Source organism: Equus asinus, chromosome 9, assembly GCF_041296235.1.
Source record: "Equus asinus isolate D_3611 breed Donkey chromosome 9, EquAss-T2T_v2, whole genome shotgun sequence".
Taxonomy (NCBI): Eukaryota; Metazoa; Chordata; class Mammalia; order Perissodactyla; family Equidae; genus Equus; species Equus asinus.
Window position 1 is genome coordinate 31,021,260 of NC_091798.1, and position 125,240 is coordinate 31,146,499.

Below are 125,240 nucleotides of genomic sequence, written 5' to 3' on the forward strand. Positions count from 1 at the left end.
ACAGATGTTTATTTTCTCAGTTCTGGAGGGTGACGTCCAAGATCAAGGTGCCAGCAGAGTTGGTTTCCTCTGAGGCCCCTCCCCTTGGCTTGCAGACGGCTGCTGCCTTGCTGCCCCTGCACACGGTCTTTCCTCTGTGCACCTGCATCCCTGGTATCTCTATGCGTCCTCATATCCTCTCATAAGGACACCAGTCAGATTGGGTAGGATCCACCTTAACGGTCTCATTTTAACTTAATCACCTTTTTTTTTCTTTTAGGAAGATTAGCCCTGAGCTAACATCTGCTGCCAATCTTCCTCTTTTTGCTGAGGAAGATTGGTCCTGAGCTAACATCCGTGCCCATCTTCCTCTACTGTATATGTAGGTTGCCTGCCACAGCATGGCTTGATAAGCGGCACATGGGTCTGCGCCCAGGATCTGAACAGGTGAATCCAGGGCCACCGAAGCAGAGGGCGCAAACTTAACTGCTATTCCACTGGGCCGGCCCCTGAGTCACCTTTTTAAGGGCCCTATTTCTAAATACAGCCACATTCTGAGGTGCTGGGCTTAGGGCTTCAATATATAAATTTAGGGGGACACAATTCAGCTCATAATCCATGCCGAGTAAACGGTGAGGCTGAGATTTACACTCAGGGAGGCTGAGTCTAGCCTGGTGCTATCGGTTCCTGCTGCAGCTCGGGGCAGTGCCCATGAAGGGAAAGCCTTCACAACCAGAGCAGCTGGGGAAGACACGTCCAGCGAAAACCTCGGCAAGGACTCGCTGCTGGCATGGTGCCTGGGGACCAGCCGTGGGAAATGAGGGTCTTGGCTCCGAGGAGGGTGGGGCTTAATCAGGTTCTGCTTGACTGTCAAAGTAGCTTGTGTTCTCTTCTCTCTGCAGCATCTTCAGATCATTTTCTCTTTGGTTCCCCAAGGACCCGTCATGGTGCAAAAACCAAGGGGACACAGGTTGCCTTCTCCCCTCCCACTTCCATCAAAGAGAACGGTGTTTCCCCAAGTGTGGAATTCAGACTATTGGTGAAAATGTGAGACATGTTTAGATGGCACACAGACCAACATATTGGAAGAGTTATGAATTTATTTGAATTTGCATTAACAGCATATAATCGGTCTTTATGAACCCATAATTTCGCTGATATTGCTTACAATAGAAATGTCAGGTATGAGTCAACTGAAAGAAAAATATCACGTAGATAGCATTAAGTAAATAATCATCTGATGAAAATTGTGAGGGTGGTGGTGGAGTGACTGAAATTTGGGAAACACTGGGATAGTTCCCCGCGAGGTGGTCATGGGCATAGATGTCACCTTACTTTTTGACCTGATTAATCAGCACATTTGGCCCTAATTTGCCCTGTGGACTAAGCCTGGGGTTACCGCAGGCCTCTGGTTTCTCCTGCCTGGGCCCCTGTGTCAACTGGACCCGGCCAGGTGGAGAGGCGAGTGGGCTCTTGAGTGTAATGAGAGGCTGGCCCCATCGTCATGGTTCTGGATTTTATTTATTTACAGTCTCACTCCAGGGCTTCCAAAAGGCTTGGCAGCCGCTCATGGCTGTGTATGTAAGCAGGTGTTTATCACTGTGTGGTCGAGATTTTTAGCAAGTCAAAGTCTGATGTGAAATGAAGCGTTTAAAACTTAATTCCACGTGGGGCACTAACAGAGTTGGCATAATTCTGCAATGTTAACTGCTATGGATTTTAGCAGTGCTTTTGTTTCCCTTGAATTTTAAGCCTTCTACTCTGCATTGGGCTCTGTTCAGTGGCCAGCTGTAGCTGCTGACGCTGTCCACAGCCGGTCCCCATGTTTCCACACCAGGTGCCTGGTGAGGACGAGGAGGTTGGGGTGAGCTGCCTGCTTGTCATCATCAGCTCAAACCCTCCGTGGGCCTGTTTTTGTGGCTGCAAAGTGCGGTCATTGTATTGGCTTTAAGCTCTAACCTTCTGTGATTTGTTACCCCCCAAGTCGTGTTCTGCCTTATTAATGTAAGGTTGCCCTCCAGTGTCCAAAAAAGTTACCTGCATGAGGAAAAGGCTCCCTTCTAGAACTTCAGAAAGCCTGACACAAAATGTTGCTGTGTCTGTCCATAAAAGGATGATGGTTTAGAGCAGTGTTTCTCAATCTTCGATATGTGTGTGACTCACATGGGGGTCTTATTAAAATATAGATGAGAATTGAGTGGGTTGGGAGTGGGACCTGAGATTCTGCATTCCTCACAAGCTCCCTGGTGACTCCAAAGCTGCTGGTTGGGGACCACAGAGTAGCAAGGCTTAGAGTGATTCTCCCTGCTTCCAGTAGGTTAACAACCACAGTGCAAGCCAGATAATGTCGACAAAGCCTGAGTGAATGAGAAGTGTCCTTCTAGACCCTCTGTGTGTTCTGGCCCCTGACTGCCTCGCCACCTCTTCTAATCTCCTAGTCTCCTCTTCACTTGCTCCACTCTGTCCTCACAGGCACTTTTAGCTCCTTAAATACACCAAGCTCTTACTCACCCCAGTGCCTTTGCATATGTTGTTCTCTGTGCCTAGAATGCTCCCACTCCCACTTTTCCCATGGGTACTTCATGTATATCCTTCAGTGAGTATTTGAAGCGACTTCCTTTTTGCTCCTCTCTCCGGCACCTATTTCTTGTCTCTGAGCAGTTATCTTCGTGTGCCACCTCTTTCCTGTTTACTTATTTACAATCTGTTTCCTCCTCTAGACCAGAGCCAAATGAGAGCTCATACCTGCCTTGCACACTGTTGTATCTTCAGTGCTCCTGCCTGGCAGCAGATGCTCCCAAGTGAATATTTGTTGGGTGTGTGTGGAGGCAGGGAGTAAAGGAACATTCTGGAGTATCCTTTTGCATGTTTGAGGTACCTGTCTGGAGGGGCTGTGGTGGGGATGATAGAATTGGTTATTTTTAAAGAATCATAGAATGAGAGGTCAGGAAAGGAGCTACTTGTAAGCCACACCTCATCTTTAGAGATGTCAAAATGTGAAAAAAGTCTCATCTTAGAAAAGATAAAATACAGTTAGTCCAACATTCCTTAAACAGAGTTATGTCAAGTTAGTTAATGAGGCAGTGGATTAAACAAAGGTCATGTAGGACTTTGCAGGACTGTTGAAAAGGGACCTTGAGTCTCTAAGGGGAAGGACATAGTGTGCTCTGTATTGGCACAGCGGCTGTGGCAGAGACACTGTGATTGACTTACCCAGAGGCCATTCCTCAGCTGCCCCATCTCTCTTCTTTGTCAGCAGGGTGCTGGCCTCCCACTACAGCGGCTGAAAATGCCAAATACTTAATTTCCCAGCCTTCTTTGCAGCAAGGGCCTGGGCCTCTTCCCTAGTTCTGCCAGTAGGACCTGAGAAGTCTACTGAGGACTTCTGGGAAAGTTTCTCTGATTAAGAGAGACACACAAAAGGAAATTTCTTTTCTGTATTTTCAATGTGACTGTGTGAGGACATGATGCCTGGAGCCACAGCAGCATCTTGAAAACATGAGTGGACACAGCTGAGGACAGAAGCCAATGTGCTGATGATGGCGGAGTGAAGAGATGCAAAGAACTTGGGCTCCTGATGGCATCACTGAGCTGGTGACTTGATCAGCCCTGCATCTTGGACTTCTGGTTGCGCAAGGCCATCTGTGCTCTCGTTGTTTAAGCTACTTTTAAGAAGGCGCGCTTTACTTGCAGCTGCAAGTCAGATGCGCTGGAATTGGCTCCTGGCTCCACCATGGTAATTATGTGTCTTCTTCAAAGCTGTTTCCTCCTCTACAGGATGGAGATAAGAATAACGGTACCTCTCAGGTCCTTACAGAGGCTTCGATGGATAGTGGGTGTAAAGCCCTCCACACAGAACTTGACACACTCTTGGTACTTAATAATAGTGAGCAACTAGTATTATCATTGTTATTTTTTGATCACAGAACCTTATTTGTTGCTGGAACATCCTCTACCATCTTGCAGGACCCTGCGTTCTGCAGGAAACAATCTGGGTCATGCTTGCCTTGTCAAACTTTCTTATTTTACAGGAGAAACTGAGGCCAAGAGAGAGCTGCTCTCTAGTCTCTTTTATTTTGAAAAATGTGCATGGTTCAGCCACCTCCCATGTCACTCATTTCCACTCACACTAGAAACAACAGAAGAACACGGGTCTGGGTTGAAATTATGTGCTTTTATGGGAAACAAAAATATCCAACAACAATAACAAAAGCTCTTTAATCTCGCCAAGTTCTCAACCAGTGATAATGAGGCAGTTTCAATGATTGCATCTTGCTGGGGACATTTCTAAAGGGTTAGGACAGATGAAAGACATTGGCCAAAAAGAGAAGTGGCAGAGAGGGTTGACATTTTAAATGAGAGCAACTTAGACCTCCCTTCCGGCCCCTCATCCTGTTATCCTTTCAAGTTACCATCTTCCCCCAGTTTACAAAGCTCTTTCCTGAATTTTGCTCAAATGCAATCTCTTCCAGAAAGCTTTCCTTGGTCTGCACCGACTACATATGCCTTTCAGTAATGTTACAAACACTTTCTCATGCTGTCTCCTATCACTTTCTGCCTTACATCCATCCTGTTTGGGGACATACCTTCCAATACCCATTATTAGCTGGCATGCCCCCCAGACCAACCCATGTCGATCATCTCAGTGTTCCCATCTCCCACCCCGTTCAGTGCTCAGTATACAGCAGGTGCTCAGCGTCAGCAGGTGCTCAGTGAGGGTTCGTTGAATTGAAGTCAGTTCTACATTTGCCACGTCACATCACCAGCCTCTTGAGAGACAGAATTGTCATTTCTTCTCCTTCATCATTCCTCCAGGACCTCAAAATGGTCTGACTCAAAGCATCTCCAGGAAGAAACAGACCCCACCAGACATCACCAACTCAGGGCCAAAGGTTTGGGGAGGGGAGGAGAGGTTAAGCTTTCACCTCTGTTCCAGAAGCAAGGAGGCAGGAAAGGCAGCCCCTGGGCAGATCTGGGATGATCATGAGCAGTGTTGGCCCATGTGCCATTTTGGAATCTCATAAGCAGCCATTACTTGGCAAGTTTTCCCCAGGAAACACGACCAACGTTGCAGTGGGAGTCGAGGACTGGTGGGGGTCTGGGAGGGATGCCCTGCCAGCCCAGGGACCAGCAGGTATAGACCAAGAACCTTTCTTTGGGACAGGGTGGGTATCACCTTTAGAAGAGCATTAGAGGACACCTGTCCAGTTGTTCAGTTGGAGCTGTGGTGGGAACGTTAGCCCTGTGGTGTGTTGAGTTGTCAGGCACATAGATTGTAGTAAGGCTGAAGAATACCGGCTGCAATAATGGGCCTCTCCTCGACAGGGGGAATGGTCAGGAGGTGCTGGGAGCAGTGAGGGTGAGAGGAGGGTCCCAAGAGGTCCCGCAGCTCCAATTCTAACAGGTGCCCTGCTCTGTCTCCTGCTCCCGGCTTCCACTCCTTCCCTCTGGTTGTCCAGTCAGGGCCACACTAAGGGGGCAGTTGAAGTGGTGGAGGGAAGGGAAGTGCCTTTTCTTTTTCTACATGAGCCACAGATTGGGACCAGGGAGAGGTTAGGATCAAGGGCAGAAGGAGGAGGGTTGAAGAGCTGCAGAGTGGCCAAGGTCTGGTCCACTTGTGTTTACTGCCATAACCAGTAGATCTGAGGCCCACACTTCCAATGCATCACCCCCAGAGAGCACCGAGCTCCAAATTGGGGGTGATGAGAAAACCCTTCAGTGCTCTCAAAGGTGCTCTGTGACTTTGGGAGATCGCTGTGGATCGTCCCATGGGAGGGCCCCTCTGGGGCCAGTAAGGTGTGAAAACTGCTTGGTCAGCATCCGCCCTTGAGCCTAGGGAAAAGAGCCAAGGAGCGGAGAGAAGAGAGACTCCTGGAGGCACCTCCTTTAGAAAGGAGAGCTGGACCTTGGGGGACTCAAGGTAGGACAGATGTTTCAGTATAAAAAGGGTCCCCAGTAAAAGGATGGGAGTCCCCTCAAATCCCTTCCCAAACCCCATTGCACTTAGAAAAGAGAAAGTGAGGAGCATAAAAATATCTCAATGACGTGGGCTTGCCTGACAGTACAGAAAAGGAAGTTTCATGGCAGGCAGCATGTCCCATTCCACAAGAGAGGATTATACGGAGCTTCGGTATAGAGATTTTACATATATCTTTATATAAATGCATATATATTTATAGAGCCTCTGCCTAGAACAGCCGGGCTTGCTTCTTCAGTTCATTCCTCTTCCAGAGGGCCAGCCGGTCAAACTCGGAGATGGTCATGCCGAAGACCTGGTAGAACTCCTCCTGGGACAGGTGGCGCTGAAAGGAGGTGGGAGGGGACAGAGAGGGAAAGCTTGAGGACGTGTGGTGTAGGCTGGGGGCAGGCAGAGGCAGGAGCGGTCCCTGTGTGTTTCCTCTGGGCACCCTGTGCCCTGCACAGTATCTGACCCACGGAAGGTGTGTGATGAATATTTGTTGAATGGGTGAACACGTGAATGACTGTTTCCTTGGAGGGGCCTCTGTAGCTGTTCTGGGTGGAGAGGCTGCCTCCGCCCAAGATGCAGGTGGGACTTCGGCTTCACCTAAGTGCCCCTTGATGCATCCTGGTTGACCTCACCTTTCTGCATCCCTGCTCCATGTATTCTGTGTCTAGGAGTGTATACGGATTAATGCTCTCCCTCTCTCCTTTGGAAGAAAAAGGATTTTAGCATGTACTTTCCCTTAATAATATTTTTACAAATGATCTGGAAGGCTGTTTCTTGGGCCAGTCAATGAGAAAAAAATTACTGTTCATATTTCTCCATCCACTGAAATGTCCTTTCATCTCTTTCTTACATGAAAACAAATATGTCATATAATAAAACATTGTTCTGAATTCCATGGCAGGTTTTTTTTAACCCCTTTCTGCCTGACGTCCCTCCTTCCTGCCTCCCCTCAGTCCCTTCCAAGCAGCCTTGAAAGTTGACACATTGTCAAAAGCTTTTAGAGTTAGAAATATATGGCACTGAAAATTTACCAAAATGTTAACAATTGGTGCATTTGGGTGAAGGGTAGATGGGTGTTCATTTTACTATTCTAGCAACTTTTCTGGAGGTCTGAAAAATTTTCAAAATGAAACTTAAAATTATGTTTAAAGAGAGAAATATATGGCATACATCCTGCCTGAAAACTTACTGGAATCATTGAGATGACCTGTTGGTAGCAATTACATTAGCTAATTGGGTATTGAAGGAGACTCATTGAGAATTTATGTATACGGCCAGACAATAATTAGCTAGTTCTCTGGCCCATTGTGACTGTGAACTAATATTTTGGCCACATTTCCTGAACTTCAAGCAGAGGTAACTTTGATACCTTTGATAGATATCATTGGCTGCTGGTGACTTTGCATTGAGTTTTCAACACTCAACAGTACTTAATAACGCCGGCAGTTCCTTACACTGCATTTGTGTTATGCCCAATAGCACAGGACTGTACATCCATCTGAATTTGTTCATTTAATTCTTCCAATCACCCTGAAAACCACGAATTATTTCTGTCAATTGAAAGAGGAGAAAATCAAAAGTCTGAAAATTAAAATGACTTACTTGATCAAGAGAGAGGGTGGGCAGGAGGGAGGGAGGCTGGGTAAGTAGCAGAGCTGAGGCCAAAAGCCAGGCCTTCTGACTCCAAACACAGTGCGCTCCCACTGCCCATCTTGGTCAGCCCCATTAAAAATTCATAAATAAGGGGCCGGCCTGGTGGTGTAATGGTTAAGTTCGTGTGCTCCACTTTGGCGGCCTGGGCTTCTCGGTTTGGACCCCAGGTGCAGACCTACATACTGCTTATCAAGCCATGCTGTGGCAGGTGTCCCACATATAAAGGAGGAAGATGGGCATGGAAGTAAGCTCAGGGCCAGTCTTCCTCAAATAAAAACTCATAAGTAAGTCTTTCTAATATGAAAAATTTCAAAAATACACAAAAGAACGAAAATAGTACAATGCACACCCATGCCCATTACCCAGAGTCAATAATTATCAAGAGTTTGCCACATTGGCTTCACCTATTTCCTTTGCTGAAGTATTTTAAGGCAAACCCTAGACACTGTGTCAATTCATTCCTATGTTCTTCAGTGTGCATCTCAAAATATACTGGATATTTTCTCACATAACCACTACGCCAGGAGAAAACCTAAGAAAGAAATGACCATAATTCCTCAGAATTACCTAATATCCGTCCACAAGAAAATCCCCCTAATTGTCTCAAAAACGTCTTCTTACGTTTACGTGAAACATGGTTGTTTCAGTAAGCGGCACCCTCGCATCACATTTGGTTGTCATCCCCTTAAGTCTCCGCCAGTCTAGCCTTCATGCTATGAACTTGTCCATACTCGTTTTACTTTGACTCAAGTGAGTGTTGAAGACTAATCTGCCTATGAGGGAGTCCTCATCTCTGTTCCTTCCATAGTAAAGACTGAGGGAAACTGTAATTCAGTCTCATTTCTTCTTTTTTTCGGTTGGAGGGTGGTGGTTACTATGGATTTTCTAGCTAGTTTTCTCTACTGTGTTCAAAAATCTTTTTTACGAGTCTCGATATAAAAGAACGGCAGACTCAACTCAAGAAGCGCCCACAGTAGGACACCCTGAAGGAGACCGAGGCTTTCTTCTCTCCCTCTGTGAGGGGCCAGCTGGAGCCTCCTTTCTCTCGCGAGTTCTCAGAGCACCCAAAGCCCGCCCTGTCCACTTGACATTCACCACAGACTTGAAAGCACGGAGCTTACAAGCAGAGACTTTAGAGCAGGCAGATATGGGTGCGTGACCTTCAGCAAGTTACTTCACCTCACTGAGCCTCAATTTCCTCTTCTGGAAAGAGGGAGCATCCTAGTACCTACCTCGTGGCTACTGTGAGGGTGAATGAGAGGATACAGGTCAGCACATGAGAAGCCTCAGTTGCGGGTTGCCCTCACTATTGCAATGACCTCTTCATGTGTCTGTCACATAGTGTGATTGGTTGGTCCCTGTTTCCTTTGACTTCATCTCCTCCTCTTCTTCTCTCCTGTGCTCATGTGACCCCAGGCACACTCACCTCCTGCCATCCTCAAGCACAGCAGGCTCGCTCCTGCATCAGGGCCTTGGCAGTGGCTGCTCCCTCTGCCTGATGCTCTTCCTCCTTATATAAGCATGGCTAACTCCTCATCTACTTCAAATCTTTGCTCACATGTCATGTTTTCAGTGAGGTCCACTCTGACCACCCCATTTAAAACTGCAACTCACCCCTCCACTCCCACTCCCCCCCACTCTGCTCTCCTTTCAATTTTTCCCTTATCCCTATTACCTTCGTACTGTATCATTTGTTTATTATTTGTGTCATTTACTGTCTTGCTCCTCACACAAGAAGGCCAGCTCCAAGAGGGTGGGGGTCTTTATTTTGTTCACTGATATATTACAAGCCCCTAGAACAGTACCTGGTATATATAACAGGCTTTCAATAAATATTTATTGGATGAATGAATATCTACACTATGAGCTCCCTGAGGACAGAGTCAGGGTGTTCCTTCTTCAGTCCCCTCCTTGAACTGGTGCAAGGGGCTAGGGCAGGGTCTGTAGCCCTGTGGTCTCAGCTCAGGCTATGTTAGACATCCCTGGGAGCCTCTGAAAAAAACTGATGCCTGAGCTCCTTCCCCAGATTGTGATTTAATTGGTCTAGGGTGAGGCCTTGTATTGATATTTCTAAAAAGCTCCCTGGGTGATTCTGATGCTTAGTGAAGGTTGAGCTTCCCAGGTCTGAGCTTCTGGGTGTCCTGGAGGATGTAGGGGAGCAAGTGGTCCTCCAGGACGAATCAGGCTCCTGAACATTTCCTTCCGTCCCTTAATGCTGGCTTCACTGAGCTGCCATGGGAGCTGTCCTTCAGCACCGGCAGACGCTCACTGCCAGACAATAAAGCAGGACCTTGTTACAAATGTGGGAAGAATCATCATTTTCTTTGGCTGCTAACTCGGCATGCTAGAGCTGGAAAGACCTGCAGAGCTTCCTGGCCTATTCGCATTCTCCTCCTAATGCCCTGACCTTCTACTCTGGGCGAATTCTTCAGCAGTAAGGTCAAGGGTGGTTGATACGCTATTCCCAAGGAGTGCCAAGCATCCTCTCTTAGAAGCCTGAATTCAATTCTACAAACATCTCCTGACACCCCTCCTAGTCCAGGCCCTGTGGTAGATGACAGACAGTCTTTGTCAGGCAGAGGCGATGGATAGCTCGATGATCTGATACAAAGGAGAGGGAGAGGTGTTTGATCTGTCCTCTGGACACAGGGCTGGAGGAAGAGGAGAGCGACATATCCTCAGGAAAGTTTAGGGGGCTTTGGGACACAGGCATCACTAGAATGGAGCCCTGAGGAGTAGGGGGCTGGAAAGATGGGAAGGGCATTCGAGGGAGAAGGAGAGGCAGGGAGATGCACTGGGGTAGAAAGGGCAGAGGGCGCTCCTGGATCAGAGGTGACCAGGGACTCGAACTCCACACCCTCTGGACTAGCCTGCTCAAGAGCCCACTGCCATGCTCAGGCCACCTCTGTGCCTTTATTGATGCTATTCCCACTCTTCAGGATGCTTTTCTCCCTCTCTCCATCCATTCAGACCTGCCCATCTTCAGAGTCCATCCAAATCCCTCCTCTCGCTGGAAGCCTATGTCAACCAGCCCAGCCTTAGTGGTCTTCTCTGAATAACAGCAATCGAACATCTGTGGAGTACTTACTACTCAGTTCACTGCCAGACTCTGTGTCGCGGGCTCTTTGTGCACTGTCTCATTTATGTCACTTGGCAACTTGAGAGAAGCACAACAATCACCCCCACTTTACCGAGGAGAAGACTAAGGCTTAGAGAGGTTGTCATGTGGCCAGGCTGCCCACTTAGGCTTGGCAGGATCAGGGCTGGAAGCTGGGGAGTCTGGCTCGAGACCTCCTTATGCGTTTACCCTCTGCACAGTGCTGCCTCTCCCATCCTCCCCATCACAGCACTGGTTTTCTGATCAGTCCTGTGTAAAACCAGTGCTGCATTTCTTCTTTTCAACCAGACTGCATGCCCCTTGAGGGCAGGGACTGAGTCTAGCTCTCCTCTTATGTCTCCGGAAGCATCAGCCCCAAGTAGGGACACACCGTAGCTGTGCACCACAGATGCTAACTGAATTGAGGAGGCAGCACAGAAGACCATGGAACAGTCTTGGGATAAGGAAACTGGGTTGGAGTCTCTGCTTTTTCAACAAGCTGTGTGACCTTAAAGGCTTTCATTCCATCCAATTCTTTCAAGCTGAGCTAGACCAGCAACTTCTGGAATCCCTTCAAACCCAAAGGCTCCTGCTCAGTTTTCTATACGTACCTCTAAACGCGTCCGGTCCACATCCTTGGGCAGTCGGTTTCTTCCTCTTGTGGTCACCAGCAGCAGTTCATAAGGATAGATCTAAGGAGAAAGGATGGAGGGGTTTCCAGGTTGGGTGAGGGTGGTGGGCTTGCCTCTTTAGCCATATTTTGTGTCTGGGCTCCCTCCTCTACCCAGAAAGGGCCAGACATTAAAGTCTGGAGGAAGGAAAGATCTGCCCTCCCTGGGGTTGCCTGGCAGCCTCAAGCCATCTTCTCCCAAAAGGCAGGACCTCAGCGTCCCCTAATACTGCTAGCGATCAGCATGATGGCACTGGCATTAAGGCGGCATGAGGCCTCCCGAAGGAAAATGTCTACTATCTGGTGATTGGCAAGTCTCCAGAAAGTCTCTGAGGCCCCTGGGGAACTGTCTGATTTCAGGAGGCAAGAGACGTAGGGCAGGATTCAGAAAAAGTGGGTCACGGAGGGACTGGAAATGCTTGTCTTGAGAGCACCCTTCGGGTTATTTATCGATGTTCCCTTCCCTGCACAGACAGTGCTGTCATCCTCTTGCTCGTCCCCACTGCAGCAGCTCCCAGGGTCCTGGAGCCTCACGGGATCTATAGATCTCCTTTACCTTGTATTCTGTAGAGAGAAAAGAGACATACACAAATGGGGTTTCCATTGGTCTTTGCTTTGTATCACTACACTGGCCTCTGTCTTAGAGACCCTGTCCTTGCGGAATTCACCTCAAATCAAGGCTGGTATGAGCAGAATGGATGGCTGGAGATAGGGGTCAGGCTGATCCAGAGATATGGTTTTAGGGGAAAAAATGACCCTTGAGACATTTAGAATAGAAATAGGAAGAATCTGAGATTGTGAAGCACTTGGGCAAGATCCTCCATCTTCTGGCGGAATCCTCCAGGGTTCTGATGTGGGCTGCACTCCTGCCTGCGCCTGCTCGTAGGAGCTGGAGGAGGCTGGCGGCAGAGCATCATCTGGCAGAGTTCGAAGCTCATGGAATTTTTGCTGGGAACAAAGTGCATTTGGCTCTGAGTGTTTCCCTCCACCCGGGGCTGGCAGGCAGCTCTAACTCAGCAGTACCAGGACAACCAGCACTCTGTGACGGCTCTGGGAACTCAGATGGGACAGATGGCCTGGAGATCACCCAAGGCCAGGAACTTGAGAGGATGAGGGAAGAGGAGGGGAAAAGGGAGGAAATGGGAAGTGAAAGGGAGTGGGAACTCGGAGCTTGGACAGAGCCCAGCACGGGGCCAGAGTCAAAGGTCAGGCCGCAGTTTGGAGCAGTGAAGCCCCTGTGAGTCCCAGGAGAGGCCAGCGCTCACCTCGCATGCCCCAGTTGACGGCGTTCATGCTGTCGTAGTGGAAGAGGTCTGCGCTGGGTGTCTGCAGGGGAGACAGAGCCACAGCTGGCCGGAGGCAAGCTCCCCCCTGCCTCCCTGAGCACTCACCCATCTCCAGAACAAGGACCGGGGCTGGTGGGACACGGGGCCCTCTCAGAAGCCTCCGTCTCAAGCCGGGGTGATTTAACTCACTGCCATATCCTTAGCATCCAGGCCCGGCACATAGTAGGCCCTCAGTAAACATTCATTTCTTGGTGAATTATATGGCATGCTCGCTTTCATTGCTCAAAAGCCGCTTTTTCTCTGAGATCTGCCCTGGCAACCCTATTTAAAATTGCAAGTTGCTTTCTCCCCAAACTCCCAGACCCTCTTATCTTGCTCCATTTTCCCCCTTTTGTCCCATAGCGCATATTATCTTCTACGTTCTATGTAAGTTGACTCGTTTATTCTTTAATACCTGCTTTCTGTTGGTCCCTGCAAGAAGATAAGCTCCGAGGGGCAGGGGTCTTGGTCCTGTGTGGCCTCTGACGTATCCCAAGCACCCGGAGTAGTGCCTGGTGTACGTAAAAGGCCTTCAATGAACCTCTGTTCATGAACGAACGTCGAGGCTGAGTGTCAACAGCACAGGGCCTGCGTGTCCCTCACAGGAGGGGTTTATTAACACCAGCCATCATCTCCAGTGGAGCAATGACCCCTTTTGTGTGCTTGACCCCAAAACAGTCTCCTAACGGGTCTACAGCTTCCACTTCTGTCTCTCTGCAGTCCAAATCCAAGTGGGATCACGCAGCACACCTACTGGAAACCCTCCCAAGTCCTTACCCAGCCTGCAGGGTCCCACTGACATCCCTGTCTGGCTGCATCTCCACATTCCCTCACCCCGGCCAGGCATCCTCCCTGCCCAGGGATATTGACACTGGTCTTCGCTCTATCCGGTGGCTCTCGCTGGTCTTAGAGCAGTGAGGTCCCTCCATGTGCTCAGGCCGTTGTTTAAATCCACCCTCTCTGACCTCCTCTCTCCTCCCTTGTTTTGCCTTCCATCCTAGCGCTTGTGGCTACCTGACTTCAGATCACACCTTTACCTGCTGGCTGTCTGTCTCCCCAGCCAGAGCGTGAGCTCCGTGGGGGCAGCAGCTCTGTCCCCTGCAGGCGCCCACACCCAGAACAGGGCGTGCACTTAGCAGGTGCTCCATGAACAAACATCTGTCTATGTCTCTTCTTCCCCCGCCACTTGTCCAGTCGCACAGCCTCTCCTCTTGCTAACGAGGCATACTTTTCCTTCCTTTTCAGTCCTTAAACCAACCCCCTGCTTCCATGAAGGTTTCACGTCAAAGGCTGTAAGGAGCTCAGCAGGCGACAAGCCGAGGGGAGCATGGCAGTCAGGCGTGGGCTGCCGGGCAGGGGCCTAGGCGCTAGTCCTGGCTCGACACTCTCAGCGTGTGAGAGCTGGAGCCAGCCACCACACCGCTCAGGACCTCCACTTCTTCATCTGCAAAGTGGGGTTAGCAATAACAGCTACCTCACAGGGCTGTGAGTGCAAATGGAGCAGTGCTTGTAAAGTGCTTAGCACAGTGTCCCCAGTCCTTCCCACTGAGCCCTTTTCACACAGGGCTCCTGGGGAGGAGACCAAGCATTGCCTTGGGGTCCTTCAGTTAACACACCTCTGGCCCCACAGCCTTTGTCCAGGATTCACCTCTAAGTAGCCACCATAATCACCACAACAATGAGCTAATGCTGGCATTGTTATCCTCTTGGGGACAATGTCCCCAGCACAGCCTCTCTTACCCTGTGCAACCCATTTCTTCTGTAGGCAGGTAGGGAGGCAGATTTGGAAATGAGAGGATCTGAAAAGAAAGAGCCAAGACAATTACCAGGAGCCCCAAGCCAGGGGTCCCTCTCCCTGAGGTCATCTGGCTGCAAATGGCCAATATTACTCCCCAACCCAGAAGCCACTAGCTCCTCCCATTGCTCTCCAGACATGCAACTGTCCATCTTAGGGGTGCATCGCCCTGCCAGAATTCCAGGCCCACCTGAAGCACCCACTCACACAGCCTTCTGGCCTTACCCTGCACACATCTATCCTCCTATGGTGGACCCCTGTTCCTGGACACAGGGTGGCTCTGGACAAAGGCCCTGGAATTGGAGTTGAGCTCAGAACCCAGATGGGCAGGCTCCCATGTGTGTGGAAGAGGGGCATGCTCTTTCTTTCCGGGAGCTACTGGGCATGGCAAGCCTGGTTCCAGAACCAAAATTGAGGCCTTCTATCTGACAAACACAATGGGCTGGACTATTTGAGATCAGGACTGTGCTGGGACATTCACAGTGTATGGTCATCACAGCTACTGGGGACCTGCAGCTGACTCAGCTGGGTGTGAGGACAGGACATGATGGGCTGAAGTAGGGTGAACAGAACATACCGCTGTCAGCCAGGTAGTGGGACCGAGGGGCTGCAGGAGAGAAAAGCCAGAGATCAGTTCATGGAGACAGACAGACATGGTGGACAAAGACATGGCTCCCATACCCAGCCCAACCTGGCTGGTGGGCAGAGGGGCCTCCTTCACTACCTCCTTTCCCACTGGGCAGTTTCCGGTTGTTGCACCTGTGCCCCATCCTCCCTCCCCGCCCAGCTCCTGGCCCAGCACCTGGCGCACAGCAGGTGCTCAGTGGTATTTGCTGCCCAGATGCCACTGGATGAGTTGGGTTTTGAGCAGCATTGGTGCACTCACAGAGCTCAGAGCTGGGGTGGAAGACAGCGCCCCTCAGTGGTCAAACAGGGGAACAGGCTCATCAGTTTATCCTGGCTCTGCCATTAGTAGACACCTAACACTACAAGTTACTTAATCACGCTTCAGTTTTCTCATCTGTAAAATGGGGAGCGACAGTGTCTCCTTTATAGGCTTATTGTGAAGTATACATGCCGCAGACAGTGAGGTGTTAGCACAGGGCCTGACTCCTACAAAACACAGTCAACCTGGCTTCATATCCTCACCGCTGCCATCACCTTCGATCTCACCTTGGGTCAAGGTCACTCTGACTTGGGTCTGGTCCTGGCTTTGTCCCTTACTGGCTTTCTGACCTTGGGCTAGTGACTTAAGCTCAGGTCTCTCATCTATAAGGTGGGTGATAATTATCCCTCTACACTGCGGGTCTTTGTCAGGACCAAGAGTGATAATATACCTGCAAATGCCTGGCACATTGAATTATAATAAATGGTACCTTTTATTATCTGTTAAGTGTTGACTTGAGACAGGATTTCCTGGCAGGACTACCTTCCACAGAGGGTAAGAAAGAGAGGAGCCGGAAAGAGCTTGTGTGTGTCCAGGAACAGAGAGGAGCTTACAGTGAGAGACTCTCAGGGCAAAGTGCTTGAACCAAACCTCTGCTTGTACACCTCCAGTGATGGAAGACTCGCTGCCTCAGAGGCAGCTCCTTATGTCTGAGTTATTCACACTATTAGAAGACATTTTCCTTTACATCGAAGCTGACTGAAAGTCACAGCTTCGGATGCCTCAAAGAAGCAGCAGTGACTGCTCAGGGCAGACCATGGTCTTCTTTAGTGCCTCATACAGCCTCTTGCCAAGTCTATGCTAGACCCAGGCGAGGCTGTAGGAGTGTGGATCCAACGACGGAGCGGGGAGGAAAGTTCCCCCTACCCCGGCAGGCCTCCAGGGCAGTGCTTACAGCCATTGAGGGACATCTCATAGCCAGCTGTGTGCAGGGCCTCCCGGCTGCTGGTGGAGCTCCGGGGTGGGGTCCAGGGATCCGCATAGGAGCTGGACCGGGCCTTCATCTCCTCCTTCAGAATCAGCCGGCCAATTCCACTCTGGAGCTGGAGGGGTGGGGGGCGGAGGGAGGAGCAAGAAGTTAGAAGGAAGCAAAGAACCCTGAGATGGAACAGGCTGGGGAAAGACTCTCCATAGTCACTCTCTGCCATTTTTGTCTTCCCAGTGTCCCTCCCTCCTTGTGGCACCCATATTTCCTTTGGGACTTCATCTCTCTTTCACAAGTAGTCTTGTGGTCTGGGTGGGGCACAAAAAGCAGGCCTGGCCAACGACAGGACTGCAGGGTCCTGGCCACACTGACTGGTTCAGTGAAGGGCAGATGGCTCCAGCCGGGCCAGTGACAGCCTTCCTGGACTCTTGTTGGAGTTGCTGGCACCCGTTAAAAAAATTTTTTTTTTTTAATTGAGATAAAACTCACATAACATAAAATTAACCATTTTAAAGTGAACAATTCAGTGGCATTTAGTACCACTACCACCTCTATCTAGTTCCAAAACATTTCTATCACCCCCTAAAAAGACCATGTACCCATCAAGCAGGTACTCCCTATTTCCCTCCCCTACCATCCCTGGTAATCACCAATCTGTGCTCTGTTTCTCTGGATTTACCTATTGTGGATATTTCATACAAACAGAATCATACAATATGTGGGCTTTTGTGTCCAGCTGCTTTCACTAAGCATCATGTTTTTGAGGTTCATCTACACCGTAGCATGTGTCAGCACTTCATTCCTTTTTATGACTGAATAATAGTCCATTGTACGGATATACCACATTTTGTTTCTCCATTTGTGAGTGGATGGATATTTGGGCTGCTTCCACTTTTGGCTATTGGGGATAGTGCTGCTATGAACACGCATGCACATGTGTTTGGTTATCAGTTTTCACTTCTTCTGAGTATCTACTAAGAAGTGGAATTGCTGAGTCATATGGTAATTTTATGTTTAACTTTTTGAGGAACTGCCAAACTGTCTTCCCCAATGGCTGCACCCCTTTTCATTCCCACCAGCAATGCCTGAGGGTTGCTGGCTCCCACTTGCCACTACATGAGAAGAACCTGCCTGTGCATGAGGCCAGTGGAGAGGCAAGCCAGCACAAGAGAAGAGAGACAATTTCTCTACGGCAATTTTTTGAGCAGCTGGATCGAGTCATACCTGAAGCTAATCCTACCATTTGACTTTTCAGTTATGCCAAGTTATACGTTTCCTTTTTCTATCATAAGTGAGTTTGAATTTGGTCACTTGCAAATTAAAAAACCCTCAGTCCATACCTTAGACTAAGCATCTCATTCAGTGTGCGTGGCTTGCTTACCTTGTGCATGCTGCGGTCAAAATCATCCTCCTCTCCTCCAGACGAGAACCTTCTGGCTCGGGGCACTGCCAAAAGACAGCTAGGATCAGTTCCCGCGTGTGCTGCCCACTCGGCCTGCCCTGGGGAGAGGGCACACAGGGCCAGTAGAGCCTACACAAGTCGGGGTTTCTTGGCTCCACCACTGTCTAGCTGAGTGACCCTGCACAAGAGCACTCTGGTGAACCGCCTCCACTGTGGGCCTCCCTGGATGGAGACGCCGCATCCCTTCTCATTCCGGGGCGATGACGGGTAGCATAAGCTGACTGCCAAACAGAACTAATGGCCTCAGCGTTGGCACTTTTTCTGCTGCAGGTAGGAGACAGGAGTCCTCTTTCTGCCAAGGGTAGTATACACGCCTGGACCTGCTGGAGCTCACCCTGCCAGGACAAGGGCAGAGCCAGCTTGAGACTGGAGCCACCCCAGGGGACAGGACAAGTCCTGATGACGCTTATTCACCTCTACATCCAGCTATGCCTCAAAAACTTTCAGTCATATGACCCAGAAAATCTCTGTTTTGGCTTAAGCCATTTGGAGTTCGTTTTCCTTTTTCGATTTGTTCTTTTGTGATTGGAACGGTCTTGTTTAAGATTCCCCTCCCAGCACCCCCCCACCCCCCAACAAGCCTGCTGGGCACGGGCTCTCCTGCCTGTGCAGCCTCTGAACACTTCTCTTTCGTGGGCACTGAGCACTGTCCACTTTGCTATGAGCTGGGCTTCTGTCTTATCTCCTTTACTAAACAGAGAATTATTTGAGGGTAAAGAAGGGGTCATTTCTGAGCTCCCGTGAAGCTTTGCTCAGAGGGGGCTTTCAGTTAGTAAAGGTGTGTGTGAATCAAAGTGGCACATGATGAAAATTCTTCCCCATAGTTGAAAGAAACAGCTTGGAATGTCTGACTGGGTGGGATGGTGCCTCGAGGACCACTAAGCCCCCCTGCCAGGCTGCCTGTGAGGGCCTTCCATCTCCCCACATCATCTCCTTTCCATTCTTCCAAACCATTTCCACCCTACAGCCAAAGTGGTCTCTTAAAAACGCAAGTCTGATCATGTCACCACTTTCGAGGGCTTCCTAGTGTTTAGGATAAAAATCCAAATCCTTACCTCAACGCACAGGGCGCTGTGGGATCTGGCCCCTCACCCCCGACCTGCTCCCCTCCCTCTGAGCTCGAGGTTAAGCTGAGAGCATTTCTTTCCTCCAGTGGAACCAGCCCTCCCCTCTTGGGTCTTTGCACATGCGTTTCTACACTCTGCTGGCTTAACTCCTCCTCACCCTTCCTATGGCGGCTGAGTCTCTGTGTCTGAGAAGCTTTTGCCGTCTTCCAGGCTGGACAGTGGCCCCTGTCATCAGCTCTCCTACTTCCTGTGTGCCACCTCCTATATATCACCTCCCTCTCTAGTTGGGACTTAAGTCTCCTCCGTAAGGCAAGAACCTGGTCTATTTTGCTCCCGAGGGCCCATGGCTTGGCCCTCAGTACATGTTTGGTGAATGAAGAAATGAATGCTCATGCGAAGGAGGGGGCGACTGTCTGTCCCTGGCACAGGTGACAGGGCTCTGGCCCTGGCTCCCCCATGGGTGTACTACCTTTGGGGGACCCATGATAGGTCCAGTATTCAGACTCCGCAGCGTAGTAGGGGTCTGGCGAGTAGGCTGGACTGTACTTGGAGGCCTGGCTGATGTCTTCACTTGTTTTGCTCTTGGTTGCTGTTGACAAATCACCTGCGAAGGACCCAAGGAGAGAGCTTCAGGGGGGCAGAGTATCCCTGAAGAGTGTCCTGTACACTCTTTCCCCTGCCTCAGCGGGGCTCCAGCCCAGGGAAATGAGGCCACTTCGAGGCCAGGTCTGGGACATGGAACATCGAAGCGAAAAGCACTGGGGCCAAGCCCCTCATTTGACAAATGGGAATATGAACACCAGAGAGGGAAAGAGGCTAGCTCAAGACCACAGAGCAAGTCATACCAGAACTGGACCAGGCCCCAGCTCAGGGCTCCTTCACCACATTCCGTGGACTCTCAGGTGGGCTCCTAAGTGAACACCAAGGCTGTGGCTCCTCCAAGGAGATAAGACAGGTCCCAGGCGAGCTCTCGCCCTTACCTTCTCACCCTCTAGAAGCTGGCCTGCTGTGGATTCGAGCCACATCTAGAGTGGGAATTGCCAAGCAGGGCCGTGATGCGTGTTGAGTCAGGTCAACCTTTTCCTCACACTGAAATGTCAAATCCTGCCTGGGGAGACTGCATGGCCCGAAGGAAGGAGCACTGGACAGGGAGTCAGCAATGCTGGGTTCAGCTCTGCCACCGAACTCAGCTGTAACATTGGGCAAATCCTGTCCCTCTCTGCCTCAGTTTCCTCATCTGTGAGTACTGGAATTGGTGTGCTGGCTCAGGTGCTGTCCAGCTTCAACCCTTCCACCTGAAGTCCATGACATGGACCATCAAACCCATCGCAGGCACACGAAATGCAGGGCAGTGACTTTAGCATGGGCCAAAGACTGACGAGAGGCTGGCTAGGGCAGAGGGAGGGCTGGGGAAATGAGCGGGGCCTTGTGATCATTTCTCAGGAGAGAAGCTGTAGGGACAATTGCTGTGCTCCGTGCAGCTGGAGGAGCAGAGGGTCCTGGGATGGGCCCTCAGCCAGCCCCAGCCTGTGCGTCCCCCTCCAGCAGCACTTGCCTCCCAAGTTTGTGAATCCTCTTTGATGTGGGTCCCGGGCAGCCCCTCCCACCCCAGCCGATGTCATTCAGCCCTTTTATCCACTGTGATATCCACACAATCCACCTCCACCCTAGACTCCCCCCGAGCCTGGTGCTGCCCCTCAGGGCCCACCTGGAAAATCTCATGCAGTCCTGAGGTGCTCGAGACCCGGGGGCCTTTTCTGGACAAACTACCTTTGTTAGGGTTGGTCCCTTTCTGTGGCCACTTTGGGCACATGGTGTGCCCTCCACAGCCACACATAGACATGCATGTGCTCACAGACTCCCCTGGACCCCACACCAGCCCCCTTAGAAATCGAAGACATTTGTCTAAACTGTCAGGTCTTAAGCATCCAGAGCCACTATTTAGACTTGTACTGCCCCCTCCACCAGCTCGGTGAGTTCAGCTGTACAGCGCTGCTTCTGCTGTCTCCATGCTCGTCCAGTCCGTGCTCCCCTGTTATCCGACCAGACCCTAGACACGTGAGGGTGATAGGGGGTGGCAGCTGGGCCCCTGCATCCCCAACAGAAGGGATGTGCTTAGTCAACCAAGCCTCAATAAGCGCTTTTGAGAGAACGAACAGGAGCTCTCAGTGATGAAGGAATGGCGGTTCTCATACGGAGTGCAGGCAGGAATCACAAACGAAGCCGCTTACAGTGCAGATTTGTGGGCCACATTCTCAGTGTTTCTAATTAAGGAAGTCTAGGGCAGGGCAGGGATGGGGCCCCTGTTTTTTCAATTGGTCTCTCAGGTGCAGGTGGTCCACAGACCATTCTTTAAGAACCAACAAATGAATGAATACATAAATGAATGAATGAAGGCAACCTCGTTGACATCTTGCTCCTTTCTCATCCACACCCCCTCTCCAGGCCTCCATCCATTCTCTGGACACTATGACTGAGAATGGCCTGGAGCAGTGGTTCCCAAGCTGGGCTGGGCATTGGAATCATCTGGAAAAAGTGTTACAAATACAAAATTGTGATTTAGGAAGTCTGGGGTGGGACCCAGGAATCCGTATGCATCCCAGGTAACTCTAACGAATGTCAAAGTTTGAGTGTCAATGCCAGGAGTGCGACTCTCCCAGGGGTGCATGCATTTGACAAGGGTTGTTCTGACCATGGAATTTAGGACCCCAGACAGCAGGAAAGGAAGGTTGGGAGGAGCTGGGAAAGTATTTAGAGGACACGAAATGCTCTTTTGAAATGACACCAAATTCCTTCCTAATGTCACCTTGAGTGATTAGGGGGCAGCCAACAAGAAGGACCGAGTTACAGTCATGTGTGTGTGTCCCTCTTGGTGGCCTGTGCAGAGCCATCTGCACAGATGGTTAACGGCCCCCTCCCCTTGCCTGGCCAAGTCTTTGACCGTACCATGCCGTTTGTAGATCGGGGGTTTCCTGTAGATGTTACTTTCTCCAGCTGCCAGACAGACCGGGAAGGGACAGTGGGGAGAAGAGAGAGAGAGACCGGAGAAAAAGAGACATAGTTGGTCAGTTGATCTCAAAAGAGAGATAGTCAGCAACTTTTCCCAAGGGTGCCCCTCTTTCCCCTGGTGGACTTCCTCTTCCAAAACTGAACTTCCAACCTCATCCCATCGGGTTCCAAGAAAGGTGAGGGGAGAGGAATGGATGGATTCGAACAGTGCTGAGGAAGGGACTTGGGGCTTGAATGGTGGGCATGCAGGCACAAGGCAGGCGCGTGCTCAGCAGGACCCCATGCAGCAAGGTGTCCAATGCCTCCACCCAGCGGCCATGTCACATTCCACGTGAAAGGCCCCAGAATGCTGTGGCCACAGTTCAGCATCATCGCCCTCCCACTCCTTCAAAAACAGACAGGATGGGACCTATCTGGGGCAGGTGAGAAAGGTGTAGGTGAAACAGCAGCAGGAGCTCCGGGGTAGACGTGAGTAAGGAGTGACATCCTGAGCTCCAGGGTTCTGCTGGAACTCAGGGGGAGACCTCGTCCAAACCACAGCCACAAGGCCACCCAGCCCCTGCCTTCCTCTGATCTCCTATCACTCTCCCTCATGCTTGCCTCCTCCAGCCACGCTGGCCTGGCTGGCTAGTTTAGTGTTTCAGGGCCTTTGCACTTGCTGTTCCCTCTGTCCAGGATGTTTTGCCCTGGGATCTTTCCATGGTGGGCTCCTTCTCATCTTTCAGCTTCAATGTCACCTCCTCCCAGAAGCCCTTCCTAACCACTCCAAATAGCTGGCCTCCCCCACCCCAGTCACTCTATCACAACGCTATGTTTTATTATGTTTATAGCACTATCATTACCTGAATTATCATTTTACTTATTTGTTTACTCATTTATTATCCCCCTCACCCCACTAGAATATAAACACCATGAAGGCAGGATTTGGGCTGGGCTGAGCACATTTGCAACCTCGGCGCCCAGAATAGTGCCTGGCTGTACAGAGAGAACAAGAGAGGCTCAGGGAAGGCAAGTAACTGACCCAAGGTCACGAGCTTATAATGAAAAGCCCATGACCCTCAGCATGGGTACTGCCAAGTCCCACCATGCCCCTCAGACATCCGAGGCACTTCCCTGGGCTTCCTGGTGGTCCTGATCAGGGCTGGTTCTGTCAAGTGGGTGGACTAAAGCCCATGGACATGTGAGGACTGGAGGTGGGTTAGTGTGGGTGACTGGTTAGGGAGGGTCCCCAGGAACCGGCTTCTCCGCGGTGCCGGTGCAGGGCGCCCGGCAACCCCACGGAGCATGCACCCACGCTGGGAATTCCAGGCTGGCAGCCTACCTGGGATGTGAAAGTGCTTGGGAGCCTGGTAAGAGGTTGGAGTGGAGGACCTCACATCTAACTGGCTATGGTATGGAGAGCTCCGGCCACTCTCGGGCCCTGGAGCACGCAGGCAGTGGTCCCCAGAGAGAACAGAGGCACAGAGAAAACAGGCATTAACGCAGTGGCGGTTACGGCAGCAGTGAGGTGATGACAGCAGGGATGGTGGGGAGGGGCTGTGCTTGCATGCGGTGTGTCTGCAGAAACAGGCTTGACCCTGTTTTCTTGCTTCACCCCAAAGACAGATTTTGTGGGTTGTAAGAAAGGCGTCTTTGCCCCTCTTAGCTCCCCACCCCTCCCCACCTGGGCCCCTCCCTGAATTGCTCTGCCTGCTTCACCCCAACCTTAGGGCGGCTGTGGACAACCTGACTGGATTGGGTCCAGCTGGACCCTCGGGTAAAGACCAGGCCACAGTCCCATTTCTGGTCCTCTGGTTCTACCCTCTGGATGGGGCAGGCCAAAAGACGAGGACAGACGGGTTTTCTTCCAGCCAGGACCCCTGGACTGCCTGCCACTCCCCACTCCTGTCAGTTCCCCAGCCACCTTCTACTGCTTCTCAGGACCATGCACCCTCCTCTCCCCCTGCCAGGGGCATCTTCAGGGACTCAGTTAAGGACCAGCTGGTCACCTGAGTGGCCACAGGCCTCCAGAAGGCCATACTGTGACTGAGATCCTGGGGAAGCCCCATGCTGCCTCTGCAGCCAGGGACATCAAGCCATTGCATTGTCCCCTGGCTCTTCCTGTCCCTTTGGGGGCTTCCCCCTTCCTTACCAGAGCGGTAGTAGTGGTGGGGTGAGCGGGAGAAGGTGGGGGACATGCCCTGACGGCTGTAGGTGGGGGAGTCGATGTATCCTGGGCTGGAGGCCCGTCTCTGCCGGAGGTCCAGGTTCTCGTAGATGTCCTAGGGGAGGAAACGGGGCTGTGAGCAAGGCTGGCAACTATGAGGGCCTGTGGCCCAAGGGTCTAGCAGGAAGGTGACAGCGGGGAGACAGGGGATCTGGGATGCTAGGGGCTGAGACATGGCGCTGCCCTTCTGAATACGGAGATCCCTCCCCGGGTTACAGGCACAGGCTGAGGAAGGCTGCAGACAATTTTCAGGGCCTTCAGCCATCACTCACAGGCTCTTGAATGGAACCTGTGGGTCAAGTCCCTGGAATCCTGGCCAAGGATCAAAGAGCCATTAGGGAGGGCATCTCTGGGTAGAGGGCGTACACCAGCTTCTCTTCTAGCCATTTCTAGCCTTTATGCCACCGCCACGTCCTCCAGGTCATGCTCCTAAGTTTCCCCGTGTCTCCCTGGTTGGGGGAGCACTTTGGGCAAGGGCTCAGCCCCTTGGTAGGTGAGGGAGGGTAAAATCAGGGGTCTGCTTGGTCAGCACAAAGGGCCACAATCATAGAAAAGGTCTCGTGGACCAGTTTCATTACCTGGGAGTAGGGAGATAACGTTCCCAGCGACTTAGAGGCGAAGAGTTTGAAGGCAGTCGTGGAAGGAGCAGGAGGAGAGAGAGAAGGGCAAGAAGGAGGGACAGAAAGTGGTTAAACGGCTCAGAAAGAGAGGTCTGCAGTGGCCCCTGGGCCTCCCTCTCCGGATGCCAGCCTCACAGAGTTCCAGAAGGTCAGCAGTGCTGACAGGTGGTTGGAAACCTTGAGATTACGTCCTTCTTTTACAAACGGGAAAAACCAGGGCCCAGAGAGGGACCGGGACAGATGGGGGGGCCTCTCAGAGAGGAGGTAGAGGGTCCTCACGTGGAACTAGGCTTCTCCACTGCAAGCTCAGGGCCATTTCACAACCCTTCCCGTCCCTCTACCTGTTCAGGACCCCTCTGCGGTTCATGAGATCAGTGCCCAGGGCAGGGGACCCAAATGGAGGGCCAAGCAAGGGCCAGGCTGCTGCCATCCAGGTGGGAGTTGGGCCAGCTGGTGGTGCGGCTGGAGACGGAACGTGCCGTCTACAGAGGTCAGTGGCCGCTCAGCTCTGGCAGGTCAGGGCCAGGCTGGAACTGCCCGACCTTAACGCAGCCTCTCAAGTTTCCAAGATAAGTTAGAAATGCAGATTCTTACGTGAAACCTCCCAGTGTTGAAATGTTGACAGCTAATTTACATTTTTAAAAGACACTTTGTGAGTGAAACAAAACAAACCTGGGGGCTGGCTGTGGCCTGTGGGCCCCAGTTTGCCATCTCTGGCTTCAGGAGAATTAGTCTTGGTCACTTGGTCACTTTTCGCTGGTCCATTTCAGGGGCCTGAACCCAGAGAATCTCAGCACTGGGCTCTCAAACCAAATGGAACCCCATCTCTTTAGAGAGGAAGGGGCCAGTGATGGGCGGGGACAAGAACCTGGGTCCCTGACCCCCAGACAAGGGCTCCTTCTGCTCCAAATGATCTCAGCTCCAGAAGCCTGGGATGGAGTTAGAAATCTCCTGGCATACAGACTGCCAGGACCCCCAGGGTGGTGGCCACCCTGCCCTCGCCAGAGAACACTTCCTTTTCTCCAGCAACCATTTAACGATTTCCAAAGCCATCTGATGCTGCATTTTTATAAAAAGTGTCTCTTGCTCTGAGCACAGCGGCTTAAGGCCAGGTACAAAAACCAGAGACCCTACTTAACCAGGGATTAGAGCCTGGCAGAGGGTGAGAGCCATGGGCTGGGTACAAAATTTCTCCACTCTAAGAAAAACAACAGCTCACGGGATAAGTGGTCATGGGTTCTGGGCTTCAAAGTTGGGGTTCTCAGGGAGTGGTGGGGACTGGGAGAAGTGGAGAGCCCACACCCTGCCTACAGGAGGCTCTGCTCCCCACCTCCAGATGGTGGAAACACTGGACTAGTGTCGCCAGCTCTGATTTTTCAAGAAAAGTTGGATTTTTAGAGGAAATCTCTTGATTTTTAAATGTTGACTATAAATTCCAGTTTAAAAGACTTTGGAGGCCAACACTGTAGAGGCTAAAGTATCTGGGACGGAGTGGGCAGGGGACGCCACGGGCCCTCCTCTCCTCCAACAGCCCCAGAGAGAGGCGAGACGCCATACCTCCCCGTAGCCACATCTCTCCAGCATCTCGTCGGACGTGTATCTGGAATGAGGCTCGTAGGAAATGAGGTCGGGGCGTTGTACCTCGTAGATGGACTTAACCTTGGGGAGGGCTGCCAGGTCTTTGTAATTAAGGATCTCATTATCCACTTTAGCCTGGGGAAGAAGGAAATGGGCAGGAAAGAAGCAGAAAGATAAGAGGGAAGGAGAGAGGAAACAAAAAGCAGGCACAGGAGGAACGAGCTTCTCCAGTTTCCACTAGAACCAAACTATCAGGATGGAAGACTCTTGGGTGGTAGAATAAGACGGTGCTTACAGGCCATCCGTTCCAACAGGGCTAACGTTCACCAAGCACACCTCGCGTGTGAGGCCCTGTGCCTTACAGGGACTCTCTCATCTAGATGTCATGATGCCTCTGTGAAGGGTCAAGATTATTCCTAGTTTCCAGATGAGGAAAATGAGGCTCAAAAGGTTCTGCAAGTTGCACCACTTAGCTAGCAGGTTTGAATACACAGCCTGGGTGCCGACTGCCTTCCGACCCCACAGAGTGAGGATGCCCCATTCACAGCATCCTTGAAGAAGTTGAAGATGGTAAAGACAGAATTAATCATGATAGTAAAACACTAGCTAACATCTGGTGAGCACTCAGTAGGAGCCAGACTTTGTCCTAGGCCCCTTACGTGGATTAACTCCATTAACCCCTACAACTCACAACTTTAACAGTAGTGCTAATATTATCCTCATCTTTGACTAAGGAAACAGGCACAGAGAAATCAATTAACTTTCCCAAAGTCACACAGCTAATAAGCAGAATTCAAACCCAGCCAGTCTGCCCTCTCCAGTGGCCTCCCCGGCTTCCCGAGATGGGGAGCTCACTGACAACTGTCACAGGGCTGCACGCAGAAAGCTGCTCCTTACATCGAACTGAAATGAGCCTCTTACTACTACCTGACTTTGCCTGGGTTCAGCCCTCTAGAACTGCGAGGATGAAGAGACGGCTTCCCCTTGCATGGGACAGCCCACGTCCTGCGGCTCCTGAAGCCACATCCTCTCTGTGTCTGCAGCCTCCAGCTGATCCCTCTGTTTCTGATCACCTGGTTTCTGCTATGGTCAGCCAGTACCTGCGCCCCCTGTAACTCCCGCGGTTCGCAAGGTCCCGAGGTGAGGCAGATTAAGAGAGAGGCCACTGGACAGAGGTCCAGGGAGACTGTATTATCCTCATAATATTCTCCCAGGGCCGCACGGAGGGCATGGCTCCCGTCCATCCAGGGCTGCTCTTTCACATCTCCAGCTCTCGCCAGCCCTTCCCTTTAGGCCTAGGGTGGTGACAACTTCCCACTGTTGTAGTCCCTGGATGCCACACTACGTTTTGTGGCCCTGTAACCCTGCCCACACCTCTCTAAACGGTCCCTTCACAGAACCCTCCTTAGTTAAACCCTTTGAAGTGTGCCATCTCATTTCTGCCAGAGCCTGCACAGGTCAGACGCCCACGTCTGCACCAATTTTGGGTGTGGGGTAAAGGGGACCTTATAGAAGAGTCCACTTGCTGAAGTCACTGCTGGCTTTTGTCCTGGGTTGTTAGATCTTGACCTTAAGAGCTCTTGGCATCTTACAAACTTGTCTCAACCCACCAATATTCATCTTGGCACTTTGCTCCAAACCTCAAAAATACTAAATTTATATTTCTTCCTATAGCTTCCTTGTTTACAGAGTTATAATGGAGCCTCAGGTCTGGAGGCACAGTGATTGAACAGAGGCATCCTAACACAATTAGTCAGGAAGGAAGAGAACACGTGGGGTGGTCGAAATCAAGCCACCTGAAGATGATTCAGGAGGGGACGGAGCAAAGTTTGAAAGAACCTGCCCCCTCCAGGTTCACTGATAATTCTATTTTCATACCAAACCTCAGTATTTATGAAAACTAAACCAATACTCTATGTTTCTGCCAGGTATTGCATGTCCCGGAAGTGGTTGGATGAATTCTTCCCCGGATTTGGATGCCATCTTTGGAATAGTGTGACTTCAAACATGGCTCACATGACAGGTGCAGTTATACTCCAGAGAAGCTGGAGGTGAGGTGCCACTAAGGGGAGAGCAAGAGAGAACAAAAGTAGAGACACAAGCCTCTGCTGGGATGTGAGGGGTAACTGATCTCAGTGGATAAGCCCCAAGTTGGAGGGCACCATGGCAGGTGTCCCCAGCTGCTCTGGTTCATCTGTAGTCGAGATGCTTCTCACAGGGGCAACTCCACGAGCTTTCTCCAGGACTCCAGGGTGAACATCATCAGAGCCTAACTTATTTCACAAAGGTCTGTGCGGCTCCTTAGCAGCAGGGGAGACCGGCCAGCATGAAAGGTATTATAATGCAACCATATATAGCCTGACCTTGTGTATCCTGGAAACTGTCTTCTGGAGACATGCTCATGTTTGTCAATAACCTTCTCATGGTGTAGGTCCTGAAACTAAGCTCATTAATCCTGCTGTGGTATGGCTCTGTTCATAGCGCCGGGGGGACTATCATCTCTCTTGTTCTGGACAGGAATCTTCAATGAGTACAGCCTGTGATCAAAGTCGCTTGTCTTTTGCGGGAGCCGCATGGCCGTATTGACCCATATTGAAGTTGCAGTCAATGACAACTCTTATGTCTTTATTCATTTGAACCGAAGAAGAAAGAAAAGGAAACAGTCCATCGATGGGCACCAACCAGGGATCAAGGAAACTGGATGTGGATCTGGAGTAAAATAATGATCTAGCAATGGTGGTCAGGGCCCACCCAGGGATGGAGGGTTCACGGACTATATCCAGAGCTTCTTAACAAGGAATGGGTTTCCCGCTGTAGACCATTTCCCCTACATTTCTGGTCTTCTTGGCTCCTTTGACTTGAGGAAGCCTGGAACAGTCCAGAGTCAGTCGGATTGGGGTTTGCTGACTGTGAGTCCGTTCCTCTGCTCGTCTCAGTCCTGCCTGGCTCTGCCTCCCCCACCTCCTTCAGCTTACTTCTGTTTATCTCTTAGATTTTGAGCTTGAATGTTTCTTCCTTAGGATTCTTCTGTCGAGTCCCTCTGTTCATCTGTAGCATCATCAGAGCACTCTGCACTTTCTCTTCCTAGCACTTATCAGAACTGCAACTGATTATCCATGGAGTCACGTACTCAATGGTAGGAGGACAGGCATCAGGTCAGTGCAGTTCACGTCCAGTTCCTCAGTGCAGAGCCCAGCACTTAGCACAGAATAGACACTCTGCACACATTTGATTAATGAATAAATTACATATCCAAGGGACCTCTGAGGTCATCTAACTCAACTCTTGTCCCTTCTGCCACATCCCTGCAAATGATGAGTGTCTCTGTGTTTGAATGCCTCTGGGGATGGGAGCACAGACACACACACATGGTCTACTCCATCTCTGGATATCTCGTGTGATTGGAAAGGTCTTCTTACCCTTGCAAATCCTTTACAGCCATGTTTCAGTCATATGGCTTCCTCCTCCTTTCTGCCTTTTTATCATACACCAGTATCTCCACATTGACATCCTACCCAATACCCACTCTGAATACCACTCTGATCTCAAATTTTTATCTTGCCCTTGTCTCAGTTAATGGGGAAGGAGGCACATCGCATGGTTTCAGAGCTTGTCAAGGTTCTTGCTGTCACTGCACTTTCTTTCTCCTGCTCCTACTGAATGATATTATCCCTGTAACTCCATTTACTAGGCTGTGAGCTCCAGGAGGGCAGGGTCCATGCCCTCTCTGTACTCTACTGCACCCTCAGGATCTAGCGCAGACCTAGCACAGGACAGGCATACACCAGATACCATTTGGATGAAAATCTGACAGCTCTCTTTGGCTCTCCTTAGAAACGCTTTAGATACCAGGCTAGGGGATAAGAAAGGCCTTTTGGTGGCTGAAAAGTGATACATACGCAGATGACTCGGTTGGGTGACCCAATACTGGATCCAGGGGGCGAGATGGAAGTTTCAGACGTCCGCCTGTGCTGTGGGAGAGACAAAGACAGAGGGGTGGGAAGCTGCACTCCAACTTGGTGGGGAGGGGGAGAGGGGAGTACAAGGACCAGCTCTTCAGGGAACATTAGCATACTGTCACAAGCACTCTCTGACTATTTCTGTACTTTATCTTTATTTTTTGCCTTTTTAATCAACGTCTGAGTGTGAATGAAATCTGAAATGCACAGGACTTTAGGCTGTTGGACAGAATATGGATTTATTTTTTACATATTTGTAGTTGGCCTTTTAGATAGGAAATCACTCATAAAACGTTTCATTTTGGGTTATCTCAGTTAATAAGGTATTTACTTTAAGTGAATAAAACTGGTTAATACTCATTCCTTAGCATTTTGTCTATATAAAATGTAAAAGTAGGTTAAACTTCATGTAATTGCATAATAGACTGATTCCTATAGTGTATCCATTGTAGATTGACTTCAACCTAAGTGGCAAGTTTAAAAAATCTTCCTCTGAACAATGGCAATGACAGAAATGGCTCCCTTAGCAGAACCTGATGTCCGTCTTAGAGCGTCCAAGAGAGTGGCGGCATATTGTGGTTAAAAAGTAAACAGATTGGGAACCAAGGACCACTAGTGAACTATGATTTTAGGGATCTTGGGTTCCTGATCTGTAAAATGAAGGGGCTGGTCTTAAGGACTGTTCAATTCCCTTCCAGATCTCTATCCTACAATTTAAGGCATTCTCAGTGGGGCTATATAGCGGTTTTCCAAACTCTGGATCGTGAACTAGCATGGCTCGGGGAAGATGAATTTAGGTGGAACATTTGATAACACTGAGTGGCAGAGTGAGAGAGTAGAATGTAAAATTCTATTTCAATCCTCTTGGTTAGATCAAGGAGGAAGTCTTAATTTGGTGCTAATACATTTCAGCAACTTTCTCGACAATCGCTAATTTCCTTTTTCTTCTTTAAAGATTTTATTTTTTTTCCCTTTTTCTCCCCAAAGCTCCCAGGTACATAGTTGTATATTTTTCGTTGTGGGTCCTTCTAGTTGTGGCTCCTTTTTTTTTTTTAACAAAGAGAGGGCAGGCAATATGATCTAGCTAGAATTTCTAAGACTCACTCTTAAGAATTATTCCTTTTCACCGAATATATTTTATGGTTACCTTCTATTTATAGCAAGTAATACTGGTTTTCCACTTGGTAATATAGTTTTATTTTAAAATAAGTTAAGCTAAAAATCATGAGTTGATTTAAAGAAAAATATTAGGTATATAAGGATACAAATGGTACACAGATATGGCAAAAACAATCGGGGTTGTAGAAGAATAACTGAAATTTGAGAAATGCCACCAAAAAGGAGGAAATTGAAGAAGAAAAGGACAACTATGTCTTCCTACACCTCAAATGGGAGAGGCCTTCAAAGAAACAGGGGAAAAAACTCATGGCTCAAAAAAATTATACATTAATAGACCTGCTCTTTTGCAAAACTTACACTAAGTTTGATGAGATGGCAAAGGAGAGAACGTTTAACCAGCTGGTGAGAAATTGTACAGATCTGTTTTTTTTTCCTGTGGAAGATTTGCCCTGAGCTAACATCTGTTGCCAATCTTTCTCTTTTTTTGTATGTGAGCCACCGCCACAGCATGGCCTCTTCCAGACGAGTGGTATAGTCCACGGTCAGGAATCGAACATGGGCTGCTGAAGTGGAGGGTGTTGAATTTAACCACAAGGCCACTGGGGTGGGCCCCACAGATGTGTTTTTAGTTGATACTCTAGCAGGTAACCTTTTATAGAGTCCCAAGAGGCCAAGTTGATATTCTGGGCGAGAGTGTGGAGGTACCTTGGAGATCATCGAGTGGCCGCCAGCACACACCCTAGGTCTCCCCTCCACAGCATCAGGACCCAGGAGCTGGGCCCCTCCCTGCAGTCCTTGGATCAAGAACCCAGATTCACAGGACCTCCTTGTACTTTTCAGAGCACAGTAGTTCAGAGGGATGCAGGACCACAGCTGGTCCAGCATGTGCCCTGCACCACTGGCTGTGCTCCTGCCTGTCTGTATTACCATGGGCACATCACTACCCTCTTCAGACCTTGATTTTCTCACAAGCAAAGATAAGGTAAAATTCCTTGCCCCACTTGCCCCATGGGGTTAAAGAAATCAAATCAGACAGTGACTGTGAAGATGCTTTGCAAACGGTCAATTCCTGTGACAACATTAACTATTATTATTGATAACTGACCATGGCATGTGTGCCTCTGAGAGGCCACCATCTTGGTATGCATTGGTAAGGTTGTAGCGTCACCCCAGAAACACTAAAAACCCACATGAATACAGTGCTTTACAGTTTTCAAAGTGCTCTCACTTCCAATGTCTTTATCCCCTCAAAAGCCCCATGATGCAGGTGTTTCCATTAAGGAAATCCAAGGATACAGGCTCACATTTGGAAGTGTGCAAACAAAGGAATGACTCTCTACTAAAGCACAGTGCCCTTAGCTTGTGGCAAAAAGTAGTGGGTCTGGTATTACTTCCAGCTCTCTTACCTTTAACTTCTTCTCTGCCCGGGCTGCCTGTTTGCAGATGGGGTGCCAAACCTCAGAACCTAAGGGGCCAGGAAAACAGCAAAGGCTCAGACTTTTCACACCTACCAGCTTTTGGAGTCTTTCCCCAACCTCCACCTCTATTTACTCCCTCCACAGCATGTGCACCCGGCACAGCAGCCGGGAGGACCCCTGGGTTTTCCTGGTTCTCTGCTGCTATATCAATTCAACCATGCATGCACTCTTTTTGCCTGTCCAAATCCTACCCATTCCTCAAGGTCCAGGTCTCACATGGTATCTTTTTGCAAACTTTCTTACCTGCTAGCTGGGAGTGACTTCTCTCTCCTCCATGATCCATAGTTCTTTGTATCTCTCTCAATACATACGACCTTACATCACAGTAGCTTGTGGATTTATCATCCCAACTAAATTAGGAGCTCCTCCGGCAGGGCTGAGCTTTATTCACTGCTGGATCTCCCACAGCATCCTGCATTGGACCTTGCTCTCAGAGGCCCCGTACATGTTTGTGGGGTGACTAGATGAGTAGACGATTGGCAGTGACTGACACATGGCAGGTGGTCAATAAATATTTGTTGAATGAATGAATGGCGGTGGAGGTGAAATAAAGTGACAGACCGTGGTGACCTCCAGCCTTCTTTTCTCTTCAAAGACTCATGACAGTCTATCAGAGCTATCATATTTAAGGGGAGGCAGTGTCATGGTGTATATTCTGTTTGGGAGCACTGTCTTGACCTGCTAATTCCTAACAGACTCTAGACTCTTCAAATTTAGGATGCTGCGAAAGCCTATATTTTATTGTGGGTGGGGGTCCAGTTGGCTGGCTCCAAACCTGAGAGGCCAATTTGGAAAGGCATGAGCAACAGGTGGCTGGTCACATGTTGAGAAGAAGCCCCAAATACTACACATTCCCCAAAGAAGGGACAGGTGTCCTGGATTAGAAGGAAAAATAGGAACATATTATCCCTCTGGTGCCATTTCTCCTGTAACCAGCCCTAAAAGGAAAGGAGCCAGCAAATGGCCAGATTCCTGAGCACCCAGATGGCATTTGTTTGTCCGACTTTGTTTGTAGGATATATTTTCCATTACGGTTTGTTGCCTGGAACCCCTAGGACTGGAATACTGGCTAAGTGACAGGGGGAGTGGTGTAAGGGTGAACAGTTAGAGCCGAAAGCGTGGTGGGGAGAGGATGGGCTGAAGTAAAGAGCCCTGGGTTCTCGTCTCTGCTTGGCCCCTAACACATCCTCTTTATGGGGCCCAGTTTCTTCACCTGAGTAACAACGAGGTGGGATTTGGATGGTCTTGGAGATTATTTTTGTCTCTAAAATTCTAATTCTAGGTCCAGTTTTGTCATTTGTGAGATAGAGTTCTTCGATTCTTGTTTGCTGACGTTCTGGGGTATTCCTAATCATTCAACATGAGTTTAATTTCTCCTAAGGTAAAGTGCAATGGCTCTCAGAGCCCAGTAGAGGGACTCTGGGTCTGTGGCTTGATCCTAGCAATCGAAGGGTGTGTCCACCACCAAGTGGTGGGTGGCGATCCTTGCTTTGGAGAGTCATTAGAGAGAGCATTTCCGGCTCCTCTCTGAGTTGCTGGACTGAATCTGGCAGGAGTTGTTTACCACTGTGGCTCTGGCAGGAAGCACATGTTACAGGTCACTGGAAGAAATGGATGAGGTGGACACAGATGTCTAAGAAGGTCATGAGATTAAGTGAAAGAGGCATAAGAATGGTAAAGGGTTGGGCAGAAGTTCTCATGGAAGGAAAGGATGTGTAAAGTGAAGGGTCAAACTAGATGGTCTCTCCATGCCATTGACAGATCTGTTCTAAAGCTGAGCCACAAATGGCTTTAGCACTGTGCATACAGGAAAGCAGGTTTATATAAGAAGTGAGGGGGGAGAATCAAATGGGAGAAAGAAAATATAATTAGAAACAAAAAACAAATCAGAAGTTTGAGAGTTGGCAGTATATCATTTAAATTAAAGAGAAAGGAATTTGTTGGTAGTTAGCAATAAATTTAGGTAAATGAACGTAATAAAAGGTGATTTGTTGATGAAGATCCTTATCAAATATTGTCTACTGAGCTTCTGCCACTAGTCAGTAGCTCGACACTGTGACATTGATAGACAGGCAACATCCAGAGTGAAGAAGGAGGTTATTCTCTTCTCTGGGCTTTATCCTCAGAGCCTAGGACATTCTGTACCTGGCTTATGTATGTCTAATAAAGAAATGAATGATAGCCTGGTTGGATCTCATCTTTGTATTTAAAAAAAAAAAAAAGACACAGGATGATATGCACCCAGAGGCTGCTGGTAACTGGGATGGAGAGGAGACCCCAGGTTAGGCAGGGTCTTCACCATGGAGAAGAGAAGAATTAACAGAATGGTGAAAGTTTTGAATATTTTAATGCCTCTCTGTGGACAGAGGGATTAATTTGTTCTGCGTGTCCTGTAAAGCAGAACAAGAACTAAAGGGCAGAAGTTTGAGGGAAGGAAAATTTAACGTCTGAGGATGGATGGGTTTATTCTGAGAGTGAGTTCCCTGGCCCTGGAAGTATTTAAGTATCCACGTTGGCAGATAAATGCTCAGCAGGGATATTGCAGAGGAGATGCGTCACATGATAGTTACACTAAGGGACATCTGCCCTCCCTTCCAACCCTCACAGAGTCTGTTCCCACCTTAACAAACTTCTCTGTATAGGAAGAATAACTATTTGCCCTACCCAGCGATCCTGCATAGAATGTAAGATAACCCTACTACAATTCAAAGGCAGACTATAAAACAGGCGGTTTGGGATATGGGTTTTCCAGGCGCCCTCAACTTCATCTGAATGACTCTGTATTTCCTTTTTAGGTTCGCCTGGCCCTAATGCATGCTGAGTACTTCATGAACAATGTTAAGATGAATGACTATGTCAAAGACAGCGAGGAATGCAAGCCAGTCATCATTAATGCCCTAAAGGCCATGTATGACCTAAACATGAATGGACCCTCTAATTCTGACTTCACCAACCCACTCACCAGGCCCTTCTCTAAAGAGTGGGATTCACATCTGTCTTATCTACAGATATAGTGCAGGGACTGCAGATTCTTAATAAATACTCACTGAGAGAATGAATAAACAAAAGAAATATGATATTCGATTTTAGGCCAGTTGAATTTTCTAAGCTGGACTCAGAGATTTGCACAAGTGGTATAATCTAGACTCTGATTTGACAGCTGCAATTCTAGACTGAGTGTCTATAAGAATATTCACTAGACTGGAGTTTGCCAAAGTATGGATGTGTGGACCATCTGTCCAGCAGCCTGGTAAAATGCAGAGTCCTGGGCCCCCACACAGAGCCCCTGAACTCAACTTCCTGGGGTTGGGGCCTGAGAATCTGCAATTTTAACAAGCTCTCTTGGTGATTTATGACTCAACTGGAGAACCACAGGGCTAAATACCAGTTAATGCTTCAAATGTGTTCCTTTGGAATGTCATGGGATAAAGAAACCAACTTTACAAGACAGAGCTCTTTAACTTCTTGTAAGAATTCAACAGTTTTTGCTTGTCACACTCCTGGTTCCATGAGTCACACTCTCTGCCTCGGAGACTGTCACGCACAATTCCAGGTTGTGCGGTTAAACCCTCTTGTAAAGGCTATGGAAGTGAAGGATTAGCTATTTCTGTATTGGCTGACTCAGAGACAGAGATCTAAATCTCCGAAACTGTCCCTCAGCCTGGTATTAGGGCTGTTTGTAATCCCTAGCCGAGTCAGCACTCAGTCTTATCTCTCCGACTGGTTACAGCACACCCCACACCTGTGACACTCCGGGGCTTATTTAATGTTTGGGAACCCACCCATCTCTCTGCTGGACCTTGAAGTTCAACTTGCCAACACTTTTTTTTTTTTGCATTAGTAGAGGTTTTAATGCCAAAGCCGGAGCTGGTGCCACAGACTTCCAGAACGCCCAGCCAGGATTACAAACACAATAGTGATGGAAACTGGCCCATCTGAAGATTCTATTTGGCCAGCACGGTGTTTTTAAAGCATTTTTGAATAAGAATGCTTTTGGACCTTGCAGGTGGCCAGTGACCTGCCCTATGGTCTGCCTTGTTCCCTTCTCACTCATTTAAGCAGGCATTTGAGTTTCAACCCCGGATTCAGGCCAGGCTGTTCTCTTACAGCGGGTTTCTCCTCTGGGTTCTGTGGACCACAGCAGGTGAGATCTCTCAGAGTTCTGCCTTTACGTCAGGAGCACTACCTTTTTACATAGACTTGCTAGGACCCTCGAATGGCTCCTTTAAAATCCCTGCCTGGATAAACAAATGTGGTACATCCATACAATGGAATATTATTCAGCCATAAAAAGGAATGAAGCACTGATACGTTACAACATGGATGAATCTAGAAAACTTTATGCTAAGTGAAAGAAGCCAGACACAAAAGCCCATGTCATATGATCTCTTCTATATGAAATATCCAAAATAGGTAAATTTATAGAGACAGCAGATTGGGGGTTGCCAGGAGCTGGGGGAGGCGGAATGGGGAGCAACTGCTTACTGGGTATGGGTTTTCTTTTGGGGTGATGAAAATGTCTTGGAACTAGATAGAGATGGTGGTTGCACAGCATCGTGAAGGTAGTAAAAGCTACTGACCTGTACACTTTAAAATGGCTAATTTTATGTTATGTGAATTTTACCTCAATTAAAACCACTCCCTCCCCACAGCAGGTGGACTGCTTCTGTAGACTCCAGGATACTCTGCTCTTCGCTTGTTACTAGGGGTTCCAAACTCAGCAGGAGGGAGCAGAGCAAGCCCTTCTGTTGAATCTGACAAGTAGTAACAACAATATCATCATCATTATAACCTTGGGCATTAGGAACTCTTCACCACGTATCAGACACTCTCTGCATTATTTCATGTAATATTCTTAACAGGTTTGGATCCTGGTTACAACACTTCCTAGCCGCACCATCGAGAGCAACTCAGTTACCTCTCTGTGCCTTAGTTTCCCCATCTATAAAATGAGGATGATAACAGCACCTGCCTTATGTGTTTGTTGCGAGGATTTTTGAGTTAGTAAGTGTAGCGCACTTAGAACCATGTCTGCCTAGAGGAGGCACTGTGGAAGTGTTAGTTGTTGTTGTTCTTATTATCTGCCCTCCCTCCCCAAACCCCCTGTTTGCCAGGATCTAGTTTGGGGAAGCGGGAAGGGGGAACAGAGAGCTTGAAGGGGGTGGGTAGCATTTACTCTCCTCCTCCTGGAGCCAGGGCCTGGCTGAGCTGGAGCGTACAGCAGGTGGAGAGCTGGCTGTGCAGGTGGAGTCACTGAACAGAAGCCTGGCTGGGCTGCCAGCAGAGCCCTCTGGGAGGCTGGGCCTGTGCCCAGGGACGAGGGCACACGGGAGAAGTGGAAAAGACCAGTTTGCCTGGAGCTGACATGATCAAGTGGGCTTGAAACTTAATAAAGCGGTTGAGGGAGCCAAGTGCTTAGTTACCATGTAGCTGGTTACCATGGGGGCTATCAGGCAGGAGGAGGAGAGGAGGATGGCAGCACTGAGGCGCCTGGTAATTCAGAGGAAACAAGAAGTGCTGATAATAACAGTTAGGACAGTAATTAAAATATATGGAGTGCTTAGTATATGTCAGGCACTAAGCATTCTTATTATCTTATTGGATTATTATGACTAATATTTAGAGAGTGCCTGTGCCAGGCCTTACGCTACACACTTTATAACAATAGTACTTAAGTGAAAAATAACAATGATAACTAACATATGCCAAGTCCTATTCTAAGTGTTATTGATAATGATGATGATATTGACAGTAACCAGCACTTATTAGTGTGTGAAATCACGGGGAATGGCCATGTCTACATTACTGGGTTTTTTTTTTTTTTTTAAAGATTTTATTTTTTCCTTTTTCTCCCCAAAGCCCCCCGGTTCATAGGTGTATATTCTTCGTTGTGGGTCCTTCTAGTTGTGGCATGTGGGACGCCGCCTCAGCATAGTTTGATGAGCAGTGCCATGTCTGCGCCCAGGATTTGAACCAACGAAACACTGGGCTGCCTGCAGCGGAGCATGCGAACTTAACCACTTGGCCACGGGGCAAGCCCCTACCGGGTGTTTATCACGAGCTCAGACTGGCAGAGCCGCTGGTGCCAGGCTCTGTGCTAAGCCTTTACTGTGCATTCGCTCATTTAATCCTCATGATGGCTTGGTGAGGTGGGGCCTATCATTATCCATGTTCAGATGGGGAAACTGGGATTTAGGGAGCTTATTTGTCTTGCCAGCCTGTCCACTTCTGTCTCCCCATCCTGGCCTGGGTATGTGCATGTGACCAAAGTCAGATTCGGAGACTCTTCTCTGTTGAGGCTTGCAGGGAATGCTGCCCCTCTGTGCCCACGTGGGCAGGGGCTGAGGCAGCCAGTCTGGGGCAGGAGAGTGCGAGGTCACACACAGAAAGCAGCAGGGAGAAGAACCACCTGCTGACCCCCGTGGGGCCCTAAACCAGCTGTGCTGCTCCTAGAAGCTTCTAAGTTCTGAGCTGATCAACCCTTTTTGCCTAACGTTGTCTGCGTTGGGTTTCTGCCACCTAAAAAGTCCAGACTAATAAAACATCTCATTGAGCTAAAACCCGAGTATCTGACAAGTTCTTGACTTGCCTGGCAGGCAATTTTGTTTCCCAGAAAATAGAGGAAGCAACCAGGGAAATTGCTGCTGTGGACCTAATTCTGACCAACATGGACAAATTGGCTGGTGAAGTAGATGTGACATGTAACTGGCGAGAAAATGACCTCATCATCTTGAGTTTGTGGCAAACTGAGTGGAGCAAGTTGGAAACAGACTTTAAAATACAAACTTCAAACTACTATGCTGTAATATTTTCTATAGGATTCAAGATGTTTGGTAACCCTAAAAATCTAAAAAAACCCTGCAGCTCATCGAAAATTAAAATGTACTCTATTTAAAATGAAATATGCTTAGTAGAGTCAGACTTCAGAAAATATCAATTTAGTACAGTAGCGGGATATGTTTGAAGAGTCTAAAATTATGTAGCAGGATTGGGGAAACATAAGATTTAAAGTTTTTAAGCATAACTCCTACAACCTAAGCTGTCAGTAGAGAGATCCAATTTAAAATAACAATGCTAAACTACTAAATTATAGCAACCAATATTACGTTAGTGCCTTTGAAAGTGTGGTTTGATGAGATGTGTGGATTACGACATCCATAACCAAGGGAGGCATTTCTCTTGAACATCTATTAGCTCAGTGCACCTCTGATAAGGTACTTGTCAGAGTAGAGGGAGGCCCCAGCTAAATATGAATGGCATCCCCAGCTGTGCCAGGAAGACACACCTCCTGGTACCAGGACCTTGTATCATCTGAACCAAATAAAATGTGATCTGAAATAGACTCAGTTATATAAGAGAAGAGTTTGGTGTAATTATCAGAGCAAGCTTTCAGGGCTCCATTTTGGATTTGCATCAACAGAGAACTAAGGTTCTTTATTTTGGGCCATGAACACCTCTGAAAATTTGGTAGAAGCTACAGACCCTCTCCTTAAAGAAATATACCTACATGCAAAATTCTGCAAGCAATTTCAGGGGATTCAACGAATGCAGAGGCCAACCATGAACTACAGGTTAAGAATTCTGATGATAAACGGAAGAAAACTGTCTTAAACAAAGCCTAGCAAGACAGGCTGGTGAACCTTGGCCCAGGGACACAACCTTTCTAAACTTTCTTGTTCCCTAAAACAGGGATATTAATGGCTTTTAGCTCACAGGATTGTTGAGAGGATAAAATGAGATACTGCATTCAAAACTCTTAGGACAGTGCTTGGCACACAGTAAGTGCTCAAGAAATGTCAGCTGATAGCATTTTATTATTATTGTTAATACTATTATTAATATTGGCGGGGCCTACAATTTGTTATAATACTTTCCTTAGCAGAGCAAAGTTTGTCCTAGGATTTCATAAATGATTTCCCGCCTGGTGGGTTTTAATTAAACGGACAAATGATAACAGAGTCTTGCTTCAAATGTGCAGCTGAACTCCTAGACTTCTAGCGTCATTCTCTGTCTCAGGTCCTTGGAACACGGTTGTATTTAGTGGAGACAGAAGGAGAGAAAAACAAGTCTATCTTTCCTTTTTCCTAGGTACAGGCACATTTAGAACAAGAGGAAAATCTATCTCATGAACCACATTCTGGGTTTAGAAAAACTCCCACCAATCCAGCAACTGTAACCTTTGTGATTTCAGGCTAAGTTTTGCCCCAAACCTGCAGAACTTTGGCTATTATTTTGCTGCACAAAATCAGTGACCTAATTTCCTGGTGAAGCCCAAATGAAGGGTTTGGACACAAACAGATTAGAAATCTGGCATCTTTACAAAAACAGAAGACTGAATGCACAACAGAACTTCAAACAAATAGAACTTGCTCTTGTCTCCTGGGGCTTTGGAAGTTCTCATCCAGACAGACGTCAGACTTCTCCCAATTAGGGCCCATCGGAAAGCCATCCCACAGTAATTAAAAAACAAACAACCTGACCAAAAGAACCTCCGAGGCTGGCTGCCAGTACCTTGCTGTGTCCTGCTACGGAACTGACAAGACTGGGTTTCTAACCTTTGCAGGCTTCCCAGCACTCTCTCTCTTGTGTGCATTGCTTTATGGGGCAGTGAGCATCTTCACATGCATTCTCCCCTCTAATAGTCACGAGGACCTTGTGGAGTATGCTTGCTCTCTGTGCACTGGGTACGTGGACGTGCCTCAGTTTCTCCATCATGTAATGCTTCCTCCCACCGTGGGCCTTTGCACCTGCTGTTCTCTCCACCTTCACAATCTTCCCTCCCTCTACCGTCTCACCTCCTACTTAATTTCAAGGTCTTGGCTTGAAACTGCCCTTCTTCAGCAGAGCCTCTCCTGACCTCTCAGACTAGATCAGGAGCCTTATAATACACTCCCATGGATCCCAAACCTCCCCTTCACAGCACTTATCACTGCTTGTCACTGAATGTTTGCAACTCTATTTGATTACAGCTGGTCCCCTCCTCCTGTCAGTCAACTCCACCACAGAAGCTAGCACTCCTGCCTCGCTCATCTCTGAGTGCCCAGCACAGAACAGAGAGCCCGGCACAGAGCATGACCTCAGTTTGGATGGATGAATGAAAGACAGTGTAATTATCCTCATTTTACAGGTTAAGGAAGAGACCCAGGGAAGGAACACACTTCTCAAGGTCACAGCCCATTAGCAGAAGTGCTGACGTTTGAACCCAGGAGTCTAGGCTCTCAGCCGGTTCTCACTCCTGTTCTGCCTGGGAGGAGAGTTTTCTTGCCATTTCTGGGGAATATCATTACGAGTCCTGTACCCTTGCCTGGGGAGGGTGTCCAGGGCAATCTTGGGCCCAGCTCTTGGTGGTAGCAGAAGCCCCCCCGGTGGCTGCCACCCCCAGGAAGTCCACAGCTCAAGTCAGCATGACTCTAGCATCGGATGGCCTGGTCCCCCTCATTCCAGGATCGCTCAGCATCCCTCGAGGCAGGTCCTTGAAAGCTCTGCAATTACTCCCACTCTCCCCAGAGCCAGGAGGGTAGGGATGGGATAATTAAGGAGGAGGGTGACAGGCCCTTCTTCATCCCCAAGAACATCTCCCACCTCCCGGAGGCATTGCTGTCATAGGTTTTTTATGCATTCTCTCTCGTGATCACAAAGCTGCTCACTTCACCGCTTAACTCTTTCAGCATTCTGTGAAGTTCTGGTCAGAAGCAGGGCCTAGAAGATACTGACACATGAGGACGTGAGCTCCAAGAGGGCGTGGAACTTGTCAGCCTTGCTCACTGCTACATCTCCAGTTGACATGACAGCACCAGCACACAGGTGGGGCTCAACAGATATTTGTTAAGTGAATGAACTAAGAGCTTACCATGTGTCAGGAACTTCCTATACTTCTATATTATAGGGTCTGTTACTAGCCTATTTTACAGACTAGGCAACTGAGGTTCAGAGTTAAGAGACTTGCTCAGGGTCAAAATTAGCAAGCAGTGGAGCCAGGATTCAAACCACTAAATGGGGAAAGATTAGGATTGGGAATTCAGGCAGGAAGGTGAAGATGTTGATTATTCTAGAGATGTGAACGTGAGGGCAGTTTCAACACTAGGGAATGTCTCCACCAGGGAAGGAGGAGAGGAATATCACACAATGAATTTTCAAACCAAGTGCAACGTCCAGATTACCAGGTGGTCAGTGTCCATGAAGACATCGTGTTTGCTGAGACTCGGGTGTGCTTCCCAGGATGGAACACAGGGTCCTGCAGCAGGAACCACTCGGGGACCCAAGCATTGAGGGATTGGTGCCCATGGGAAGGGGGGGGTCTAGTCTTGCAGGGACCTGAGTAGCAGGCAGGGCCTTGTCCCAGGGGGCCAAGCAGAGAGAGCTCTGGAGTGGGAGTCATAAGGCCCGGTCCTCTGTGCCCCTGCATGCTCTGGTTCTCATGCAAGTCTCTTCCTCTCTGGGCCTCACTTTTCCCATCTGTACAATGAGAGTTGTTACTTTCCAGTCTAGAGTGGCCTCTAGGATCCTCCACCTCTAACACCTGTAAGACTGTACATACAAGTGAATAGCTGTAGAGTCACAGCATCTTAGAAATGGTCACCCAGCCCAACCCAATAGGAATCCCTGCTCCAGCATTTCTAGCAGATGGTAAGAGATTCTGTTGAAGAGCTCTAGGCCGGTAGTTCTCAACTGAGAACGATTTTGCCCACCAGGGGATATTCCACGACGTCTGAGATATTTGCAGCTGTCAATAATGGGAAGGCGTACATTATTGGCATCTTGTGGGCAGAAGCCAAGGATACTACTAAGCATCCTGCAATGCACAGGACAGTCCCACACCGGAGAATTATCTGGTCTAAAATGTCGCTAGTGCTGAGGTTGAGAAGCCCTGCTCTAGGCAAAGGGAATTCATTACATCTGGAGGGGATTCCTGGCTGTGGGCACTCATGGCTAGGACAAGCTTGATAGGAAGACACACTCCCTGTAACTGCCTCCCTGGTCTTATATCTGCCTTGTGAGGAAACCGGGAGGAAGGTTTCTCCCCAAGATAGCTATTTAAACATCTGGGGATGGTTAATTACAGCAATTCAGCCAACAATGATCACCTGTAGAATGAGTGCTTGTGGGGTCAATGTCAGGACTGAGGGGTCAATGTCAGGGGCAAGGGGTCTCAGGGAGAAGGCCAATGACTCTCATGGAAGCTGGAGGGGAGCAGGTGCAAACAAAGGGCTGTGGGAGTTCAGGGAGGAGGGTTGTGGTGTGGGGATGAGAGCATCTAGGGCATTTATGAAGTAGGTAGTGCCTAAACTGGGCCAAGGAGAATTTCCAAAGGAGGGCATGGAAGACAAGAGTGTTCTGAGAGGTATGTAACAAAGAGCAACAACCCGGAGGCACCAGGGCTATGAATTCATTTGAGGGACCAAACGCCGTCCTTACCACAAGGCCTGGCCTGGTCCGTCCGTGCCCACCTCCCAGCCTCACATCTCACCTCCATCTACACCCTGGCTCCTCTTGGCCTCCTACACTTGCCACTTCTTCGCCAACCTCAGAGCCAAGCGGATTCTGTCCCCTCAGGTGAGCACATCCCATCTCTCCTCTCTTTGCCCAATTAACGCCCACTCATCCTTCGGATCCCAGCTCCCAGCCCTTCCTCAGGAACCTTCCCTGATTCCCCCTGTACCCCGTTATGTGCTCTCACAGTCCCATACTGCTCCCCTTCATAAAACTTATCATAGTGGACGGTTATTTGTGTAATTACGGACTATGGTCCACCTTCCCTGCTGGACTGTAGGGCAATGGGGGTAGGACTATGGACCCCGGTGCAAAGCCTGTACAAGGCTGGGGCTCAAGAAATAGTTGTCAAATGGATGAAGAAACAATTGAAAGCTGGCTTTGGCAGTTGAAGTGCTGGATTTGTTCAAGCTAGAAAGGCAGTTTGAGACCTCAGTGAGAGGGTCTTAAATGCTAGGCTGAAGTGTTGGTACCTAAACTGGTGGGCTGGGAGGGGCCCTGAAGATCTCTCCACAGGGCTGTGCCAAGAACACCATGATGCTCTGGGATGATGGACTAGGCAGAGGAGGGAAGATTGAGCAGAGCCTGGAGACTCATTAAGACTTGCAAGAATCCTGGGGCCAGAGGGCTAGACCCCACACAGTGGTGGAGGGAAATCAGCCCCAGTTTGCTTCTTGGAGGCTGTTGGTTCCCTCCAATTCCTTTCTGTGCATCCTAAGAGTCCATGGGAAGACGGAAGTGAGAGCCTCATGTGATGGTCTGAGATGTGGGGGGAGGGAGGGGAGAGGGACGTGGGGTAGAGGCTGTGATGCTGCAGACACTGTGCAACCAAGCCATTCTTCTGAGGTTCTCTGACCACTTGGCCTCATTTAGCTCAAATTCCCACCCCCAGGCAGAGCCAGGGGAGTCTGCTCAGAGCATTTCCAGGGAAGCAGGCCAGCTAGGCAGCGGGTGGAGGCGCACAGGGACGGAAGGCAGATTACATGTCACTTCACATTAGCCACACCGGCAACTTTCCCGAACCACCCAGAGAGGGGCGAATTAATTGCAATTTTGAGGACAAGCCAAAAGCAAAGATAACACTGAAATGAAAGGGAATTTTATTTCCTTTCCAGCCATGGGTAGATAGGAATGCTTTATGGAGGCTCGTTTTTGCTTACCTGTGAGGTACATCTCCTCCCCTTCAGTGAACATCTGGTGGCAGCGTACACATCTGGCACAGGTTGGGTGGTAGTGCTTCCCTCCTGCCTATGGAAATAAAAAGAAGAAACAGGAGGTCAGAGCTGGAGCTGCTGTCCAGTGGGGCAGGTTGGGTTTGAACATTTCCTGGACACATTAGTGATGTTGGCATCTTCATGGCCTGGAGGTTGGTTGGGAGTCTATCTGGGGAGTCCAGAACCATCTATAAAAGTCCACCCATGAAGCTTGGTGATTCCGCACCATGGGTCCCTGATGGCAGTTCACAGGACTTCCCTGACACCTGTACTTCTATTCTGGCAGGGGAGGGGCCCTTTGGAGGCCACTGGTCCCACATCCTCATTTCCAGATGAGGAAACAATCTTGCTTTGAGGACATCCCAGCCTTCCCGCAAGAATGGGACCCTTACCACTAATGGTACATGAGATGATTTTAAGTGGTACATGGACCCAGGATTTAATAACATTGAATCAATGAAAAAAATGATCTCCTTTCAATCCTCTATCAATACTTCTGGTTTTTTCAAGAAAACACCAGTTCGGTGCGATGTGTCTTTAACATCTATCCAAAACTTACTAATCTACCTTCTTAGGAACGAGAACAGGTGTGAGGTTGGGAGCCTCCACAAGCAGTAGAATCTAGCTAGAACTATATTTATTTTTTGGTTATCGGCAATATGGGAAGTGATCCTGGTTTTCCTGCTATGCTATATAAGTTTTCTTATACCTAAGTGAGTCAACTTAAAGACAAATTAAAGTATTAGTTAAGAATGAGTACACAAGGTTCATAGACATGGCAAAAATTGTGAGTGGCACATGAAGGCCCGACTTTAGGACTCAGTGGACAAATAAAAGGACCCGCAGAGCCAGGCCCTGTCGGGGAGCCTCTGACCCCCAGGCCAGCCCCATGATTGTTGCACCTGGGCGCCCCTGCCCCCAGCCCCAGCTCACCCCAGTCTGGCTTTGGTGAACCTCCTTCACTATTCCCACTTTCCTTCCCTACAATTATTTCAAGTCAAAATGGAAAGGATTTGCAGCTGCTAATTCTTCCATAGTGGGAAGAAAACGGCCTCAGAGAAGGTTGTGACTCAAGGTCTCACTGGAAGCCAGGAGCAGTGTTGGAGCTGGACCCCCGAGGGCCAGTCACCAGGCCAGCAATTACTTCCATGCTGACCATTCTGACACAAGTCCAGCCAAGAGGCCTGGATGTGAAAGGGCCTTTCAGTGGCAGCTCCAGCGTTTCTACACGGCAGGAGCCTGGAACAGTGGTTGGGCTGGAAGGTGGGGCTTGTTTTGCATGTTAGGGCAGGGATTTTAGGGGGCTATGTCTGGGGGAACTGATAAGAGACTGGGGGATTGTTAAAGGCCCCTCCCCAAGCCATCACTTGATCTGATATTAATGGGTTCCTTCCAATTCAAAAATTATAATTGTGTAATGGTGAAGGCTTATTTCTGAATCTTTTTCTTTGGGGAGGGGGTTGGGCACGGGCCTGCCTATTCTGGAGATACTTGATTTATTTTAAAAACTTAGCAAGAATGTGGAAAGGGCAGATTTTTAAAAAAGGAAAAAAATATCTCCAACATTTCTTTTTTCAGTCTTGGTTGTTTGCATGGCTCCCCTCAGTGATAAAATGTCCTTATCATCATCAAAGCAAACTGGGTTCGAACTTCGGAAGGAGCCTGCTGTTTTCCCAAGCTGAGATATCGTGGGACCAACTCTCTCGCACCGTGACAAGGATAATCGGTTTAATTAGTAGCCTCTTCCTACTTTGTGTCTCGTTATCATTTCAATTATAGACCTGTTTTCCAGGGTGGCAACAGTGCCTTGGCAAAACTGAAGCTTGGCATCTTCCTAAATGTCACGCTCCTCCCCAGCCCCCCCGCCCCCACGCCACCCCAACTGAAAGATGCTTCGTGCCCATCTCAGCAACCCCGGGCAGGGGTGATGTTGAAAAGAACTTGAGGGAGGGGAGGCTTCCAGAGCAGCCGGTCCCAGCATAAGGAGAACCAAGTCAGTGAGGTGTGATGAGACATTCTGTCTGTTAACAACCGAAGTCAAGAAAATAGTGAAGAAAAGTGGCAAAGCATTAGTACCAGAAAAATGGGGCCACAGTGGAGTGGACTGAGAACTGCAAACTTACTGAAGTTGGGTTAGAAAATGCAGCACAAAGACACCAGGTGTGTGGTTCTCCTTGGCGAGGACACAGACTAGGAAGGAAGAAGTGTGAGTGGCATGCAGCACAGTGGGCTTTATCACTGAGGAAGGGATTGTGGGAGGGCCTGGAGAGGAATGGGAAGGGGAAACGGTATTTAATTAAGTGCCTATTGTGTACCTAGGAATGCACTGGGCCCTGTACTGGGCAACTGTTGTTTTTGCCTGGCTAACATTCTGCCCTCTTCTTCCAGAAACAGCATCAGGCCTTTCCTGGGTGGGACCACCCTTTCGCAAATCAGTCCACGTGTTAAGTAGGGCTGACCCCACCAATAAGCTATTTCAGCTCTATGGTCACAGCTATTGGTTTGGAGATGGGCCTGAGACTGTCCAGTGAGAGCCAGTCCCAGGATGTTTGCTGAGCTGTTAGAAAAGAGCAGCTCTCCTTCCACTTGGGATGCTGGCTGATAGGATGTAGCCTGGACACCTGGTGTCCAACTTCCCCATCATGAAGGAGAGGCTTCCCGAGAATAAAGCCAACACAGAAGCAAGTGGAGCCAAGATGGCGAGATATTCCAAATGCATTTGTTTGAACACTGGATCCAGCTGTGCCTGAAGCGAGAATTACTCTTGGGTTTTTTATTACGGCAGCTGGTAAATTTCCTTTTGGCCTGAGCCATTTGAGTATAGCTTCTGCCCTTGTAACCAAAAACATCCTAACTGTAAAGGAAAAACACACTCCTGTGTGTGTCCTTTACTCCCACACTACTACCACACTCGTAGCACTTCTGATACCAGATGTGTGGGATTTTTTCCCCCACACCAAGCAATTCTCTGAGACAACAGCTGAGTGTCCTACAGCTTAACTCAATTCTGACACTATCTACCTGGAGAAAGTGTCAGATCCCACAGGTTAAGGGCTCAGTCCCACAAGACTGTCCCTCTCAACTACCATAAACACACTTCAGATACCAATCCTATGCCCCATGTTGTTACCTGTACTTCTGACTGACTGGCTATAAACTGAGGTTCCCATGACCCCCAACTTGGGTTTGGCAATTTGCCAGAATAGCTCATAGCACTCAGGGAAACACATTTACTGGTTTATTACAAAAGGATATGATAAAGGACACAGACGAACATCCAGATGGAAGAGATACACAAGGGCAAGGTATGCGGCAGGGGTGTGGAGCTTCCATGCCCTCTCCATGTGCCCCACTCTCCCAGCACCTCCACGTGTTCACGAACCTGCAAGCTCTCCGAACCCTGTACTTTTGGGATATTTACGGAAGCTTCACTTCACAGGCATGATCCATCATTAACTCAATTCCTAGTCCCTCTCTCTCTCCTGGAGGATGTGAGATGGGGCTGAAAGTTTTAACCTTCTAATCATGGTTTGGTCTCTCTGGTGACCAGCCCTCAACCAGGAGCCCATCAGGAGTCACTTCGTTAGAAGAAAAGACACCCTATCACCCAGGAAATTCCAATGGATTTAGGAGCTCTGTGTCAGGAACCAGGTCAAAGACCAAATATTAGAACTAAAGATGCTCCTAGAGCTCTTATCACCTAGGAAAGTACAAAGATTTTAGGAGCTCTGTGCCAGGGACTGGGGCAGAGACCAGTTATATTTTTTCTATTATTTCACACTAATATGTCCATTAGGAGTTAAATAACAGTAGTATTCTCCATTGTTAGATAAAGACTCTAAGACTCAGAGAAGATGACTTGCTTCAGGTTTCATGGCTATAAGTGGTAAAATTAGAACCCAAGTGTGTTTTCCCCTAGCCACGTATTTTTCATGACATCGCACTACCTCAGAGAACCCCGAGTGGCCGAGAGCTGTGGGCATCGGTGTGGGATATAGGACCTAGAGTCCTAGATTTCAGCTCTGTCTCCACCAGAAACACTGTGTGTGACCTTGGAAACACATCACATGTCTTGTGGCTCACTATTCTCATCTGTAAAACGAGGAGGGTGAGCTGGTTGATTGCTAAAAGTCTCTGCCAGCTCTAAGAAAAAAAATCAATACGTTCGAGATGCTAATGGAGCCTCACGCAAAGGGAATCAATTGAAACCCAGTCACAACAGCTGCCTCAGAAGAGGAGGCTCCCACAATGCTAAACGGCAGGAACACGCGGGAAAAGACACCCACTGCCGACAGAATGTCAGAGCAGCTGAGACGAATTCCCGTCTACAGTCCTGTGTGCCATTGAGTTTTTCCTTCCTGAAAGAAGAGTCTGCTTTTATGATCTCTCATCCCACCCACCCTTTACCTCACTACAGTGCAGATGCCTCTCCCCCACAATCCTGCAGACCCCAGAGACTGTACTCCTGAAGGTGACCCTTCCCCACACCCCAGAGCTTTTTCTCCATCCACATAGTCCTTACCTGCTCTGGCGAACCTGACCAACACTCTGACTGACCTCGCCATCTTTTCTGAAGCTCTGTTCTCTTACTGCCCCTCCCTCTTTCTCCCCCACCTCCCTGACTGCCCTTCTTCTGATAACTCCTCAGCCTCCTTCTGCCACCTGCAAGCAGCCACTCTCCAAGGCTCCCTTCAGCCCGCTTCCTCTCTCTCTTGGAAATCCTGATGACTCCCATGGTGCTGACTATTTTTCCAATCCCAGCATTTCTGAGATTGGTCCCTCCAGGCCTGAGCTTTGTTCCCGAGCCCTGCTCCACATTTCTGACTGCCTTCTTGAAACTTTCCCAGAATTTCAATCACAACCCATCCCAAACGGAACTCGCTGTGTTTCTGCCCAGATCAGCTTCTTTCTCTGCCACCCCCAGTTCTGCAGATAGTGACAACAGACTACCTCTTACCCAGGCCTGACTCTTTGGTACAACTTTTGGCCTCTTCTCCTTCAGTCCTCACGTCTACAAGTTGTCGCACAGTGGCAAAGCATTGGAATTCTACTGCCATAACCCTTGAGACAGGGTGGTTGTCCTTTCCACTGCTACTGTACCTCTTGACTCCTTCTGGCGTCATGGCCTCCTTGCTGGTCTCCCACTTCTAGTTTCTTTCCTCCACATTTAGCCTGTGTACATCACGTAATTCTCCCAAAGGTGCAGCTCTAAGCACGTCACTTCTGGCTGATCTTTCCTCAACCCCCATTGCTCAGTGAATTGCATACAAACTCCTTCCCCCGGTATCAAGCCCTCGGAAACCTGGGCCCAACACCCTGCCGGCGCTCCTGTTTCATGCCTTATCTTCCACGTTGGGCTCCTGGAAATGCTTAATAGTTTATCAACTCTGTGCATTTGTTTATCTTATTCTCTCTGACTCCCTATCTGTTAAAAACAATCTTATCACGTTGCAACTTGGTTTAAAACTCTCCAATGGCTTTCCATTGCATTTACTATAAAATCCAAACTCTTAAATGGGTCTACAAAACCCTATATGGTATGCCTTATATGATGTACTCCACTGCCCCCTAGCCCTGATTTATATAATTCAGCCACACAGGCCTTCTTCTCTTTTCCCTGAATGGGTCAAGCTCATTTTCCCTCCAGCTCTTCACACGACAGCTTCCTTCTCATTCTCAGGGCTCAGCTTCAATGCATCTCTTCAGAGAGTTCTTTCCTGGTTGCTACACGCTCTCCTGCTGAGCCCAGATATGGCTGCAGAATCCTTCTCGACATAGTGCTGATGCCAGGTAACCGCAACCAACTGGCCAATTTGCCAGAATTAATGATTCTGCTTGCAAGAGCTGACCCAGTCTGCTGTCCTTCAGCCATTGTCAGATGGGAAAACTGAGGCCTAGAGAGTCAAAGATATTCACGAAAATCTGAGCATGTGTTAGCAGTCGAGGCAATATTAGAAACTAATTGTTTCTACTCTTAGGCTATTGTTTTTCACTTGCACCAAACTCTTTCTTGTTTCTAATTCCTCAAGGTGGGTGGTCCCAAAGCCTAGGAAGACAGCCTCCTGGACCCAGAGGGTGTGGGAAGGAAGGCCAGGAAGACCAGTGGACAGGGGGCTCAGGCAGGGGCTCAGCAAGGGAGCTGCAGGTTGTCTGTCACTGGCAGAGCAAGCTGTGCATTGGAGGCGTTGGAGAGCTGTTGCCATGGCGATGGACCAGCCAAAGGAGGGCTTAGGGAGCAAGCTGCTAGACAAGCTGGTTCTTAAATCAGCACATTACCAAATGCCGAAAAAACAAAAAAAAAGTCTTCCATCCCCTAGCAGGGTTAGGAAGAAAATCCTAATTGTCACTCCTCAGTAATCTATCAGGGTCTGAATCCAGAGAAGCAACTCCTATTCTCAGCCCAGCATTTTCTGAATCAGGAATAATTTTGCCCAGGTTCTCCTTTTGGGGGTGCCCAGAGAGGCAAGGTTATCTGCTCAAGGTCATGTAGCTAAGCTGGGGTACAGGAAGCAGGGGGAGGTGGAGGCTATGGAAGAAGGGATCTGGGGTGACTTGCTCCTTTCTCAGTGACGACTTTTTGGAGTCACAGGCTATCCTGTTCAAATACCTTCATGGTTACTTGAACCCACTCACCTCCAAGACCCTGCCGCTGATGTATCGGTCACAAGTCTCACATTTAATGCCAAACTGGGAGTGGTAGTCAGACTCGCAGTACGGAACGCCATCCCTGCAAGAGGAAATCCACACAGGAAGAGGAAGTTGGGGGGGTTCGTGGGGGTGTCACATGGAGGTTCCAGGATCTGCAGCCAACAGGGACTGGGCCAAGATGAGAAGCACTGGGAGAGCTTGTTAAAAATGCAAACTCCTGAGACACCCCTCAGACCAATGAAATCAGAGACTTCTTGGGAGGGGGGTCCAGGAATCTGCATCTTGACAAACTCCCGGAGTATGCCTAGAACCCACTGGTCTGCTGCTGGCTGTGGGCGTCCCTTTCCCACTCTCCGTCTTCCCCCTCCCCACAAATTCTCCAGACCCACTCTCTTCTCTGTATCTCAAAACGTTCTTTAAAAAAATCATTTAAAAAATTTGTTTTATTTTATTTAGAATAGGCAATATTTGCATATGGCATATTACAAAAGCACAAAGGGAAAAATCATCACCCTCCTTCCAGCCCCTTCCAGTTTCCCTTCCAGGAAAACCAGGACGTAATCAATGTGATCAATTTGTGCATATCCTGAAGGGTTCCTCCGCTAATAAAGAATTTCACCTGTACTGAAAGAATCATCTGATTGTGCTACTAGATCAGCACGTAACAGGAACCTCCTGTGACCACCTTCTACGTGCTCCAGGGTACATTTTGCCCCATGCTTATAACTTATCAGGTAGCAATAAGATCATTAATTATTCTTATACTACTCCCTACTACTACCAGCCACTGACATTTATTGCTTGGTGTGCGCCGGGCCCTCTGATGGTTTTACAGAGATTATTTCATTTAACCCTTAGGACAGCCCTATGAGGTTGCAACTATCAGTCTCCCCATTGTGAGGATGAGAAAACCCAACTTGAATGACCTAGAACTGGATTCAAACACAGGAGGTCTGGTTTCTCACTTATGTTGTCACGAGGATGAAAGGACATGGCTCCAGGGTGTCCAGGGCTCGGCACAGCACCTGGCCTTGTGAGCACTCAGCAAATGGCAGCCAGAGGAATCCCCATGATGCTGAGAGGGGTCTTCAAGGAGGACGTTTGGGGCTCAGCTTTCTAGGGCCAATGTGGAGATAGTTGGGGGCATCAGAGAGTTCAGCCCAGCTTCTGGGCCCTGCCTAGCTCTAAGGACTAGATCTGATGACATTTTCCAAAGTGCTGATGACACAAAGTGCAGTGATGAGAGAGGGACGTTTCCCCTACTTTTGCGTGTAAAAGAACTTGGCTCAGACCTAGAGAGCCTACAGGACAAGCATGTCGTTTTTCCATTTCCAAGTTGTTGCCATGGTGGGATTTCTGGGAGCCCAGCCCGGGCAGCAGGGTGGGCAGTGACTTCCTGAAGGAGAAGCGGCAGTAACGACCGATGCCTGGCAAAGGCCCAGAGGTGAGACTGTGCCCACAAGGCAAGGACTTGTTGGTGAGCCCATGAGACAAGGCTCCCCGACCCCTCCCAATGCTTCCACACTCTGTGGGTGTGGGGGCTGAGTCTGCAGGGGGATAAAGTCATTTGTCAGGAGGTGGATGCAATAAGCCAGCAGAATTTGGGTATAAATGCCAACACCACTTCATTTGGGCCCATGGGCTGCTGAGGCCTTGGAGAATTTGAAATACACATGATTCTAAAAAGCAGCAGATGGTAAAAATCAATATTTACTGCACACTTATTAGGTACAAAGCACAGATCTCTGAGCCTTTGCACAACCCTATGAGGTAGGTCTTTGATCCACGTTTTTATAAATGAGGAAACAGACTCAGAGAAATTGAGTCTCTTGCCAAAGTCTTGTAGGCTGGGCTTCTAACCCGGGTGTTGATGCCAAGCCAGTGCCTTACTGCCACTCTGCCAGCAGACAGATGAAGAGCCCAGAGCCAGGCTACAGAGGCCCAAGGTGTGGTGGGCAATCTGGGCTGGGCCTCCTTGAGAGGATCTCTCAGCAAACCCTTACTTCCCAGAGAATTCTGATTTAGGCTCGCAGACTCAAGGACTCCTGGCCGGCCACTCACTAAGGGCACTCCCTACTTGGCAGGCACACAGGGGAATGCCAAACTCCTACTAATATGGCATTCAAAGCTCTCGATGATGTGACCTCAGCTCACCTCTGCAGCCTCGGACCCTGCTTCACCCGTGCACCCGCCTGAGCTCCAGCAAACAGGGTGGATGCGTCCAGCACCTCCCTGCCCGTGCCCAGGCTGAGCATTCTGCCTAGAAGCTCTCCTTTGCATTTTCAAGACTTGGCCCCCTTTTCAAGGTCCAGCTCAAACGCCACTATCTTCCATGAAGCTCTCACAGATTCCAGATTCCACTTCCTGCTAGTTAGAAAGTGATTCTTCCTTTCTCTGAATATTCACAGCCCTTCACTCAGACCTCTGACACAGACCAGTGCTGTCTGGCCAGCTTCCATCTCCCTTTCCGCTGGTAGAAGAAACCCTCGCCGAGGTTTTCCTTCGGGAGCCAGCCCTTCCCACTCACAGTTACTGTGGATCACAGAGGGATGCCCTCTGGCTCTAAGGTTCAGATTCTCCTGGCCAGTGATTGGTTAAAAATGGGTCACCAACGGTGGCCAAGTCAGGGGTGGCTGTGGGACTTTTGCTGGAATTCTTGGGAAAGTCTACTGGGCTTGCTAAACTGATAGAATGCAAGTCTGGAGTTGCTGGTGGTCATTTTGCTACCCCTTGGGGTGGGCCTGCTTGAGAATGAATCCAAAACAGAGGAAGGCAGAGCTGAGAGAGAGAGAAGCAGAGAGAGACAGAAAGAGAGAGAGAGACTTCTAAAGTGCTGATGACATCTTTAAGCCCCTGGATTCAGCCATGCCAGAAGCCAGTATGCCTCTGGCCTTCCCATTTCTATGAGTCAATAAGCTCCCATTTTTGCTTTTAAGTGAGTTTGAGTTGGGTTTTCTGTCACTTATGACCAAAAGAGTCTTAAAGAATAAAACATCTTGAGCTCCCTATCACATATCCCTGGTGTCATAATTCTTTATGGATATAGCTTATCTCTCTTATGAGACTATAACTTTCTTGACGGCAGAAACCACGTGTGCTGCAACTTGACACGCTCACTATGTCCTAGCACCAGGCCAGAGAGTGGTACCTAGGAAGTGTCTGGGGTCATAAAGTGTCAAAGTCGTGAGGGTCTGTGGTCATAATTTCTTTTAGGTACTTGAGTCTATAAATGAGGTCACGAGGCCTACCAGCAAGGGGGGCTTGTCTAGTGCTGCAGTGTGTAGGTCGCTGGGGCTGGGCCCTCTCTCCTTTGGTGTTTATCATCTCCTCTCATCTCAGTTAAAGTCATTCAATGACTATATTATTGACTATGGGTCAGGCATTGCGCTAAAGGCAGCAGTGAATAAAACAAAGTCCCTGCCCTGGCGAGCACAGACATTAAATACTCTCACTAGAGCAGGGTACCTACCCCCTCGGTTTCCACAAGTTTTAAATGGGGATAAATACCTGATGGGAATTTAACATGATAATCTACACACAGCAGTTAATATGTTCCTTGTACATAACAGAAACTCAAGTAATGGCAGCTGGTATTATTATCATTATTAAAAAGTTAACATGGATAGATATACAATTGCAAATGGTGATAGCCAGTATGAAGGAAATGAACAGGGGAGAACAAGGGCCTCATGAGGGCCAGTACTGGGGACTGGAGCTGGGAAGAGATGGTATGGGGCCACTCTGGAGGAGAGGGTGTGGGACCTGAGACCGGAAGGAAGGGAAGGAGTAAGCACGTGAGGAACGGAGAAAATCTCAGGCAGAGGAAACACCATGGGAGGACCCGGGGAGCTGGTGAGATGCTGCTTGTGGCTGAAGTGTGGTAGGTGGATGGAAATGAAGGGGGATACTGCTGGAGGTTCAGGTAAGGGCTAAAGGGGGAATGCCTGCTGGAATGCAGAAGCCCAGGAAGCTGAGGCAGGGAAAGGGGGAGACCCACTTGCTGATGTACTCCCCGGTGAGGATGACGCTGCAGGTCTGGCATTTGAAGCAGCTGACGTGCCACTGCTTGTCCAGTGCCAGGAGCGACTGGCCGTGTTTGATCTCCTCCTTGCACCCAGCACAGTCTGCAAAGACAAGAGGATGCTGCTGAGTAAAACATCCTGGGCTCCTTTGACCACTGCCATCATCTCACACCCAAGTCAAGGAAATCCTCTGTGAACAGCAGTTTTCCCACAGCGTTTCCCACCCTGGCAGTGGCACCTGTCCAGAGGCTCTGCCAGGGGATAGAAAAGGCCAGCGGAGCCCTGGCTTCTAGACAAGGGGTCTTGGTGTGAGGGAGAAAGAAAGAACTCCCAGCGTTCCTCCAGACAGTTCTCTGCTTGTCATCCCGACCACTGTTCATCCAGAGGGGGCCCTGCACGGTTTCTGGCTGTCCTCAAGTTGCTAACTCAGCTCATGACCTGGGGACCTGCAGCACCAGCGTCACAGGGAGCTTGCAGACATGCAGCACTGCAGGCCCCATCCCGACCTCCTGAATTTTAGCAAGAGTCCCTGGGCAGCAAAGTTTGAGAAGCACTGCTCCAAGGGACAAACTCACTATCTATTTTTTCTCAGCCTTAGGCTATATGCTCAACGGCAAGAGCAAGTGTCTTTGTTTTGTGTGTTTTGTGCTTAAATCTATTCTTTTGCCCAGCACCATGCTTGGCACATAGTAGGAACTCAAAGCATATTTGCTGAACAAGTATGAACGAGCAGACCTTATAGTACCCAGGCAAAGGATAGGATTTACCATCTCACCCCTCCCCAACGTGCTTATATGCCAACCTTTGCCTCCCCAAGTAGCAAGGATTAAAGAGTCTGACAAGACTGTTCCAAAGCAGAAACGTGGCCTCACTCTCCATCTCCATCACCCTGGAATGGGCACTGGGGCCAAAAGAATGTGGGGGGCCCAGCATCTGCTGTTACTCAATCAATGTCTGGGGAGGGGAAGGAAATGCAGCCCATGTCCAAGGTACTTGGAAGACGCTGGGAATTTGGGCCTAGCCGACCGGATGACCCACTCTTGAGGAGGAAAGGGCCGTGGGGCAAAGGTGACCAGAGGACAAACCTCCCTGTTGGCGTTGCAAGACAAACTCTCACTCTAGAGCAGTGGGGAGAAAAGAAACTGCATTTCAAGTTGGGAGAGGCTGGCTGGAAGCCCTCACAGCCAGCTGGGAGCCAGTTCTGGGAGAGAAGATGATGTGTCCGGGTGTCCAGGAAGGGGGTGTGCCCAGCAGGCTGTGTGGAGGGTCTGGGCCCTGATGAAGTGTTGGTATGAGGCAGCTCCCACAATACCCAGCTCTTGGCCGCTTAGCGCCTCTCTAACATCCCTTAGCTCGGGCTTGGGGCAGTAAGGTCTCCGACTGCAAAATGCTTCAAGCCCCAGGCCGTCAAACGGGGGCTGGGAGATTGGTTTTGGGATTTACTTCTTTTTCTTTCTTTTCTCCTGGGATAAGTCTCCCTCCTCCCCTGCCCCCCATGATAATAATCACAGGTTTCAGAACATAATCATTCAGAGAGGTCAGGCACCCCCTCCTCTTTTATAGACAGGCATCTTAAGCGATTTTCCCATGCTCAGTATAGAAGAACCCAAGGGCCCAGGCATCTGGTCTAGCTTTCTAGGCCACAAATACTGAACTGGTGTCTCTGTGAGCCCGCCTGACGGTGTTAAACCCAGAGGGGCTCAGAGTTCACAGAACATTTGGTCAAACATCCCATGCAACGCAGGAGTCTACAGCATTCTTGACAGGTGGCACCACCTTTGCTCAGTCGCCTCCGGGGTGGGCAGCTCCCCGCTCTTGAGGAAGTCCACTTTCCTTTGGATTGGTGAGATTGTCATGACTGCCGTCTTCATATGGAGCCAAGACCCGACTCCTTGTCACTCCTATTTTATTCAACCAAGAATAATCTACCTCTTTCCCCACGTGACAGTTCCTTCAAATATTTAAAGGCAACTATAGTTTCTCTCTTCTCCTTCCTTCCTCACATTTCACTTTGCCTTGCTTGGTATGGTCATCCACTGGTTAAATTCACTCATGGATTCCATGGAGATAGACATGTCATTGGCCAACAGAACAATTCCCTATTTCAACAAAACTTATTTGAATAGCTATATCCTTTCGTGGCCACATTCTAGCAATGAGTCCCGTCTCTCTAAGTTACAGTGACACATCTGAGAGGAACTTAGCTCCTTGAGTTAAAATTTAGGAGCCAGCACAGTGTAGTGGTTAGAGGTTGGGCTGAAAGGTTAGAGTGAGCTGGTGGGAGGCTGGCTAAGAGGAGAATTCCAGCTCCCCAGCGTACTAGTCACATGAATGCTAAGGCCCAGCTTCCTCATCTAGATATCTTCCTTAGAACACTGGTGTGAAGAGGAGTTGAAGTCAGGCCTGCGTGGGCTTAGCACAGTGTTTAGCATGTATGTGCCCAGTAAGTGGTTGCTGTCTTTATTATTTCGCATTCTCATGTTTTTAACCTATATTCTGTGCATTATCCAATCTCTGACTTGAAGCCAGAAGCAATATTCCTGATGTAGGGAAGGCCTGCTGATTCGTCCTGGGAATTCTGGGATTCCCTCTCCCTGTGGTTTTTCTTTTCGTGTTACACTGCTGGTCCTCAACTGTACTGGCTTCAGTATTCATCAGGACCTGTTTCTCCTTCTTCCTCCAACTTTCACTCCTGGCCATTGGTGGACTCCGGCACTCCATCCTGGAGCCCATGGGTCTGGTGTAATAAGCTGGGTCAGGAAAACCACATTCTATCCCAGGTTGGCTTCTGCAGAGCCAGCTGTCCACTCCATTCCTCATATGTTCCTCTATTCCAAAATTACAACATTCAGCTGGCAGAAAGTATGACGCCACCACCTGTTCCTCCCAAATCTCTCAGTGTCCTGAGGTCTTTAAAGACCCCAGACAGCAATTTTTAGTTTTCTTGACTGCGTCATTCCTTCCACTTAGATTAGCAAAAAGGAGTGGGTTTTGTGAGTTACAGCAAGCTCCCCACTTTGCTTTAGGCAACTAATCCAGGAAGACACGACCCTTCCTGATTAGCACGTCACGTCTCTGGCATAGGGCATTAAGGGAATAGGCTCCAAAGCAGACTGCCTGGGCTCACATCCCATTGCTATTATTTATTATCTGTATGACCTTGGGGAAGTCATTTATGCTCTTTGAGTCTTAGTTTCTCATCTATAAAACAATTACTCTTATCCCTCTCATAGAGTTGTAATGATTAAATGAGATATTATGTATAAAAAACAGTGTAGTGCCTGACAGTAGTAAGGGCCAATGTTAACAGTGGTGATAGTGGTGGTATTGGTGGTGCTGGTGGTGCTGCTACTGCTGCTGACTCTTCTAGCGACGTCTGTGCAGTGCCTGGCAATAGTAAGAGTCAATCAGTGTTAACAGTGGTGACGTGGTGGTGTTGGTGATGGTGGTGCAATAGTGATGGTGGTGGTTGTGGTGATGATAGAGGTGGTGATGGTGGTGGTGGTGGTGATGTTTGTGATAGTAGTGATGGTGGTGATGGTGGTGTTGGTGATGGTAGTGGTAGTGATGTTAGTGATGGTGGTGATGGTGGTGGTGACGGTGGTGTTGGTGATGGTAGTGTTGGTGATGCTAGTGATGGTGGTGATGATGGTGGTGACGGTGGTGTTGGTGATGGTAGTGGTGGTGATGTTGGTGATGGTGGTGATGGTGGTGGTGACAGTGGTGTTGGTGATGGCAGTGGTGGTGATGTTAGGGATGGTGGTGATGATGGTGATGCTGGTGTTGCTAGTGCTGCTGATTCTTCTCAGTGAGGTCTGTGAGGAAACATTCCTTCTTCCTATGGCAAGCAACACGATTCTTCTCTCTTGACAGTTCCTAAGTATTCTTTTTGATCTCTTTTGAGTAGATACTGCTCCTGCTTTTCAAGAATGTCTTTATTCACTCTACAGGGATGAAACTTCACAATCCTGTAGCTCAAAAAATACACCAAATTTTTCCTCCTTCTTTTTCCTTTTCAGTGATATGTTCTTCATCTTCGCACTCTCTCAGATCTGGTTTGGGTTCCCTCTGTCCTTGGGGAAGTCAGCAGACCTTCCAACATTCTGTCTAGGCAGGAAGCTACCTTGCCTTTGCGGCACCGACAGTTACCATGTTTGGGGAGAAAACATTTCTATGAAATATATGTATCACAGATCCGCAGATTGATGTCTTTACTTCATGAGTAACAAGATGAACAACAATCCTTGGTACTCCCCCGGGCACTGCCCCTGTGCTCACTTGCTCATTTTTACTCATTCTTCCTCACCTTCCTCTACCTCCTCTTCTGCAGAATTATGGTGGAGACATTGAACAGCCTCTCCTCGAGGACGTGCTCACATGCGAGACTCCCACACCCAGCTGAAGAACTCTCCTACCTGTCCGAGATCCCTGATGCATGCAGTAGCATGCAACACAGGCTCAGAGAAATAACAACAGATCCAGGAATCATTCCAAGTCCTCCCTTGGTGTGCTTTCTAGATTAAACCCCAAGCCAAATACATCCCTCACTGTATCTTTAGAGAGCATATTACACATTACGACAGATGTTAGTTTGATTCCCTGTATACTAATACATTTGCTTTCCACAAAGCTAGGTAAACTGAGCCTCAGGGAGGCTACGTGACTGCTTTGCATCATGCAGAAGATTGGCGGGCTCCTGATTCCCAGCTTGCCTGTCTTTCCAGCCTCACAACTGGTCCCACTGGTCTCTGGGTAGCTCAGCAGCATCAGCCACAGGGCCATGGTCCTGCATCCTATCATCCCAGCCTTGCTGTCATTCTGGATGATGCTTTCAAGGAGTTATGAAGGATAGCAGTGTGTGCAGTCAGCCAACTCAAGATGGAAACGGGCTCAGAGCAGCAAACTGTTCTTGAGCATCACCAAGGATGCCGAAGCAAGGGCTCTGCACATTCCACAAGCAGATCCGATTCAACTGAAAGGAAGGAAGGATGAGGAAGGGTGCCTTCCCCCTGTCTTTCTGTCCAGCTGACCACGCGGGGTGGTCTCTAATGGAGCCCCTGGGAGCCAAGCCCTGCTGACTCAGGGTGTTCCCTGCTCACCCTCCTTGGTCGAAGGCTGCCCCAGCATGCTGACTCTGCTGGTGCTGTGGCCAGCAGCCCCCACACCCGCACAGTGACGCAGCACAGGAGGCTAATGGGTTTTCATTGATTCTGCTGAAGAGGCCAGCAAGAGTGTCATGTAACATGAAAGAACACTGGAACTTAGCATGGTTTACCAAGACCCAGGGGGCTGGGTCCATGTGTGTGTGGGCATATGCAGGCAGCAGCCTGACAAGATGTCTGGGAACAGTGATTTAGACATCTTACTGCTAGACACACTTGAGTGGAACGGACACTCAAATTAGAATGACTATTCCAAGATACACTCTTGATCCTCAGATTTCTCCCAAATCTATGGTTTGGTGAGAAAACACAACATTTACTATGGCATGGCAGATGTTCCCCTCGTCCCTAGATGGTGGTTTTCAATCTTAGGAACAGCGAATGAATCACCCAGGAAGCTTATTAAGAGTGTAGATTTCTAGATTCCATTCCTAGAAGTCCAAAGTGGGCCTAGAAATCTGTATTTTCACCAGTTCTGCGTGAAGCTGATGCAGAGCTCCCTGGAACACATTCTAAGAGACACTGGCACAGCCCTTGTGGTTTGCTCCCACATTTGCTCTTTATTAAGACACATCAGCGTATTCATTTTTAGTGGAGTTTATAAACATCGAGAACCACTGGTGGCAAAACACCTGACTGGCTCTGTTGGGGTGCCCTTGGGAACGTGGATCCAGAGGGAAGGTCAGATCTGGAACCCAGATCATCCCAGAAGGGCCCCACCCAAGTGGCCAATATGTGGCACAGGTCATCACTGTTTATAGTTGGGCAGCCTGTTTTCCCTGCTTTTGTGCTTAGGGAAGCTCGTGAGTCTGGGCTGTGTGCCAACTGGGTCATGCTTCAGGAATCCTCCAGGATGAGAACCTCCCCCACTTCCCTCCAGGTCTGCTGGAGCGGTTAATGGAGGCGGGACAGGGGAACCTGGGGTGACAGCGCCTGCAGACAGGGAGGTGCCCAGTGGGGAGGACTCACGGCTTGGTCCACGGATCTTGATGGGTTTACTGCTGGTCATGGACTGGGAGCACGTCTGACACACGCATTCCTTCCCGCTGAAGGTCACCTTGTCTCCAATGGGGAAAGGCTTCCTGCAAGGGGGACGAGGGAGAAATTTAACACTCCTCTCTGGAGGGATTCTGTGTCTACTGGTGACATGACAACATGTGCTCAAAGCTCTCTGGTAACACACACAGCTTGTCTTCTAGAGCCCCAGGTAAATTCAAGCGCTGTCCACAGGGCTGGGCTGAGTTTACCACTCAGTTAAGGACAGGATTGGAACTGGAGGACCCCGGGGGCCATTAACATGATTTCAACACTGGGTAAACCATGACACTGAATTGAACTTCCATTTCTCATCTGCAGAACAAAGAGGTTAACAACTCCTCCTAGAGTTGCTCCTTCTCCTTGAAGAAGAACTCATTCAACTCCCAAACTTACCAAAATTTCTTCCTTTCACTATCCAGAGGTCCACAAATAACCTCTCCCTCTCCTCCTCTGCATTTGTGCAGTTTGAGCTCCATGGCTCAAGGTCTCAAGCTCCTACATATCCTGCCTCCCAACTAAATATAAACCATGTACAGAATCCCCGGCACTGTCAATCTCATCGTTGGACCGCTCTTGCGCATGCCATGTGGGACACCTGCTACATGGACTCTGGGCAGAAGCTTTGACACAGCCTTCCAGGAGCTCCACTGCCCTTTTATTAGCAACGTGGGACAGCAGAGGGAGAGCTGTGGCGAGAGTCAGGGGACCCGTGTTCTCATCACAGCCCAGGAATGGACTCATGGTAAAAGGACTTGGCATGACCTTGGGGAGGAAGCTCATCTCTACAAGACTTGACAAAAACTTCACTTTATACCATACAGACCCTACTGTGTCAACCTCCTGCGGGCCTGTGATTCAAGGACCCAGGGCCTGGGTCTTAAGAGATGGATGAATGAATGAATTCCATTGGGAGATTATATTTTCTTACACACTGTGTCATTAGTCTTAATCAGAAACTCTAATTGGTTAGTTACTCTTACTAGTAACTAACAGGTTATTTTACAGGTAGAACAATTCATCTATAATTCTTTTCCCAATTAAAAAAATGCATATATACTCTAATCATGCTTTACTTATGACTTAATTAGAACAGTCCATTAAATTATAGCGTATTTGTGGGCAGGGTTGAGGTTTTCTTTATTTTTCTCATCTCCTTAATGTGGTGCTTGGCATACAGTGGGACTGTAAAGTGCACTTGCTGAGTTAAGTGATTGGGATGCTGGGGGTTGGGAAGAGGGAACGGGTGAGGTTTCCATCACCTATCAGACATCCTGAGAGGCTGGGTGATTATCATTATGATAATGAAAGGGAGAATAAAAGCAGACACAATTATGCACCAGTCATGGAGCTAAGGTCTTTCTTTGCACACAGTATCTCATTCACATTCATGAAAACCCAACAAGGTTGGAATGGTTTTGATGCCCATCTTACTGATGAAGAAGCTGAGGCTTAGAGAAGTGAGGTCACTTGCCAGAGTCATGGAGGAAGGCTATAAACAGATGCCCCTGTACCATGTGTGGTACCATCTGGCTGACGGTGTGGGAGCCTGGGCCAGATCAGTGGTTTCCAAACTGAGTTATGAGAGGCCAGGGGCCTCACTAGTTCCTTTGGGGCTTTTGACGGGAAATGGGAGGCTGATTGTGGGGGCTCAGATCCTCACTCTGCCTTCATCGCAGGACACACTAGTGTTTTACATTAGATCACATCTGACAAATGGATTCAGTTGCTACAAGGCTTGAGAACCAGTGGCCTGTGAGATCTTCCCACCCCTGAGTTTCTAGAAACCCAAGTGTCCACCATAAAGCCCTGAAAACCCCAGACTGCCTGGGAAAGGCCATTTCTTCCCTCCCTGGGGCTCAGGCAGAGGGCCCCGGCCTCCGCTGGCCTCCCGCTCACCTGCACAGGCTGCACACGAAACACTTGGGGTGGTAGGTGCGGCCCAGGGCGGAGATGACCTCGCCCGTGATGAAGTCCCGGCAGCTGTCGCAGCGCGTGCCGTAGAGTTGCTGGTAGTCCTGGGTGCAAATGTACTCCTGGTTCTTGAAGAAGAAGCCTGACTGGGCCAGGCCACAGCCACACACTGGGGGAAACAAGGAGGGAGAAAGGGCAGGTTGAGGCCAGGAGGGTCTGCAAGCATGAGATTCTCATTGGGGACACAGCTGGTGCCTGTCGTCATGAGTGGCCAGAGGATGGTGACACGTGGGACCTCATGGGCCTTTGTGGCCAGTGTTCCTTAAAGTACAGCCAGAAGACCACTCACGTCAGAATCACCTGGCGGGCTTCTTAAGATGCCCATGCCTGGGCCTGCATCAGACTCCCTGGGGTTGAGGCCGGGTGTCTGCATTTTGACACACTCCCTAGCTGCCTCTGATGCACACTGACTGACTGAGATCACTGACCTACAATCCTCTCAACACCCAGATGAGAAGTTTAAGGCCATATGGCTCACGCAATGCTACATAGCTGGCGGTATCGGGAATTTGATAGAAGAATCATTCAGTTAAAAATTTCCTGGGCACTTTCTACGTGCGACTCTGTGCTAGGTGAAGACAATTTAGGATGGTGATAGGATGGACGATATGTGAAGTTTATAATCTGTCCTCACCATAGCCACAATGAGTGGGTCTGTTCCCAGCCAAGAATGATAAAACACAATGCCTGAACTGTGAAGAGCGAATGATATATGCAGAGAGAAGACTGTAGAGAACATACATCAGGGGTGACAGGCCATGGGCTGGTGCAGGCAATAAGCGCTGTGAGTGGGGAGGAAAAGGGAGCATGATCAGTGGGGGAGCAATCATGGGAGGCTTCTTGGAGGAGGTGGCACTTGAGGCGAACTTTGAAGGAACAGAATGAGCTAAAATCTAAAGGCAGGAAGTTGCAAGTGTGGAGGTGGGGCCAGGGTAGGTGTGGTGTTTTTAAGGAGTGGAAGATGGTAATACAGGAAAATATTGACAGGACAGTTGGAGGAGGGCCTGAGTCTAGCTTAAAAAATTTAGGTTTTGTGTGATACTGAGAAGCCATGGATGGATTTTCCCCTAGTTTTTAAAAACTTAAAGAAAAATTATTTTGAAAATCTCAGACATTTACAAAGGTAAAGAGATTCTAATGACGCCCCATCACTCAGCTACAAAAATGATCAACTGTCCTGATAGCTTTTGAATAGAGGGGCAATAAGATTTTATAAGGTATTTCATACAGTCTTTTGGGATATCCTTGTGGACAATATGAAGATGTGTAGGACAGATAATAGAAGAGCAGGTGGGTATAATTATAGGTGTCTGAACAACTGAATCATGTGGGACTCCCCTCCCTCAAAGGGCTTAGAAATGTGGCAAGTGAGATTTCCCTCTGCGAGTTAAGTTACGAAATCAACACACGACAGGCAGAGCAAAGAGGCAAAGTTTCTTCCAAGAGGATCAAATGGCTCTCAGGGACACCAGAACTGCTGAGTGTATTGGTCCAGCTCAAGCCAGGATGGGCCAGCCAGGAAACGCTGGTCAGCGATCAAAGGAAGGCCACCAGAGAGCCCATTCAGACCCTATGACTACCTCCCCTTGTCCTGAGTCTGCGTTCACCAAATGACTGTCCGATAGTTTGATTTTCTACATAGATTGCCTTTGGGAGCGAAGCGGCTGGTCAGGGCAACATGATCCAGTACAATGGAGAGTTTCATCTCTTGTTTACATTAACAAGCAGGCATCCTGACTTTATACATCCGTTTCCTGAGGACTCTGTTAGCACTAGTCAGCTCTCTCAGGCTTGATCAGTGGCAGGGAAACCAATGAAATGGAGTTTCCAAGCCTGTAAGTATGAGGACCTGGCCTAGACTGGGTGACATCACCCCAGTAAATACTACCTTATCTTTAACAGGGAAAGTTGTTCTGCAAAAGCTGCCAGGTTAGAAATAGGAGGGACTTGCAGGCGAAGGTCAGAAATATTTTGCAAGTGTTTCTTCACCTCGCAGGCCAGAGGCAGGCTTAAAGGGCCCAGATGACTGAGGAGGAGGGCAGCCCCAGATGTCATAGCATTAAGAGCAGAATGGTGCAGCACAGTGGGTGTTCTTGGAGTCAGATCACCTTGGCTCTGGTCTCGTCAACTGCCACAAACTCTCTGGGTGACAATGAACTTGGCCCTTTCTTGTCTAGGACCTCTGTTCCCTTACACACAAAATGAAGAAGCTGGACAAGAAATGACCTGAGCTTTTCTTCCGACACTGACATCCTGTGAGTCTAGGAGGAGAGCTGCCTTCCAGGCTTACCACGTGCCTAAACATTTAAAACTCAGTGTGAGGGAGAGCTGGAGGGCCTGCAGACCACCCCTGCAGAGGGGCAGGGTGTCAGTGGAGGAGGTGGTGGTGGTGGTGGTGGTGGTGGTTGGTGGGGAAGGGTTCATCTTCCACCAGGCTTCCTGAAAATTCACCACATCAAACAATGCCTGGTCTGGAGGGCAGGCAAGTTCAGAGGACATGCTGTTCTGGGCGTGCAGGTGGCAGATCAATTGACTTCATGGCTGTGGAATTAGTTAGGTCATGGCCTACGACCTCATTGGAAGCAGCTCCTGTTTTTTCCCTTCTTTTCTCTCCTTTGTTTCTAGGGCCAACTCCACCCCCAGAGCCACCTCTCCCAGTGGAGAAAACCAGGAGGCCAGAAGAAAACTTGGAACAGTCAGTTCCTCCCTTTCCCCCAAGGAGCTGAAGGAGGAAGTTTTTGGTAGAAAGGATGTAAAGGGTGATAAGAATCTTAGGGGCTTCTGGAAATCCAGTGGAGAACAAGGGGATGGAAGGCAAGCTGGAGCAGCATGACAGACGTATCTGAGGCTGAGCAGAGCCCAACATTCAAGTAACTGGAAAGGCCATGGAGAGTGTCTGCAGTACAGAACTGATGTGGAATTAATACACCCGGGATAGCTGTTATTCTGTGAATCAAAAAAATAAAGTCTGTTAATTGAAGAAAAGCTGGGCCAGCTTGGTGCTGTAGCGGTTAAGTTCGTGTGCTCTGCTTTGGTGGCCTGGGCTTTGTGGGTTCGGATCCCAGGCGCCGACCGACACACCACTCAGTAAGCCATGCTGAGGTGGTGTCCCACATACCAAATAGAGGAAGATGGCCACAGATGTTAGCCCAGCAATAATCTTCCTCACACAAAAAGAGGAAGATTGGCAACAGATGTTAGCTCAGGGCCACTCTTCTTCTTCTTCAAAAAAGGCATATAATGCCTAGGAGGAGGCCCTGCACACAGCCCTAGCACGTTTCAGTGGAAAATGTACTGTTTCGCGGGTCACTGGACCTTTGTCCGTGTTTCTATTCTAGTACTCAGGTACTATGTGACTTTGGAAAAGTTGCCTCACATCTCTGGAGCTTAGTTGCCTCATCTTTAAAATGAGGGTAACAGAGGACACATCCAGATCTGAGAGTCCAGGATATATATATATATATATATAATAAAATTCTGCTGATTTTCAACTTTTCAAATGAGATTGAGTTTTAGGAAATTTCAAAATCAAAGAGTTAGAAAGGCCCCTGAGGGTGATCTAGTTCACTATTTCAAATACTTAAATTGTGAAATACATTATGCATACAGAAAATGTATAAAATATACAGAGTCATGCCTTGCTTACTGATGGGGATACATTCTGAGAAATGCGTCCTTAGGCGATTTTGTTCTTGAGCGAACATCAGAGTATACTCACACAAACCGAGATGGTCTAGCCTACTGCATGCCTAGGCTGCATGGTACTAGTCTTAAGGGCCCACCATCGTAAATGCAGTCCATCACTGACTGAAATGTTGTTATGTGGTGCATGACTGTACATACAGCTTAAAGAATAATAATAAAATACACACCCAGGTACCCCCTACCGAGTTAATGAAACGGATCATTATCAGCACCTTAGAATCCTGTTCTCTCTCCCCTACATCCCACATCATCCCAACTTGTGTGTTTATCACTCCCTTGTTTTCCTTTACAGTCTAACCACCTATGAAGTATCTACAAACAATATATTGTTTAGTTTTGCCTGTTTTTGAACTTTATATTAATGGAATCATATTGCATTTATTCTTCTGTGCCTCATTCTTTCAGTATGATGTTTCTGAGATCCTTCCACGTCCACGCATGTCCCTGCACTTCATTCATTTTCACTGCTGTCCTGTATTCCGTCGTCTGACAACATCACAATCAATCTATTCCACGGTAGAAGGACATTTGAGCTGCTTGCATTCTTTCTCTTTTATGGAAATGCTGCTTTGGAAATTCTTGTATGTGTGAGGTGATGCCTCACTATTTCCCTTCCCACCAGCAGTTCCCACAGATCCACATCCTCACCAGTATGTGGGAATACCTAACTTCTTGCATTTAGTCAACATAGTGGATGTGTAGTGATATCTTATTGTGATTTTAAATTCAATTTCCCTGATTATTAATAAAATTGAGAATCTTATTATACATTTACGGGCCATTTGTGTTTTCAAAGTTCATCCACGTGGAGCATGTATCGATATTTCATTCCTTTCTATTGATAAATAATATTTCACTCTATGGATATACCACATTTTATTTATCCATTCATGGGCTGATGGATATTTGAAATATTTCCACTTCTTTACTCTTATGAATAATACTGCCATGAACATTTGTGTACAAGTTTTTCTGTGGAGGTATGTTTTCATTTCTCTTGCGCATACATCTAGGAGTGAAATTTGGACCTGTTGGGTCATATGGTGACCCAAAGCAGCTATACCATTTTACATTCCTGTCAGCAACAATGTACGAGAGTTCTAATTTTTCTGCATTCCCACCAACACCTGTATTATCTGTCTTTCTCATCATAGCCATCCTGGCGGTGTGAAGTGCATCTCATTGTGGTTTCATTTGCATTTCTTTGATGGATAATGATGTTGAGAATTTTTTCATGTGTTTATTGGACATTTGTATAACTTCTTGGGAGAAATGTCTATTTAGATTTATTTGTGCATTTTGAAATTGGGTTATTTGCCTTTTTATTAAGTTGCAAGAATTCTTTACATAGTCTAGATACAAGTCCTTTATCAGATATATGATTTGCAAATTTTATCTCCCCTTTCGTGGGTTGACTTTTCACATTCTTCATGGCATATTTTGTAGCACAAAAGCTGACGATGTCCAATTTATCTATTTTTCCTTTGTTGTTTATGCTTTTGGTGTTATATCCAAGAAAGCTTTGCCTAACTCAAGGTCACAAAGATTTACTCCTCTATTTTCTGCTAAGAGTTTTATAGTTTTAGCTCTTACATTTAGGTTTTTGACTTATTTTGAGTTAATTTTTGTGTATGGTGTGAGCAAGGAGACCAACCTCATTTCTTTGCGTACGTATGTTCAATTTTCCCAGCACCATTTGTTGAAGACTACTCTTTCCCTATTGAATTGTCTTGGTCGCCTTGTTGAAAATCCACTGACCATAAATGGAAGGGTTGATTTTCGCACTCTCGATTCTATTCTGTTGATCTGTCTATCCTTGGGCTAGTCCCACACGGTCTTGTTTAGTGGAGCTTGTAGTAAGTCCTCCAACTTCGCTCTTCTTTTCAGAGTTGCTTTGCTATTCTATACCCCTTGTTATTCCATATGAATTTCAGAATCAGCTTGTCAATTTCTGCAAAGAAGCCAGCCAGGATTCTCATACATTTGCTATGAACTGAATTGTGTCCTCCCCCAAATTCATATGTTGAAGCCTTAACCCCTCATGTGATTGTATTTGGATATGGGGCCCTATGTGGGCCCACTAAGCTCATCATGGGCTTAGTGCTCTTACTAGAAGAGACGCCATCGAGCTCGCTGTTTCTCTCTCTAACATGTGAGGACACATGAGAAAGTGGCTGTCTGCAAGCCAGAAAGGGAGCTTTCACAGGAACGTGACCATGCTCACACCTTGATCTTGGACTTCTAGCCTCTGAATTGTGAGAAAATAAATTTCTGTTGTTTAAGCCATTCAATCTACAGTATTGTGTTACAGCAGCCTGACTGAGACAGCACTAAATCTGTAGATCAGTCTGAAGAATATTGCCATCTTAACAATATTAAGACTTCTGACCCATGAATAAGGGATGTCTTTCCATTTATTTAGATCTTCTTTAATATTTTGTAGTTTTCAGAGTATAGATTTTACACGTTTGTTAAATGTATTCCTATGTATTTTATTTTTGATGCCATTGTAAATGGAACTGTTTTCTCAATTTTATTTTCCGATTGTTCATTGCAAGTGTATAGAAATACGATTGATTTTGGTGTATAGATTTTGCACTCTAAAACACTGATAAACTTATTTATCAGTGTTAATTCTAATAGTTTTTTAGTGCCTTCTTCAGGATTTGCTATACACAAGATCATGTCATGTGCAAACAGAGATAGTCTCACTTCTTCTTTTTCAATCTAGATGCTTTTTATTTCATTTTCTTGCCTAACTGACCCAGTATGAGCCTGAAAGACAACGTTGAACAGAAATGTTAAGAGCAGACACTCTTTCCTTATTCTTGATGTTACAGGAAGCAGGAGTCTTTCATCATTAAGTACGATGTGAGCTGTGGGTTTGCCTTTGTTCTTAAAAGGTGGTTTGCAGAATACATAATCCTAACTTTAGGTTATGTCTTTCAGTACATTAAAAGTATCATTCCACTGCTTTCTGGTTGCCCTGTTGCTACTGAAACACCAGCTGCCAGTCTGTTTACCACTCATATGCAAATGATCTGTCTTCTCTCTGGCTACTTTTAAGATTGTCTTTTTGTCTTTGGTGATCTGCAGATTCACTCTGATATGTGGAGGTGGATTTCTTTTATATTTTTCTGCTGGGATTTATTAGGTTTCTTGGATCCAAGGATTCGTGTTTTTCAACAGTTTTAGAAAATTCACAGCTGTTATCTCTTCAAATATTGTCCTCTTACTCATGTTCTCTGTTATATATCTATAGAGCTAGGTCAAACCTTAGATTGGATATATGTCAAATTTTCTCACTATATTCTCCATGTATCAGTTTCTCTTTTATTTTTACCACCTTCTCATATTTCTGGGCTAAATCTATATACCTCTTTCTTGGCTAAATCTTACAGTTTATTAATTCTCTTTTCAGCAACATCTATCTGCTACTTAATCCATATACTGAGTTTTTAATTTCAAAAATTAGGTATTTTTATTTCTAGAAGTTTTATTTCTTTCTTTTTCAAATCTTCTGTCCTATTCCTTATAATTTGTTGTTTCTTGCTCATTTTTTCCCCCTGGCTTCTCTTACTTGTTTAAATGTATTAAACATAGTTATGACATAATGTCAGAAAGTTGCAATAGATGAAGGCTTTGAGGTTCTGATTCTCTTCTTCATTGTTTCTGCGGGCTCTCCTTCCATTACGATTTGTGTGTTTTGACTGTGAGTCACCACTTTTGCCAGTAATGTTATCTGTGAGAATTCTTTGAGGTCTGCAGTAAAGCTGAGTTCCTCCAAAGAGGATTATCATTCACTTCTGCTATCTGCCCAGTGTGGGACCACTTTCTTTTAAATTCTCTATTTCACTTTTTAGAAATTTACACCAAACATACAGAATGTGAATCCACGGAAAGGGTGGATTATGGATAGACATATCGGTACAAGTTTTATTCTCTTCTACCCAGTGCCAAAGTTGGTAGAGGCAAGAGTCAGTGCTGTCTCCTTCTCCAGAGCCATCTATCCATCTACACAATGAGAGTAAGATTTTTGTAGGTGGACATCTCAGCTTTATTCAGAGGTCTCCTACTAGATTCCTACTTTGACCAGGCTCTAGGCTTTGCCTCCTGTTCTCCATGATCCATACAGCCACCAAAGTAAAAGCTCAAGGTCTTTAAGGTTTAGCATAAACCATCAGGATTAAATATGGCATTGGCAGTCACACCAGGATTTCTGCTTTTATTTTTGTTTTTCACCTCTGCAGATTCCTTCCTTTCATGTCAGTACAGTAATGCATGTTAAAAGAGTTGTAAAAGAAATTCATAGAGATTTTATATTTTTCAAATGAGAAGGCTATTTAGGGTAACTAATCCCTATACTGGTAACTGTTGGAAACAAAAATCTTCTCATTTGTTTTACCCTTAAGCAAATTAACATTGAAAATAGTCAGAAAAATAATAGTATAATTTTTTTTTTCTTAAAATCTCCATTGAAAGAGATTCTACAACCTCCCAGTGGTAGACTGTCAAAATGACCAAATTCTTCCCTTCTCTGTACTCACAGGCTTGAAATCTGATGCTGCAGATCTTTCCACAAAAGGCAAAGTTTATTTCTCCATGATCTTGAATCTGGGTTGGCCATTTGACTTGTTTTGATCAACAGGATATTAACAAGCATGACACAAGCTGAGGCTTGAAAGTCTTCCTCATTAAAGCTTGCTCTCTTGTTGCACTTGGAACTCTGAGACCACCATACAAGTGAGCCCAAGCCAGCCTGCTGGAGGATGAGAAGCCATGTGGAGGCACTCAGGTCAACAGTCCGCCAACCACTGCCAGCTGAGCCACCACAACATCAATGATGAGGCCAACAGAGATAAGCAGAGCCAGCTCAGCCTGGAGGAACTGCCCAGCCAACCCAGAGAATCATGAGCTAAATAAAAGATTGTTTTAAGCTATCAAATTTTGGCTTAAGCAAAAAGTAACAAATATACTCTCTTAATAATATAATTGCAGAGTCGTAGTTCAAACCTCCTTATAATAATTTTTATTGTCTTCACCCTTTGTCCTGACTCAATTTCTGGGGATATAAAAATGGTCTCTACCAAGATCCTCTTGCAGGTCAGCTTGCATTAAAGGGGTTTGCCAATTTTCAATATAAAATTTAAGTCACATCAGGGGCCAGCCTGGTGACATAGTGGTTACGTTTATGTGCTCTGCTTTGACGGCCCAGGGTTTGCAGGTTCAGATCCCAGGCATGGACCTAGTACCACTCGTCAAGCCATGCTGTGGCAGCATCCCACATAAAATAAGAGGAAGATTGGCATAGATGGTAGCTCACTGACAATCTTCCTCACACACACACACACACACACACACACAAATTTAAATCACGTCAATTAAAATATATTCCATATTTGTTTCCATAAACAACCTAGGGAATATGAATATGTAATTTATTTGCTCAGTGCAGAGTCCAGTTAGATCCTGAGGAAAGAAATCCAGGCTTTTTCTCAATGGCAGTGGAAGTCAATCTCTGATATATGAGCCTGAGCTTGGAAGCAGATACTGAAATGAAAAGATCTGGGAGTTTCAAATGACCTTAAATTCAATACACATCAATGGTGTGAAGTGGTTCCTCAGGAAGTCAACTCAATATCAGTCACATGAACAGAAATGTCATCCTTGCTGTATTTGGCAGACCTTGAGAACTGTGGTCTCTTCTGGGCATTATGTTTTAAGAACGATGGTGACAAACTAGAATGGATCAAGGAGAAAGACTCCAGGATGATGATACAAGTTGAAATCATTTCAAACGAAGCTCAGGTTAAGGATCTGCAGTATAACTGGGCATGGGGAAGACCTGGCTACAAGTATGTGGAGGGCAGCCACAGGGAAAAGCTAATACAAAGTGTTCATCGAACTTCATCGGGACAAGTCTAGAACCAACAGGTGGAAGCTACAGGATTTGGGTCAAACATTTTCCAAACCCACAGGGCAATCCAACACCAGAATGGCTGCTATGTGGAAGAGGAAGGCTGGAAGGAGAGTTCAGGAAGTGGAGGCTGGAGAGGCATTTGTCAGGGACACTGGGGAAGGGAGTGTTGCTCTATCTGGGTCAGGGGGCTCTCCGGGCTCTTTCAGCCGAGTCCCTCTTCCTTTCTGCTGCTAGTTATCTTTCTTCTTTAGGAACTCTTAGCTCAGCTAAGTCTAGGATTCTATAAATTAGCGACGGGTAGGCTATAATAATTAGAGGTAACCCAACGTCCATCTGCTCCCAAATTATAAGCTGAAGTCAAGATGTATCATCTCTCTTGTTAGACTTACCCATTGGGGATTGTCACACGGTTATAGAAGAGGTGCTCATCTCAGAGCGATGCTGAATTTTGACCAAGACAGCTTGCTCTTTCATTAGCTCCCAAACAGATATACTGGCACAAGCGAGGAGTCTTTTCAGATGTGTAAGTTAAGCTGGCAGGATTGTCTTTTTTCTTCTGGGTCAGCACTACCTCTCCGGGGTCACCAGGCTCCCTCTCTCCCCTTTATCCAAACACTTCCTTCATTCTTACCTCCCTCTTCACTCCACACTGCTTAAGGGAGAATTCTCATCAGAATTCTCAAGGAAAGTCTCTTTAGGCCTTTATAAGTATCTCAACTGCCCGTGTTTGTTCTGCCTGCCCCTGCGGCATGTCTTGGGGGTGAGAGCATGGTCAGGAATCTGAGAAGGGAGTTGGGAAATTGGGCCTCCTACCTTGACAGGTGAAGCATCTGATGTGGAAGTGGTTATTGTGGACGCGAACCACTTCCCCTTTGCAGGTGTCTCCACATCGGTAGCACTGGATGACACTGGAGCTGCCCCGGGGACTGTAAGGATTCTGCTGATAAGGAACTGTAGAAAGAAACAGAGAGTCACCATCCAGAAGGCCCTTATTCTTTAAAAAGTCTGCTGCCGGATATTATCATAATCTTAAATGGAAAAAAGAAAGCAGAAAGGGTGTAAATGATGAGCAAAGTACCTTCAATACACCATTAGGCTGGATACACCAAGCTGAGACATCATTGGCATTAAGATGTGAGTCCATAAACCTCCTGAAGCAGGCAGAGATCTATAAGTGAGCATAACCTTTCCTTGTAATAATAAAGGGAAAATTCGCAAGTGGAGAAAAATAAATGAGGAAGTGGAGTATTTCAAGGTAAACAAACCCACTTTCTTGGATGATTTCTGGATCCAAATCAGGCCCCAAACTTCTCAAAGGGAATTTGGGTCTTGCAATTGACTCATGGATCTCAAAGAAATAGGTGCTGCCTCCAACTGGTCTTTTTGTTAAGAAGTTACATCTCTTCTCTGGGCCTCAGTTTCCACATCTATAAAATGAGGGTGGTCAATGGCAGCACAGACTTTCTACAAAAGAGGCCTGAAGGGAGGCACTCTGGTTGGAAGGAGGTTGACAAGCGGACTCACCTTAAAGTTGCCTTTGAACAAACACTTTCCATAACCTTGAGAAAATGTCAAATGTGTATAATTAAGAAAACAAGCCAGGTGGAAATGAGGAAGGGGCTGCAGCTGCTGGGGGTAGGAGTGCAGTGGTCAGCATTTGACGATGCCGAAGGGCTCTATTAGCCTACTGAGTCTATCCATCTCCTGCTTAGACCTTCTCACGGCTACTTTTCTAGATTTCCTTTCCGTGAGAACTACTTTGCTTGACCATTCTAAAATCTGGTCATTTGCTATTTAATAATAGTAGACACCTACCTAGAACACAAAATTTCAGAGTTGGAAAGGATATTAGCAGCTGTCTGGTCCAATCTCATTATGTGTAAGCTATTGAAATAACTGCTAGCGAGGAACCCAATCTTTCTCGTAGGAAGCCCCTAGCGGCACCAGGGAGAGAATAACTCAATTCTCCCTCAAAGTTGAAGCAACAGTCCAAAAACTCCTGCTCACACCCTATTATGAGAAGGCTCAGTCTTGTTCTGGCTCTACAGATGACCAGTTGAAGGGAAATCGGTGTCTAGAATTTATACATGTAGACTTACTGGTCAAGCTCTGAATAAGCATATTATAAGTTAATCTGGACTCACAGAAACAGTGAATTGCATGGGAACTTGGAGATCACCTAGTTCAGGGGTTCTGGATCTAGTGTGGTAGTTGTTTGAATCTTTTATTCCAGGCACAGGAAGGATTGCACACTGTGATTTGTTGGGGATGAAATGTGAATGGAAACTGTGTGTCACTTTCAATTGGAAGCCCTAGGAGCCAGTACGTGATCTACCATATTGCCTTTCCCATAGTGCAGCAACCAGTGATAACCCAGATGGCGTGCAGGATGCATCAGCTTGGATCCCTGATGCAAGAGTCACAGAACAGCGCTCCAAGCTAACCCACAGTGAACATCTATTGTGAGCAAGGAAGAATTTTTGCTGTCATAGCTTCTAAGACTTTTTGTTACTGCAGTGTATCCTGACTGATGCACCTGGGATTGAATACTTCTCTCTAAGTAAATATAAAAATCGGTGTTATGTACATTATCCCATTTTCTTCAGATGCTCAAAGATGCTCTCTATAACTGATCTCACCCACCTTCCTCCTTTTAGAAATGGGACAGGAAAGCAGGACTTTCCATTATCTTCCACTTATAGGGATCTTGAGTTATAAGCGTGCTGCAGAGCAAAGAGTCCTGAAACTGTTGCTGCTGACAACTTTGCCATCTGAGGTGGGGGAATACATCCTTTGCACAATCTTTCTCTCACAGAGTTCATACCCCTTATTCAACTTTTTTTTGCCTGTCTTAAAGTTAAGACGACAGTTATACGAGTTAGCTAGTTAGCTAAATGATTAACTCATTAGATGGTTTAACACACGTAAGGTCTTTCAAAAAGTGCATTAAATGCTCCACAAATATTCACTGGTACTATGACCATCACATCTTCCCCTCAGCTCAGAGCAATCCTCCCCCATTCCCCAGGATGTCCACAAACATTCTCTTTAGTCCTATCTCCTTTTCTTCTTTTTCTGACTCCTGCTCAAAGTCCTGGAAAATATTTCACTCTCTCCTCTTCTCCCAATTTGTGGGAGAAATACAGATCATGTTTATATGAGTAGTGTGGCAATCCGCCATCGCCTAGGGAAACAAAGCTGTGAGTCTGAAATAAAATCAGAACAAATAATATAATCATCACCATCAATGATGAGAGCTCTTGAAAGGATCCCAAATCCCTCCAGAATCACTGCACAAGCTGTCATCTACCTCTTCTAAGTCCACCTGCCTTATTGTTCAAGAACCAATGTCCACGGCCAATTAAATTTTTCCTGATTTGATTTTTGGAGAAATAGATTTGTGACCATGGTCTTCAGCTAAAACTCGGTCTTTGAATCACCTAGGGAAAAAGATGCAAAATCAGAGTGAGGAGATGGACTGGGGAAAAGAGCTTTCTGGGGTAGAGCTGTGATGGAGCCCCCAGTCCTAACCCTGCTGCCTCCTTCAGCAGGAGGGTGCTGCTACGGTGATGCTGAGTGTGGCCAGAGGTCCATAAATATCTCACGTTTGTAAATAGTCCCATAAGCACAAATGCACTCATCGCTGCTGTGAGTTCTTCCAGATTGCTGATATAACTGTGATTACAAACGGGTAGTGGTATAGCAAGATTTGAGCTTATAAATGTGTGAAGATCTTTCCTTATCCAGATAGTGCCAGTAGGAGCTGTAGGGGTTAAAGGAAGCTATGCTGAGGTATGTCACACCTGCTCCTGCCCTGGAAGCCACCCCATTTCCACTAAGATCTTGTATCCTTGGCTAAGTAACTCAGCAACTTAATCCAACTTATTCCATGTGTGTCTATCGAGATGGTGTTATTCCTTCTATAACCAATCTATAACCCCGCTGAAACATTCAAATTTTATTGTTGATTTTTTGCTGGTTATTACTTCTACTAATTTTTATTTCAGAAAGTACTAAGGTTCGGTTGCACAATTTATAACATTTGTCTTATGCGTAAATGCCTTTTGAATTCCAAATTAACTTACACATGAAGTTTTAAACTGCCTCATATGTTAGGAACTGCCTATCGTTGAGAGCAACATTTGAGAGCAGCCATGAGCCTCAAAGGACTTTAGCTCTGCTCACTTGTGCAATAATCCATGAAGGTACCAAGTTTAGACATCTGGATCATGTGATACGTTTCTAAAATGCATGCAGGGAATCTCCAGCTTCTGTTTAATGCTATTTGGCCAATAAAGGGCAACCAGGAGAGACAATCCCAGTTACTAGTCCTCAAGCAGTGCTGTCCAGTGGAACTTTATGAGATATGCAAATGTTCTAAATCTATGCTGTCCAATATAACAATCGCTAGTCATGTGGTTACTGGGCACTTGAACTGTGGCTAGTGTGACTGAGGTACTGAATTTTTAATTTTACTTAATTTTAATTAATATAATTTACATTTAAATAACCACATGTGGCTAGTGGTTGCCATATTGGACATGGCAGCCTCATAGTGCCACAAATGGAATACCAAGCACAGAATGGGGAAAAAGAAATTAAATCTGGTTGAATCCTATTTATATAAAAATAAAGTGTACAAATTAATTTAGGAATACTACCTCAGACTTAAATCATTTCTTTTGATCCCTGAAGAGTTTAAAATTATATTTAAAAAACAATTTGCAATAGGAACGAATTGCACACACAGTCACCCATCCCGAATTTTATCTGGAAACAAAGGCTTCTGAGCAATGAAATAAATACTGATTAAAAAAACTCATAGTTTTTTAGACACTGCAAGACTGAAGAACCTTAATCTTCCCAAGAATAAAAGCAAGAAAATCAGTGGCTGTCAGTATAATTTTTTAAGACAGAAAATCAGCTGGTCAATGGCTTTGAGATTTAAAATTAAGCGTTTGAAACATTAAGCCCTCTTTTATACAAATACCAAATCTTCAGAGTTCTATGAGAAAATACATCTTAATTCCACAATTCAATTTGCAAGCAAAGCTCTTCCCAAGTGCTACAAAGATAATTTGAAATTGTTGGAGCACAACAACATCTTGGAAGGGGAGAGGTGGCTGGCTCCTGGTAAGTTAAAAGGAACATGTGAGCTGAACATGGCAGGGACCAAACTCAGCATCCCATTCCTCCACCTGCTGTTCCTCCCTCCCTCTGCCTGTCATTCTTCATCTCATGTGTTTCTCTCTCATAGATGGTGCTGAGGGTGACCTGGGTCCCAATTCCCTCTCTGCTGTCACTGAGTTTTATAATTTTGGGCAAATCATCTAACTTCTCTGGCCTGAATTCCGTCCTTAGTCACCGAGGAGACTGGACAAAATGATTTATACAATTCCCTCCAATTAAAAACGGATTCTGGCTCTGTGTGTCCTTTCCTGGGCTTCTTTCTCTCCCTCCTCACTCTCTTCTCTCCGTTAACTTGTCTTGATTTTAAACTAGACTGTGCTGTATGCTATCAGATGTATTAGTCTCTTTTAAAAGAGGATAACGGTATGATTCCTCTCTCATAAGCAACGGGACCTAAGTTACATTCTCGTTACTAATGCGGCGCCTGCACAATTTTTCTTCCCTCCCTTGAGGGTCACTTGACCTTGAAGATAAAAATGTTCCCACATTCTAATTGAGTCGTCTTTAAAACAGTCTTTAAAAGGCAGAAGCACCTATGCTATGTTGGAGTATAATTAAAAGTGTGACAAAACTAACTTGGAGACAGTATAACAACTGTGAGTAATTGGCTGGAAGTGTAATAAAAACAGTGGCACTTCTGGTTGAACGGTGAAACATCAAGCAGAGAATCAACCACCCAGGAGTGAGCTCGCAACAGCCCGGGGCCCTGGAAAACAGCCGGGTGCAGCAGCTGTCCCACTGCGGCTTCATTAGAGGCCAGGGTACCTGGAGGGTGTTCACAGGGACTCGCTAAAGACCGAGGAGGAGACCCCAGTGTGGATCCAGGTATTTCACAGATAGAAAGCCCGCAGCTGGAAGGGTTAGGTTGGGGGTTGTATGTAAGAGTATCTGGTATTGACAACACGGCCCTGGGGTTTGATTCTGGAGTTGCATCAGGGCCTGCCGCACTGATCCTGTTTCCTGTGGTAGGACCACAGAGACACGAGATCCCTGCACTGGAAGGGAGAAGCACATGGCACAGGGGTTAAGCGGATGGACGTTGGAGTTGGGAAGGCTGGGTTTGGATCTTAGCCCTGACAGGCACTGGCTGTGTGGCCTCGAGCAACTTACATGACACTCGTCTCAATCTGCTCATCTCTAGAGTGGGAATATCTCCAATCATTTGTGAGCGTTAAATTACTTACATTATATAAAAGTGCTTAGTACACTGCTTGGCACGTAACTTGGGCTCAATAAGTATATGCAATAATTAATACTAAAGGATCTCTGAAGCCATGTATCCCCACCTCCGAGTCAATGCAGGAATTCTTTCTAAATTACCCCTGCCAGCTTGCCGCTGAGTTTTGCTTGAGCACTGTCAAATCCATCTTTGGACCAGTTGAGCTTGGGCAAAGGTTTTCTGGTTTTCCCTCCCTGCTGTCAAGAAAAAAAAACCCTTGGCTGCAGCCCATTCTCCACCTTAAGCAACCTTGTCTTTCTTCTCTATCTCGGAGCTCTCTCTGTTTATAGGTTTCTGTGGGCTGCAGAGGTGAGTGGCTGACATGCTTTTGATCTATCCTGCAAAGGAATGTGTGAATTGGGTGTTTCCTGCTGTGGGATGAGAGGCTATGATCTGTGTTATCCTGGGGCGGTGTATTTTTGGCACATCTGCTGTTTCCAGGGGGACGTGTTAGCATGTTTGTTCTGTGTGCTTACTTAATGAAGTGAGTCATTTGTTTTCTGAAAACTCTGGTAGGGAGATTGTGAGAGCTGCTATGAGTAACCCCTAAGGTCACGCATGTGCCATCACATCTACGTTCATCGTGTGAATACTTAGAACCAGACTTTTAGAGCCGAAAGGGCCTGGGAGGTTATCCACACACTAGATGAGCATCATGAGGGCAGGGACCATGTCTGCCTTGTCTGCCTGTGGACCCTCAGGGCCGGGCACAGAATAAGTGCTCAATAAGTACTGGATGAATGAAGAAAAGGATGAATTAAATGAGTCTAATGGTTTCACTTAACAAATGAGAAAGCTGAGGCCCAGAAGGGAGAAGAGATTTAGCCAAGTTCACACAGCAACTTCTGCTTGCATCAGTGCATGAGGGTATCTGTTTTAAGATAACAGGATGAAAGACAAAGCAAACCTAGAGGGTAGGCTATGCTGGCACAAAGCAAGGGTCATGGAAGGTGGGGAGAGTTCACAACAGACTAAGTTACCATAAATCTGGAGTCAAGCTGAGCCTTAAAATTAGAGTAGGTGAGCTGGGGGGAGGGGTCAGTGTTCCAAGATGCAGAAGCATAGGAGAGAGTCTGGAATGAAGCCATGCATGAAGAAACAGGAGGAGTAAATGCGAAGGAAAGGCCTGGAAGGATAATTGATAGTACTTAGAGCGTAGTTACTCTGTCGGAAACCGTGCTCAGTAATTTACATATGTCATCACTGAGTTTTTGTAACTCAGGAGGGGATATTACTATTATCCTCATTTCGCAGATTAGGAAACTGAGGTGCAGAGAGCTGAGGTCATTTGTCCAAAGCCACACAGTTAGTAAATGGCAGAGGGAGCATCTGAACCCAGGCAGTCTGACTCTAGAATCTGTGTTCTCACCGCTAAGCCTACCGCCTGCCATGAACAGGTGCCAACAGCGGGAGGCAGTGGGCGTGGGGAAGGCTAAAGGAGTATCTAATTTTTCCCCCAACAGTAATCGCCCATCCATTATCCAGCTGAATTAAAATATGTGTGTGTGTGTATATGTACATATATATATATACACAAATTTCATAAAGATTTAAGAATAATGAGGAGGGTACAGACCCAGAGACTGGGAACAGTGATTCAGCATCTGTGGCAGGTGATGAAGAAGCTGTGACTGCTGCCCCTGGGCGGGGGACGTCAGCCCTGAGCAGCTTCCCCGGTGGCGGCAGGTACAGCCCGACAGGTGTATGTGCCGGTCCCTAAGAGAGGCAGGCTCAGCAGGTGCTGGCAGCTGCAGCAGAGCAGAGGTAGGAGCGCTTTGCGATTCCTGGGGCCCTGCACAGATGGCCCCGGCCGGGCCACAGTTTCCGGTGTCAGCAGGTCAGCAACACAGTCTGTCACCCGAAGAAGACGATACTGTAAAACCTTTGCTGCAAGAGAAACTCCTCCACAGCCCGTCTCTGCCAGGCTCATCAGCGTGCTCCACTGTCATGATGCGTAGCTGGTAAAATGGCTTCTGCTGCCTTCTTCAGAAACGTGTTGTCAGACATGTGTCAGAACGGCACGCTCCTGGCCAGACAGACTGCTCTTGCCTGAGAGCCAGCTGCCACGCTATGGCTACAGGAGAAAGGAGCTGGGCTCCACCCAAACAGGCCTCCGCCACAGGCGAGGAGGCCTGAGGCACAGTGCACGAAAGGAATGACAACAAGTGAAGACATTTGATAAAATGAGAACTGCATAGTTGTTACTCATTTTGCAAATCAGAAAGCTAGTCCAAATATAACATCATAGAATTAACTTTTCACTTCTTTCTTTTTTTAAAAAATTTTTATTTATTTATTTATTTTTTGGCAAGGAAGATTAGCTCTGAGCTAACATCCATTGCCAATCCTCCCCTTTTTTTTGCTTGAGGAAGACTAGCCCTGAGCTCACATCTGTGCCAACGTTCCTCTACTTTGTATGTGGGATGCTGCCACAGCATGGCTGATGAGCAGAGTAGGTCTGCACCCAGGATGGAACCTGCAAATCTGGGCCGCTGAAATGGAGCGTGTGGAACTTTAACCACTTGACCACAGGGCTGGCCCCTCACTTATTTCTATATTGATTTTATGACGGTAAAAAGAAAAATTGTATACTTCTGATGGAATTCAATAGGAGACTTTAACATTAAAAAAATCTCATTTCTCTGTTAGAACTCAGCTTGGTCCCTGTTTCAAGACAAGCACAAACTAAGTTCCAGTCAGTCTGCCCCTCCCCCACCCCTGTGCCCTTCATTGGGGTGTGTCCCTGGGCCTCTTTCTATGGACTCAAATAGACGTGTGTTCTTGTTCTTTCCCTGAGACTCTCTTCTCTCCCTCTGGGCCAGGGAACCATTTTTGTGAGTGAGGGTCAAGGAGCCCTTTCTGCTCTTTCTCATTTATGCTTTCTCTAGAATATTTAGCTTTGTAATAAATCCTTCCTGTTCTAAGGGCACAGACTTTTGAAATTCCAAAGCCAGGAAGCCACCCCTTTTGTCTCTGCCTTCTGCTGCCCATCCCGGCCCTGAGGCCTCGCTCACTGAATAGAGGGAAGGCGCAAGAGGGGCGGGTGACAGAAATCCCAGTGGATATTTCAAAAATATCATCTTGCTACACTTGGTCACGGGCTTTAAGGATACGATGTACAGAGCAGGATAAGAACGGCTGAGGAACAGACAGGACTTGATGAGAAGGGGAAAACTCCCTAGGGAGTCTGCCAGCCTTGGCATCTTTCCCACTTCGGGGTGGCTCCTGTCAATCCACACCCATTCTCTTGTCACTGCTGACTCTGTCCCTGAATATCTTTACAAAGCCCCCAGTCAGGGGCACTGAGGAGCTGTAAAAATAGCTGCAAACAGCTAAGAGGAATTGGGGAATTACTCCGTGCCAGGCCCTGTGCTGAGTGCTTCATGTCTACCGGCTCATTTAATTCTCACAACTCCACAAGACAGATCCCATATGGGGGGAATATATATGGGACTATATATGGGAAATCTGAGGCACAGAGAGATGGATTAATTTGCCTGAAGTCACACACCTGTACATGATAGAGCCAGGGTCAGACAGGCATCAGTAGGTCTAAGAGAGGCTCAATTTTCTCTCCCCTCCCCCCGCTCCTTGCTCCTTGGGGGCCTCCCCAGCAAGGCCTCCTTCTGCCCAGGGTATCCTGAGGAAAAGAAGGGGATCTACCCAAGCATCCACCAGGGCCCCGAGGCACCCTTTCCAGCATCTCGACAGCTTATCTGAAAAATACTATTTGGGTTTTGTCTGGGGCCCTGGAAACCACGTTGGAAATAGAGGAACTTCAGGAAGCCAGCAATTGTCTTCGTGCTGTGAGTGACTCAGGCCCTCGGCTTCTGAGCCAGAAGTTTTAATACTTCTACAGCGTTTGCTTCCTGAGGCTCTGGCAGGCCATCAAGCCCTGATATATTGTGGGGAAATCCAAGAAACATCAGCTGTCACCGGGGCTCCCCTTGACTTACAGGTTTTCAGTATCAGAGTGGAGAGCATATAGAAAACATCTAGTCTCGAGGTTTCCCTTCTTTTTTTTTTTTTTAAAGCTATGAACTGTTCCTTGAAATGAAGAAATGGCCTCTAGGTTACACTGATTCCGTTGCAAACCATGCATGGAATGCAAACACACACTGACCTGGCGGTCATTCAGGGAAACCCCCTTGACCAGGGGTTGCTTGCGTTGGATGTGGCTCCCAGACATGCTTTGTTTGGGCGGCCTAGAGTTTGTTTTTAAGTCCTTCCAGATCACCATGGTTCCTACCTCTTCCTTTTGCCTCACCCTGGCCAGCTTCTCTCCTGTACGGCCAGGTGCTTGAAGGCACTGGAGTTGTGATCCCTGTCTAGATCCCCTAGAGCTGCTGTGACTGAAGGGGGTAGGGCCTGGCAGGCCACCTACTTCTGACCCACCCCTCCTCTCTAAGGGAGCCCCTAGGGCACCTTCTGCCCCAGCTCATCCACATTCCCATCTCTACAGATGCAGCCCTGAGGCTCAGAGAGTGGAGGAACTTGCTCAAGGTCCCCATCATGCTGGCCACACCAGGACCAGCAAGAAAATGCCTTGGTTTCAGATCAGGGACAGTTTGCCTGAGGGTAGGCCAAAATGAGGTGTGGGTCACACCAGTCAGGGAATCCTCAAAGCCATCCCAAGCAGCCTCCATTCTCAGAGGGCAGAGGTCTCCCAGAGGCCCCCTCTTTGGTGTCTCAAGTGCTTGCCCATTGCTCAAAGTCCTCCAGGGCTCTCCTTGATGGCCTCTGCAGTCATGCTCACTAGAAGCTTCTCCAGGTGATCACACACCCCAAGAGGGGCTCCCCTCACAGAATTCTGACCTGCCAGGCAGGCCCTCTCTTCCCCAGGGCTGTGAGGATGGCTTACCATCCCACCCTGTCCTATCTCCTTCCTCTCGTCCCTCCTTATTGCTCCCCTCCCTTCTCTTCCTCCTCTCCTTCCCCTCTCCCACCCCACCCCCTACTCACTTCCTCCTTCCGTCCTTCCTCCTCCCCTCCTTCCTTCCTTCTTTCTTTATCTCTTCCTCTCTCTCCCCCTCTCACTCCCTCTCCCTCTTTCTCCTTGTCCTCTGCCCTACCAAGATTTCGGTTAATATCTGGTTCTCCTCTGTGAGAGGGAAACAGTTCCTTCTAGTCTTTACTCTGCCACTAACTTTTTGTGAGGCTTCAGGCAGAACGCTCCTCATTCCTGGGCCACTGTTTTCCCATCTATTAAGTAAAAGGGCTGTGTTCTGTGGTCTCTCAGTTTCCTTTCAGATCTAATATTCTATGTATATTAACCACAGTTGCCACATAAAATGCCCTCAGGGGCCAGGCAGGTAATGTCAATGGAAAATCCACACAAGGGGGCCATGCCAGAGAGACTGGCCCACCTAAAGGGGAAGAAGCTACTGGGCTCCAGTGGATTATGGTCCTGCAAAAACACATCCAGGTCCCAGAGAGGCCTATCTGTGGGGGCTGGATTCTGCCTGTGGGCCACCAGTTTGGGATCGCTGCACCTAGACAGATAGATGACCACAAGTCACCTCCAATTACCATCTGAGAGAAGTCACATGCTCACCACACGCCTGTGGGATCTGAAAGAACAGAACACTCCTGAAATGAGGTCCTGCAGAGCCCTAGGCTGGATGAGGGAGCACCAGAGAGGCATGTCATTCTCAAGCTCTCGGTGACATTACTCAGGGACAGGCAGAGGTTTCCAAACTTTCTTTTGATCATGATCCACTGGAAGAAATTAATTTTGCAAAATGACTCAGTACACAAATATGTGCACAAGTTTCACAAACAAAACTCATTCTTAGTATAGATATGTACTGATATTTTCTTTTGTTTTTCATTCCATCCCATTTCAATACTTTCTGCCATTTCACTAAAAAATGTTGTTTTCAACCCAATAGTAGGGATAAGATCACAGGGGAAAAGAAGGATAAAGATTATTCTAGGTTTGCGCTGTCCAATTTGGTAGCTGTTAGTTATATGTGGCTATTCAAATGAAAATTAAATAAAATTAAAAATTCAGTTCCTTAGTCACTCTAACCACATTTGAAGTACTCAACAGCCTCAGGTGGCTGGTGGCAACTGTGTTGGAGGGCACAGAAACAGAACATTTTCACCACTGTAGGAAGTTCTGATCGGCACCAAGTCTTAGTTTTGCTAATGAAGAAATCAAGGCCGGAGGCCCTTCAAAGAGAGGGATTGGAAACTGAGGATGTATGGGTTAGGGACAAATGGACACAGCCTCAACAATGTCTGCCAAGTCCATCCAAAAGGAATTAGGATGAAGAGTGGGTCCTTACAGATTCATCCTCACTCCAAGATTCACAACTCAAAGCCCATGTCCCGCATTCCACATGCAAGGTGGCGGATCAGAACATGAACCTTCAGAGAAGAACAGAAGCACTCCTTCATTGCTCTGCAGGCTATTTACAGAGTAGTTTTTGTGAACTGGAGAGAGAATAGGGTATGGAACCTGTCAGATCTGGGTTCAAATCCAGGCTCTTTCTCTCACAGGCTGCATGAGATTAGCAAGCGGCCATGGCACGAGCCTTAGTTTCCCCATCTGTAAAATGGGACAATAGTGCTTATCTTTCAGAATTTTTGAAAGGAGCAGAAGTCATGTACATAAAGCAGTGAGCACACTGTTTGGTATATTGTAAGTGAAAAGCCAAAGTTATTATAATAATAATGATAACAAAAACAATAATAATAAAATGAAGCAAAATATAGTGGAGATGTAAGGATAAAGGAGACACATCTCCTACTCCAAAGGAAATTCCAGGATGGAGTTGGGGAGACTGTTTTTCTAACTGCATCTCTAATGCTAAAGCCAGTCCCTGATGCCAGGAAGCACTCATTTCATACTTGCCAAATGAATGAACGATGGAAATATATCCCTACACGCTACAATCTAAGATAGAGTTTGGTAAAGGAATCAGAGAGGTCCAAACAGGGAGTGCTAAGATTTTTATGAATTATTTCTCATTGGGAAGGAGAGGAAAGAGAAGGAAAAAAGTTAGGGAAAGCACCACGGAGAGATGGCAGTTTTACATTTTTTACTGGGTTATTGGTACACATGTGGGATGAAGAAGTTAAGACACGCTAAATAAAACAGAAAAAGAGAGTAAAAATGGTAAAAAATAATAGAAGGAAAGATGAAGAATACTTCCTTTTGAGAGAAAAGATTTTATAAAATCAAAGATCCTCCCAAAAAATCAATGGACAAAAGTTTTGTATCTTTAGGAAACAAAGCATCATTCAAAGTTTCAAATTGAATTTGTATAGTCTAGGGGAGCAAGGGAAACGTTTACTTTCTGTGTGTATCAGCAAGGAGTTCTCAATTACTGTTTGGCCCATGTATAATGCCCTGCAAAAAGCTTTTTCATCCATAAATGTAGTGGACATCTGTTGTTTTGCCTGTTCAGCATCTGCTCTCTGCTTCTTCTGGCAACAGAACCTCTTTCCTGTGGGGAACCCATTTCATGGGGTTTGGGTGGGCTGACCCTGTTCCAACACAGGATCAGAAAGTAGCCCAGGCCTGGCCAATCAGAGAACCCCAATCCTCTTTCCATGTGATTGGCAGGCATGTGACCTAGTCCTCTCCAGGGTTTTTTCTACTGGAGCTTTTGGAGAAGCCATCTGGGTTGCTAAGCCAGGAGGAGGTCATCTGGGGCACCTGGTGCCATCTTGCCTCACACGTTGAGAAAGCTTACTAGAGATGGAAAGAGAGAGGTCCCTCACTGCATCACTTGAGTCTGTGGATCCAGATTGACCTGAAGCCACTGCATTTCTGAACTTTGCTTTTTTTGGTGAGGAAGATTGGCCCTCAGCTAACATCTGTGCCAATCTTCTACTTTGTATATGGGACGCCACCACAGCATGGCTCCATGAGTGGTGTGCAGGTCTGTGCCTGGGATCTGAATTTGCAAACCTCGGGCCTCTGAAGTGCAGTGCATGAGCCTAACCACTATGCAACCGGGCTGGCCCCTGAGCTTCTTAATTACATGAACAGATACAGTACAGTCTCTTTCTAAACAATGAGTTAGTTTGAATTGGGGTTTTATCACTTGCAACCAAAAAATTTATATCCTATTTACTCACAGTTTTCCATCTAAATCAGAATGCACTCTACCAATTTAAATTAAACATATATTCCAGGACCACTTCACAGTGGACCTCATGTATCTAACATGACCCACAGCATCAAGTTAAGGACACCATGATGCACGAGGTGGACATGGTCCCTGCCCTCCTGTGACTCCCACTTCAGCAGGGGAAATGGTGGGAAAAGTGGTAGGAGAGAGGAAGAGGACTGTAGCAGATATTACTGTTGCCTTCCCAGCAGCCATTCATCTCTTCATCTGCTAACAGAATCTCTCTCTCCTGGGGGGACCCAGTTTTGTTTATCCTTCCCTGAGCAGGCATGTCTTTCAGGAAAGGTTGTGACCTTACCCAGACTTGGGGAGAGAAACTTTTTTTTTTTTTTTAAAGATTGGCACCTGAGCTAACAACCGTAGCCAATCTTCCTTTTTTTTTCTTTTTTTTTTCTGCTTTATCTTCCCAAACCCCCCATTCATAGTTGTATATCTTAATTGCAAGTCCTTCTAGTTGTGGGATGTGGGACGCCGCCTCAACATGGCCTGATGAGTGGTGCCATGTCCGCGTGCAGGATCTGAACCCTGGGCTGCCGCAGCAGAGCGCATGAACTTAACCACTCGGCCACAGAGCCAGCCCCCCGGGAGAGAATCTTGATTGGTGAAAATGATTCTAATAATCTCATTCCTTTGCCAACTGATTGACTTAGGCAAAGGCACATGATACACTCTTGGCCAATGAGACAAGAGGGGAGGTTGGCTGGGGCTGGAAGATTTTCTTTGCTCCTCTCGGCCTCCGGAGGTTCTTGTCCACCTGGGATGCTGGAACAGCAGCCCTGCTGCTCCTGATGAACTCTGAGCGGAGCCACCTAAATTGGAAAGAATCTGGGTGCTTGAGGATGATGCTGAGCTTCTGAATTAACCTGCCTTGGATCTACCTTTCTTTGGATTTTCTATTCTGTAAAATAGACGTGTCTAGATTGTGTAAGCCATTTTTAGTTGGGGGCTGTCACTTGTTGCTGCAGACACTCCACAGAAACAAGCGTGGCATGCTATGGGAGCATCTAAGCAGGGAAGCTTTCTGGAGCCACTCTGGAGATGAGCAAAGTTAGCCAAGCAGAGGTGGGGTGAGATGACGTGGTCAGACAGCAGAAGTCACTGGTGGAAGTGACATTGGAACAAATTCCTTCACGATGGCATGTTTTGCTGCATGAGTGTTTCTCAAAGTGACCAGCTAACCACCTGCTTCAGAATCATCTGGGGAGGTGATGTGGATTGTCTAAACGCAGACTCCTGAGCCCTACCCCAGACCTACTGAATCAGACTTTAAATTTCAAACAAGCTCCTCTGGAAAGTCTTTAGTTCCCTAAAGGCTGAGAACCCTTGGGTTAGTGACTAGAAGACTCACACAATCTTTGGCAGTGAGATGAGAATTTTAGAAATCTTGGTATCTGATATTAATGAGTATCAAAATTGCTGTCATAGATAACGTGCCAATATCCTTCAGAGTATTACAAACTATATTTTCTCCAATGTGTTTGCCAACCTTCACAGATGTTTAAAAACGTCAACTGGCAATGAAATAATGTCTTAATGCAGGTAGATTAAACACAGATTTAATTCACTCAGTCCTGGCAGATGGTTTTTCTTTTCTAAAGTTGTCATTTCTTTTAGGAAGAGCTGTTTCTGGTCTGTTATTAGAGCTAGCCCCCACCAGGCTGACATGAACAACAAAGGCAGCTGTGCGGGCAGAGAGATGAGCGAATGTGTTTTCTCTCTCTCACCTGTAGGTCTCAGAGCCAGCCTGTGATGGTGTCACTTGTCCAAACCAAAGTCAGTGCTTCAACATGATGAACCCTGAACTTCATCATTGGCCCTCTCATAAACACTCTCATGTCTATCCATTACTTAGCCATGTAGATGGATCCCTTACATAGCTCTCCAGGTCAGCCTTTTTTCTCCATCTCCACCAGCTCTGTCCCAGCCACAAGCACCTCTCAGCTGGACCATCACAGTGGGCTTCCTACCCCACATCTTTTCTAGATCAGTGCTTCTCAACTAGGGGCAATTCTCTGATCCCCCAGACCCCATCCACCAGTTGTCACTTGACAACGCCTAGAGACACTTTTGGTTGTCACAACTGAAATGGGTGTGTGTGTGTTACTGGCATCTAGTGGGTAGAGGCCAGGGATGCTGCTAAACATCTTACAATGCAGAAAATAGTTCCTCCCTCTCCCAACAAGGAATTACCTGGTCCAAGATGTCAATAGTGCCAGGGTTGAGAAATCCTGCTTCAGATGGACCCTACATCCCACAGATCTCAGCAAAGGCCCTTCACTGACTTCCCTCAATAGTACAAACCCTACTGTTATTGGCTGTCACAGTGCTGGGTACTCTCCCTTGATTGCATTTTTCAGTATGTACTGATATAATTAGTTGTGATTATTTGTTTAATCTCTTTTTTCTCCATTAGACTGTAAGCTTCATGACGGCAGGGATGGTATCTATTGAGTTCACTTCTCTAGACTTAACGCCAGACACACTATCTGCCCAGAGCAGGCTCACAATAACCATTTCTAAAATAAATAGAACTATGCGCAAATTCATGTGCAATCATGAAACACAATGGTTAGCACAGCTCTTGCCTACAAGAAAATCACATTCTTGTAGGGACTATCTGAAAAATCCTTATTACAAGACGAGAAGTATTTTGTAGCATAAGAGCACAATGACAGCAGTTCTGAAACTTTCTGGTCTCAGGACTCCTCCACACACTTAAAATTCCTTGTGAACCTCAAAGAGCTTTTGTTTCGGTGAGTTCTACCTATTGGTATCTATTGTATTAGAAATATCTGAGGATTTTTAAAAAACAGAAAAACAAAAGCACACATTCCATTAGCTGTCAGAGTGATGATTTCATCGTACATCACCTCTGGAAAACCCCACTGTATCCTTGTGAGACCATGAGAGTGAAAAAGGCAAAAACCTTCTTAGGATTGTTACAGAAATAGTGTTGATCCTGTGGACCGCCCCGAGAATCTCAGGGATTCTCAGGGGTCCCTGGAACATCTTTGAAACTGATGTACTACAGGAATCCTGATGCTATAGAGATAACTTCCTGCAGAGGAATCCAGGCAAGCTACTTGGAAATGCCCCAACTGAACAGGCCCTTGCGAGATCTGTGACATTGGGACACCCAGCACAGACACACACCTCTTCTGCTCACCCACTGCATGGTTCTACAGCAAGAGTGGGCAAACCATGGCTCGAAATTCAATTCTGGCCCACTTGCCTACCTTTGTAAATAAAGTTTTATTGGAAAACAGGCATGCTCATTCATTTATGTTTTGTCTATGGCTACTTTTATGCTAAAATATCAGAGTTGAGTAGTTATAACAGAGCCCCCACATGACCCACAAAGCCTAAGATATTCACTATCTGGCCCTTTCCAGAAAAAGGTTGCCAATTCCTCTTCTTTAGAATATTTATAAAGGAAAATATTTCTGTCAAAAATAAACCTGATGTTGAATGACTTTTTTTAAAATGTACCTCCTGACTCCTTAATTGGACTGAGGGTTAGCAAGTGGGTAAGGAAGGTAGGAAAGAACATATCTCCATCAGGTGGGGTAAAAAGACCAGTAGTTTGGCGAGCAATACTGAGACCTTTGACTTCTAATCCTCCAACACACTGGGAGACTCAGGGCAAGTCACTTATCCATTTGGGGATGCTGAGGATGGACAGACAGGGAAAACTTTCCCAACAGACTGAGCTGCCCAGAGGTGACAGATAGGAATCAGATCTTTGGGAATCAGATGGATAATTGTATTAAATTAGGGAGCATAAACTCCTTAAGGGTGTAGGTGGGTCATGCAAATGAGCGAGTGGGCTGGAGTAAGACAAAGGGAGTGGGAGACTCTACCCAAACACGCATGGCCCCTACTTGGTTTTAAGTGATTCCTACCACGTAGGGACAAGGGCTCAGTGAAACCAGAAATCTGGATTTTAGAGTAAAATCTCTGAGTTTTTACAGCTTGGCTCAAATATTAAAAAAATAAAAAAGAATACTATGTGAGCCAAATAAAACACATTTATGGGTCATTTTGTTACCCAGGCCACTAGGATAAGATGAATTTTAGTGCCTTTGCCAGCTTAAATATGCTTTGAGTCTAAGGAAAAAAAAAGCAACCTGTATTTATTGAGGGTCTTTTGATTTTCAGTGTCGTGACATCTTATCAATCAGTTTGGTACTGAACAGCAGTCAGGACTAGAACCCAAGACTTCTGATGCCAAGCCTAGTGTTCATGCTATGGTTGCAGGATCCACAGCACCAGAAAAAAGATCTGAACTTAGCAGATGGACTGGGTGGAATGAAAGGGAAATGGGCAGTGAAGGCAGAAGAGCTAGCCGGACTGAGTGAGCAGGGAGAGAGCTCAGAAGCAGGAGCTGTGCTAGGCATGACTAGGGCCGAAGAGATAGACAAGACAGTCCATTTGCATCTCAAGAGCAGCTGACTCCACCCAGACCTTCCCTTGACTCCAAAGGTCCAGGAGCCAATAGACTCCTGTTTAACTTGAGCTAGTTTGAACTGGGTTTGGTCACTTGCAATCTAAGAATTCTTACCAAGTCTTATGGAGGGGATTCAAATTTTGCACTACTGCAGCACAAAAGCAGCCATAGACAATATGTAAATGAATGGGCATGGCCCAGTTCCAATAAGACTTTGTTTACAAAGATAGGCCATGGACTAGAATTGACCTTCGAGCCAGTGTGCCCACCTCTGCTATAGACTCATACAATGGGCTAGCAGAAAAATTGTGTGTTTATGCTGAGTGTCCTGATGTAAGCCATCTTTCAAGGCCAGCTCAGAGGTTATTTGGCTGGTTTATTAGTGTAGATGATCTCAAAGATCCCTACCCACTATGAGATTCAAGGATGCTTTGGTCTGACTTTGTCTCGAGGATATAAGGTAGAGTCTCCACCTCCGATTCAAGCCGTGTTTGGAATGGAAAGTACCCTCCAACTATAAATACCAGTTCTGTAACTGAGCATATGTTGGTGGAAGCCTCAATTCATAGTGAGCCAGTTAAAATGCAAGGAAGGGACAGCTAGCAGATCTTTCCAGTTAGAGTCCAGGCTGTTAATTACTTTCGTAAAAGAAATACATAAACATACAGATGGCAATTGTAGTAAATACGATCATCTACATATAAATATCAAAATCCAACCCATTCCTCAAGGCCTATCTCATATGCAACATTCTTCTAGAAATACTTCCAGATTCTCCCCTCACCCTCCTCGAAATATGAGCTCTCTTTCTTTAAAATCTCATGGCATGTACTTCTTATGACTAAGCAGTGGTTCTCAAACTGTAGCACGCATCAGAATCCTTGAATGTCTCGTCAAAACACAGATTGCTCGGCTCCACTCCCAGGGTGTCTGATTCACTAGGTCTAGGGTAGGGGCTGAGAATTCGCATTTCTAACAAGCTCCCAGGTGATGCTGACACTGCTGGTCCGACGACCACATTTTGAGAGCCACTGACCTAGAGCGTAGTCCACCCTATAACATCGTTACTTTTGTGCTTCCTCGTTATCCCTAGCAGATTGTAAATTACTTGAGGAGAGAGCTACTCAAGTCTATAGACCCTGGAGTATTCTTGCGGACAGTCTACAAACATTTAGACACACCCAGGGGATGAGATGAAGAGTTAAGTTTTTGGTCAGGATGAACTTGACAGCTGTTTCCTACAACAGGTATCGCTTGAGCCCACAAGGAAGGCAAATGCAACAGACCTGTTCCCAAGAAGTAACCGGCACAGGAAATTTCTGTGGCTAAACCACGCTGTAATAGAAATCACAACACGGTCAAGTTCAACATTCTGGTGGAAGACCAAAACCCAAATGAAATCCATCAAATGCTTATGTAACTTTTCCTATACTTAACGTGGTGGCTATGTGTGTGAGGGGGACAGTAGGGGGTGTACAATGTCAAATAATAGAAGTGCTCAAGGTTATCCAACTACCCTTCATAGGGAATCCAAGAAAAAAAGTATGCTTGGAATCAGACCGTGACAGCATCTGGAGATAGGGTCTTTAAAGAGATGATTAAGTTAAAAAGAGGTCATATGGGTGGGCTGTAACCCAATATGAATGGTGTCCTTTTAAGAAGAGGAGATGAGGACACAGACATGCACAGAGGGGGACCATGTGAAGACACAGGAAGAAGATGGCCATCTACAAGCCAAGGAGAGAGGCCTCAGAAGAAACCAACTCTTTTGACACCTTGATCTCAGACTTTCAGCCTCCAGAACTATCATAAAATAAATTTCATTGTTAAAGTGACTGCTATGTAGTATTGCGCTGTGGCAACTCTAGCAAACTAATACGGACTCCAAATCATTATTTTAAATAGTAGAAAGACTATAAAAGCTGTCAGGGAATCAAGACTATGCCATGCCCCTCGAGTAGAAGATGCCCCGCACCATCTACCCCTAGTCTCAGCCCTCTTATCTCTGAGGATGCCAACAGGTCCTAACCAACCTCCTTTCTCCACTCATTCCCCACACAGTAGCCTGACTGATGCTTTCAAAATGCAAATCCAATGATGCTTAACTCCAATCCCACCACCTCCGGTGGCATTTAACACCATTCAATGGCTTCACTTTGCTCTTGGGATAAAGCCAGACTCCTTGCCATGGGCCACAAGGCCCTACATGGCCGGGTCCCTGCCAGTCTCCCCCATCTCACCTCAGACGCCCCTCCCCTTTGGCAGTAGATGACAGCCACACTGGCTTTCTTTCTTTTCCCTCAAACCCATCCTGCTCCATCTCAACAGTGGGAGATACCCACTCCAACACAGACATGCCAGAGGTGCTTCCACGGTCAGATGTTTTACACATCCTGGAACATGCATTCCAAGGCGGATGGCTTTCAGCAGGAAGAAGTCGTGACTGCTCATACCCCACTGCCTTTGTCAAGTTAGTCACCGGAAGAAACTGTCTAAGGAGCAGCTGAAAAGCGTCAGAGCATTGAGCGAGGGGAGGAGGAAAAAGGGAGGCCTACCGAGATGTATGCAGAATGTTCTTCCCAAACTAGACCTGGGTGAATCCTGGTGCTGGGCACCATTCATCTGAGAACTGTAAAAGGAGCTGAAGGGTGAAATTCTGGGCCTGTCGGCCAAAATGAGCCACCTGTTCTGATAGGCATGATGAAAGGGCTCTTTCTTTTTGGTCTGGGTGGCTCACTGCCCTTCCAGACACAAAGAGAAGAGCAAAGCGTCTATCCTATGGTCACTCTCCTGTGTCTCTTTTTATCATCATTTAATTATAGAGACCATGCTTTCTGAACGAGATGCTGAAATGCATGGTTGGATGCATGGCCTAAGAATGGGATGAAATACTTGAATTTCGGACAATTGCTTCTAAGGAGACTAGACTAAAGAGTCTAGTGTCCTTTACCTTCTTGACTCTTTACCTTCCCCATTTAGTGTAACCCCAATAAAGCTGGATTTGCCTTGTGCTCAATTTCTGTACAGAATTGTACTAAATTTTAATGATTCAAAGAAACATAGCCAGCAACCAAAAGTAATAAAAAAACAATTCAAATATATTTTGCCTTCTCTTTCAAAGAACAGCCAAGGGAAGAAGGCATCTACTTAATAACGAGTACAACAAAGGCTAACTCAGGCCTTCCTCATTCACGGCCTCAATTGATCATCACCAAACATATGAGTCTGGGCTGCTGGGGATCAGTCTGCCCATTTTACAGATGAGAAAACCAAGGCTTAGGGAACTGAAGAGATGTGCCCAGTCTCCAACACACGCCTTCGGATCCCCAGTTCAGCGAGCTTTCTTTTCTACACTTGTGCACATGCACACACATACACGCACCACTAGACTCCCTTTCCATCATTCTGCAACCTAAAATACTGCTTTTTATTTCCCGGTACTACGGCCAGCAGAAAATGATTACTGCCAATATAACTTCAAGGAATCCCGAGAGATTCATTAACATTTGACTCCCAAAGCCCAGTTAAGTGTGGAGCTCAGATAAGAAGGAGCACCCATCAGTGAAGCCTACAAGCATTTCACTCTCTCAGCCTCTCTAAGCCAGACTAATGCCTCAAAAAAAAAAAAAAAAATCCTACCAGAATACCCCTCTTCTAGCCAAAGAGGCATTCTGTCCCCAGTCGACTCCAGAAACCCTGGTACAATAATTAACATGTGGGCCAGAGGCCCATACTCATTGGCACAGGACAGATTCTCAGATGAGAAACAGAAGCCCCAAATCCCACTCACATAAAGGGCTTATTGACATTATCTGCTGAACAGAATACGGATTTCAAGGGAGACAGCAAGACAGAGAGAAAGCAGAATTTGGGCTGTGGAGGAAGTAGGCAGGGGAGGAGGTAGACTTCTCCCCTATTTCAAAGCCCCTTAGATTTTCCCCAGGGCATTCTCTAAGTTCATACTCCCAAGTGGACTTTGCTCCACGTTAAGGAGCATTTCCCCATAACACTGATGTCACAGAAGCCAAGATAATCCAGGTCAGCAAACACATTCCTGTTGTGAAACAGAAGGTTTCAGAGAGCTCCCACGGGCAGATTGGCCATGGGTGATGCCCAGGTGACCCGGGCTCCAGAGCAGCAGCTCGACTGGGGCTAACTCCAGGGAGAGAAATGGCCTCAGTGAGGGCAATGGCATTCAGATCCAGAAAACCCAAAATGGTTTGATTATTAGAGGGAGAGAGAGGGGGAGGATTAGAGCTAAAAGGGCCCATGACAGGCTACAGCAGTGAAAAGTGCCAAATAAGAAGATGGATGTGGACATAGGCATTTATGCCATTTGCTCTGTGGCCTTGTGCTGGGTGTGGGATGTGGATGGCCCTGGAGATGGAGGACCATCCCTGCATGTGAGATAGTTAGCCTGTTTGTGCTTCAGACTCTTCTCAACCTGGAGATACAGCCAGAACCCCAGGTTATAGCCCAACAGAGGGATCACAAAGCATAGTGGTGAACAGAAAGTGTTCCTAAGATGGCCTAATGTTTCCCTGAGTCCCTTGATCCAAAAAGCTCTTCTCGAGTGAGCACACTACAGTGACACTAGCATTATTCTGATGTCACTTTTCTGGCACCCACCAAGCACGGGGACAGATCTGGCTCCCAGCAGAAAGTCCCCAGTCAGCACAAAGAGATTTTAAAGTCCATGCACTAAAACTCACATTTGTTGGCGCACTTATTTATTCAGCAATATTTACTGGATAATTTCTATGTGCTAACGACTGAAGATAGATACACTTGTGAATAAAACCAGCAGGTTTCCCATCCTTTGGGAGTTTACAAGTCTGTGGGAAAGATACACAGTAAGTAAATAAACAAATAAATAGATAATTATGAAGTGTGACAAGTAGAATGAAGACAATGAACAAGGGATGGGTCAGGCAATCTGAAGATAAAACATTTCAGCTAAGACTGTAAGGATGTGAGGAAGCCAGCCATGGAAGACCAGGGGGAAAACAATGCAGGTGGAGAAACAGCATGTACAAGGGCCCTGAGACTGGAAAGCACGTAGTGAGTTCAGGGAGGCCAGTGCAGCTGGAAAATTGGGGCCAGGGAGAGATCTGCACGAAATAAGTTGGAGAGGAGGCTCTTGAAAGGTACAATGCTTAAAAATTTACCAAGCACCTTCTCAGGTTTTATTATAGTTGAAATAGCCTTCTGAGGTAAGCAAGGCTGATAGGATGGACCCATTGAACTAATGAGGATACTAGAAGGTGTCAGAGTTAGTAGGAGAGCTGAGATTTGGAGTCAGTTCTTCTGTTTCTAAGCCTAGGAATCTTTTAAAGGGTTTTATATATATATGAATTTGGTTTAATTTACAAATATCAAAATATATAGCTCTTAAATACAATGAGTTTTGACAAATAAGTCCATGTAAACAACGTCTCAATCAAGATAGGGTACATTTCCATCACCCCAGGGAATTTGCTGCGACTTTTTGCAATCAGTCTCTCCTCCCCACAACCAGAGGCAAACTCTGTTATGCTCCCCACCCACGCAGAGTAGTTTTGCCTGTTCTTGAACTTCATATAATGGAATCATGCAACATAGCCTCTTTTACATCTGGATTCTTTTCCTCAGCATGTTTTTGAGATTCATTCATGCTATGGCATGTATCAATAGTTTGCCCATTTTTTTGCTGAGCAGTATTCCATCGTGTAAATGTAACACAATTTGTATTCCCATTTGTCCATAGATGAACATATGGGTTGTTTCTAGCTTTGGGATACTATGAATTAAGCTGCCAGGAACATTCTTACACAAATCTTTTTTGCAGATATATGTTTTCCTCTCTCATGGGTAAATACCTAGGGGTGGAGTTGCTGGATCATAGGCAGGTGTATGCTGGGTTTTTATAAAACTGCCTGACAGTTTTCCAAAGTCATTGTAGCATTTGATATTCCCACCAACAATGTATGAGAAATTTTAGCCATTTTGGTGGGTGTAAAGAGGTGGTTTTAATTTGCATTTCCCTGATGACTAATGATGCTCAGCACTTTTTGTATGCTCACAGATCATTTATATATGCTCTCTTGTGAAGTGTCTGTTGGAATTTCTTGCCCATTTTTGCTGCTTTTAGTGTTCTAAGAAGTCATTGCCTACCTCAAGGTCATACGATACTCTCCTATAGTTTCTTCTAGAAGCTGTATAGTTTTAGCGTTTAGTTTATTTAGGTCTATGAGCTATTAAATTAATTTTTGTGTGTTGACTAGTGATGGACAGGCTTGCATAAATGAGGATTCCTTTACTTTTATTTTACTTTTTGTTGTGGCATAATTTGGTTAGAGTCAAGTGTACAAATCTTAAGTGTAAAGCTCAAAATTTTTTTACATACGTATGCATCTACGTAACCACATTTGGATCATTTGAGGACATCTTTTTAATGTCAAAAACATTTGTTAGTCTCTCTATATTAGTATTATATTTAAGTAACAGTTATGGTAGCTTGTTGTCATACTGAATTTTCTCAACCACATTCATTTGACAGAGTATTACGTATTTGAAGCTTGGTGCACACAAGGATTTGTAAGCTCCAGCAATAATTCTCTGGCTCCCCAGTGCTTTGTAGCTTACAGTTGGGGAGCAGATACACTGTACCCTCCTGACACATGACTCCAGTCCTCAAGGAGCTTATAAGCTAAGAGGAGTGCTAGGAAACGCACATGAATAAGCCATGTTGACTTACAGCAAATGACCCATAACCATAAGAATGTTTCAAACCAGGGCTAGGGACCTCAGAAGAGGAAATAAAATCTCTTCAGGAGTGGATGAGAGGAAACTAAAATGGCAAAGTCTTTTAGCCTAAAGATGGCTAGGATTTTGATAAATGAGGGTAATTGTAGGCGGTAAGTGCCAATGGGAAGAATGGTAAAAAATAAAAAACCCAATGTGCTTTAGTTAGGATCCTTTTCATTGTAATTTACAGAAACCCAACTGAAACTAGTTTAAGCATAAAGGGAATCTGTTGGTTCTTGCAAGTGGGAGATCTGGGAGGTGGGGAGTGGTAGGTAGCCTCTGGCTTCGGGTCTGCCTGGATTCAGGGACTTCACTACATGGTCAGAGTGACTCTCTATTTTTCAGACAGCTTCTTCCCATATATTGGACAAGAATGCCCACTGGTATCCCTGGACCCTCATCTTCTCGGCTTAGCAACCTTATTGGAATGAATACTTCTCCTCCCCAATATCTCCCTATCCAATTTCCCAGAATACTCTGGTTGGCCTCTCTTGGGTCTAAGGTCCACTGACAAACAAATCCTTGGGCCAAGGTAAATGGGATAGTCTGATTGGCTAGACTAGGTCATGTGCCATCCCCTGGGGGAGGGGCAGAACACTACAACCGACAGCCCACTAGTGCTACATGGAGCTGGAGGGAAGTTCTTGCAAAGAATCAGAAGAAGGGATGATAAAACATGCTGGACAGACAATCTGGCTACTGTCTTTCATTACAAAGGAATGTGCGCTTTGAGCAGGAAATGTGAATGGGGAGCAAAGCAGGAGGAGACTTTGCTCTGGACATTGAAGCACTGGCATGGAATTGCCCAGTGCGTCTTTTCCCAAGTGGGAGAGTCTCTGGCCTGAGTATCTTTCTCTGCAGCCCAAGAGCTGTCTACTGAACAGATCCCCGGGCAGCCTGTGCAGCCTGGCATTTAGTGGACACTTGACAAGAGTCATATAATACCTGAGTGTGAATTATGGGGTTGCCGAACATGAAGGCAGCACAAAGCATGGAGACAGCTTTGTAGGGTCCTTTCTGCGTCTATCTTTCCAGTGCATCACCTCTATCATATTTGAAGCAAACTCCTCTTGTAGTTACAAAGATGAACTAACCAAGAGGGATTAGGCATTTCTGTGTCATCATTTTGCATCGGAATGTCAAAGTTGGAAGAGATCTTAGAAGTCATCTAGTATAGGGGTCAGCAAACTCTGGCCCAAGGGCCAAATCACTCTCCACCTATATTTTTGTAAATAAATTTTGATGGGACTGCAGCCTTGTCATTTGATTACACATCGTCTAGGGCTGCTTTCATGCCACAGAGACCACATGGCCTACAAAGCTCAAAATATTTACTACCTGGCCATTTACAGAAAAAGGGTGCCAACCCCTGGTCTAGGATGACATGCTCCCTCCTCTAACAGCCTCTGTGACGTTAATTTTACCTCTGACTCATGCCTAGGATCAAAAGAGACAAATTCATGGAAAGTTTAGAATGATGTATAAGAAAGTACTTCTTAAGTGTTAGTAAACACAAGTCCTGGGCAATCAATACTTTGTTCCCTTTTCCCAAAGGAATGATCAAGAGGTGACTGTGTCCTCACAATACCAGGTGTTGATTAATTTGTATATTTAAAGGGGTCTTCCCAACACATTCAAGTGTATTTCATTACTTTACCACCATTAATCATTACAGAGCATTTTCCATGTGCCAAGCATCTTCATCTTACACCACTTCGTTCACTCAGTGTTGCCCTAACATTCCCATCTTGTGAGGAAACTGAAGCTTTGGAGGCAAAGCAAGTCACCGAAGGCTGCACAGCTAGTAAGTGGCTGAGCTGGAATTTGAACCCAGGCCGTCTGACTCCACAGCTCAAGTGCTTATCAAATACACTAGCTAGGCATCTCGATTTAGTCAGTAACCTAGTTTTCAAAGTATCAGTTCTCAGAGTCGCAGAAATCAGAATCAGATAACAGGTCCAACTGTGGGCAAAAGAGGAGGAATGCCAACAGTAATGCACAGCCAGCTACAGAACCACTGCCATCCTCTCTGCACCCCACGCCCTCCCCTCTCATCCACTCACACCTGCGCACTGCGCTTAGCCTACCTCTCATGGCCTCTGGGCTCTCTGATCCATCAGGTACGTGTTGCCAGGGAGAGCGTCCTGAATAATGCACAGCTCTGGTCGGGTCACAGCTCAGCTCAGAACCTCTCAGGGCTCCTCATTGGCCATAGACTGTAACCAACACTGTCTAGCCTGGCACTGAAAACTCTCAAAGACCTGATCCTCACCAGCTCGCCAGCTTTATTTCCTCACTGTCCACCTCCTCATACTCTACAGAGTACAGACAAACTGGACTTCCTGACATTTCCCGAAACACTCTGCATCTGTTTATTTCACTGAGCCAAGGGCCCAGGATGCAGAAGTTGTGCAAGAAGCGTTTGTGGAATGCTTGCCCCGGAGAAGGACTGAATAAGCCCGTCTGGAATGCCCCTTCTTTCCCTTCTCCTCCACCTCCAAAAGCTTATTCACCTCTCCAGGTCTTCTCCACAAAGGATCCCCAGGTCTTCCAAAGGAATCTGGCCTGTCCTCCTGTGCACTCTTTCCTTCCCTCTCAACACCCATGATGGTTTCCCATCATGTTACAGCCACACATGCTCACATCCACCCTGGATGATGCTGGAAGGAGGCGATGTGAGGTCATGCTCTCTGTCGTGTGCATCTCCGATCCCACAGTACATGGCACATCGTCATACATAGCGCAGGGATTTATGTCACTGCCCCAGTGAATGCATAAGCAGTGCTGGGACATCCAGCAGGAGACTATAAGACCAGCCACTCCAGTGTACACTTTCCTCCGTGACTCTCCTCACCTTTAAGTAGGAGAAGATGGTGAAAAGGAGGGAGCAGGGAGGAGAGAAAGGAGGCCTCAGAGTCCGATCGACATGCTTTCAAATGCCTGCCCCACCACCTCCTGGCTTGTGTGACGGAAACCAGGTGACTCACCTTTGAACCTCATTTCCCTTTTATGCAAAATGGGGGTATAAATAGTCCTTGTTAAATTCATCCATTCATATATTCATTCAAGGCTTCCTTACTTATTAAATGTGAGATTTGGGATGAATGACCTCTTCTCTGAGCCCGAGTTTCCTCCTCTGTAAAATGAGGATAATATTAGTAACCCTCCCAGGACTTTCATGAAGGTTAAGTGTGTTATGTGTGTGAAGAGCTTGGCACCGTGCCTGGCACACAGCAAATGCTCAACCAACGTGAACTGTTGTTAGTGGTCACCACTCTGATTTTGGAGGACTCAGCAGTGTACAAAACAGACAGGGCTGTCACAGAGCCATCATGTGGCTGACAGTTCAAAAGGGATAAGAGACAGAAATGAAGAAAAAAAACTAATGGATAAAATAATTACCAACCGCCGCGAGTTCAGTGAAGGTTGGTGAGAGCCAATATAACACGGGGACTTCCCTTAGTTGCAGGATGGAGGGAAGGCCCAGGTAGGGCTGTTGCAAGGACTAAACAAATAATATATGTAAACATTGGCACTCAGATAGGCTATAATTGGAAAAGAATGTCTCTTGATTAGAAGGAGGAGAAAAAATTGGTCTGAGGCTAAGACATCTCTGATGGGGGCTGGGCTTCTCTTTGTTCCTGAAATGCTCCCTCCCAGGTCCCTTCTCCCCACATGTAATGGGCCCAGGCTCTGTATCCACCCTTTGAATGAAAGAGTCATGGTCTCTTGAGGTCTCTGCATCATATAATCCTAGCATCACAGGCAATTCTCCTTCCAGAACAACTCATGCTGACTGTGAAAATATCTAATTTTACGGTTGCCTTAGATTGTCTTGGACGGGCAGGGTCTGGACCCCTGGGCTGTTTCCCCAGATTTCAAAAAGCAGGAACAGACCTCGGGCTGCCCCTGCCCCTGCACGCTGAGAGCAGCTTGCTGCAGGAAGATTGGCACTTGGCGGAGTGTGCTTCAGGTGCTTAAAATAGATCAACTGTGTCATTAGACTATGGCAAAGCAGTCGTCTCATTGGCCCTGCTGGGGCTGGGGAGGGCAAGAGATAACAGCCCATGGAGAAAGACCTGTGCTTTGCACAAAATCAAGCAGATGCGAGGAAGAAGCTTTGGAAATGATACAGGCAGTACAGAGTGGAATTCTGCCAGGAGAGGGGGTGGGGCTGCTGCATGAGCCCACAGCGGTAACCACCGCACCGGGAGCAACACTACGGCCAAGAGGAGCCTGTCTGGACCCCTTGTCTGGCTGGTGATACACTTGGAAAAGAGGCTAGAGACTTCCGGGTTGCAGGGCACAAAGTAGCAGCATTGTGTGAAATCGTCAAGGGATCATCCACACTCTCCTGGGGACACAAACCCAATGTGCAGGGCTGACTCTGGCACCTCCCTACCGCTCCTTCAATGCCCTCTCTCTAGCATGTTTCAAGTCTTTCTACCATGCTGGCTGCTCTTGCCTGGGCATGCTCCAGTTGATCACTGTGCACCCTGAACACAATGCTTCACGCACAGCCTAATCAGCATTCTGCAGAGCGGCGCTATGACCTCCTCCTGTCCATGCAGCCTGGAATCGCATTTTCCAGCAGACCACACGGCTCTGTTGCATCCTACTGAACTTGAGATCAACCCACCCCCTCCCCCAACCTTTAACTCTAATGGCTGCCATGTCTGGTGTCGCAGACATTGGGAAATGACGGCTGCTGAGGAGGAGAAGAGTTCAAGTCATATTTGGGAGCTAGGAACGACCAGATGTGGACACAGACTAAACACCAGATAGTGAAGGAAAGAGAAATGTAGACAAGCACTGCTTTGTAATCACTAACTTATGTGCCTGGGTAGATGGAGGTTCTAGCAATTAAGAGGGACCACAGAGTTGAAGTGGGTTTTTTCTTTCAAAGAGAATATTAAATTTTAGGTTGAATTTGAAGTGGGAATATCTTAGCAGACAGTCAGAAAGATGAACCTAGTGTTTAGCAGAGAGATCTGTATCATAAAGAAAAAGAGAGTGGGCTTTTCATAATGAATTAACTCATCAAATATCTTTTGAGCATTTTCCATGTGCCAGGCACTGTGCTTTGCTTTCTATGAATTCTTTACTACTCTGATCTCTTCCAGGGGAATGAAAAAAAGTCTGCCCTCAACTGAAGACATTAGGTAGGGATTATCCATTTTCCCACTCTTCTTTCTCAAGCAGAACCCCATAATGACAGAGGAGAGGTCTTGAGTAGCCATACAGGGTCAGTGTGTGGCCTTTCAGTAATCACTCCTCAGCTGGGTGGCATATGAACTGACCTTACTGTCACAGAGCTCATGCTGTTGACTAGATGTCCTCAACTGGATCAGGCATGTCCCTTGTGTCAGGATAATCACTGGAATAGTTCAGCCTCCCAAAGTACCTGCCTTTGGGCTGGAAAAGGTACCTAGAGCTGGGACCAGTTATCCGGAATTGCCTTCCTTTGGTCTGTGCCCCACCTGCTATTACTAAGTAACTCTGGAAACAAAACTGACCTCTAGGAGATGGGATCTAGATACTGTTTGCCCAACTGTCTCCAACAGGATATGATACCCTTCTGGGAACGGGTCAGCTGGGGAAATAAGGACGTGCTGCAGGGGCTTGCTCACTTCAAGAGGCCTTTAATAGCATGGCAGTGTTAATCAATTGCTACCTCCAGACAGGACTTTCTCCCATCGTAATTAAGAGAGAGGCTGCAATTTCCACATCTCTGTGTGAAGATACACTTCTCCAGGTGCGATGTTATATGGATTGTCTACCAGACAGGGGTTTAAAAATTCAAATCAGGACAGTGGAAAGATAACATAAAAGTATTAAGCTGTCCTCGTGCAATGTAACAGGAAGTGGTGGCCACTGTGGCACACTGGTGACCCATACATGCCCCACTGATGGCAGCAATCCTGCTGACTGTTGTCATGTAGGAGAATAGGGCAAGGATGCAACAGCTTCCAGTTTGTTTGTTTTTTTAAAGAGAAGCCAGAAATCTCAATTTTGATTTATCACCTTCCCAATGCTGGCAGATAATCCAAATTCATTGAAAACCTGGTGTATGCTCCATCACACCGCACACCAGCTGGTCCATTCTGCCAAGCCTGTATGATCCACAAAGGCAAGGCCCATGTTTGTTATCTCTGAGCCTCCAGCATGAGACACATGCTGATGTGTCTCCAGCATCATGCCGGACACAGAGTTGGTGGTCAGTAAATATCTGTTGAGTGAACAAATGAACAATCCAATTCTTATTCCCCAGGTAGGACATTCCCAGGAACCAGGCCAACTGAAAACCAATATCACGACTGTAAATTCCGTTATGCTATTGAAATGCTACAGTTGCGTGTAATGATCTGAAGCGGGGGTTGGGTGGGGTGGGTGTTTTCCGCAGACAGATTGATGGTGGAATACTAAGTCACTCTGGTCCTCCTTTCTGGGGACCTCCTCTATGTGCACTCTTCCCTTCAGGTTCTCAGGGAGAGGCTCTGCCCCACCAGCCAGACATGGTAAAATTAGGGTTTAAACATCAAGACTAGGCAGATAACCTTCGTGACACTGGTGTTTAATAATCAACTGTCAGCACCCTACACCAGCCCTGGGGAGCGGCTGATATCAGGGGAAATCAATCCAAGGGAAGTCTTCTCCTTGAGGAGTCAATTATTTAACAAACACTGTTATGGATTGAATTGTGTTCCCTCAAACTCATATGCTGGAGTCCTAACCCCCAGTACCCCAGAAGGCGACCTTGTTTGGAGAGAGGGTCTCTACAGAGGTAATCAAGTTAGAATGAGGGCATTAGGGTGGGCCCTAATCCAGAAGGACGGGTGTCCTTGTCAAAAGGGGAAATTTGGACACAGAGACACACACGGAGGGAAGATGACGTGAAGACACAGGGAGAAGATGGCCATCCACAACCAAGGAGGGCGCCCTTCAACAGATCCTTGCCTCATGGCTCCCAGAAGGAACCAACCCTGCCAATACCTTGGTTTTGGACTTTGAGCTTCCAGAACTGTGAAACAATCCATTTCTGCTGTTTAAGCCACCCAGTTTGTGGTACTTTGTTATGGCAGCTCTAGCAAATGGATATACACTATTATTATTCATTTTATAAACCCTTGCTATACGCCAGGCATTGTTTTAAGCAGTTCAGAAGTATTAACTTATTTATTCTTTATAACAACTCTATGCGAGAAGCACTATCATTATATCCTCTGTGATTATAATTCAACACGAGGAACTAAGGGACAGAGAAGGTAAGTGACTTGCCCGAGGACACACAGCAAGTAAAGGGCAGGGTAGTAATCTGAATCCACCTGCCTAGTTCCAGTCTGTGCCCTTAAGAACCATGGAAGAACAATTTAACTGGTGAAATACCCCCAAAGTAAAAAGTGCTTACACACTTCTGGTTGTTTTCTGTTCTTTGACAATGGTATCTGGCTTGCGTTGGGTATTAGCCAGCTGTTGACCATTCACCACAGCAGATGTTATCTCAGCAAGATAAAGCTTTTGCCAGATAGGAACGTTGGAGTTCAGAATTGATATCACTTCCTTTATGCAACACAAGTGCTCTTGAAACAACATTTAGATTTTCAGAGATATGTTATATTCATTTTGGATGGTTTTACAATTGTTCCTTATTTTTCTAACCCCCCTTTAGCCTCAGGTAATCATTTGTTAACAACTGCTTCATTCATTTGGGAAGGGCTGTTTAAAAAAAAACCTCTATCCTTATAAACTATACAATCATCTCTACTTTTTATCTGTTTCGCAAATTTAGTATTTCTTTAGAAGGCATCTGACCGTGTTTGTGTTTGCAATGCATCCTTTTCTCAAGGAATTCTTAGAGTTCCTGACCTGGGCGATGACGTCAGCAGAGGGTGGTCATCATTCTCCCTGTGTTGGGGGGTCCTCAATTCTGAACCCCTTGCCTCTCCAGATCTACGCTGCTCCCTTCTCTACCCTGCACTGTATCCTGGGTGGCTGACCACGATGGGCCTGTCAACTGCCTTCCTAGCCCTCTGGCTCCTGGCTGGACTGGGCCAATGGGGAACATGGCAGGAGATGCAAGGGAGGGCGGAGAGCGAGCTCAGTCTATTTACTCCCCTGGTTCCTTCCTTTGGGTCTTGCCATGGGCTGGCTGCCTTCCTGGAGTCAGGCACCACAGCTCCTCTCAGGCAGTCCTTACCCTACAGCTCTTTGGGTCTCTGGGTTCCTTTTTTTTGCCCCTGGGGACAGGTGTGGTAAGAGTGGTAACAGCTACTGTCACTAGCCTCCTAATACTGGGCCATCCTTGCTTCTCCCGTTTGTTCCTCCACGCCCTTCTCACAAATCTGTGAAGACTCCTGTTTAACTCCCCTCAACTTGCCCATCTGTCCCCTGCCAGGATCCTACTGACAGACTCCTCTCCTTCTTCACCCTAGAACTCAGTTGGGTGGTAGATCACTCAGACTTCATTTTCTAAAGGATCCTTTCCTTATTTCTATTCTTGCAACCACTGAGGCCCTCAGACCTTTTCTGAACTGGGCTAATTGTCTCTCCTAGGAACCTTGGATCCTAACTTCCTGTCTTCGACCCATAGCACACACAACAGCAGGTTAATAATCTTCCTGAAGGCTTCCTGAAAGCTATGGCTTTCCTATGTACAGAACCCAGGGCTGGCTACCACGCCAGTAAAACAGGCTAATTTTCAACCAGAGGGTTTGGCTCTTATGATACCATCATTCCAGAACTTTATTCTACTCAATGGCCAACTCAACTTCAGATTCAACTGCATTCCCTAAGACCCTGTGTCAGTGAGTTTCTCATGCTCTTCCCTAATCCTCACAACAATCCTGCACACTGGAATTATTGCTCACATTCTAGTCACGATAAAATTCAGGCTCAGAGACACGATCTATCTTGTCCGAGATCACAGATAGAGTACACGATAGACCTTGCACTTGAACTCGGGAATCCATACGCCAAAGCTCAGGTTCTTACTGCTCCAGTATGGTGTCTGCTTATCCCATGACACCTTTGTGGGGGTTATATAACCCCCTCAGTACTCTCTTCAACAAAACAAAGTCTTCTCCAAAAAAGTAACTTGTTGGCATGTCAATCCATGACAGAGACCAAGGAAGGGGTCAGAGGGCAGGAAGAAGGTGATGAAATGAGGGAGGGTGGCCATTGGCACCATTGTATGTGGTATGCATAATGCTTCCCAGCCTCGAGGAGGAGCCAGGCTGGGTTCTGTGCCTAGGAAAGCCATAGCTTTCAGGAGCTCTGGGAATTCTGACCCAAGTGAGGAGCACAGGATTTTATGACACACAGAACTGACTGGTGCTCAGGGCCTCTGGCACTCTGGGACCAACTCAGTCTCCCCTGGCTTTGGATGCAGGGACCTGGCAGCTCCTGGGGCCAACATGGGCCTGGGAGACACTGACAGGGAATAACCAGAGGTATACAGATGCCCAAGAATATGCACATTAGGTGGTGGTGCCCTCATGGCTCTGGGGACTGTGTGAGAGCGAGGGATCTGGGGTCAGCTCCTTTCTTGCTCTGTAGTTCAGAAAAATGGGCTGCAATCACACGGTAAGTGTGTGATGGGAGAGACAAGGCTCTGAAGGAACAGGGCCAAGGTGCACGGACAGCATACATCAGGGAGATGTTAGCTGGGCTGGGAGGCCGGTAGGGCTTCTGCAGCTCTGGGGGGCGAGGAGGCCAGCCTGGGTGAAGGGGGAGTGGGCAGAAGGGCTGGTGCTGGAGGGAGAGGTCTTTCCAGGAGGAAGGGACAGCACATGCAGAGTTGGCAGGTGCAGGCCCTTAGAGAGAATGGAAGGAACTGAACCTGACGGGAACATGGAGAGTGGTGCAGTGTGGATGAGACGGGTCTGTGAGCAAGGCCGAGGCCAGGCCACATGGGAGCCTACAGGCCTCGCTGAAGGGTTTGCTTTCGCATCTTAAGAGCAATGGGATCTACGTCTTAAGCAGAGAGTGATGCAGAGGGTGGATGGGGGAGAACGGAAGAGGTTGGAGTGGATACAGAGGGCTGCCTCAGCAGGTCAGGAGACAAATGACAGATAGAGTCCTTGAAATTAGGTTGGGTACATGCAGAGGGCAGGAAAGGCTGGCTAGGAGACCCACCCCACAGAGGCCAAGGTGGGAATGACTGAGGTGCTTCCCTTCCCTTCGCCCAGAGGCACGCACCGTCTCATGATCAGCCCGGGTTTCCTGAGCCCTGAGGGCTCTGCTTGTGCCACTGTGTCCTGTTCCGTCCACAAGGAACCCTCCTTCCCCTCCCTTATTGGCTCCGAGGGCCAGACCCCACCTGTTGCATTCTGCCACGTCTGTACTACCACCTCTCTCCCTCATCTCCAAAATTACCCCTTCTCTCAAATTCCGGCTGTGTGGCATACTAACGCTCAGCTAGACTTGAGAAGAAAGGATTCTGATGAAACTAAAATGCACACTGAGGAGTTGCTGACTGAGCACTCCCCTTTTTGCCATCTGAGACATGTGCTTCTTATTAATAAAAACAATCTACATATGTTCACAAAGCATTTTCATACAATCCTGTGTAACCCTCAAAATCACAGTTCTGGCATTCCTCTCAATTTACGACGAACGTGTGACTTTCAAGAGGTTGAGTGACCTGCTCACTGATGTCATAAAGTCAACAATGACAAAAGCCACAACGACCACTGCTGGTGATGACAGCCTGACCATCATCGTGACACGATGTCGGCTGTGTCCCAGGTACCACACTCCATAGTGCACTCAGCACATTAACATGGATCTCCGTTCCACGCTGAGGGAGGTCTCAGTATTCCTATTTTGCAGATGAGACAACCATGCAGAAGAGCATCCACCTAACACAAGAAAAAAGGAGGACTAGCACCCAGACCTCCCGTTTCCAGGGCCTGACCCTATCAGTTCTTACACGCTGTCCTAGGACCTCTTCTCCAGATGATGTGATTAGGAACTTACTAATGAGCTCACGCTTTTGCCCCCACCTCAATGGTGACATTTGAACCACGGATTAGGAATGGAACGCACTGTCAGAAACATCCAGTACCTTTCATAATCCAACAATTAACTGCATGACTTGAAGACGCTAGTGAACATCAGCCACAGGGTTTCACCTATAATACTGGACTAATAACATCCACCTCACAGGTTGGGTGTGACAGTTTGGGGAGATCATGCAGGTGAAACGCTTAGCACAGTGGCTGGTGGAGAGTGGGGATCCAGCAAACGGAAGAGAAAGAAAAACTGAGTAAGAGTTTCTCTTAGGGTCAATTTCAGGCATGAGGATTAAGTTAAGAATTTCACATCCCAAAGGGGAGAACATTTTTGCTTACATCAGGTCATGCTAGGGACCTCCTGCCAACGCCCTGTCCCTCTGACCTTAGGATCCCGTCACTCCTTCACTTGAGTGAGGTCTGACTGCTACTCTCTCTCGTTTGCAGACTCTCAGGGTTGGGAGGAGCCTCAGTGACAGCTCAGCCCAAGCCTGAGCTTCAGTCTCCCCACTGTGTCCCCAGGCAGTTCTTTGGAGAAGCACTTCCTCTTATGGGAACTCAGGGGCCCCCAAGGCTGCCCAAGTCATTCCACTCTGTTTATTTTCCACTGCTCCTGGAAAGCAAATGCACTCTCCTTACTTAGGAAAAGTATATGAAGCTGGAATGGCATTTTTGTCAGTCCGCATCTTGTGCAGTAATCAACTCTATTTGTCATTCCTTTAAAAAAAAATAAAAAAGTGAAATCTCCGTTTCCTTCTTTCAGGAATACTCAGTGTTTCTAACAGGACAAGAGTTCCTTGGGATCCCAGAGAGGGAAAAGGGCAGAGCCAACTGCTTGTTACCTTAGTTCTTAGTTCCTTGAAAAATAGATGAGCCATCTTTCTCTTCTGTCATTTAGTGAGAAAGGACTCCTATCAAGACATTTTTTCCCCAGAGACAGTGAGGCGTGACAGGCACTTCACATCTTTACTTGTCTGAAAGCACACAGATGTAAACATGTGGCTCGCCAGGTGACTGGGTCTACGGAATTTTGCTCTTTTCTTGAGCCTGGTGTGAAGCCAGACTGTCAAAATCAAAAGGCAAAATTCTTTGGCTGCAAGAGGGAGAGGAGTCTAGCCACACTTGCTTGCTTCGCTTCGCTATGTAATACACAAAGGAAGACAGCAGAGAGATGAGTCATACAAATACATAGTAAATAAATATATTTCATTTCCGTCTCAGTGGCTTTCGCTTTGTTTTCCTCCCCTCCATGCTAACAGCCTTGAAATGGAGGCACAGTGAGGACACAGTGGGTTTGGTCTGGACACAACCTCAGAAGGTACTGATTTTTCTGGCCTTGCTGCTCAGCTCTGGCTTTTTCAGAAGAAACTTGCAGATGCTTAGATTAGAAGGGTCTCTAATTCAACCCTTCTCATTTTACAGATGAACAATCTGGGATCCAGACAGAGACTGATGACAAAGTCATAGACCTGGAGAAGTGAATGTTCCTAGGGGTCCTCCAGTTCCACAACCTCATCTGCTGCTGGGATGACCCAGACAAACTAATGACCAGGAAGCACGAAGCGGGACTTGAACCCAGACCTCCCCTCCACGTGGCACCGAGACCACGTGCCCCAGCAGGTGCCCATGGTCAAACGGACTATATTGAAGAGAAGTGGACTGGACCGCCTTGTATTTCTGATTCCATGTCTCAGCAGCTGAGGCTCAGCCCAGCAGCAAAATGTCTGGTCTTGGCTCTGCAAAGCAGTGTTGCCTCTGGCACGTCAGAGACCCTGACAGAAGGACTTGCCCTTTTCTCTCTAGTTCCAGGGATGGCTAAACAGCCTGTAGGTGCGTGGAGAAATCAGCCTCAGGCCAACGCGGTTGCAGGAGCACAGAAGCAGGATATTTCACAATCTCCAGATCCAAAGGTGGCTTCTGATGATTTGTTTATCAAACTGCTCGTTCCCATCCCACTGCCTGCCCTCACCCACCCACCCGGCAGCCAAGGGCCAGCCTCCCTGCTCCTCCCGGCTTCAGGACAAGCAGGGCCTTCTGTGGCTTTCCAGCTGTGTGCAGGGGAGCTCCCCTCGGAGCCCCCACAGTCAGACAATGGCCACACAACTGCTTCCTAGGCCTTCCAAGGCATTGCTAGAAGGAGACAAGCAGCCTCCCTTGCAGAGGCAAGTGGCGCTGCTGATAAAACTAGCAAAATTAGGAAAAGCTGGACCCATATCCCTCTGCTCGGGAGCACAGAAAAGACCAAGAAGGAGTCTGGGGGCCATGTGTCCACCCAGATGCCAGGCTTCCTTCCTCCTTCCAGGCAGCCCCAGCGCAGGCTCCTGTACCTCCCGCCCCCACCCTGTTCCCATAGCAAAGGAGAGAAGGACCCACTTACTGCTCGTGTTCATGATGATGCCTTTGCGCTGGGTCTTTCATTCAAAACGGAGGCCCCGGTGGCTTTTTAAATCTTCCGATCTTCCGACCTCACTCATCACCTGGGGGTGAAAAGGCCATCCAGTGCCAGCTCTGTATCCTCAGGTGCTCTCTCTCCCTCTGCTGTCCCCTGTCAGTCTGGGCTGTAGCCGCTGGCCTTGAAGGCGACCGGACTAACAGGCGCAGGTGAGAGCAGGAAGGAGGCGGAGGCAGAGAGGACACAGGCGCCCCGCTCCTCCTGGCCCTCGGACCCGAATCCCGGGCAGAAGCGGGGCTGGCAGCGCCTGCTCGCGCGCAGCCCGGACTATTGCAGCCCCGCGGCCCGGGCGCCCGAAGGGGGTGTGGACCACAGGGAGGCAGGGCGGGGGCCGCGCGGGGCGCCGGGCTCCGCGGGGCAGCGCGTCCCCGCCCGGCCTCCGCCAGCAGCGACCCGCCCCGGGACCCACCTCTCGGCCAGCGTTGGGAGCCAGAGGCCCCTGCCCGGGCCCCTGCGACCGGTTCATGAATCCTGGTCCTCGTCTGGGGTCTCGAATTCCGAGGCGAGCAAAGCGAAATAGGAGAGCTCGCCATCCATGACGCGGGCTCGCGGGGCGGCAGCGCGGGGGGCGCGGCTGCTCGCTGCTGCCACCTGCTGGGCGTGCCGGCGCGTGTCCAGGCCCCGCCCCGCCCCGCCCCGCCTGGGCTTCTCCCTGGGTCTTGGGGAGTGATGAGGGGCTGGAGGGGATCCTTGTGTCCTGGGGCCGAGGGGGTGCTTGAGCGCCTGTTTCCCCTCCCTCAGTACTGGGGTCTAAGGGCTAGACAAGGACGGGAAATAAAGTCATATTGGGAGGGGCTGTGAAGAAAGGATTGGTTTTGCAGAACACAAAGTTCCCTTCCAACTCTGCTTCCAACGAGCTCCGTGTGGTCTAGTCTTGACAGGTCGCTGCTGTCTCTGCTTCAACTTCCTCATGTGTAGGAGGTGGTGGCTGGACAAGTGGATGAGACGTTGGGGGATTCTCTCAGCCTCCTAACTTATGTCCGTATTTCCCCCTTTATGCCCCTTATCACCAATTCGTTTGTTAGAATTGTTTATCATCTCTCTTCCCTGCTAGACTGTTCGCTCCATGAAAGCGTGGGTCTTGTCAGCGGGGTTCACCACCGGCCCCCAATGCCTACAACAGTGCCTGGCTGTTCTATATACGTAGTAGATGTCAATAAATATTTGTGGATAGAATGCCCTAGGTCTTTCTGGATGTAAGACTGTGCAGCCCTTAGAGTAGATCTGGGAACCCCCACCTTGAAACACTTCCCCATCTGAGGCAAACAGCAGGTATGTGGCCTCACAGGCAACCTCACTGGTCCATCTAGTTTCTGGATGGCCAACTAACTCTTGGCCAAAAGTATTTTTTGTTGTTGCTGTAGTTAGTTCCTGCAGGTGTGTATTATAGAAACCTATATCCTGATGTTTTGGGTCATGATTAATTCAGTGGGGTGGGGTTCTTTACATTTCCCTGACTGCTTACCCTGTCACCTTCTGAACCTAATGCAGGATCACATAAGCATGACTTTTTTTAAAGATCGGCACCTGAGCTAACAACTGTTGCCAATCTTCTTCCTTTTTTTCTTTTCTGCTTTTTCTCCCCAAATCCCCTTAGTACATAGTTGTATATCTTAGTTGTGGGTCCTTCTAGTTGTGGCATGTGGGACGCCACCTTGACCTGGCCTAATGAGCAGTGCCATGTCCATGCCCAGGATCAGAACTGGCAAAACCCTGGGCCTCTGAAGTGGAGCAGGCAAACTTAACCACTCGGCCATGGGGCCAGCCCCAAAGCATGACTTTTGTGTCTGCCTTACACAGGGTAAAAAATATTGGTATGGCTCATGACCCCAAGATATGATGGCGATGAAAGAATCTTTGGATAAGTTGGAGGGCCGATGAATTTGAAACACATTTTGAAAGCTTATTGGGATTTGTTTCCAGTGGAGGGGGAATAACCCTGACCTCCTCAGAGTGGGTCTCAAAGTTTTGTTGGTAGAACAATCACCTGGAATATCTTCAAAAATGCAGATCCCCAGTCTTCTGCGTCCTTGCTCCGCATTTTAAACCAGCATCCCGGGTGATTCACAGACCACTCTTTGCTACCGCAAAGGCCAGAGGCCTGGAATAACTTTGAAAACATAGTAAGTGATTAAGAAATATTTAAATTATTCCAAAAGATCTCTTTAGAGACCTCCTACATTTTCGGGTGGGATTCCTTATTCAATTTCCAAGTTGCATGTCACTTGCTAGCTTCTCATGCATGGAAAAAGATATTTTTTTTTCTGGTAGAAAGTTAGGTAAACTAAATATGTAAAATTAACAGGACTGTTCAGTGAACATATTTAGTTGTCACTCAAAGCCTCGATGTTCAGGAATTTTCGGATTACAGGGCATAGTCAAATAAAAGCACAGTATTCATTCCTTAATTCTTTCACTCAGCAGTCGTTTCTGGAGTATCTACTTTGTGCTAGGCCCCATGCTGGCAGCCGCGGATAGAGTGGTGAAAAGGACAGACAAGGACCATGACCTCCTGGAGCATAGATCCTATTTGGGGAGAAGGTAGACAATAATTAACTAAGCAAAACATGAATTAGGTAATCCCAGTGGTGGCTTGGTTAAGAGCCCAAGAACTGTTTCCAGCCTGGCTGATTTTCAATACCAGCTCCATCACTTACTAGCTGCGTGACCCTGGGCAAAGTCCTCAGCCTCTAAGAGCCTCAAATTCTTCATCTGTAAAATGGATGTAGTAGGATACCTACCTCATGGATTGGTGTGTGTATTAAAATACTCACTGTAATGCATGGTGAATGAAGACGATGTATGCTAATTATTAGCATCACTTATACCTACCCTCAGAGACAGTCCTGGCATTTCCTACTTATGCAGACCTGTTGGGCTTTTCCATAGAATGGGAGCCATGAAAATATGCCTCAGAGTTTTCCAACTACAGGGAGCTTAATTGACCTGTTCTACTTGTCTAGGGTTCTTTTTAATAGTACCTCCCGCTGGATGCTGATGAATTCAGCCCTTTGAAGAGACCATGAAGACTTGGACTACTCTAAAAGCCCTAAGTAGCTTCTGTTGGGGAAAAATCTTCTTTTCCCTGCATAGTTATAAGGATAGGAAGAAAGGGTTAAAAGAAGCTAAAAAAGCTACCCCTGTGAGGATGTCCACAACAATCGGAGGCAGACGGGAAAGACGCAGGAGGAAGCTGGGGGTGGGATTCTCGAAGGAATCATCTGTGAAAGTCATCAGGAGAGCAGAATCTTGGCTCTGTCCTTGCAAGAGAATGGAGCTGAGAACCACGGAGCAGAGGGTCCCTTTGTTTGGAAGTTTGTTTTGAACTTTAAGACTCTAGAATGGAGATAAACAAGTCTCACTCGGAAACAGGCAAATGCTCCTGGGTGTTGGAAAACCAGGTGGCAAAACCATTGGGAGGCGAATTCCCCACCTCCTTCAACGGGAAAGAGGAAACCTTTGGGATCCAGCTTCACCCAGGCTGCTATGCCCGACTGCCCCCATTATGCTTCTCTTCTCCTCAAAGAGCCCCCATGTTTCCTGACTTCCTGTCTGTAACTGGGGTCATCTCTTTCTGTCCCCTGGCCCCATCCTACTTCTGTCCTCCACATCAGCCTGCCCCCTCCTCACCCCACTTGGGTGCTGCTCCTGTCCGTTCGTGAATACACTCTCATTTATCCTCATCTTGAATACAAAATCCTTCTTGCCCATGAGGCATGGGAATGGTGGGAAGAGGTGCTTGTGGTCCGATAGTTTCTACTTGCCATCCCCACTCTATTTCAGTATCCCACCAAGAGGAGTACTTTTATTTTTAGTTTTTAAAAATAATATGGGACAGGTGTACATGTGTTTGCAAGGAAAGATTTCATGGTACGTGATTAAATAAGAAAAGAAAATTGCAGAAAAGTAAGTATGTTCTTCTTTAGGATAATGTATATTTATGGGCATAAGTATTTATGAACATAATACATATAATACATAATATATAGAACATAAAGAATACACATATCATATAAAATAGTTAAATTATTTTTCTGCAAATGGGATCCCATATAGGTACTGTGTACACACACCTACAATACACAGAAAATGACCTGGAAGGACACAATCCTAATTACCTAGAATCAAGATAAACTTTTGGATCATGTAGGTTTAACAAAATTGCTTGAACAAGTACAAGATGTGAGAAATTTTGGCAGACACTTATTTGAAGAAGAATTAAGGTTTTTTAGTTCATTCTTCATTCACTCATTTATTCAACAGCTTCTAATTCAGTGTTTATTCCATGCCCAGCACTGTGCCTGGCAGAAACATAGAAGAGAAGAAGATACATAAATAAACACACAGACTTATGATTACCATCTGTAAAACTGGTGATGAGAAGGCAGAATAGCATTAAAAGAGGGATGTCTCCCACAACAGGTGACATTTGAACTGAGGCTGAATAAGAAGGTGCAGCCATTCTGAGTTGATGTAGAGTCGGGGTGGGGAAGGAGAGGGCACAGAGTTAAGTGACAAAAGAGAGATTCACAGGTCCTAGCAGAGGCAACACCGGCTGCCGGTGATGGATCTATTGGCTTCTTTGTACGAGAGCTGAGTAGGGTGCAGATGGTCAAGACCATGTCCAGGATTAATGGGCCTGGGATGGAAGTGGCTCTGCTGGGCTGGGAGGTCAGAGATCCTGCTCACAGTCCTGGTGCAGAAGGATGTGAAACCCAGGGGCAGTGGGATAAAAGACTCTGGATTAGAGTCCTGGCTCTACTCTGTGTGCCCTCAGGCAGGCGACTTAATCTCTCTAAGCCTTAGGTTCCTCACATGTAAAGCAGGGATCATAGCAACATCTACCTCTGGGAGTGTCAACAGCAAGGACAGATGTCCTGGCTCAGCACGGCATCAGGCATCTGGTCAGTGCTCAGGACGCTTTGGCTGTTATTCAACTTGGAACAACCTGGCTGACCTGCAAGGTGACCCTCTCTGGGCCTGAGTTTCCACGTTATAAATGGAGGATTGGACCAGATGAGTCTTGAGGTTCCTTTCACTCTAATGTTCTTGGCTCTCGACATTTAAGTGTCCTGTGGTTGGAGTTTGGCAGAACGTCTGACCACAGTCTAGGCTGGTGCAGGGAACTTTGATCCCCAGGAGCATCCCTCGTTTGTGCTGAGACCCTGGCCCTGAGCAGAGTGGATGTCCCACCAGGACCCAGTGCTGTGCATGGTGCTCCCTAACTCCACATCTGTGCCCCTCTTCTCCCTGGAAAACCCTGAAACCTAGATGGTATTGGCAGGACATGGGCCTGTTTTTCTGGCTGTAACAGCTTTGTGATGGGGCCACATTTTTCCTCTTGTTCCTCACATTGTTTTTTGGAGAAATGTTTAAAAAAATCAAAGTGGTTTTGAAGTCTTTGGGAAGCTTCCGGGGGGAGCAAAGGAATGGTTTTGAGATCAGAGTATGGCGGCTGCCGCCCTGGATGTGAGGGAGCTCTGGGGAAGAGGGTCCCACTGTGGGGTTCTGCTGGGGCCTCACACTCACATCCCACCACAGCCTCAGCCTCCTTCCTGATGGTCACCCTGCCAGCAGAAGAGAGGAGCTGGGGTGGAGCCAGCCCCAGATGGGAATCTGGAAGATCTGACAGCTGGACTCAACCTTGCCATTCCCTTGGCCAACCTTCTCCAGGCTCAGTATTGGCATACCCAATCTAAGAGGGACCTCGGCGAGCCTTCCGTCCTGCTCTTCCATTTTACAGATGAAGAGACTGAGTAGCACTCATTATTCACCAATAATTTCTCCTCCGCCTACAGTTCTGCTGGTAGCGCCCTCCTCTGCTGTGCTTCCCTCAAATAAAGCCAATCATCTTCCTCCAGAATCCCTCAGGTCCTGTCTTCTCCTGGAAGCCATCCTCTGAGCTCCTCCAGCACTGACTGCTCAGGACAGTCATTAGGGGACCCACCTTGTCTCATGCCCCCTCTCCCTGCACAGAGGGATCCCCTGGCCCTCCAGTGAGCTTGTCCATCTTGGGAACTTTGGACACACTGTTCCCTATGCCTGTTTGTTCTTCTCCTGTTTCTTTGCAAAGCTGAATCTCCTCACCCTCCAGGTCTTAGCTTAATCGCCCTCCCTAGAGAGGCCTTCCATGACCAGTCTAGCTAAAGTATCCCAGAGAGTGTCTTTAATTAATGGGTGGAATAAAAGCCTCTCAGGCAACATGGACTTATTCATCTCTTCTTAGAATTCAGTTAAATCAACTCCCATGCCCTCTTCCTCTGAATTTGGCTCTCTTCCCTCTCTATTCACTTGGCTCTTTAAGACCTAAATTCTCTCTCTGAATACGGTCTTCCACTAAATCCTTTAGAATCTGCTGGGGATGCATGTCCCTCCTGGTTATTAAGGATTACAAATGGGTCTTCACGGCCACACAGCTGGGTAGTCCAATGTTGGCCTGTGTGAGAGAAAAGGATGGAGAATCAGAAGACCTGGGTTCTGCGTTTGCCCTTACTTCCTAGCCGTGTGACCTTGAGCAACCTATTCATTCTTCTTGTCTCAATCTGCTTAGCTGTAATGAAAAACAGTGTCCATTAAACATTATTATAATATACATTATAATTATCTCTGTCCTGTGGATATCTCAGGGTTGTTCCAGGAATAAAATGAGAAACTGTGTGCTTCATAAACTAAAGTTGATGCAAAGTAGGTGGTGATTATTTTTCCCTCATCTCGTTATAAATTAGCGATTCAAGCTCAGGCATTTACACGGAATTTGCAGAAGGTGACATCATATCCCCCTATGTCCAGGAAGGCTATGGAAAAGGGCAAGCAGAAGTTGGCGGCATGTGTGCACTAGTCATTTCCCCAGGAACAACACTGAAGTGCTTTCCACTGCTTGGGGAGATACTTTGCAACCCACAGGCCTCCTGCAAACGCCTCGTAACCTCTGAAAGGGAATTAAACTGCCACTTGTGAGAGAACCCCACAGGCCCGCTACCCACAATCCTAGAATTTTAGATTGCCGTCACTGTGAGAATTCTTAGAGTTCGGCAAAAGTAAGTTCTTCCTTCTGCGGAGTCCCAAAGGCGCTGGGAACTGCTGATGTCATGCAGCGAGTTAACGGTGAGGGCTGTCGTGGTAAGGAAAGGTCTCTGCAGTCTAGACAACCATTAGTGCTTAGAAATTCCCACCACTGATTCCGCTTCCATTTGGGAATCGCGTCTAGGAGTAAAGTCCTCCTCTGCCATGGAGGAAGATGCACAAGGGGGACAGAAAGGAAACTTCATGGCGGCATTATTTTATTTGTAATACAAAGAGAATTGGAAACAGTTTAAATCACAATTCACAGGGAGATAAACTGTGACATATCATACCAAGGAATATTACATGGCAATTAGCACAGTGAGTGGGTGTGTGCGAGATAACCTGGAGAGTTACTCAAGACCTGTCATCTGGTGGGGGCGACGACAAGTTGCAGAGCCACTACATACAATATGCCACAAGGTATTAAAACAAACGCATGAAAATCACTCTTTCTTTCCTAGGGTACACACACACTCATTTCAGAGCATAACAAACGGTCCGGAAGGCTTTCCACTTAGCTGTGGAAAGAGCTGGGGCACTGAAAAGACAGACAGGATTGGAGAAGAGGAGTCTAAGGGACGTTAACCTAAGGGACGGTGTTTTATTTCGTTTCTTTCTTTTTTAAAAAATAAGGACAATGTATTCATGAGTCCTTGTGTGATTAAAATTTAATAATAATGATAAAAAATTGGCCTTAGACTCTCTTGAGCCCTTCCTCTGGGCTGGCAGGACTGCTTCATGACTAACCAACCTTGCATGAGTCACGGTGACTAAAGGGAAGGCAGGGGTCCACTTTGCATCTCCAGACTGTCCAGTCAGTCTGCTACAAGGGGCTCCCTTGACCTTTGGAGGCCTGTCCCATGCCCGGTCCTGAGTGTGAGCACAGTGTGCCCAGAGTCCAGGGCAGCAACGTCCTCCTGTAACTGACCTGGTGACTCAACGTGAGGGAAAGGTCAGCACAGCACAGTTGACACAGAACCACGGAAACGGTGGGCCTGGAGGCTCCTGTTCGAATCTCAGTCCTGCTTCTACCTTCCAGGGGGACCTTGGGCAAGTGCCCGCTGCCCCAGCATGCTGCCTGTCCATGACCCTGACCTCCTCTCCTAGCACCTCCCCCTTGCTCACTCTGTTCCAGCCATACTGGCTTCCATTCCGTTCACTCTGCCTCCCATGCTTGCCTCGGGCGTTCGTGATTGCTGTTCCTTCTGCCCTCAGCCCTCTTCCCTCTGACTTCCACATGATGGCACCTTCCCATGGTTCAGACCTCATTTCTAGCGAATGTTGCCTCCTCGAGGCCCTTCCCAGTCATCCTTCCCCGGTTGGTCCCTCTCTGCCACGATGCACTGTTTCATTTCCCTTGGAGCACAGAACCCTGCCTGAAGTTATGTTGCACAATTTATCAGTGCACTTTTATAGAGCGTGTTGCCACTAGAAGGTAGGTACATTGGGGACGGGCACCTGTCCTGTCTTCTCCTCAGCCCAAGTACCAGGAATGGCATCTGGCACATACTGAGTGCTCAGGAAAGATTACTTGAATGACTATGTGAACTTCACAAGCTCAGTGAGAAGAGTGCACCTGGAGGAGAAGGACTCCAGCTTTCCTTCAAGCCCTTCCAGTCAGGAGTCGGATCCAAGTCAGGCAGGATGGACCAAGGGACAAGCCCATGGATCCTCTTCCCAATTCAGCCTCTATGATGCTGAAGGAGTGGGGCCTGTTGCTTAATGCCCAGATGCTTCAATTTGCTCATCTCAAGGATGAAGGGACTGGACTAGAAGCTTCTTTTCAGCTCCAAGCTTTCACTAGGCTATAAAATATAAATGATTTGGATCCATGTGCTCAAATCAAGACATACGCTTGAATATACTTTCTTGAATATGCTCCTAATGTCAGTTGTTTTTTTTCCATTTTCCTCTCTCTCATAAAAAATGGAATGCAGATTGGGTGGCAGTATGGTCTCTGGTGCACTGTAATACTGAGGCCTTTATGCAAAATTCATTATTGAATCAAAGCTTGCAGTTTTCTCTCCTCATTTGCTTCTTTGCTCTCCAAACAATTTTCAGCTTTGACGTCTTTATTAGCTTCCTTTGGCCTTTTAGCAGAATGAAAATGTTGTGTATCTAGTCGTTGGGGCTGTATTCTGAATATGACTAAGTGGGCATGCAGAAGGGTATGGGAAATTTGTTCCACATCCCTTCGTTCAGGCACATGGAGCAGAGAGTTTGAAGGGTGAGCCCTTGACTTTCCATCCGGGAGCAGGGTCAGCTCAGTTTCGGGGGCCAGGTTCTGATTTCAGGACTGTGGCTCTGCTTCTCTTTGGAGAGGTAACTGAGCAGGTGCCCTTGATTTGGAGGCTGGAGGCCAAAAGCATAATAAAGCCTCCTTTCACTGAGAGCTTGCTGTGCGTCAGGCATTGCGTGAAGGGCCGTGCATACATCGTCTCACTTAAATTTAATTCTTCCAAGCACACTGTGAGGGGGGAATTGTTGTTACCCCCATTTTTCAAATGAAGAAACTGAGGCAGACAGAGGGTAAACCAAATGTCTAAGCTCATGTAGGGGTGATGCCAAGATTTGAACCCAGGCCGTCTGATGCTGGAGCCTACAGTCTCTCCTAGAGCCGATACCGGCACATGTGTAGCACAAGATCCTATCCTGGGGCACAAGTCTGGCTCTGCCAGGACGGGGTGCAGCTAATAATAGTAATTCCTGACCTTCAAGTCTCTAATCAAGACTTGAAAAGTGGCAGCCCACGTCAGATTAAAAAAATGATTGCAATCGTTAAAAAATGTTGTAAGCGAGTCAGGTACCATTCATTTGATAAACACACAAACACTTACTTTGTGCTGGGAGAATGTATGTACTTTGCTGCCCCAAGAACAGACAGTCCCTCGTGGGCCTTATGGTCATTTGAAGATTGAGCAAATTAAAATTGAGAGATTTTGAGTAACCTGTCCAATTCCATCCAGCTTGTCAATGGCAGAACTGGCGTTCAAACCCAACCAGTGGACCCCGCATCCACCAAAATTTTCTCAATGCAAAGCAAGGTGTCCAATTTGAATGATGCCTATAATATTTTCCTTTCCCCTGATCTGTGGAAATACTCAAATATCATTCAATAAGTTGCCAAAGATATGGATCAATATAAGTGGATCGAATAGAGCAGTATTTCTCTAGAGTGGCACCATTGACATTTTGGGCTGGATAATTCTTTGTAGGGGAGGGCTGTCCTGTGTGTTATAGGATGTTTAGCAGAATCTCTGGCCTCCACCCACTAGAAGGTAGTAGCCAGTTGTGACACCTAAAAATGTCTCCAGATTTTGTCAAATGTCCCCATGGAAGCAAAATTGCTCCTGGTTGAGAACCACTGGAATTGAGTGACAAAAACTAAAACAAAACAAAACACTCACAAAAAACTCTCCTTTGCTCCAAGCCAATGATCGTGCTGTATACACGGGACTCCGTCACATCGGGGGTTAGCACCTCAAAATCTCATTTAGTTAAAGTAATCCTCAGAATGACTTAGAAGCCTGGAGCTATGGAACAATCATAGTTTCTTCAGGTGAGTTCGAGGTTAATCAATGGGCTTGGTTTAGGGGCCAAGTGGGAACAATATGTGTCTAGTGTTTACTAGAGTTACTCTCAATGGGGAGAGATGCTCACACAGTGAAAGACAAGGAGCTAGGGATTGGCAGCTCCATTGCTCCCATCTCATGCTAACTGAAGGCCGCCTTCCATGGAAAGGAGCAGCAGCGGCTGACATAGGCTGTGGCCTTACTACTTAAAATGTGGTCGCAGGACCAGCAGCCATCCTATCACCTGGGAGCTGGCTAGAAAATGCAAAACTCAGCCCTGCCTCAGTCCTGCAGAGTCAGAATCTGGATTTTAATTAGATTGCCAAGTGGCACTTTAACGTTTGAGAAGGAGTTGTCTATGGAATTACAATACACTTTAAGAATTGAGAAGAGCTAGCCCACATATTTACATGGTTCTCTCTCACGCTCACTGTCACTGACTGGGTGTGTAAGCGCGCGGATGATAACTTTGTTCCACTCGTTGGCTTAACTGCCACAGGAAGTGGTTCTGTGTAGATCAGAAACAACTAGACTTTATTATCAGGCAGAATTGCTGAGTGGAGGTGAGGTTTGGGAGTGAAGGTTGTGCTGTGGCGTGTATGTGTGTATGTTTCTGGTTCACGTTCTCTTATAAGTTTTAAATGATGAACCTACTGTGTGTAATTCCTCCCCTGTCCCCCCCTCACCACAGATGTGTGGGAAAACCCTTCTCTGCCAATTATTAGCAATAAGGCCTTAGAGAAGTCACCTGGCTTCTCTCAGACATGTTCCTCACTGACACAAAGCCCTCCTGCGTCACAGGCACCGTGCGAGGATGGAAGGAGGCAGTGATTTTGGAGGAGCTTCATAAACAGCGACCCCCCTGTCCAATTATAGGTTGTTATTTGTGATCATTTTACCTGTGAAGAATCAGAAAGGTCACCGCAGATGTTCTCTGTAGCTCAAATGCCCTGCCTGTGCTGCCCTCTGCTGGCTAAGGCTTTACATTAATTTTGGAGAGGATCAGAAGATAGAGAAAGGACAGCCGCTGACCGCAGAGCTCTGACGTCTGTACCCTGTCCCTTGTCCCCGTGAAAGGAACCCCTGCGGCAGTATTTGCTGAAATTTGAGCTAGTCAGAATCACCTAGGAAGTATGTAAAGAGTTTCCAAGGACGCTCTCTCCGGAGATTTTGATTCTTGGGTAGGGCGAGGTCTAGGAACCTGCATTTTGATAAATCTGTCCAAGTGAGTCGGAAGTGCGGGGCTGGTCCGTGGCACGTTTCTCAAAGTGTGATGTGAGGATCATCTCCTGGGTCACCTGCTGATATTAATGTGGGCTACAACAGG

General features: G+C 47.3%; 1 protein-coding gene across 8 annotated transcripts; it reads right to left on the bottom strand.

Annotated features, from left to right (window-relative positions):
* Positions 1-4,132: 4,132 nt before the first annotated feature.
* ABLIM3 (actin binding LIM protein family member 3) lies at positions 4,133-113,893 on the bottom strand. Of its 8 annotated transcripts, XM_070517216.1 has the most exons (23): positions 113,686-113,893; positions 113,202-113,301; positions 74,840-74,977; positions 64,327-64,510; positions 62,362-62,474; positions 56,206-56,332; positions 52,194-52,287; positions 45,507-45,594; positions 32,785-32,843; positions 30,200-30,271; positions 26,280-26,435; positions 24,681-24,710; positions 24,028-24,157; positions 23,218-23,316; positions 21,834-21,881; positions 19,357-19,491; positions 17,740-17,804; positions 16,329-16,476; positions 15,065-15,094; positions 14,433-14,491; positions 12,633-12,693; positions 11,309-11,931; positions 4,133-6,281 (listed from the first exon to the last, which is right to left on the bottom strand). In XM_070517216.1, exons 2-22 carry the CDS (start codon positions 113,212-113,214, stop codon positions 11,849-11,851), a joined length of 1,932 nt encoding a protein of 643 aa, XP_070373317.1. In that variant the 5' UTR covers positions 113,215-113,301; positions 113,686-113,893; the 3' UTR covers positions 4,133-6,281; positions 11,309-11,848. The 8 variants fall into 8 exon arrangements, with proteins under 8 accessions (XP_070373317.1, XP_070373320.1, XP_070373318.1 ...); XM_070517219.1 differs by lacking the exon at positions 23,218-23,316 and having other exon boundaries at positions 113,686-113,882; XM_070517217.1 differs by lacking the exon at positions 113,686-113,893 and having other exon boundaries at positions 113,202-113,628.
* Positions 113,894-125,240: the final 11,347 nt, after the last annotated feature.

Coding starts and splice junctions, on each gene's coding strand:
- ABLIM3 (XM_070517216.1), bottom strand. Junction 24,158..24,680: donor CGTTATCTCCCTACTCCCAG/GTAATGAAACTG, acceptor TTCCTCCCCTAG/GACATCTACGAGAACCTGGA. Junction 16,477..17,739: donor TTGACCGCAGCATGCACAAG/GTAAGCAAGCCA, acceptor CCACCCCTCCAG/CTCCAGAGTGGAATTGGCCG.